Source organism: Papio anubis, chromosome 1, assembly GCF_008728515.1.
Source record: "Papio anubis isolate 15944 chromosome 1, Panubis1.0, whole genome shotgun sequence".
In the NCBI taxonomy this organism is placed as follows: domain Eukaryota; kingdom Metazoa; phylum Chordata; class Mammalia; order Primates; family Cercopithecidae; genus Papio; species Papio anubis.
In genome coordinates, this window is record NC_044976.1 from 135412760 (window position 1) to 135537238 (window position 124479).

The following is a 124479-nucleotide window of genomic DNA, read 5'->3' on the forward strand; positions in this document are numbered from 1 at the left end:
CAAGCCAGCTCATTTAACCTTCTTTCCGCTTTTTCTAGCTGTGCTGGCAGCCAATTGGATGGTGCCCACCCACATTGAAGATGGGTCTTTTTCTCCCAGTCCACGAACTCAAATGTTAATCTCCTCTGGTAACACCCAGAAACACCCAGATATACCCAGAAACAATACTTTGCATCCTTCAATCCAGTAAGTTGACACTTTAATATTAACCATCACAGATGACTTGTGAATAAACCCTTTCTCTGCTGCAAAACTCACAGTCTCAGTGATTGGCACACTGAGCAACGAGCGAAATAAGCCCTGTTCGCTATCAATGGTGAAAACACTTGTGAGGCAATCCCAGTTCAGAAGCCTAGTTTTTCAATATCTTTTCCTCAATATTTTCAATTCTCTCATCCACATCTAATTTGTCTGTGTGTGTGATTTGACTTGCCTTTATTAAATCCTCTGAAAGCTTTTAGGTTAGTTTTCCAAGAAAAATGTTTGCACTCAGGTTATACATATTAATTAAATTAAATTATGTAAGTGTAGTAACAAGTCCAACTGGCATAATCAGGTTTGGGAACAATGAATTCTTGGTAAAAAATAATTCATATCAACTATGGAAGCAACAGCATGCCAGGTCTAGTAGGCTGTGGGCAGTTATCCTTTACAGAGGGTCTGGGAGTGAAGGTCAGTTAGGTGACTGTGCTAAGCAGAGGTTGAGTGAAAGGGCCTCTACCAAACATTTGCCTTGAACATGTCAAACAAAAACTCCTGTAAGCCAGCCATGGTGGCACGGCCTATAGTCCCAGCTGCTCTGGAGGCTGAGATGGGAGAATCGCTTAAGCCAGCAGTTAGAGGCTGCAGTGAGCTATGATTATACCACCGCACTCCAGCCCGGAAGACAGAGCAAGACGCTGTCTCTAGGAGTAAATTTAAAAATTAAAAATTAAAAAACTCCTACAGAAGACATCATTTTTTACTAAGCTCCTGCACTTTGCCCCAACAGATCAGACTAAAAATCAAAATAGAGTCACGTATGCTAAAGTTCCATGTCACCAAGCCTAAACTAAGTTGTCATCTAACCTTTCAACAAGTGAGGAGAGAGAGAGAACAGCCAATTTCCCAAACAGGCCAGTTTCAATCTTCAGTGGGCAAAACAAAGTTCCCTCTGCGCTAGTCCTTAACCTGAAGTAACCTGGTATTAACCAGACAGTTCTTTCTCTATTGTTCTGTCTGGCTCTGCCTCTCTTACAACGAAAATAACTTGAAACGGCCAATCCACTTTTTGTTCTCTGTTTCTGCTTCCTTCAGTCCTTCTTCTGTCCATAAAAACCAACCCCCTCTGCTCAACTCATTGGGGCATTTATTCTATTTATGGATTCTACAATTGCAAATAAAGCCAGCTGAGATCTTTAAACTTTGCTGTAATGTTGCCTTTTGACAAAAGCACACCTGAAGCAGTTGTTGGGCCCAGCCAGCAGCTGGTGAAGCAGCGCCTGGGACTGTGTTTATGTGGCTGAGGGTTGCTGACTGCAGAGGATGAGGTCAGGCGGCCAGAGCCACTGGGGGAAAGTGAGACAGGTTCCATTCTAAGGCTGCCACTCAAGCATCTAGAAGCCCATTGGCAGCTCCTGAGATGATCAAAACCAAATGGCTGAGGGCTTGTCTTTTATCTTTGCAAACGTGCCTTAACCACGGAAGAAAAAGTCACTGACTCCCCATCACTCGGCAAAAGAATCTGCCCTGCTCAACTCACTGTGTTAGACGGAGGAAAAAAGAGCCCTCTTCCATGGCAGCCCTGGCAGGGCCTCCTACAGACCTTACATTAAAGCTCTTCTTGGTTAGTTAAACCCACTGAGCCCAGAGCTGTGGCTCCCTGCCCATCAGGCTGGGTTGCACATGCAAAGAGCCTTCTACCAGAAGACCTGGACTGAACTGCCAGCCCCATCCCCTCTGAGCCAGGGGCACTGAGTTGGTCCCTTCTCTCTGCGAACTAGCTGTCTTGTTTACATGGGAGGAGTTATCCTTCACCCAGGGAGTCTTTGGGTGATCACATGCATCTCAACAGTAGTAAGCATCTGCCCTGGGCTGAGGTTAGCTGGGGTATCTTCCTGTCTCAAACTGAAGGATCAGCAGGAACTTCAGTTTTACTCCAAGGAAAACAATTTAGTACATTATTATTATACTTATGCCAACACAGGTTGAAATCCCTATGAGTATTTAAGACAACAGCAGACTTTAGAGAGATTTGAAACCTGCACACAAGCCACACTGGGCAATACTACCGGAGAGCAAAATCACCATCCTCTGCCATCCTGTGCCTGGGCTACTAGGGACTGCTCCTGGGGAATGGCTGAAAAAACAGAATTATGTTAAAATGCTTTGTAGACTGTGCAGTGCTAGACAAATAAAGGAGATTACTTTTATTTATATTCGCATTATTGTGTTAACCTTGGGTTCCCAGCTAGATGGGAAATTCTTGAGAACAGAAACAATGTCTTGGTCGGGTGTGGTTGGCTCATGCCTGTAATCCCAGCATTTTGGGAGACCGAGGCAGGAGATTCACTTGAGCCTAGGAGTTTGAGACTAACCTGGACAACACAATGAGACCCCATCTCTAAATAAAAAATAAAAAATAAAAACCAACCTTAATTAGCCGGTTGTGATGGCGTGCACCTGTGGTCCCATGAACCCAGGAGATCGAGGCTGCAGTGAGCTGTGAAGCCATGATTATGCCACTGCACTCCAGCCTGGGTGACAGAGCAAGACCTTGTCTCAAAAAAAAAAAAAAAAAAAAAAGGAAAGAAAAGAAAAGAAACAATGTCCTTCTTGGGGCTTGCTTTCTCCCTTTTCTTCCTTCCCAGGCCTGCACTGAACATACCACAGCTGCTCCATAAATACAGGGGTCCTGAGGACAATGAGGAGACTCTCAGTGTTAACTCAAAGACATCTGGATTTGAATGAATCTCTCGACTGAAATGGATGAGGGAAATCCTCACAGAGGCCCCCTCCTCTAAGCCCCAGAGAGCCTGTAATTGCCAGCGGAATCTGCCATTCTCTGTGACAGGCCCTGAGACTAACCATGAGGTTTCCTGTACTGCAGAAGGAATCTGAGGAGGTACCCAGAAAGTCTAGACAAGCCCTGGGAGATGGGGACAGAGGGTAAGAGATAGGCCAAGTCAATCTGCAGAAAGAGAAGGAAAAGGTGACCTCCAAAGGTAGGCTTGGTTCTTGGGGTGGAGGCTGTGTGTGGTGCACGCGCATGTGTGTGGCAGGGGGTAGCGCATGTGTGTGCCCTGGAGGGCAGCTGTTGGGGGTAAGGAATGAGGGATGTGTCTCAGCAGCGGGTCAGTGGAGGGTACATGTGGCCCTCTTACTCTATCCATAGCAGGCGCACAGTTGGTATGTTGAACACCTCCATGAAGGCACTGCAGCTGGCTGGGTACGGTGGTTCACCCATGTAATCCCAGCACTTTGGGAGGCCAAGGTAGGTGGATCACCTGAGGTCAAGAATTCAAGACCAGCCTGGTCAACATGGCCAAAAATTGGCCGGGCATGGTGGCACATGCCTGTAGTCCCAGGCACTTGGAAGACTGAGGCAGGAGAATCACTTGAACCTGGGAGGCAGAGGTTGCAGTGAGCCAAGATTGCACCACTAAACTCCAGCCTGGGCAACAGAATGAGACTCTGTCTAAAAAAATTAAATAAATAAATAAATAAATAAATAAATAAATAAATATTTAAAAAAGAAGAACACAAAAGAGAAAAGAAAAAAGGGGGACTAAGATGTGGCTGGGCCAGAGGAGGGTAGCAGTTTTGGGGTGAACATGGTGTTCCAGAGAGTATCAGGCGAGTGGAATTAGAAAGTGAAACGGGAGTTGGCCGAGCGCGGTGGCTCAAGCCTGTAATCCCAGCACTTTGGGAGGCCGAGATGGGCGGATCACGAGGTCAGGAGATCGAGACCATCCTGGCTAACACAGTGAAACCCCGTCTCTACTAAAAAATACAAAAAAATAGCCAGGCGAGGTGGCGGGCGCCTGTAGTCCCAGCTGCTCAGGAGGCTGAGGCAGGAAAATGGCGCAAACCCGGGAGGCGGAGCTTGCAGTGAGCTGAGATCCGGCCACTGCACTCCAGCCTGGGCGACAGAGCGAGACTCCGTCTAAAAAAAAAAACGAAAGTGAAACGGGAGTGACTAGAGATACAGCTGGGAATTAGAAATTGGATCCTCCTACATGTTCTTCAGAAGATTCAAAGCTGAAAATTATTCTTCAATTATTTACTCTGTTTCTGTAAGTGTGTCTTCAGATGTGACCCAGCTCCAAGTCAGAACTGTGGGGGTCGAGGATTCTACAGGGTTGCCCTGGGTGAGTGGCTTTTATTTGTATTGATTAATTTATATCTGCCACTTTGCAAAAAAGTGACTTGAGGTGAGGCAAGAACATTTAATCTCTCTGAATCTTTTTCTTCCTCTGACAAATTGGGCTCCTGACACCAGATGAGAGGTGTCCAGGTGTCATGGTAACCAGGTGTGAGGCTGTGGAAATTACATAAGAACACGTGCGAAGCACCAGCACAGTGCCTGGGACCCAGTAAACCTCCAGAATTGCTGGCCCTTCCCCAAAACAACTTGCCATTGTTCCCAGCACAAACAAATGATAAAGGCTTGAGGTGATGTATGTGCTAAGTACCCTGATCTGATCATTACACATTGTATGCATGTATCAAAATATCACACTGTACCTCATCAATATGTACAATTATTATGTATCAACTAAAATTATAATAAAGAAAAAATTGAAAACAACTCAAATGTCCTTAAATTGCTGACTGGATCAACTGTGGGTATAAAAAACTCCCAAAACTTGTCATCTAGTGGAATCCTGTGACTGTTTAAAATGAGATAATAGGGTAGAGGTTCCCTAAAATTAGAAGCCCTCTGTACGTACAAATTGTTATTGCTGTCTTCACTATTATCTTAAAGTGCTTTGCAGACGTGAAGTTGACAAAGGAAATGTAATAACAGCTTGTCCAAGAACTTCAAGTATTCTTATGCATTACCCAAAGCTCTCTAACATCTGGGGAAAAGGGTTGGAGAGGAAAGGGAGGCAGTTTTAGTCTTTATCCCTTAAAGATGCTATCAAAGAAAGGAATGACTCATTGTGTCTACTTCTACCTGAAACACTCAGGCTCATAACAGAAAGGCCAGCCCCATTCTGGCTCACAAGTGATGGTACTGGGGCTTCAGCCCACATATTTGGACTCCTAAGTAAGAGCTTTTTTCACCATTCAGCACAGCCTAACAAGCAGGGCACCAGAGCTGTACAGACCAGGCTGTAACCATAGCCACACACGTGCACATGCACTCACACACACACTCACACACACAGACTCTCACACTCACACACACACACTCTCACACACTCACACACACACACACACGAGCCTTATTGTCCATTTGGCCTGGGGCCTCCCCTGCCAGGGCTGCTCTGCCAAATGGGGAAGCAGAACAGAAGACGGATAGGCCTTTACTAACCCAACACTGAAATTTTAGGAGAAAACATTCCAGCCCAGCCGATGGCCCAGTTGTAGCTGACCAGTGACAGAAACCACTACGGCCCCTTGGGCAGACCACAGAGGTACCCACCCTTAATCACCCTCTCCCCTCCCTGCCAGCCTCTGCTCCTGAGAAACTCTTGATCTCATTTAAGACTTTTCCCCAGGGTCAAAGACATGTGTGAAATGAAGTCTTGAGTTCATTTGTACCTGATTTGCATATGACTAGCATATTTCTGCACAGGCTTTGAGACAGTCACTTCTATCTCTTCCCCACCCACCCTCGAATCCTGCCCTTCCTCCTGGACCAGGAAACGCCTGCTTTTGTCCCCATGTGCCTGACAGCCTCTTTTGTGATCCCTGTGCATGAATCCCAGCCATCACCCAGCAAGTACAGCCTCATCTGAACCTGTCACTGTCTGTCTCCCAGTGCGCTTGCCTCCCTAGCCACCTACTTTCAAAAATGAAAAAAAAAACAGAAAAAAAAAAAAACAAAAAAAAAAAAACTACCTGCTTTCAAAAATGCCCTTAAATAATTCTTTGCTTTCTTCATCGGTTTCTTCAATACCTTCTACTTGAACTTGCTTATCTGGCTTTCCCTTAGGAGGCTGACAGGGCCCAGAGTCAGGGCCTGGCCCAGGCCTGTCTCATCAGTATTCCAATCGGGTGCTCCTGTGCCCACCGTCAGCAGTGAGTATGCAGGGGTGGGCAGGTGGGCAGTCCTGCCCCGGCCCCTTGTCCTCTCTTCCCCTGCAGCCCAAGGTCTTGGCTGACATCGTCATTGTTCTGGTGGGCCCTGCACAGCTAGCCTCACATGGTAATAGGCACTCAGCCCCCAGAATAGATACATCATTTAGCAAAACATGAGGCAGGAGCCTCACAACCCTTACCCTGAATGATTTAAGGACATAAGAAGAAAGATATGTCTTGGCTTGTTAAGCTGCCAACACTCAGCCAGAGGCCCTGTGCTGGGCTGGAGCGGAGAGCTCTAGGGAACAATCTGCTCTTGTCAAATTATAAATTACATATCCCCCCCTCCGGCCCAGGCCCTGCTTCCTGGGCCTCAAAGAGCCCCAGAAGTGCTGGCTCTAGATCCCCTGGAGAGGCTTCAGAGAGGATCACCAGGATTGTTCAAATGAGACGATGGGTGTGAGGCTGCTGTAAAAGAAAAGGCACCCCGCACAGGCAAACTGCTGGCATTAGGATTATTATGACTATTATGAAAGTAAAATGTTCCGCAAGCTTAAAAGCTAACAAGGGAGAAGTAAAAATAGCCAATCCAACAAGCCCTGAAGTATGCTATCCTCTTTTCTAAGTCCTAATACTATTAAAAACAGAAAAGGGGTTCTACAGTGCCAGAATCTATAAACCTCTTTCCTCCCACAGTGTGCTGTCTGTAATTTGCTCTAGGTAAGAGTGTGAGCTAATGGGGTACAGTGCAGGGAAGTGCTGCTAAAGCACCCAGGGAGACTCCCCCAAGCCAGCCCACCCTGAGCCCCTGTCTGAGAGCAGGGCTTGACCAAGTCCGGAAGGCTATTATCTGCTATTCAGAAACTTCCTTCAGCAACAAAGAGCTTTCTGTAAAAGACTGCCCACTGGAAATGGGAGTTCTCCCTCTCTCTTTGTTGAGTGTTGGGTGATGAGGTTTAGATGGCTCAGTGATTTGGTTGAGCCATCACCACCACCTGACCGCGACCATGGCCCAGCTCCTGCCCGTCAGTGCCTCAGTGCCCTCAGATTTGAAATGATGGCCCCTTTACCCGGCTCTCAGGCCTGGAGAGAAAGCCAAATGGGACAGATATCCTAAATGCCTCCATCTCTTCTGAGCAACATCTGCGAAGAGTAATAAAAAATGTGGGGCTGGTGTGCCGTGGTTCATGCCGGTAATCCCAGCACTTCGGGAGGCCAAGGTGGGAGAACTGAGGCCAAGAGTTCAAGACCAGCTCGGCCAACGTAACAAGTCTTCATCTCTACAAAATGCTTTTTAAATTAGTCAGACACTGTAGCATTCCTATAACTCCAGCTACTTGAGAGGCTGAGGCAGGAAGACTGCTTAAGCCTGAGAGTTGGAGGCTACAGTGAGTTATGATCATGCAGTACTACACTCTAGTCTGTGTGACACGGCAAGACCCTGCCTGTACAATAAAAACAAACAAACAAACAAACAACTGTAGGAGGTACAGACCTTCATTATCCAGGTGTGTGAAAGCAGGTGGGGAAGTCGAGCTTTGCCCTCAGCCCCCAGGAACACTGGGGGAAATAAATGACCTTGAACTTGGCGTTGCTGGGCATCCTGCGCAGGGAGAATGTGGACTCTAGGGTAGTGCTGAGGGTGAACTAGCTGGCCCCTACCTAACAGCCTTTGTTCTCCCCAGGGAGTGCTGATGAAGTTCAAAGATCCTCCTCTTTACTCCCTCACTTGGCCAAGTGGATGTAGCATGGGGACCCAACTGGGAGTTGTCAAAGCAGAGGGGCCTGATACAGGTGAACTTTCAGGAGCCCTGGCTACAATCACTGGCTTTGACATAGTAATTAGTGGAGCCCAGCAAAAGGTAGGCTTTTCAAATGACTGTACTTATATTTGTTACAGGATTGTTCAACATAACAAAGATGTCCAGTATAAAATTATCTAAATGAACTCTTTTTATTTAAAATGCACACACATTCCTTTGAGGAATGAAAGTGAAAGGTCACTCAGAACCTTAACTTCCAGGTGGGTGTCTGCAAGGGTTCCTTTTCGTCACTTGTAACGCAGCTGTTCTCCCTACCCCACAGCTATGTAGGCTAACCTGTGCATCGGATCCGGTATGAAGACTTTCTTCAGAGAGTGTCCAGAACCTTCAGGTGTTAATTTAGCTAATTTAGCAGAAGGATGGCATGCATCTTGCAGTGACAGCAAGTGCCACCAAGCTATGAGAGTTGCGCATTCTTATACCCTGTGGTGGGACTCCCTCTCTGAGATTGGTGTCTCTAGGGGTCCTGCTGTTCACACGCTTGCTATGATGGGTTGTAGTTGAAGTAGCAAAGTTAATTACAATGATCCTAGATTTGATCATTGTGCATGCTGGCTCTGTCACCCCCACACATCTGGTGGTGGGTTTTGCAGACATGCAAATTAGGCCACCCTAATATGTTGATGTGGCTAAGATGAGCTGCCCTTCCTTAGGATGCAGATAGCTCTCATGGGTTGGTATTGTCAACTGAAGAATGTTGAGGTTCATACGTTTAGAAAGGAGAGCCTTATTTCTCATAAAGGGCTGTAGCCTGCAGGGTAGTCATTTTGACAGATTGGGAAGGATAGCCTCCAGTCAGAAGCCAGAAACAGATACTCCAAGGGAGGGGCAGAGGGGTCAGGAATTTATGCTGAGCAGGGTGGCTGGTTATACATATTCAGTAAGCTAGAGGAGGAGTCATGAATATTTATGAAAGGAAAAAACGTGCTCTTGCACAGTTGAGCTTCATGTCCTTTCATAGGACCAATGTACCAAAAAATGGCTGTGTTAGCTTGATCTGGGGGTGGAGTATTCTACCCTCTGACATCAAAAGGTGAAGCAGAGGACATGAAGACCCTCACTGAGCATTCTCCGTAGACTGGCCAGGACCACTCTGTGGTTGGTGGTCTCTTATCAGGCAAAAAAAGAGGGGCAACATCAGGTGGTTGGTTGATATCAGTGTGGAATCTTTCGAAAGGGCTGGTTTCTTTTCAGCCCTCAGGAGAAAGCCTAATGGCGATTAACAAGGGAAGGAGTATAACAAGGTGTTGAGTCCCCCATTCCATCATGGCTGAGAACTCAGTGAAAACTCTGGGGTTCCTTGGCCAAGAGGAGGTCCCTTCAGTCGGTTGAGGGGCTTAGGATTTTATTTCTCAGCTTTGTGTCATAGTTCTTATTTTTCCTCTACACAAATATACTTTAGTGTCCCTTAGAACAGAACCAAACCTCTAAGAGCAATGCCATGTCTCTCGGTGCTTTTCAAACTCCCCCTTCTCAACAAGCCCCTTCACGAGTGGGGAATAAACCAGACCCTAATCAGATAGTCCCCCAGCCAAACACAGAGCTTGTAAACATATGGAGTGCAGGGACCATGTCTGGCCTCCTACATCACTAGCATGAGATCTTGCACAGGCAACTGCACAGGGACTCAAATGATCTGGATGATAATGGCAGAACATGTCCTCTAGCAGAATCCTATGTGGTCTGGGTAAGGCTGGCCCAAAATGGACCAATCATTGTAACTCATCCTCCTGCTATAGTGATTGGTTTAGAAAAAGACATGTGACCTAATTATAGCCAATCATAGGCTTCTCTGGAATTAATTTATAAACATTGGGTAAACCTAAGACTTGTTCTCTTTCAACTGGAGTTGTCAAGCCAGGAGAATGTGAGTCCAGGTAGCAGCCATAGTGCCTGCATACAAGCAGGGGTGGGATAGGCCAGATGGAAAGAGGGAAAGGACACCTTGAGAACCTTATCTGAGCAACTGAGTCTAGCTGTGCCTAAAGTAACAACAGCCCTGTTAAATAAGCAAATGGAAATTATATTTCTAAAGGAATTAGTGTGGTTTTTCTGTCAAATCCAGAAGTTCTGATAATGTGATGGTTGTATATTCATGCTATTTCCATATTTTCTCATGTTCACACAGGCAATTAATAATAAATGCTCATTTACTTACTAAGCAAAAGTGGTACACAGTAGCTCACATTTTTCTATACCCACAGTTGCCCTCACAAGGTAGCTAAGCTCATTCAAATGGGTCCAGGCCATAGGACAGAGTTCCAAGGACTGTAGTTTATACCAGCTTCCACACCACCTCCCCACTTTGCAACATGCCCCTAGAAAATGTCCAAATGTCTCTTGCACAGTCTTCTTACCTGCTAATTTATTAATTACCACCTTGGCCAACCAGGTTTGTATAGATTAAAACAAAGGAAACAGGCCCGGTGCCGCGGCTCATGCCAACACTTTGAGAAACAAGGCAGGTGAATTGCTTGAGCCCAGGAGTTTGAAACCAGCCTAGGCAACATGGTGAAACCTTGTCTCTACAAAAAACACAAAAATTAGCTGGGTGTGGTGGCACGCACCTATAGGCCCAGTTACTTGGGAGGCTGAGGTGGGAGGATCACTTGAGCCCAGGAGGTTGAGGCTGCAGTGAGTGGAGATCACTGCACTCCAGCCTGGGCAATAGAGCAAGACCCTGTCCCTCCGCTCCAAAAAAAAAAAGAAAAAGAAAAGAAAAAGAGGAAACAGTTTTTAGAATGAGCCCACCCAGCTTGTTGTCACTTTGTTACAGTCACAGAGAACCTCATGCCAACAGTCGCAATCATGGTAATAGCATGCATTTATACTTCTTTAGATATGCTAAGGCATGTTACTTCCTCTGCCTAGTTATTTAGTACAGGAGATTCACATGTCCTCAATTCACCAGGGGCGATCCAGCCACAAACTGATTTAACCAAAATTCCAAAGAAATTGCTTAAGGAACTAAAAGGACTAGTTATTAACTTAGAATGAGAAATATGACATTTCATATCTAATTGACCAGAGGGTTAGAGAATTGACTTTGGTCAGTCTGAATATTGTCTCCACAGTAAGAAAATCTACTGTAGAAATTTAATTAAGAAGACCATTGGGTAAATATGAAACAAGATGAATGATCTTGGATAATCATGTTGCTTATTTTCATCAAGCTGGAAAAATGAGATGAATCATGCTTGTCTAGTGGTCAGATAGCCATTTCTGCAAGTCAGAGCACCCTCTCCAACAGGGCTACAGACTTCTTAAGAAATTCTTGCATATTCACACAACAGGTCCCTTCTCTACCTCCTTCTCTGTGTATTCAAGTTGCTGCCATCATTCAAGGCTGATTTTAACAAAAGATGCAGAAGAAGGTGTCAACCTGAAATAATCAAAAGGATCAGAATCCTTTTTTTTTTCATTCTGTCACCCATGCTGGAGTGCAGTGGTGAAATCATAGCTGCTTGCAGCCTTGACCTCCTGGGCTAAGCCTCCCAAGTAGCTAGGACTACAAGCGTGCACCACCACATTTGGCTAATTTTTAATTTTTTTTAGGGACAGGATCTCACTATGTTGCCCAGGCCGGTCATGAACTCCTGGCCTCAAATGATCCTCCCACTTCAGCCTTTGAAAATGTTGGGAATACAGGCATGAGCCACCCCATCTGGCCTTAGACTCCAATTTTAAAGAGTTTATTCAGGGGAAAACTGGAAATGGCTCTTCAGGAGACACAGACTCCAGAGAAATGGAGTCACTGTTTCAAATTTAAAAGTTACATGGTTGCTTACATAGGCAGAAAACAAATAAATTTAACAGGATTACATTTTCTATTCAAGGCTGGTTTATGAATTACAACAATTTAATTAGTTACAGTCTGTTTTCTTTTCCCTACATCTTGTTTTCATTTCTTTTCCAATTTAAAAGGGTATGTTTAACATGCCATTTTAAGACAATATGATAGCCATGAAGATTATGTAAGAAAGTGACATTTGGCCAGATGTCTTCTGCTAAAGAAGCAGAAAGGCTAGAGAAGAGAAGACACAGACAGAGGACACATGGAAAGGAAGGCAACTTGCTGTGTGACCCCAGGGCAAAACTAACACCTAGAAAACTTCCCAAGTTTTCCTCTCCTTGCCTCCATCTCCCAGATCACCACCCAGCACTCTGGCTGGGAAAAGCGGTTTCTTTGTGATGGATGCTCAGCAGACAAAGTTATTGACTCACATAGTGATACATAGGTAATAAAAATAGATTCCAGAGCAAGTCTGATACCAGCTCCCGGCCTATGACTTCCTGGCATCAAAAGAAAGAAATTTAGTTGAGCAAGGAAGTTCTTAGAGTGAGAGAGTGACCGAGTGCAGTGACTCAAGCCTGTAATCCCAACAGTTTGGGAAGTCGAGGTCAGGAGTTTGAGACCAACCTGGGCAGCATAATGAGACCCCCTTCTCTAAAAAAATAAATAAATAAATAAAAAATAAAAATAAAGAGTAAGAGAGAAAGCAAGTGTGTTTATTCTTCAGTGGGGAGAGGCATTCCTCATCAAAGATGAGGGCAGTGGGTAAAGTAGATTCTGTAGCCCTGGGAATAGCCTTAGGCTAATGTGGACTCCCAAATTAGCTGAGCAGAAGCAACAACCTCTCATCCGTTCCACCCTCCCCTGCCAGATTGTGAGCTCTCAGGGCCCCTCAGAGCTCCTGAGCCAAACCCAGTCAATGAGTGCATCAGCATTTTCAGGCTACCAGAACTCAGCCTCGCCAGACCAAAGAAAGTACAATGTTGGTTTTGGGCAGGGCATGGTAACTCATGCCTATAATCTCAGCACTTTGGGAAGCCGAGACGGGACGGATCACCCAAGCCCAGGAGTATGAGACCAGCCTGAGCAACTTAGTAAGACCCCATCTCTAAAACAAACGAACAAACAAAACCCCACAAAACTTTGGTTTTGGTGTTTGTTCTTGTTTTATAATTTTTATTTATTTATTTCTAAATTTATTTTAACTTATTTTTTAATTGACACATAATGATTGTACTTATTTATGAGGTACATAGTATGTTCTTGTCTTTTATTTTTTATTTTTTTATTTTTTTATTATACTTTAAGTTCTAGGGTAAATATGCACAACGTGCAGGTTTGTTACATACGTATCCATGTGCCATGTTGGTGTGCTGCACCCATTAACTGGTCATTTACATTAGGTATATCTCCTAATGCTATCCCTCCTCCTCCAAACCCCACGACAGGTCCCAGTGTGTGATGTTCCCCACCCTGTGTCCAAGTGTTCTCATTGTTCAATTCTCACCTGTGAGTGAGAACACGCGATGTTTGGTTTTCTGTCCTTGTGATAGTTTGCTCAGAATGGTGGTTTCCAGCTTCATCCATGTCCCTACAAAGGATATGAACTCATCCTTTTTTATGGCTGCATAGTATTCCATGGTGTATATGTGCCACATTTTCTTAATCCAGTCTGTCACTGATGGACATTTGTGTTGGTTCCAAGTCTTTGCTATTGTGAATAGTCCCGCATAAAGGCTATTGTGAAAAGTGAAAAGTGCTATTGTGAAAAGTGCTGCATAAAGTGCTGCATAAAATTTTTAAAACTATCCTTTTTCCCCTTTATTTTACCTTTTAAAAATTAATTATTTATTGTTTTAACTTAAAAGTATACAGATTCCATTTTTTTTCTAAATTCAAAGCAAAGAAAATTGGGGGAAAAAGTCAATCCTACCACCTGCTAACAACGAGGAATGACTATAACAAGAATCGGGTAAAGCCTTAAAACGCCTTACAACAACTGAGGAACACAAAGGAAGGCTGAAACAAAGGGAATAAATATACCATGTTTTTGAAGAGGAAGACTCAACATAATAAAAACTTCAGTTCTCCATAATTTAATTTTTTTTTTTTTTTTTTTTGAGACGGAGTCTCACTCTGTCACCCAGGCTGGAGTGCAGTGGCGCAATCTCAGCTCACTGCAAGCTCCGCCTCCCGGGTTCACGCCATTCTCCCGCCTCAGCCTCCGAGTAGCTGGGACTACAGGCGCCCGCCACCTCACCCGGCTAGTTTTTTGTATTTTTAGTAGAGACAGGGTTTCACCATGTTAGCCAGGATGTTCTCGATCTCCTGACCTCGTGATCCACCCGCCTCGGCCTCCCAAAGTGCTGGGATTACAGGCTTGAGCCACCGCGCCTGGCCCATAATTTAATTTTTTAAAGTGATGCCGTGTATTAAAAACACCATTTTTTTAACCAGACAAACTGATTATAAAGTTTATGAAAAAATGAACATGAATACCTAGGAAAATACTGATAAAGAAGATGAGGAACGAGGCCTACCAAATACTAAAACATATTCCAAAATTTCAATAATTAAAACAGCTTGGAGTCTGGCACAGTGTCTCATGCCTGTAATCCCAGCACTTTGGGAGGCCAAGACAGGCAGATCACTTGAGGTCAGGAATTCAAGACCAGCCTGGCCAACATAGTGAAACCCCGTCTCTACCCAAAATCCCCAAAATTAGCCGGGCGTGGTGGCAGAAACCTGTAGTCCCAGCTACTCAGGAGGCTGAGGCAGGAGAATCACTTGAATCCAGGAGGCGGAGGTTGCAGTGAGCCGAGATCATGCCACTGCACTGCAGCCTGGGCAACAGTGCAAGACTCCGTTTCAATAAATAAATAAATGCATACATGCATGCATAAAACAGCTTGAAGAAAAAGACCAATGGAATAGAAAAGAAAATTTTAAATGGACACTCCAATAGAGAAATTTTGTGTATAATAAAAGAGACCTTTCAAATCAATGGAGAAGAGGAACTTGTCAGTAAACGGAACTGGGAAACACACATCTCTCTATTGCTTTGCTTTAAGATCTGTTCTCTGGCTGGGCATGGTGGCTCACGCGTGTAATCCCAGCACTTTGGGAGGCTGAGGTGGGTGGATAACCTGAGCTCAGGAGTTAAGAGACCAGCCTGGCCAACATGTGAAATCCCATCTCTACCAAAAATACAAAAACTAGCCTGGCGTGGTGTCGTGCGCCTGTAATCCCAGCTACTTGGGAGACTGAGGCAGGAGAATCACTTGAACCCGGGAGGTGGAGGTTGCAGTGAGCTGAGATCAGAATCACTTGAACCCGGGAGGTGGAGGTTGCAGTGAGCTGATATCACACCACTGCACTCCAGCCTAGGTGACAGAGTAAGACTCTGTGTCAAAACAAAAAAAAAAAGAAAAAAAATCTGTTCTCTAGGTAATCTGGGCTAAGACATAAGAGAAGACATGATAGAATAAAGCGTGATAGAATTTCTTTGAATCTTGGAGTAAGGAAGACCCTTGGAACTATAACTCAAAAATTTAGGAGCCACAGAAGATTGTTAAGTTCAAATACATAAAAATTAAAACCTCTGCATGGCAAAAAACATCAATAAGCTAAGTCAAAGGTGAGCAAGCAACTGGGGAAAATAATTGCAATTCCTATCTCAGACAAAGGGTTAACCTTTCTAATGTCTAAAGGCTTCCTAGAAATCAGTAAGACAAAGACTAACAACTCAACAGAAATAGAGGCAAAGGATATGAATAGACAGTTCACAGAAAGGAAAATACAAACAGCTCCTAAGCATGTGAAAAGATGCTCAACTTCATACATCACAAAAGAAGGCAAATTAAAACTTCACTGAGAGTTCTATAAGGAACTCCCATAACCCAGTATTACAAAGACAAATAACTCAATACAAAATGGGGAAGAGATTTGAAAAGACACTCCACAGAAGATTAGGAACAGAGCTGGGTGCAGTGGCTCACGTCTGTCATCCCAGCACTTTGGGAGGTTAAGATGGGAGAATCACTTGAGGCCAGGAGTCCGAGACCAGTCTGGGCAATGTAGCAAGACTCTGTCTCTACGAAAAATTAAAAAATTAGCCAGGCATGGTGGCTTTCACCTGTAGTTCTAGCTACTTAGGAGGCTGAGGTGGGAGGATCATTTGAGCCCAGAAATTCGAGGCTGCAGTGAGCTATGATTGCACCAGTTTCTGCACTCCAGCCTGTAAGAGAGACCTTGTCTCATAAAGAAAACAAACAAACAAGCAAAAGATTAGGAATAGCCAATAAGTACTTGAAAATATGATCAACATCATGAATTATCAGGGAAATGCAAATTAAATATATGATTAGGTACCACCACATATCTTCTACAATGAGCAAAATATAAAATAATAATAATATCAAGTATTGATAAGGATATGTGACTATTGAACTTTTGTACTTTGCTGATGGAAGGATAAAATGATACAACCACTTTGGAAAGCAGATGGCTAGTTTTGTATCAAGTTAAACATATATTACATTGTATTACTCAGAAATTTCACTTCTTGGAAATTACTGAAGACACATGAAAGCATATAAACACAAAAATATTTGTACATGATTATTCATAACTGCTTTATCCATAATAGTCCCAAGCTGGAAATTATATATCCATCAAATTTGTATTTTTAAAAAAATATAAAAATTATCTGGGCAGGGTGGTACGCTCCTGTAGTCCCAGTTACTCAGGAGGCTGAGGCAGGAGAGTCACCTGAATCCAGGAGGCAGAGGTTGCAGTGAGCTGAGATCACGTCACTGCACTCCAGCCTGAAAGACAGCAGGACTCCATCTCAAAAAATAAAATAAAATAAATAAAAAATAAAAGTATACATATTCAATATTTTTTCTAAATTTAAGCAAGGAAAATTGGGGGAAAAGCCAAACTTGCCACCTGCTAACAACTAGTAATGACTATAACAAGAATTGGGTAAAGCTTTAAAACACGCTGAGGAACACAAAGGAAGGCACAAAGGGAATAAATATACCATGTTTTTGAAGAGGAAGACTCAACATAATAAAAACTTCAGTTCTCCATAACTTACTTGATAAAGGTGATGCAGTCTATTACCAACACCATTTTTTTAACCAGACAATCTGATTATAAAGTTTATATGAAAATAATGAACATCAACATATGAATGAAAAACAAACCCAAAAGTTGTGGCATATTTGAATATTCAATGGAGTACTACTCTGCAATAAAATGGGTGAATCTCAAAAACATGCTGAACAAAAGAAGCTGGTCAGAAAAGAGTACACATTATCTGATTCCATTTCTGTGAATTCTGAAACAGGCAAAACTAATTTTTTTTCACAGATAAGACTTTTTTATTTGCCACTATTGTAAGTCCTAACTTTAAACAGATTCAAGGACTGGGTGGTTCATATCCATCAGCTCGTTCAGCTTTAGCACCTGTCTCATCCCCAGTGGCTTTTCCAGAACTGCTACCGTCACCATGAAGCTCCATGAGTTTTCCCAATTCAAACTTGGGCTTCTTCAGCACTTTTACTTTGCTAATGAAGACATCATGGAGAGGATAAATAGATTGGCAAGCCTTTTCTTTGTCTTTTCCAGTGCTGTCTAGAATCAATTTACTGACCACTTCTTTGAGGTCATTTGTCTGCACCTCTCAGGTCATGATTTCCATCATCTTCTTCTGGATTTGGCGAACCTGTTGATGCTGAGCATAAGAGGTCTTCCATATCTGATTGTTGTGTTTCTTAGTAAAACCAACTCAGAACAGATGAAGCAAGTAACTGTCGGTAGTCTTGACATCGACGTGAGCTTCAATCATTGTCTGCCATTTTTTGACCATGGAGCACATTTTGTCACGGGTCAGATCCATGCCATGGAAGTTTGTCAGGCAGTTTTTGCCTTGAACATCTTCAGTAATCAGCTTGAATTGTCTAAATACAACATCATCATTCTGCAAATCAGCAAGACTCACTTCAAACACATGACCCTTGAGGCCATCTGATACATTTGGGTTCCTTCAGTCCTGGTGACTAGCATCTCTCCAAGATTTCTTATGGTGAACATAGCAGGTGCTTTCACATCATACCAATCTTTCTTAGAAAATGGATCAACCACTTTCTTCCTGGCCCCCTGTCTGCCACCTTTCTTAAGGCGCTTGTTCTTGCCAACGGCCATGGTGCTGCTCAGAGAGCCAAAAGCAAAACTAATTTATAGTGATAAAAATCACAGTAGTGGTTTCTTTGGACAGGATATGGAGGGTGTTGATTGGGCAGGGGCACAAGTTAATCTTTTGGGGTGATGGAAATGTTCTATACCTTGATTGATTCAAAACTCTTTGAACTGTACAACTAAAATGAGTCCATTCTATTGTATTAAAATCATAGTCCAATAAGGATGATGTTAAAACCACACTGAGATAACCTTCACCTATCAGATTGACAAAATTCCAAAAATTTGATAACATGCTCTGTCAGCAAAGCTGTGGGGAAAAGGCACTCTTAAATACTCCCCATGGTGGTATAAATTAGTGCAACAGTTATAGAGGGCAATTTGCCAAATCAGTCAATATCACAACCATGTACGTCCTTTGACTTAGCAATTACACTTTTGGGAGTTTATCCTACAGAAATACTTACATATATGCAAAATAACGTATGCACAACTTTTTTTGGTGCAACATCATTTGGATTAGCAAAAATTTGAAAACAAACTCAAGGCCCATTAACAGGAGACAATTTTTTTAAATTGTGGTATTATCATGCCGTTTCACAAAGGTCAACTTTTCAAGAATATGAGGATTTTTTTGTACTGAGCCCTGGAATCAACTCACCTAGAGTCTGATTAGCTCTAGAATTTCTTCTTTTCTTTTTTTTCTTTTTTCTTTTTCTTTTTTTTTTTTTTTTTTTTTTTTTTTTTGAGACAGGGTCTTGTTCTGTCACCCAGGCACAATCATGGAGTAAGGTGGGGCACAATCATGGTTCACTGCAACATCAACCTCCTGGGCTCCAGCGATCCTCATGCCTCTGCCTCCTGAGTAGCTAGGACTACAGGCACATGCTGCCATGCCCAGATAATTTTGTTTTGTTTTTTTTAAGTAGAGATGGGGTCAAGTTCTGTTACCCAGGCTTGGACTTTTCCGTTACATGAAATAAGACCAAATATTTTTAAGTCATTTTGGGTTGAGATTTTCATTTTGAGCAATTGGAAAATCCTAATTAAGTCAGTTGAATTAGAGGATTTTCATGAATATGTCTCTTTAGTCCTCTCTTTTCCTTGGACTGAGACATGGTCCATGAAGAACAGAACCAGTGAAAATCCAAATCACAAACCTCATACTGGGCTCAGAATCCCTCTCCTCCTTGGACATCCAGGGACAACCAGGAAACCATTCCTGGGAGTAGCTCCAACTCACAGGCAATTGGACACTTGGTGGGTCAGTACTGGCATCATAGCCAAACCCTGGCGGCCCAGCAGCCAATGTGCTTAAGCCATGACTTTAGACTTGTGACATAAAAAGGGCAAAGGCTTTGGAGTTCTGACCTGCATTTAAATCTTATTTCTGTCATTTACTGATTTTAGACCTCCAGCAGCTTGTTTAGCCTCCTTAACCCTCAATTTCTAATCTGTAAAATGGAAGAAATAAATTGACCTCAAAGAGTTTCTCCATGCATTCATTCCTCCCTGAGTGTTTTTGGGCACTGCCCACATGCCAGTGTCCTAGGCAGTAGGATATATCAGCGAAAATCAAATGAGTCTTAGAAGGGAGTGTGCGTTCAATCAATGCCAGCTTCCTTCCTCTCCATTTATGTCAGTTGTAACCTCCTAGAGGTCAGGAAGCCAGGTCTGGGGAAGTCCAGGCTCCTGCTGACCCGTTGCCCCAAACTGGCAGAGGGAGGACCCCTAGGATGTGTAGACCTGCACACCAGAACACATCAGTACCTGGGACCAGGGGTGGTAGGCTGGCCAGCTGCCACCATGGCCCGCTCTAAGACACCATGGGGTGCCCATGCCAGACCCTGGCTCTTCCTGCCTGGGCCCAGACTTCTGCTGGAAAGGCTGGTGGCTGTGATCTTGGGATGGGCTGAGAACAGTGAGGCTGAGAGCCCACAGGCCAGAGGCAAGGGCTGTGAGGCCCAGGCGCCAAGACCCCTCACATGCTCCACTGTCCCATTAGACTTCACTTACAAAAGCACAGATCCAGTCAGTCACCATGGCTCATGCCTATAATCGCAGCACTTTGGGAGGCTGAAGCAGGAGGATCATTGAGACCAGCCTGAGCAACATGGCAAGACCATGTCTCAACAAAAAGTTTAGAAATTAGCCAGGCAGGCCGATAGTCCCAGTTACTCGGGAGGGAAGGTGGGAGGATTGCTTGGGCCCAGGAATTCAAGGCTGCTAGTCATGATCTCACCACTGCACTCCAGCCTGGGCAACAGAGTGACACTCTGTCTCAAAAAGCACAGATTCAAAGTTTCAATCATGGAGAATTTCAAGGACAGCAACCACAGAGCATTAAACCTCAAGTGTGGGGCCTTGTGCAATGCGCTCACCCAGGAAGCAGGCCCTAATAATTAGGGGATATAATTATAGCCTCTCAGAAAATGCTTGTTAATTAATCTAAGCTTCTTGGTGAATTTAAAGCAACTGGAGATCTTTATGGACATCTGTTAGTTTTACTGGACTGAGACAGTGCTTCTCCAAGTATGGTTTCATCTGCCCCCTTCTGTTAAAAGGCAGATCCCTGCACCCCACCCCAGACCTTCTTAATCAGAATCTATGGGAGTGAGGGCTGTGAATTTCATTTGTACACCTCATGATCCTTCTAGGCTTTAAAGATTGAGAACAAGCAAAGCATGGTGGCTCACGCCTGTAATCCCAGGTCTTCAGGAAGCTGAGGTGGGAAGATTGCTTGAGCCCGGGAGGTCAAGGCTGCAATGAGCCATAATTACGCCACTGCACTCCAGCCTGGGCAACAGAGTTAGACATGAGACCCTGTCTCTTTTTTTCTTTCTTTTTTTTTTTAAATTAATGAATTTATTTATTTAGAGACAGGATCTCAACCTGTCACCCAGGCTGGAGTGCAGTGTGTGATCATAGCTCACTATAACCTGGAACTCCTAGAGACCCCCGTCTCTTTAAACGATAATAAATAAGAATAAGATTGAGAACCACTAGAATCAGGCAACACGTGTAGAAAGCATGGGGTTTCAGGATGAACTCCCCCTTTCCTGTCCCCATTCTGCCATGACTTCATTGGCAGCGACCCTTCTGCTTCATGGAGGTGACGCCTGACCAGCTTGGCTAGCAGGGGTTCTGTGAAGGGCACAGGAGATCACGTACATGGAGGCACTGACCCCATGTCTGTGGACACACACGGCTCCACTCAGGAGCCTCCATGCCGGAGCCAGCATGACATGGCCCCTCGACCCATCTCACATGCTGTGAATGCAGGTCCCAGGCCTTGGTTCTTTATCCCCAAGTCTTCACTTAAAGTATTATTTCAGCTCTATCCTTCATTTCCCCCTCCTCCCATAATCTCCTTGTGTAGTGCTGGACATGCTCAGCAGCACACAGGAGGGCTGATGGGGATCCCAGGTGGAGACCCAGACGCTGAGCATGGGGTCAGGATGAGCGGCGTGCCTGGCCCCTCTGCTAGGTCTCAGCCCATCAAGGCACCTGGTTGTTTCCACCTTCCTAAGAACCCATGGCAAGAAGGCAAAGGGCTGGTCCTGACCCTCTGTCCACCATGAGGGTACTCAGAATAGTCTTTCTCCGTATCTCAGACCCCTCAGAAGCCGGAGGAGAAGGGGGAGGAAAGAATGAGCACAGAAGCTCCCCAGAGAAATGCTTCACTGCCCACTGTAATTCTTCTCAGTGGATGTTTCCTTGGATTCTACGAAAGCCTGTTTGCATCTAACAGACTAGGGCAAATCAATAAGGAGAGCTGGTATTCCCGGGGCACTGCCTATAAAGAAGGGAGTGCGGCTGCCCCTACAGACTCTCCAGCAACAGCTCTGAAGCCTGGTGCCACCCTTCAGCCTCCCAACTAGAGAATGAAGGTCTCTGGCCTCTCCTTTCCTGCCACTGCAAACAGGCTCCGTCCTGTCGGTGCACCTAGGGCCTGAGGTTTGGTCAGCTCCCCATGATGGAGTCTGGGCTACCCCTGTCACTCCGAAGGAGAAGTCATTTTCAGTTCCCCTCGCCTCATCTGCCTGTGGACAAATGATGCAACCCCCTCTAAGGGTTTCCCCCAGGCTCAGGGACCCATGTTTCTCCTTGCTACAAGTCCAATGCAACAGACAATGCCACAGCTCTGTCCTCAGCTCTGCCTGTCCCCTCCGGAAGGAAGACACAGAGCCTTGAGGCTCACTCACCTCTCACTCCCAGCACCCCAGCCCAGAGGAAGATGTTGGGCCAAGTTCACCCTATGAGCCCAGAGAAACTCCCCTCCCTCCAGAGGTAAGCCAGCAGCCCCAAAACAAAGACTGGATGTCCCTCCATAGGAATAACCTAATTTGACCTCCATCCTCGAACAGTGCTGTCTCCAGCAGGGGCCTTGCCTTCATGAGTGTGGTGGAGTCTGGAGCCTGAAGCTGCCTGCCAAGCTTCCAGCTAATTGGAAATTGATGACGACCTCTGCATGAGGCTCTGCTGGAAGCTTGTGGGATTTGGATCCTCAAGCAGGGCTGTGTGTCCAGTTGCCCAAACCGGGAACAACACTAAACATACCTTGTAGTCCCCCACCATGATCCCTGTGCAATTCCAGCTTGTGCAGGGCAGCATAACATTCTTAACCAGGAGGTATGGACAGCCCACTTACTTCCCTTCATAGTTGGATTTAAATGTTTTACTTTCATATATATATATATATTATATATATGAAAGTATATATATTTTTATATATATATATATTTAACTCTTAAATATGGTCCAATCAAAGTAGTAACTTAATTTAACAATTAGCCAATCCAAACTTAGGCATATATACCATGAAATTCTTTGTTTGCTTGTTTTTTTTTTTTTTAATATTTTTTTGGCCTGGTGCAGTGGCTCATTCCTATAATCCCAGTACTTTTCAAGGCCAAGGTGGGAGGATCACTTGAGCTCAGGAGTTCAAGACCAGCCAGCAAGACCTCACTTCTACTTTAAAAAAAAAAAAAAAAAAAAATCAGCCAGGCCTAGTGGCACATGGTCTGTAGTCCCAGCTACTTGGGAGACTGAGATGGGAGGATTGCTTAAGCCTGGGAGATCAAGGCTGCTGTAAGCTGTGATTGTGCCACTGCGCTCCAGCCTGGGTGACGGAGCCAGACACTGTCTCAAAAAAATAAAAAAATAAAAAGTTTTATTGAGGTAGAATTAGCAAATAAAAGCCACATATGTTTAAAGTGTATTGTAGAATATTAACATATATATTTGGGGAGTAAAAGTGCAGGTTTCTTACTTGCATATATGGCATAGTGGTAAAGTCTAGAGTTTTAGTGAACCCATCACAATGGTGAACATTGTACCTAATAGGTCATTTTTCAGCCCTTACCCCCTTCCTACCCTCCCACCTTTTGGAGTCTCCAGTGTTTATTATTCCATTTTGTATGCCCACATGTACCCATTGCTTAGCTCTCAAATACTCCATGAAACTTTTTTTTTCTTTTTTGAGATGGAGTGTTGCTCTGTTGCCCAGGCTGGAGTGCAGTGGTGCAATCTCAGCTCACTGCAACCTCTGCCTCCCGGGTTCAAGCAATTCTTCCTGCCCTAGCCTCCCAAGTAGCTGGGATTATAGGCGCCCACCACCGTGATCATCTAATTTTTGTAATCATGAAACTTTAAGAGTGCCATGCACCGGCCACCTAACTGAGCAGCTGGTCTATCAGTGACTTCACAGAACTCTCTCCCACCAGGATGCAATTCTTGTTCGTGCTGGGGTTACCACTGCCTGCTGAGGGCCTTCCAGAACCAGAACCAAGCTGCCCTTAGGGTGTTACAATGAAGCTCCTGGACTGCAACGGTGTGTTTGGGCATCTGATTGTCTGGTGAGTGGAAAAGGCTTGGCTCAGCACCTTGCCGTGACCACCAAGGGCATAGATGATGAACTGCCAGCCAAGGCACCATCTATGGTCAAGGAACAGAGCCAGCACTGCCCCAGGGCACCCATCCCAAGGTCATCATGTCTCGCCAGCTCTCTTACCACACTGCCTGGCAGAGTCTGCAGACAGGACAGCCATGTGGAACAGATCTATGGCCAGTAGCTGACTCCCCGATGACAATTCCTGGATAAAGGCCCCAGATACTTGCTGACAGAGAAAGACAGGCATGCTCTAATGACGTGTCCCAGTGAGTGCAAATGTGCCACCGCCACCTTCTGCTCTCCCTGTGCCCTGTGGGGATCCCCAGGCCTCTATCATGAGGCCATGATTCCTCAAGGTCAAGACATCAGCACTGAGCCGCCAGTTTCTGGTGCATGGGTGTCAGGCTAAGGAGCTGATCCCATCTGACCATGTCCCAGTCCTCTGCTCAAAGCCAGGGCTTCTGTTAGGGGAGTTGCTCAGCAGTGCATTAAACAAGAGTAGTTTGTGAGTTCCCAGGACCCCCTGCCTCTGGAAGTCCTATTGGCCTGTGTCCTAGGGCTGGGGAGGCAGGATCCTTGTTCCTCAGGAAAGAAACTTTTAGCTCAGGCCCCGAATGACTGCAGAGAATAGACAGGCTGCCTGGCAAGAAGCGTGGCATTCCAGACATCCACTTTTTTTTTTTGAGATGGGTCTCGCTCTATGGCCCAGGCTGGTCTAGAACTCCTGGACTCAAGTGATCCCCCTGCCTCAGCTCCCCATGTAGCGGGGACTACAGGTGAGCACCACCAGGCCTGGCCAATTTTTGTATTTTTCATAGAGATGGGGTCTCATATGTTGCCTGGGCTGGTCTCGAACTCCAGGGCTCAAGCAATCCCTCTGCCTCAGCCTCCCAAAGTGCTGAGAGCCACCATACTCAGCCCAGATACCCTACTCTTAATTGGCTAACAGCACATTGTCCACCTGGAGAGGTGACTGTGCCCAGTTAATCCATCCCCCAAGCAGTGGGCACACTGGCGGCTGCCTGCCAGGGCCTTCCTCCCTGTCCCAGACATGTATCATCCATCCCAGCCTTCCAAAGAGGTGACTCAAGGGAGGGAGGACCCTTTTGGCTCGCTATGACATGTGGCCCCAGCACACTTCCTTCGCTTCTCCCTCCTCCGACCCCTGTGGCTTCTCTCAGTGAGACAACCTCTCACTGCCTCTCCTCTTCCCCACACTCTCTCCCCAGCTCCCTTCTCTCTAGGGGCTCAGCGTCTGTCTGCCTTGGCTCTTGGCTGAATGATTGAATGCTTTAATTTATTTGCCAGGAGATGTCTTTACAGCTCTGCCCTCAGTAATTCACATGGCAGTCGTCTGCTGGGATGTGTATAATTCAGTGCCGAGAGGGCTCTGGGATGTGCGGACACAAAGGAGCCCAGGGAGACACTGCTTGAGACGAAACTACTGGAAAGGAGGCTTGGAGAGATCAAAGCAGGCTGGCGAATATGTGTGGGTAGGAAGAATCCTGCCCCAGCCAGGGGCTAGCCTAGTGCTTCTCCACACTGGCTGCACATTGGAGTCACCTGGGGAGCTTTAAAAATTAATGATGCCTGAGCCCCACCCCAGACCAATTAAATAAAGCATCCATATTTTCAAAAAGCTCGCCTGGTGATTCTAAAGTTGACCCAGGGATGAGTGTAACAGGCTCAGCCGCAGCTGCTGGGGAGGGAGAAAGGGGATGGGAACACACTTAGGCAAAGGAATGTTAGGTTGACCACACACCTCCCCTTCAAGGCCATGCAGCAGAGAGCCAGGGCACAGTGGCATAAACCATGGGCATGTGTACCTGGCTCTAAGTAAGAAGGGTGTCCCTGAAAAGCTCAGCATTCTGGAGGCAGAGTGGGGGTCCCTCCTGCTCAGGTGCCCCAGAGAGTAAGGCGGGAGGGGACACCAAAACAGCCCAGGCCTCATGCCTTTGCCTCTGTCCTTCTTAATCTCACCCCGCTCCCTGCACCTCCACCACTCTCTTCACCTTCTAAATCCTCCCTGTTCACAAAGACTCCCCTTAAATGGCACCTCCTTTTCATTCCACAAGCAAAGACAGAGTACGAACTATGCGTCAGGCCCTGGTTTCTGGTAAGGGAAAGATGGAGACATCTGGGGCCTACCTGAAGCTGCTCACAGACAGAAAGTGACCCCTGGGAACCACGCAGTCCTTACAGTGCAGTAAGTGCTGTCAGGGCCTGGGCGCCCAGTGATGGGGCTCTTCATCAACCCTGGGCTCTGCCTATGGGACTTTAAGGTTTTCTGGGAGGAGATGACATTTGAGCTGAGTTTTTTGTGTTTTCGGTTTTTTCTGAGACAGAGTCTCGCTGTGTCGGCCAGGCTGGAGTGCATTGGTGCGATCCTGGCTCATTGCAGCCTCCGCCTCCCGGGCTCGAACAATTCTCCTGCCTCAGCCTCCCCAGTAACTGGGATTACAGGTGTGTTCCATCACGCCTGGCTAATTTTTGTATTTTTACTAGAGGCGGGGTTTCACCATGTTGGCCAGGCTGGTCTCAAACACCTGACCTCAGTTGATCCACCCGTCTCGGCCTCCCAATGTGCTGGGGTTACACCGTGTCCAGCCTGAGCTGAGTTTTAAGGGACCATGGAATTCCCCAGATTAATCAATATCTTCCTTCTCCCTGTACATGCTGCACCTTTTCTCTACCAGGTGCCTTGTAACAGTTAGATGCTTATGTGACTGCATCTGCAGAGGTGAGGTGCTTGGGTGCAAACCAGGCATCTTATTCACTTTAGTAATAGGTGATAGGCCTAGTACTATGTCTGGTGCACTGTAGGTACTCGATGAATGACTGTTTAACTGAACTAAATGCAATTACAGTTTACACTTTTGTTGGGGAGGGAACGGCAAGAGCTAGGGTCTTGCCAATGGCTCTATATGTGGGTCCCTGTGGGCACAGGTCCCCACAACTCTCTGCTGTCTGGACTTTGTGTGCTCCGAGCACTGGTAGGAGAGACACGGTCACTGAAATGAGGCCCAAAGTGACTGAAGCTGGGGCCACTGTGGATGCTGAAGAAGGTGAACTGCAAGAGGGTACAAGGAAGGCCAGGATGTGCAACAGTGGGCCTAAGGACTAAATGTAGGGGTAAGGTCAGAGGCCAGGCACCCACCCTGCAAGGAGAGCCAGGAGCCAGGGTGCCAAGGACAGCCTCCCTGGAAGCCACCTAGTAGGCAGGGCTTCTGTGCGTGTGGGACCAGGGCTGACTCCACGATGCACACAATTCCCAGGAGGGATAGGAATGAGGAGAGAGACTTGTGTGGGGCTTGCAGTGTTCCATGAAGAAAGGGAGAAAGGAGACAAGAGAACACGAGCAGCAGTCTGAAGGATTTCAGGGCTGCCTGTGGAGCCAGGCACAGAAGCGCGTGCCTGTAGTCCCAGCTATTTGAGAGGCTGTGGCAGGAGGATTGCTTGAGCCCAGAGGGTGGAATGAGCCCAGGAGTCCTGGACTGTAGTGTGCTATGCCAGTGGAGTGTCCGCACTAAGTCTGGCATCAATACGGTGACCTCCTGGGAGCAAGGGGCCACTAGGTTGCTTAAGGAGGGGTGAACTGACTCAGGTCAAAATCAGAGCAGTTCAAAACTCCCGTTCTGATCAGCAGTGGAATCGCACCTGTGAATAATCACCACACTCCAGAATGGGCAACACAGTGAGACCCCATCTCTAAAAATAATAATAATTAAAAATTTAAACAGAAAAAGATTTCCTGTGGAGGGTTTTCAAAATACACTGGCCTAAGTTTAGCTGTCCCAGAGATTTTGATCTGGGCAGCCCAACTGTGTATCTGGGGGATAATACATGAAATTAATACATGTACAGTGCTTAGAAGGGCTCACATTAGCATGCAAAAAATGTTAGCTCTGTTATTCATTATTACCCAAAAAGTCTATTATCTACTCTGTGTAGCACCGGAAGTACTGACACTGACAAGCCCACATCTCTGCTCTTTCAGAGCTTACAACTTGCAGACGGTGGGGGGGGAAAAAAACATTAAAACTAAGCAAATTCCAAGAGTGCTATATCCAGTCTGCCCTCAAAGCCTACCTTTTCTGCCTCCTAGGTCTGTCCTTTTCTCGCCTCCCACTGCCACAGTCCTGGTCCAGGCTGCCATCACCTCTCACCAGGATGGCTCCAACAGCTCCCAGTTTTCCCTGCCTGCAGCCTTGCAGCTCTCCTCACAATGCAACCAGAGGGATTGTCTAAAAGGCACATCTTCCTCCTCTCCTGCCAGTTTCCAAATCTCTTCTCCAAGTGTGCTCCCGGCAAATTAAACAAGACAACCAACCCAGGCTGGAGTAGATCTTGCGGGTTTCTTTCATCAACATCACACCTCATTAGGTTGATTTGTGTGTTTCCAGAGATGCATGTGCTGGGTGTGTGTGTATTTTGAACACCATCTAGTGGACAATAAGGCAATTTATTTCCAGGCTATGGAATGAACCCCCCAAGCCCTGGTCAATCCTTCTAACTTCAAAGATTTAATAAGGAGCCAGATTTTAAAAGCAAATATTGTTCTTGACCCCGTAACAAGATCAGAGGCAGAGGCAACTTGCAGCCTGCTTCAGAAGCTCCACTCTGCCAACAGGCCAGGGGGAAAGAAGGAGTGGGGTGGTGCCAAATAGAGGTAACTTTGGCCCTTAAGATCCTTTTGTCCACACCCTGGATGCTGGTTCCTTGCTCTCCCTGTAGCTTCAGATTCTCAGCTGGTTTCCCATCACTTTTCCTAAAAGGATAACAGCCCTGCCTAGCAGATTTCAAATTTCAGTCTACCAAGCACTGCTATTTCTCTCTCTCTCTCTCTCTCTCTCTCTCTCTCTCTCTCTCTCTCTCTCCTGTCTTAATTTTTAAGAGACAGAGTCTCACTCTGTCACCCATGCTGGAGTGCAGTGGCACAATCGCAACTCATTGCAGCCCTGAGCTCCTGGGCTTAAGCTGTCCTCCCACCTCAACCTCTGGGACTACAGGCCCATGCCACCTAACTTTTTAAAATGTTTTGTAGAATGGTTGGGTTTTGTAGCCCACACCTGTAATCTCAGCACTTTGGGAGGGCAAGCCAAGGAGATCGCTTGACCCCAGGAGTTCAAGACCAGCCTGGGCAACATGGCGAAACCCCATCTCTACAAAAAATTCAAAAATTATCCTGGCATGGTTATGCGTGCTTGTAGCCTCAACTACTTGGGAGGCTGAGGTGGGAGGGTCACTTGAGCCTAAGAGGAGGAGGCTGCAGTCAGCCAAGATCACACCACTGCACTCCAACCTGGGTAACAGAGCGAGACTCTGAGTCAAAAAAAAAAAAAAAAATTGTTTTTGTCAAGATGAGATCTCTCTGTGTTTCCCATGCTGGTCTCCAATGCCTGGCCTCAAGCAATCCCCCTGCCTCAGCCTCCCAAAGTGTTGGGATGACATATGTGAACCACCACACTCGGCCTCCAAGCACTGCTGTTTCCCACGGTAAATTAATAAATTGGTGTCCTGATTTTCGTATCAATCTCCCAATTGGTTCCCAGTGGATTCCTTCCGGATACGTGGACAAAATTGAGTTACAAGACTAAGAAAGCTCAGTGTCAGACCCTAGAACATGGTGAGCCCATCAAGGTCAGGCCACCTGGTCATTCCTTGAGCACCAGTCAAATGACCTCCCTGTGGAATGGCCATCTTGTCACTACCACATTTACATCCCAAGAATGTGAGTGCTCAGAGCATGGCCTCTTCTCAGGCTGACAAGTCTTGACCAGAAGGTATTCATTTAATATCAAATATTTATGGAGCTTCCTCTGTGGGCCTCACTAGAGGCTTAACATGCATTATCTTATTTAATCTTCACATTGGCCTCTTAGGTACATACTCCATTTTACAGGTGAGCATTTATCTCCATTTTACAGGTGAGCAGATGGGCCTAGAGAGGTGAAGAACTTTGCTTATAGACACAGAGCTAGCAAGAGGCAGGTCCTCCTGGGACTTTACAACCTGGGCAATTTAACTACCATGCCTTGTGTGACTCTGGAATGAGGACCTAGATTATCTGTCAGGGACCTAGTCAAAAGCTTTCTTTCTCCCTTACTTTCTGAGAAAACTATACACTGGACTTGTTGAATGGCTAGCTCTGTAACCTCCCAAAGGGATCAGCTCAGTCCTTACTTTTAACAACGTCCTATTGATGAGGGGCCCCAAAGAACCAGCACCCACTGGGCACAGACCCTTGGTAAACCATAGTTTGTGGTTACAGGGTAGGACTGTTAATTTATTTCCCCTTTAAGGATACCCAGAAAGAAGTGATCCTATGGAGAGACAGTTCCCTGGACCAAAGACACCTGCCCTTCCACGGTCCTCGCTTACACTATAGGCAGACCCCTCAAGGAGATGGGCACAGTGCGATGGATCCAGCTTCAAACTCCAGCAGACTCACTCATTACAGGGACAATCAGACTGCCTGAGAGCCCAGCCTTCCACAACATGTTGCTTCCCACCCCCAGGGCAGACCCAGGGCAGAAGTGCTGGGGAGAGCGTCCATTGGGTTTGTCTGGTTTTGATTTGCTGTTTGAAACTTTTTATTGTGAAATTGGGCCAAGCACAGTGGCTTATGCCTGTAATACCAGCACTTTGGGAGGCCGAGATGGGTGGATTGCTTCAGCCCAGGGGTTCGAGACCAGCCTGGGCAATGTGGTATAACCCCATCTCTACAAAAAAAAAAATACAAAAATTAGCCCAGTGTGTTGGTGGGTGCCTGTAGTCCCAGCTACTCAGGAGGCTGCAGTGGGAGGATCTGTTGAGCCCAGGAAGTTGAGGCTACAACGAGCTGAGATCCCGCCACTGCACTCCAGCCTCGGAAACAGAGTGAGGCCCTGTCTCAAACAAACAAACAAACAAAAAAAACCCTTTTATTATGAAATACATGAACGTGAATATTATATATAAGCCTTTTAAAGATTAGTAATAATATAGTCATGTACTCATTATCAAGTTTAAGAAATAGAATAATACCAATAACTTTGGAGCTCCCTGAGTTTTCTTCTCCAGTTGTATTTCCCTCCATCACCCCAAAAATAACCACTATTTGAAAATGTATGTCAAGCATTTCCTTGCTTTTCTTTAATGTATTACAATATATGTATGCAACTTTAAACAAAGTATTGCTTCATTCTTCCTGACTTTGAATTTTGTATAAGTGGATCCACACTAAATGAATTATTTTCAGAATTACTCATTTCACTTAGGTTTGTGTTTTGAGATTCACATTACTGACAGGTGGGCTGTAATTCATTCATTTACACTGCGATATGGTATTCTATTGAATGACTATACTACAATATACTTATCTATTCTACTGTTTGTAGATATTTGGGTTGTTTCCATTTGGGGCTATTATAGACAATCCTACTATAAACATTTTGGCAATCTCCCTGTCTTCCTGGTGCCCCTGGAAAAGTTTTCCTGGGATAAACCTAGAACTGGAATTATGGGTCAGAGAGGACGATCAAGTTCACATTTATTAAGCAATGGCTGGCTATTATTTTATGCTCCCCTGATGTTGGCTCTACATGGGGCAGTTGCCACTGCTTATTTATTTGGCAAACATTTATTGAGTTATTTTTGTGCCAATCACTGTGTTAGGTACTAGGGTTTGAAAGATGAGCAAGATACTGCCTTTGTCCTAAAGGAATTCACAGGTTAGATGGTACAATGGACTGAATGTTTATGTCACCCCCAAATTCATATGTTGAAATCCTAACTCCCCAGGAGACAGTATTTGGAGGTGGGGCTTTCGGGAGGTGATTAGGCCGTGAGGACATAGCCCTTGTGAATAGAATTAATGCCCATATATAAAGAAGACCCCAGCACTTTGGGAGGCCGAGATGGGCAGATTGCTTCAGCCTGGGAGTTCCAGACCAGCCTGGGCAACATGGAAAAACCCCGTCTCTACAAGAAAAATACAAAAGTTTTTTTTCCCTTTCATCATGTGAGGTTACAGCAAGAAGGCACCATCTATGAGGAAGTGGCCCTCACCAGATACTGAATGTGCCAGCACCTTGATCTTGGATTTCCCAGACTCCAGATTTTTGTTGTTTGTAAACCACCTGGTCTACGGCATTGTGTTATTACAGCCCCAACAGACTAAGACAGATGGGAAAGCCAGATATGTGAGCAGATTATTGTTAAAAAAAAAAAAAAAAAAAAAAAGGGATTCTGCACATGGCAGGGGAAAATCTGTGAGTTTAGATTAGGTGACTCTGCACAAATGCCAATCCACTATCTTGGGTTCTTAACTATTGCTGGCCGGTTAACTTTGAGAGAAGGGCCTCTTGGGTCATGTCCACTGGACACAGTCCCATTGCTGAATCTGAATAGGGACCTTGTGCTCTGTGCCTGTCTGTGGTATCATCAAGGTGACCAACCCTGTCTTGGGTCAACCCTGCTTCCTGAGCCGGAATCATCGCAGGCTTGCTCGTGGCTACCTCCTTAGATCCCTGCCCACTTACCCATCTCACAATTATGGAATGCCTCTTTCCGGATCACTAGCCCTCAACTCATAAATTAATTGTCTCTGCTGGGCCAGCATGAGGAAGGCATAGGCCTTGGGTGACCTTTGGAAAAGCAATTACCTCTGGCCTCAGCTGTAAATCTAGCAGACCAGGCATGTCTCCACAAACTCTCCTTGTTTCAAAAGTCTGGGGGTTTTAGGCCAGGAGCAGTGGCTCATGCCTGTAATCCCAGCGCCTTGGGAGCCCAAGGAAGGAGTGTCGCCTGAGCCCAGGAGTTAGAGGCTGCAGTGAGCTATTGACCATGCCACTGCACTTCAGCATGGGCAAGAGGGCAATACCCTGTCTCAAAAAAAAAAAGTCTGAGCATTTTGGCACATGTAATTGTATACTAGAGAATTAAATTCAACTCAATTATTTTTCAATATGTCAAATAACAAATCCTACCACAATAGGGTTCTGCTGTAATTCAAAAAAATGAAATCTCAAAACATTAAATTATTTATGTTTAGTTCTAGCTGAACTTTCTGCCCCCTGAAATTGTAAAGAAAGAAGAATCACGGAATTTTGATGCTATTTTTCTTAAAGAAGAGTTATTGGAAAATAAATCATAAAAATTGAAAAAAGTTTCTGTGTAAATATGGTTAGGAAATCTGCACTCTGATTAGAATTATGTAACAATTTCCAAAGCAGCTCTGTTTCATAAAAGCAAAGATGCCCAGCTGGGTCATAATGTAAATGTGGTTTGTTGAAGCTATTTTCCCCTTGGATTGGTAAACTATCTGTAGCTTTATTTTCTTTCCTTTCCTCCTTTATCGTGTGTTTAAAAGAAGAAAGTAGTAAAATAAGATCCACTCAGTCACTAAGAAAACAAGGACAAAGGTTCTCAAACTATAATCAAGGAAATGAAAAAATCTACATTTCTCATGGCTTTGCTGTCATTTGAGAAGTCAGCTGGCTGTGGCCGCCGAGGCTCCTGCATCAGCCCCAGTCCTACAGATCAAGCAGTGGTCTCCTGGCATTTATTTCCAGGGTGTCTCATTCCTTTACAACAAAGCCCCATTCTTAACAGAAAATCGGCATCCAGGACAATTGCGTGGGCTTGGAAGGGAACATAATTTTTGGAGGCAGTTGCGAGTTTCTGTATGCTGGCCTCGTGTTTTAAAATAACTGGGCTTATTTGCTCTGTGAGAAATGTGCTCAGTAGAACTGGTCTACGTGGGCAGAGTTGCTGCAGTGGTGCCAGGCAGAGTGTTCTGCACGTGGCAAATTCAACCAGCATCAGCTGAACCGAATTAACTCAATGCCACCCAATGGGCTCTGCTCTTCATCATGCCCTGATGGACTTACCCTGACTTTTTTAAAGGCAAGTCCAAAAAATTCATTTGACATATTTATAAACGTATTCAATCATTCATTCATTTACTCAACAAATGTTCACTAAGTACCAACCTAGTACCTGTACCAGGTACTAGGCTAAGTGTTAAGAATACAAAAGACTTCACATGTTAAAACTTAACCTATATTGCCAAGTAGGAGGGCTGTGCTGTTCATTCATTTTCTCATTTATACATTCATTCACCAGGCAGTGGGGGTATAAAATGAGTAAGATTCTCGAGCAGAAAGTGTCAGTCCTCAAAGAATTTCTAATGGAATAAGGAAATGTAATTGTCATGGTAAGGACAGTTACAGAGGGCTGCCTTTAATTAATGTATTTTTTATTTCTTCTCTGGAGAGGCTGTTTTTTCTAAGATGCCTGTACCAGCTGTCCCTTTGAAATAGATCTATGTTCAAGTGTTGTCAATCACTTAAAAAGAGCCAGGCACTGTGGTTCACACCTGTAATCCCAGCACCTTGGGAGGCCAAGGTGGGCTGATCACCTGAGGTCAGGAGTTTGAGACCAGCCTGGCCAACATGGTGAAACTTCATCTCTCCACTAAAAACACAAAAATTCGCTGGGTGTGGTGGCGGGCGCCTATAGTGCCAGCCGCTCTGGATGCTGAGGCAAGAGAATCGCTTGAACCAGGAGGCAGAGGTTGCAGTGAGCCGAGATCACACCATTGCACTCCAGCCTAGGTGACAAGAGCAAAACTCCATATCAAAAAAAGAATCTCATGGCTATACCCTTTCCTCCACCCTGAGTCCCAGGAGGGCTTTGTGCCCAAGGTGCCCCTTTAGTACAAACCCATACATCTCTCCCTTGCAGAGGCTTGGGAAGCAGTCATCAAAGCAAGGGGAGTCCTGGGGTCATCCATGCGGTCATGTTTATGCCAAGCGCTGCTCCTAACTTGAGGGTTACAGCAAAGAACGGGAATGAGACCCAAGGCTCCTGCTCACAGGATGCCTGCCTTCTGGGGTAGTCACCAAAGCGTTAAGGGGGTCAGATTGCAGGTGTTGTACGTTCTTCTTTATACTTCAATAGAGTGTGGTTTTGTCTTGTTTTCACAGACTTTGTGCATTATTTATATAATCAGAAAAAGAGACAAGAAGGCTGTTTACATTGTGGATTTTTTAAAAAAGGAAAAAAAGAAAAGAAGGGGAGGCGGAATGTGGTAGAGGCAGCCATGGAAACCAAGCCCCCTCTGCCTCTCACACCTCACAGGACTCTGGCTTCAATCCACCCACCACAGGCTCCCTTAAGCATTTCTTTCTTCCTTCATCATGTGAGAACATCTTTTTTCTCTAGTCTCACTCTTTTAATAAACCAGGCAACATAATGCATGTTGAAGAGCATTTGGAAGTTAAGAGCAAACAAGGGAAATGAAGTAAGACATGTTTATATCACTTTTTTAAAAAGACTGTGAAGCTTAAAGTAAACAACATTGGGAATTATTTTTAATAGGCACAAGGTGATACAGGAAATTCACAGCAGAAGAAATTGCAACAGCCAATGAAACATAAAAAGATATTCAACCTTATTGCCAACCAAAGTCTACATAAATAAAAATAACATGGTGGCTTACGCCTGTAATTCCAGCACTTTGGGAGGCCAAGGAGGGTGGATCGCCTGAGTCCAGAAGGTATATCTGGCCAACATGGCAAAAAAATTAGCCAAGCGTGGTGGCACGAGCCTGTAGTCCCAGCTACTCCGGAGGCTAAGGTGGGAGGATCACTTGGGCCCAAGAGGCTGAGGTTGCAGTGAGCTGAGATCATGCCACTGCACTCTAGCCTGGGGGACAGAGCAAGACACTGTCCCTCCCCCACCCAAAAAAAAAAAAAAAAAGAATTGAGGGAAGGAGACGCTGCAAATGCCCCCCATCCAAAAACCACACCCTGAGGATGTTTGTCTAAAAAAATCTTAAAAAAGAAAACACACACACTAAAACTGATAATACAGCCCAGGCACGGTGGCTCACACCTGTAATCCCACCACTTTGGGAGGCCAAGGTGGGAGGATTGCCTGAGGCCAGGAGATTGAGAACAACCCAGGCAACAGAGTAAGACCTCATCTCTAGAGTAAAAGAAAAAAACTAGCTGGTCATGATAGTGTGCACCTGTAGTCCCAGTTACTCAGGAACCTGGGGCCGGAGAATCACTTGAGCCCAGGAATTTGAGGCTGCAGTGAGCTATGACTGCACCACTGCATTCAGCCTAGGTGACAGACGGAGACCTTGTCTCTAAAAAATAAATAAATACATACATACATACATACATACATAATTGATAATACGACAATATTAAGTATCAGTTGTGGAACAACTAGCTCTCATATGTTGCTCTTGAAAATGTGACTTGATACAACTATCTTGGAAAACTCTGGCAGAATCTACCAAAGCTAAACATATGCAAGCCCTATGACTTGGTAATCCCACTCCCAAGTAAATATCTAACAGAAACTCACATGAAGGAGAACCAAAAGGTATATACCTTCAAGTGGATAGCAAAAAAACTTGAAACTGCCCCAAAAAAATAAAAACAGCCCAAACCTCCATCAACAAAAGGATGGAAAGTAAACTGATATCTGGTCACCCAATGAAATAGTACATTGCGATGAGAATGAACAAACTCTACCCACACGAAACCATGTGGGTGTCCCTCACATTCATAATGTTGAGCAAAAGCAGTCAAGTACACAAGATCACATAGTGTATAATTCCACTTATAAAAAGCTCAAAAGCAAAACCATAACAATAGAAGTCAGAACTGTGGCTGGTGGGAGGTAGTCGTGGGGAAGAGCTGGAAGTGTTCTACACCCTGACCTGGCTTGTGGTCATACAGGTGAATCCATCAGTAAAAACTTCATCAGACTGTACACTCCAGGTACACACATGTCACTGTACGTTATTCTTCAAAAACATCATTACAAATAAAATTAGAAAATTGGTCAGACACGGTGGCTCATGCCTGTAATATCAGCACTTTGAGAGGCCAAGGTGGGTGGATCACTTCAGCCAAGGAGTTCGAGACCAGCTGGGCGACATGGCGAAACCCCATCTCTATACAAAATACAAAAATTAGTCCCAGCTACTTGGGGAGCTGAGGCAGGAGGATCGCTTGAGTCCTCGAGGTCAAGGCTGCAGTGAGCCACGATGGCGCTACTGCACTCCAGGCTGAGCGACAAAGTGAGAACCTGTCTCAAAAAAATAAAGTAGGCCGGGTGTAGTGGCATGCACCTGTAATTCCAGCTGCTCAGGAGGCTGAGGCAGAAGAATTGCTTGAATGTGGGAGGTGGAGGTTGCGGTGAGCCGAGATCACACCGCTGCACTCCAGCCTGGGTGACAGAGTGAGATTCTGTCTAAATAAAATGAAATAAAATAAAATAAAATAAAATAAAAGCAGAAAATCATTTACTTCTCAAAATTCAAAGGATTGCGCATTTCCCCATATGTTCACAGCTGTGGATATTGTTTGTCTCACACCTATAATCCCAGATGTGTTGCTAGTGGATGTATAAATGAGTGTATGGCATGATTTCAGCTCACTGCAACCTCCACCTCCCAGGTTCAAGCAATTCTCCTGCCTCAGCCTCTAGAGTAGTTGGGACTACAGGGGTGGGCCACTATGCCTGGTTAATTTTTGTGTTTTTAGTAGAGACGGGGCTTCACCATATTGGCCAGGCTGCTCTCGAACTCTTGATCTCAGGTGATCTGCCCACCTCAGCTTCCCAAAGTGCTGGGATTACAGGTGTGAGTCACTGTGCCTGGCCTATTTTTCACATTTTTTAAGAGAAAAAAAAGAAAACCTAAACAACTTAATTTTTTTTAAAGCCAAGTAACTTATGGGAAGATAGACTGAGCACATGTCGTTAACACCCCTCCTGTCCCAAATCCCATGAAGTCAGAGAAGAAATATCTTAAAATAAACTAATGTATCCATAATAGTACAGGAAAAGCGTACAGCAAAGTGTGCCATCAGTGCTTTTGGATCACTTCCTATTCGCCCCATTGATGGAGGAGGGATCTCCCGCCCTCAATAGGATGTGATGGCCGAAGACATGGTACCTGACACTGGACAGAAGAGGCTGGCAGCAGCTTATTGCTCAGAGTCTGGAGGAGTTGTCAAGATTGATCAGGAGTAGAACCCTTCAGGGCTACATAGAGGCTGCCATGGGGAGCAGAGTGAGCCAGCAGGGACTGTGGGAGGCAGGCTCTGTAGTGACGAGACGGTGGGGTGACCTTTGGATCCCACATGAGGATGTGATTGGCTTGTTTGAATCTTTTGCCCAGCTGGCAAAAGGTGAAATCCATTAAGTTGGGGTCTAGGTGGGTAGGGTGCAGCGGATCCAGTTGATTGGGGAACTAGCTGGTGGGGAGCCTTTCCTGCTGGGTGGGGAAATATCTAGTTAGTACCTGGGAACTCATGTTAGGCCCTGTAAGGCCCAAGGATGGAATCACAGGCCTCACAATCAGAAGTGGACCTATATATCAGGAAGCCCTGCAGGATGGACAGCACACAGGATTAGGTGTATATGGGAGACTCCCAGATAGCAGCCAAGGAGGGGCCTGCTGCAGAGCCAGGAGTGAGTAAGGAAACTGCAAACCCAGGCAAGGAGGAGGGCGTCCTGGCATTTGTCAAGGTGGTGTGGGCACAGCCAGTGTGGGGATGAGGGAGGCTCTGTGGCTCCAGGTTGCTACTGACCCCTGGGGAAGATGGAACTCCCACAGCCAGAGACAACCCACTGGCACCCCTACCACAGGGGCACACACCCACCCTCACCTCCCCACACACAAAGTCACCAGACATAGCTGTGGAAAGAAAGCAGGAGATAGGTATCAAGATTGTCTCAAATACACAAATGAGCAGATAAGCAAGAACTGAATGGTTGAAAACCATCAACACTGTGAAAGACACCCACAATAAACGTAGTGAGCTCGGATTCAGTGTTATGGTGACTGGTGATGGCGTCCTTCCTCCCCCACACCTCATTTCCAAATAGGAGCAAGATAAATCGTATCTTGCAATAAGCGGATAAGGGAGGAGAGCATGGAGGAGAGCACATCCAGGTAGGGAAATAGCACATGACCCTCTTCAGAAGTGGGAGGAAGTGGTACGGCCCTTGTTGTCCCAAAGATTCTCCAGATCGACTCTCCCTGGAACAGGCCACAAACAGAAGAGATTCCTGAAAACACTGCTGCTCTCTGTAAGTCCCAGGAAGCCACAAGACCCCAAACTGAACCCATCAATATGTAAGCCAGGGTGGACAATTGCTACCAGGGAGTATCAAACCACAGCTATGACCAGGATGAATTTGGACCCACAGCCACATCCTGAGAACCAGCTATAGTTGGAGGCTCAGAGCAATCCTCTCACTAACCTCACAATTACACAGCCCCACATCTTACCATTTGTGTTTTGGAACACCACATTATGGAAGGGTCTTACTATGCCAAACTCAGCAGAACTGACAAACCTGAAGATTAAAGACACATCATTAAGAGAGCAATAACTTCTAGACTATGTTGCATTCATTAAATATCAGCTCAAGATACTGGAAAGTAAAACATGTAATGGCTAAAATTTGTTAATCTAATGAAAGATGGACACAGTAGAAGCTTTCGTCAGTGACCTGAGAAATTGAGCTGAGACAGTTTCTCACTAACTTGCAAAAAGTTAGAGATAAACAGAATGCTATGAAATTGGGAGAGTATTTCTAAAACTGGAGCAAAGCAAATGGTCAAATCAATGATAGAAAAAAAAAAGTGTCCACACATCTGAAGATCTGATTTTTTGGATTGCAAGCGCCATTTAGTCCTGAGGAAGAAGAATAATGTAAGATACAACTGTGGCAGACACTGCTAGCTGTCCATGGAAATCTGTCCCTGCCTTCTTCCCAGACATAGGCTAACCTGCACTCCCATCTTCCTTGTCTCTAGGTGTGAAATAGGAGCCCAGCTCCTCTGTGCAACTTCTGCCTCACCTTTTTAATAGGAAATCCCTGGAGTGGGGCTTTAGACATCCCCCACCACCACCACACACACACACACACACATACACCAGCAGTCAGAATTGTGTGTCTCTCTTCTTTCTGTTTTTTATTTTCCTTTTTGAGACAGAGTCTCAGTCTGTCGACTAGGCTGGAGTGCAGTGGCGCAATCTCGGCTCACTCCAACCTCCGCCTCCCAGGATCAAGGCATTCTCCTGCCTCAGCTTCCTGAGTAGCTAGGATTATAGGCGTGCACCACCATGTCCAGCTAATTTTTTTGTATTTTTAGTAGAGACAGGGTTTCACCATGTTGGTCAGGCTGGTCTCGAACTCCTGACCTTGTGATCCGCCCTCCTCAGCCTCCCAAAGTACTGGGATTATAGGCGCAAGCCACCGCCTCTTCTTTCTACTCCTGATCAATCTTGACAAAATACAAAACCAAACCGAAACAAATCAACTTTGTAAAAGAAAAATAAAGTTGGAGGTCTCACACTTTCTGATTTCAAAACTTACTATGATGTGGTATTGGAATAAAGACAAACATATAGACCAATGAAACAGAATAGAGAGCCCAAAAATAAACCCTCGACGTATACAGTTAAATGACTTCAACAAGGGTGCCAAGATCATTCAGTGGGAAAAGGACAGTCTTTTCCACAGATGGTGGATCTCCACATGCAAAAGAATGAAGTTGGACCCTTACCTTACACCAAATGTTTGCTGTACATTTATTTACTTTGTGTGTGTGTGTGTGGAGACAGGGACATGCTATGTTGCCCAGGCTGATCTAGAATTCCTGGGCCCAAGTGATCCTCCTGCTTCCTCCTCCCAAACTGTTGGGATTAGACATGAGCCACTCCACCCAACCTAAAAACTAACTTACTTTCTTTCTTTCTTTCTTTCTTTCTTTCTTTCTTTCTTTCTTTCTTTCTTTCTTTCTTTCTTTTTCTTTCTTTCTTTCTTTTTCTTTCTTTCTTTCTTTTTCTTTCTTTCTTTCTCTTTCTTTCTCTCTCTCTCTCTCTCTCTTCCTTTCTTTCTTTCTTTGGAGAAAGACAAGCACTTGTACTGTTGCCCAGGCTGAAGTACAGTGGCTCCATCATAGCTTACTGCACCCTCAAACTCCTGAGCTCAAGTCATCCTCCTGCATCAGCCTCCCAAGTAGCTGGGACTACAGGTGTGAGCTACCACACCTGGCTAAATTTCTTTATAAAAAAATTATCTTTATTTTTTGTAGAGACGGAGTCTCACTATGTTGCCCAGATTGGTCTCAAACTCTTGGCCTCAAACAATCTCCTACCTCAGCCTCCCAAAGTGCTGGGATTATAGGCATGAGCCACCACACCTGGCTCCAAATGTTTTCTTAATACAAAAATTAACTAAAAAGTAATGAATGCAAGGGCATGTGTCTGTGGTCCCAGATACTCAGGAGGCTGAAGCGGGAGGATTGCTTGAGCCTAGGAGTTTGAGTCTACAGAGAACTGTGATCACACCTGTGGATAACCACTGCACTCCAGCCTGGGAAACATAGAGAGACCACGTCTCTCTAAAAAAATAAAAATAAACAAAAAGGAATAAGAAAAAGAAAAAAAATTAACTCAAAATGGATCAAAGTTTTAAATGTAAGGGATGGTGAATTATATGTTATGTGCATTTTACTAAAATTAAACTACATTTTTAGAAGCAACTTTTAATCTTTTATATTTTATCTTCATTTCTTAATTTCAGTGATATCTGCTCTTATTTATATTATTTCTGTTCTTATACTTTCTTTAGGTTAATGCTATTGTTTCTTATAACTTCATTTTATCTTTGAGATGGAGCCTTGCTCTGTCGCCCAGGCTGGAGTGTGGTGGTGTGATCTCAGCTCACTGCAGCCTCCACCTCCCAGGTTCAAGTGATTCTCTTGCCTCAGCCTCCCCAGTAGCTGGGTGCAGGCACGTGCACCATGGCTAATTTTTTTATTTATTATTATTTTAGTAGAGATGGGATTTTGCCATGCTTCCCTCCAGGCTGGTCTTGAACTCTGACCTCAGGTGATCCACCTGCCTCAGCCTTTCAATGTTAGGATTACAGCACGTGAGCCACCTAAAAGCACAGCCTGTTTTCTTTTTTTTTTTTTTTTTTTTTTTTTTTTGGGGCGGAGTCTTGCTCTGTCGCCCAGGCTGGGTGCAGTGGCGCGATCCTTCGGCTCACAAGCTCCGCCTCCTGGGTTCACGCCCATTTCTCACCACTCAGCCTCCATTGGCCTGGGACTGCAAACCCGCCACCTCGCCCAGCTAGTTTCTGTATATTTTTTAGTAGAGGCGGGGTTTCACCGTGGTAGCCAGGATGGTCTCGATCCTGCAACCTGTGGTCCATCTCGGCCTCCAAAGTGCTGGATTACAGGCTTGAGCCACAGCGCCCGGCCCAGCCTGTTTCACCTGCTTCTTAGCTATGGACATTAGCTCACTCATTTTGAGGCTTTCTTCTTTTCTAATGTAAGTATTTAAGACTGCAGGAGAGTACTTATGAGACTTTAATTTGCTGGGGTCCCACAAGTTTGAAACAAAATGTTTGTTTTTTTGTTGTTCAGTTCTGGGCACTTAAGTTTTTTAAATTAGCTCTTTATTTAAAAGAAGCATCATTTTTAAAGACATCAGAGTAAAATTTACTACAATAAAATACACAGATCTTAAGTGTTCAGTTTGGTGACTCTTAAAAACTGTAAAACCCAAGTTATCACAACCCAAAACAAGATATAGAACATTTCCATTGCCCCAAAAAGTTACCACATGCGCTTTCCTATAGAAAGTCTTTCCTTCCACCCCCAAATACTGTCTGGATTCTATCACTAGAGTCGTACAGTATTAATGTTTTATATTTGGCTGCTTTTACTCAATATAATGTTTGCAATATCTGTCCATGTTGCAGCATATAAGTAGTTCATTCCTTTCTATTGTTGAGGTGTAGTCCATTGTGAGACCTCACTGCAGTGTGCTTATCCATTATCCTTTTGATGAATATTTGGGTTGTTTCAAGTGTTTGGCTACCATAAATGAAGTTGCTATGATTCGTTACAGTATTTTTTGTTGTTGTTGTTGTTTTTGTTTCTGTTTTTGTTTTTTTTTTTTTTTTTTTTTGAGACAGAGTCTCACTCTGTCACCCAGGTTGGAGTGGAGTGCCGTGATCTTGGTTCACTGCAACCTCTGTCTCCTGGGTTCAAGTGATTTTCCTGTCTTAGCTTCCCAAGTAGCTGGGATTACAGGCACCTGCCACCACACTCAGGTAATTTTTGTATTCTTAGTAGAGACAGGGTTTCACCATGTAGGCCAGGCTGGTCTCAAACTCCTGGCCTCAAGTGATCCACCCTCCTTGGCTTCCCAAAGTGCTGCGATTACTGGCATGAGCCACCTCACCCAGCCACTCTTTACAGTCTTTTCATGGAATATATTTTCATTTCTCTTGAGTACCTCGGAATGGAATTCCTGGATGATGGAATAGATATACATATAACTTTATAAGCTGTCAAGCCCGGCGTAGTTGTTTACTTCTGTAAACCCAACACTGGGAGGCTGCAGAGGGCAGGTCGCTCGAACCCAGGAGATTGAGAACAGCCCGGGCAACATGGCAAAACTCCATGTCTACAAAAAATACAAAACTTAGACATGGTGGCACACACCTTTAGTCCTAGTTACTCTGGAGGCTGAGGTGGGAGGAAGGCTTGAGCCCAGGAGGTAGAGGTTGCAGTGAGGAGAGATTGCACTACAACACTTCAGCCTGGGCAACAGAGAACAACTCTGTTTCAAAAAAAAAAAAAAAGCAGCCAAACTGTTCTTCAAAGTAGTTGTACCATTTCATAATCCCACAATGTAGAAGAGAGCTTTGATTCCTCCACGACCTCACCAACTCTTGGTATTGTCAGTCTTTTTAGCCATTCTAGTGGTTATGAAATAGTATTTCAACATGGTTTTAATTTGCATTTGTCTGCTGATTTATGGTGTTAAGCTCTTTTCATGTACTTATGGGTTACTTGTATATTTTCTTTCATGAGGTGCCCATTCAAGTGTTTTGCCCATTTTTTATTAGATTGTTTATTATTGATTTGTAGAAGTTTTTTATATAAGCTGGATTCAAGTTCTTTATCAGATATACCTGTTGCAAATACATTCTCCCAGTCTGTAGCTTGCCTCTTAAGTTTCTTAACAGTGTCTTTTGAAGAACACAAGTATTTAATTTTGATGAAATACAATTTATAAATGTTTCCTTTTATGGAAACTCTTTTGATTAAATAGACTTATATTCCATTTTAAACACAGTTCACATTCTTTCTCATGTGTCCTCACACGTTTGTGGTTCAAACCCTTCCAAACTCCTCCTCAGACATTTCTCTAAGTTGAAGCGCTCTGAATGATTTGTGGCTCCCCAAAATTGGTGCTTGCTTCATTAGTGTTTGGTCTAATTATAACATTACCAAGGCAACCAAGAGAGTAAATATGTGTCATTTCCACCCTACTAAACCTCATTTATCTCCCACTGCGTTCTTGAACCCCTCCTTTTTTGTGGCTAATATACCTAAGCCATTCCAAGGCCTGCCTGCTTTCTTCATATTTTGTTTCTTTCTCCCATTAAGATCTGACTGACCTGTGCCGTTTCTCCTCAATGTGTTAATTTGCTAGTCAATCTTGATGTCTTTTTCTTTCCTTTTTTTTTTTTGAAATAGAGTCTCACTCCATTACCCAGACTGGAATGCAGTGACGTGATCTCAGCTCACTGCAACCTCTGCCTCCCAGGTTCAAGGGATTCTCATGCCTCAGCCTTCCAAGTAGCTAGGACTACAGATGCCTGCCACCATGCCCAGCTAATTTTTGTATTTCTAGTAGAGATGGGTTTTTACCATGTTACCAGGCTGGTCTCAAACTCCTGACCTCAAGTGATTCACCTGCCTCGGCCTCCCAAAGTGCCAGGATTACAGGCGTGAGCCATGGCACCCAGCCAGTTGATATCTTTTTCTTCTCCTGTTAAAAGGTATATTTTGGAATATATCTCTGAATTCCTTCTCATCAATACAACACAATTTCACTGTTGAAAAATTTGATGTCAAATTGGTTCTTGTTCCTCATTACAATCTGTACTTTCTCTCTGTAAGTTTTTATAATATTCTTTTTTTTTTTTTTTTTTTTTTTTGCTCTGTCACCAGGCTGGAACACAGTGGCGCGATCTTGGCTCACTGCAGCCTCCACCCCCTGGGTTCAAGCAATTCTCCTGCCTCAGCCTCCTGAGTAGCTGGGACTACAGGCACATGCCATAACCCCTGGCTAATTTTTGTATTTTTAGCAGAAACAGGGTTTCACCATGTTGGCCAGGATGGTCTTCATCTCCTGACCTCAAGATCCGCCCACCTCAGCCTCCCAAAGTGCTGGATTACAGGCATGACACACCTCGTCCGGCAATTTTCTCTTTATCTTTGAAATTCTTGTAATACTGTATAATGAGTCTGTGGGTGGGTTTTTCCTCTTCTTTTCTGTCTGAATTTTTATGGTCCTTTCAACTGAAGGTCTTTCTCTTTTTAAAAAAAATATTTTTTGAGAAATGTATCTCAATTATTTATTGAAGTATTTCCTTCTCTCCATTAATATTTTTCTCTTTCTAGTATTCCTATTATTCAGATGTTAGTATTTTTATTTCTGTCCTCAAGTGGGTAGGTAACAATGCCAATATCCAAAATAATGAGTACTGGAAAATGATTGTGGTTATGGAGAAACAGGAAGAGTTCACTGTCTTTATTTTAATAACCAAAAGTTAGTCATGCATTACTTAAGTACAAGTAACTTTATTTGTAATTAAAGTACTGATGGAAAACAATAATCGTTGTCAAAAACAAACAAAAGCACCATATGCATATAAAATCTGAAGAATGCAACCAAAGCAGAAGTCAGGATAGAGAATATAGCCTTAAATACACATATTAGAAAAAAATAAATAAAAATAAGTGACAACTCAGAAATGGAGGCATAGGTGGATAATGAAGTAGAACTTTCATCTTTTATTCTGTATACTTTTGTATTATCTAAATCAGCTCATCCCAAAGAAATATAATACAAAACACACATGTAATTTATAATTTTCTATTAGCCACATTTAAAAAGTAAAAAGAAATAGGTAAAATTGGCTGGGTGCAGTGGCTCATGCTTGTAATCCCAGCACTTTGGGAGGCCTAGGCAGGCAGATCACTTGAGATCAGGAGTTCGAGACCAGCCTGGCCAATACGGTGAAACCCAGTCTCTACTAAAAATATAATAATTAGCCGGGTGTGGTGGCACGCGCCTGTAGACCCAGCTACTCAGGAGGCTGAGGCAAGAGAATCACTTAAACCCAGGAGCCACAGGTTGCAGTGAGCCAAGATCGTGCCACTGCACTTCAGCCTGGGCAACACAGTGAGACTCTGTCTCAAAAGAAGGAAGGAAGGAAGGAAGGAAAGAAAGAAAGAGGTAAAAATAAGTTTAATAATATATTTTAATCCAGTATTTCCAAAATATTATCATTTCAACATGCAATCAATATAAACAAATTACTAACGAGATTTTTATTTCTTCTTTTCATACTAAGTTTTCAAAATCCAATGTGCATTTGACTTACAGCACATCTCCATTCAAACTAGACACATTTCCAGTGCTCAATAGTCACATGTGGCTAGTGGCTACTGTATCAGACAACACAGATGGAAATGCACAAAAAGGATGTATTTGTATATCACTTGTGAAATATGAAAACTCAGTCTAGATGAAACAAATAGAAGTAATGTTATCATACCTCCAAACAAATCATCAAACCAATACAAGTATGGTTCATCTATATCATGAATTGGCGTGTAGTTGTTAAAAGGAATAAAGTATCCTGTATGCTGACAGGAATAGATAGATATCTCTGAGATGCTAAAGAAAAAAACTCAAGGTACAATATGTACACAGTGTGATCTCAAATTTTGTACATGTGCATGTGTGTGTGTAGAGAGAGAGAAGGAATCCAGCAGAAGAGAAGCCAAACTATAAACAGGGAAAAGTGATGACCTCCAGGGTATGGGGATGGGAAGGGATTGAGGGGAAGGAAGGTTTTCACTTATGCCTGTGTTCTTTAAATTTTGTTTGTTTGTTTACTTTTATCCAAGGGAACCCACAAGAAAATTCAGTCTCTCTGTCTCTGTCTCTGTCTCTCTCACACATGCGCATCCCAGGACAGCAGTATTTGAGCTCAGGAGTTCCATGAGGGCCCTCTGGGCAGGGGGGTCCCAAGAGACAGCGAGCCTGTGAGGTCATATTTCCTTGCTCCTGCTCAGCCCCTCTTCCACCCACCATACCAGGAACTGAGGTTTCTTTTGGGGCAATAGACACTGGGAGCCATAGACAACTACAAAATTCAGAGAAAATTGAGGATGCTTGAAAAACAGGGATTTAATTAAATACACATTTTTTGAGGGTCAAGGAAATGTCAGGCATCAAGAGAAAAAAAAAATGAGTAAACAGGCCAGGCGCGGTGGCTCATACCTGTAATCCCAGCACTTTGGGAGGCTGAGGCAGGCAGACTACCTAAGGTCGGGAGTTCAAGACCAGCCTGACCAACATGGAGAAACCCCGTCTCCACTAAAAATACAAAAATTAGCCAGGCATGGTGGCGCATGCCTGTAATCTCAGCTATTCAGGAGGCTGAGGCAGGAGACTCACTTGAACCCAGGAGGCAGAGGTTGGGTTGAGCTGAGATCATACCATTACACTCCAGCCTGGGCAACAAGAGCAAAACTCCATCTCAAAAAAAAAAAAAAAAAAAATTGAGTAAACATAGCTTCTGCCAAGGAAGAGGGGCCAGCTCTGGATGCAGCTGACTGCAGTGCAAGGAAGTTGCCAAGGAGGCAGCCAGGCTTTCAGCCCAGAGAATGAGGAGCAGGGCAAGAGATCGACTTAGAGGGAGGCTCTGCAAACAGGGAAAGGCAGAGGCTCAGCTGTCACCCTGACTTCACTGCTGGACGGCTTTGTGCATATCAGTGTATCTCTTCCTGTCTCCATTTTCTTAACTGAAAATGAAAACAGCTCCCAGAAAAGTTGCCCAGGCTGGTCTCAAACTCCTGGGCTCCCAGCAAAGTAACTTGAAAAGTGAAGGCACAGAGCACGGAGACTGATTCTGTCCTAGTGAGGTAAGAGGAAGGACTCTACTCCAGAGGCGGGGCTCGGACACTAGACCAAGTTGAGAACTAGCTAAAACAGGGAGTGGGTGGAAGCGTCTTTCCATAGGACACATCCACCAGGGTGCCATGTCCATTTACCATCACCATGGCAATACCGGGAAATTACTGCCCCTTTCCATAGCAATGACCTGACCACCCAGAAGTTACCACCATTTTCCTAGAAATTTCTGCATAATCTGCTCCTTAATTTGCATGTAATTAAAAGTGGATATAAATATGACTGCAGAACTGCCTCTGAATTGCTACTATGGGCACACTAGCTAATCAGTAGCCCTCCCTCACACAAGGAGCAGTCCCTCTGCTGTTGCTGTACACTGCTGCTTCAATAAAAGTTGCTGTCTCACAGCATCAGCTTGCCATTGATTTCTTTCCTGGGCAAAGCCAAAAACCCTCCCAAGCTAAGCCCCAATTTTGGCCTCGCCTGCCCTGCATCACTGAGTGGAGAGGAAGGAGAAGATAGCTGCCATGCTCTGAGACAGCACAGACCACATGGAGAGGCCACAGGCAGGTGTTTCAGTGACAGCCTCAGCTGAGGTCCTTGCCAGTTTCAACCACCAAAGGAGGCCTTTGAGATTACTCCAGTCCCAACCACCCGTGACTGCAGCCACCTGAGACCCTGAGTAAGATCCACTTCACTGAGCCTGGTCAACCCACAGAAACATGACTTCATTTTGAGAGGTTTATTATGCAACAATAGATAACTACAGCAGGGAAGTAGCAAGAAGTTGGAGGACAGTAACCACTGATTACCCCCCTTTAAATAAGCATCCCATTTAGCTCCAACCAATTGTTGGTGAGAATGCAGAAGCCCATTGTTCCCACATTTGAAGATTTTTCAAGTAAAAACAGAAATCTAGACTTTTATGAGAAAAATTCTGATTTTAGAACACTGACAAATAATTCAAAAAAAATTAAAACCTGTTCTAGACAATGCTATGGGACGAATTTGGCCTTCAGTCCACCAGCTGTCTGTCTCTGATTATGCAAAGCAGAGTGGCTATTGTCTGTCTAGCCCCTTCTTTCTTCCAGCACCCACATCCCCATCTACATGGTTGTCTTTCATGAAGCCCCATGTTCTCATATGGCTGTACCACTTGGCCGCTGTTGATTGGACCAGGCATGAGCATCTCATCCATATTGATTTCATCAGAATTCTAACCTGGAATGTCTTAAGTAAAACTGAGGGAGGGAAAAAGACCCCATCTAGTAGTCAGGAAACATTGGTGGCCTCGATCTCTGTCCTGTTTGACAGAAGCTAGTCTCCTATGAGAGAGAAAGAAGCTCCAGAAAGAAGCAGAGACAAGCAGAACAGAGAGTCCTAGAGGTATCTGAGTCCTGGGCCCCGTTGTCTCTATAGTCCATCTGCATTTTAGTTTAGCTATTCCCATAAATTTTTTGTCTCTTCTTTCCATTCTATGAGAGATACCCTGGTATCCTTCCAATGCATTTCCCTTTTGGTTTATCTTCTTTCAGCTAAGTTTCTATCATATATAACCTTTAAGTTTATTACAGGAGTTCAATAGAGGGTTTTAAATAGAGTAGAAGTCATGATCAAATTTATTTTTAAGAAATAGAACTTTAGGTGTGGTGGCCCATGCCTGTAATCCTACAATTTTGGGAGGCTGAGGCAGGTGGATCACCCGAGGACAGGAGTTCAAGACCAGCCTGAACAACATGGTGAAAACCCGTCTCTACTAAAAATACAAAAATTAACTGGGTGTGGTGGTGCATGCCTGTAATCCCAGCTACTCGGAAGGCTGAGGCAAGAGAATCACTTGAACCCAGGCAACAGAGGTTGCACTAAGCCAAGATTGTACCACAGCATTCCAGCCTGGGTGACAGAGTGAGACTCCGTCCAGAAAAAAAAAAAAAAAAGACAGAACAGAAATAGAACTTTAGCAATGGATGGGTTGGAAGAGGGAAAGAAGGATGATGGTTAGATGACCGATGAGATGGTAAGGGCCATGACAGTAAGGGGAATGGTCAGGTGCCAAGGCAGCAGACGAGGTCTAATGACCAAAGTATAAGCAATTCACCAGAACTTTCTTTTAAAAATTTATTATTCTTAAATAGAGATGGAATCTTTGGCCAGTCATGGTGGCTCATGCCTGTAGTCCCAGCACTTCGGGAGGCTGAGGCGGGCAGATCACTTGAGCCCAGGAGTTCAAGACCAGCCTGGGCAACATGGTGAAACCCTGTCTCTACAAAAAATATAAAAAATCAGCCTGGGGTGGTGGTGGGCACTTGTAGTCTCTCAGCTACTCTAGAGGATCATCTGAGCCCAGGGAGGCAGAGGCTGCAGTGAGTCATGATCAAGCCATGGCACTCCAGTGTAGGTGACAAAGTGAGACCCCGTCTCAAAAAAAAGGAGATAAGGTCATGGCGTGAACCCGGGAGGCGGAGCTTGCAGTGAGCCGAGATCGCACCATTGCACTCCAGCCAGGGGGACAGAGCGAGACTCTGTCTCAAAAAAAAAAAAAAAAAAAAAAGGAGATAGGGTCTCAGTCTCACTATATGGTCATCTCAAACCCAGACCCCAGACAGGTCTACAACTGCTGGCTTGAAGCTATCCTCCTGTCTCAGCCTCCCAAAGTGCAGGGATTACAGGTGTGAGCCACTGCACCTGGCCACACTAAATCTTTCCAGGTTCATGTTGTTATCTGAAAACCAGGTTAAAAAATACCTACCTCAATATCTGTGAAAAGAAAGGGGGAAAGAATACCTACCTAGAGACACTGCCAAGGTAAGTGAGGGCTGAATGAACACTGAGTGATTCTGTGAGCAAAAATAACTAAACATGGGCAAAGAAGAGCCCAATGATCCCAGGGGCAAAATGTCATCACAGGCATTCTGCGCACACTTGCCAGGATACAGGAGAAGCAACCAGACGCGTCATTCATCTTCTCAGAATGTTCACTAACATGTTCAGAAAGATGGAAAACCTTACTTGCTAAAGAGAAGGAAATTGGAGGTATGGCCAAGAGTATTCAAGGCCCTTTATGAAAAAGAAATGAAAACTTATATCCCTCCTAAAAGAGAAGTAAAACAGAAATTCAGAGATTCTAATGCACCCGAAAGGCCTCCTTTGGCCTTTCACTTTGTGTTCTGAGTACTGCCCTCAAATCAAAGGAGATCCTGGTCTGTCCACTGGCAGTGATGCCAAGAACCTGGGAGGGACATGAGTGACCACGCTGCAGATGGCAAGGAGCCCGAAAAGAAGGCTTCCTGACTGAAGGAAAAGTACCAAGAGCAAAATGCTGCATATCCAGCGAAAGGAAAGCTGATGCGGCAAAAATGATGTTGTCAAGGCCGAAGAAAGCAAGAAGAAAAAAAAAAAGCGGAGAAAGACAAAGAAGGTAAGGAAAATAAAAAATGAAGTCGATGATAATGACAAATAAGGTGGTTCTACCGCAGCTTTTTTTTTTCTCTTGTCTATAAATCATTTAACCTACCTGGACACGGCTCACTCCTTTTAAAGAAAAAAATGGAAATGTAAAGCCATATAAGATTTATTTGAAAACTGCATGATGGTGTTCTTTTTTCGTTTTTATATTATTAACAAGAATTATCAAGTAATTCTTTAGATAACCCTGTCATGGTGGTATTTTCAACAGCCAGCAACTTTGCCTGGTATACTATAGGGGTTATAAATTAGCATGGGAATTTCAAATTTAAGGTTCTTGTTGGTACACAGTATAAGTTAGTTATATACAAATGCAAAGTAACATTATTAATTAAACTGTTGGGCTGTGTGAAGGAGGGCCAACTGTGGGATTCAGTCATTCATTCAATAAATATTGATGAGTGCTTGGCACTGTTCCAGGCACTGAGGATATTGCAGCAAAACAGACACAAGCTCCTGCCCTCATGGAGCTTACATTCTGGTGAGGGACACAGAGCCACCAAAAAGAATGGCAGCGGGCCATGAGAAAGGATTAAAGTCAGGAAGTTAGAATTTGGGGATGGATTGAACATGGGGCAAAAGAGAAGAGTCAAGTTGACTACAAAGAATTTGGCCTAAGTAATGCAGAGAATGGTGGGCCATTTCTTGAGATGGGAAGCACTAGGGCAGTTTTGGACATAAATGGAGATGCATATGAGCCATTCAAACTGAAATGTTGAGAAGGCAGTAGGTGATAGATGGCTTTCCTTAGGTTCTAGGGCAGGAATTCTTAACCTTTTGTGAGTGTACCTAGGACCTTTTTGGTGGTCCATGAAGCCCTTTCCAGAATAAATATTGTGGAGGAACCTATCTTAAGGCAATAATAGCTTCTAGATACATTATCAGGCAAACTATCCCAGAAGTTACAAAACAGAAAGCCTCACAGACCAAATTATAATGCTTGAATTGCAGGGTTTATGGAATCAGTTTAAAACCGCTTACAGCAAGAACTCGATGGGGTGGATAACATACACAGGATAGGGTATAGGCAAGGCAGATGGACCACACCACCAGAACCTAGAATTAGGCAATTCTCTCCTCTCCTCTCCTCTCCTCGCTCTCCTCTTCTCTTCTCTTCTGTTTTTGAGACAGTCTCACTATGCTGCCCAGGCTGGAGTGCAATGGCATGATCTCGGCTCACTGCAACCTTTGCCTCCCGAGTTCAAGTGATTCTCGTGCCTCAGCCTCCCAAGTAGCTGGGATTACAGGAGTGCACCACGACGCCCAGCTAATACTTGTATTCTTAGTAGAGATGGGGTTTCACCATGTTGACCAGGCTGGTCTTGAACTCCTGACCTTAGGTGATCCACCCGCCTCAGCCTCCCAAAGCGCTGGGATGACAGGTGTGAGCCACTGCGCCTGGCTAATATTGATATGTTTTCCCACTCTCTGCCGCATCAGCAGCACTGACAAAGTTGGACATCAGTCCCACTGACAGAGTTGAGGATGCTCAAGGTGGCTCAACAAAGGGTACTGGAGCAACTCACACTGCGCTGTTAGACACGGGTGCAAGCACACTCAGCCACAGCTGCAGCTCACCAATCAGCCTGCTGAACAGACCTGAATTTTAGCTGCATTTTTGGGGCAGAGCATATGGGTGCCAGGATGGGACCAAAATCTTATCAACAATGAGTGGCCATTTAGGGATGATATAGTTATCAACCCAGAGATGGCATGATCATGCCTTTTGACTTGGTCATTCTCTAAGTAAAACTCTTATTCGTTCCATCATATTTTCCACTTATTCTGTTTACCTTCAAAATATCTTTTTTTTTTTTTGAGACAGGGTCACACTGTCACCAAGGCTGGAGTGCAGTGGCACTATCATGGCTCACCACAGCCTCAACCTTCAGGGCTCAGGTGATCCTCCCACCTCAGCCTCCCGAGTAGCTGGGACTATAGGCACCTGCCACCACCCCCAGCTAATTTTTGTAGAGATGAGGTTTTGTAATGTTGCCCAGGATGGTCTTGAACTCCTGGGCTCAAGGGATCCACCCACCTCAGCCTCCCAAAGTGCTAGGATTATAGGTATGAGCCACTGTGCCCAGCCTACCTTCAATGTATCTTACTGATTACTAACTTTTAGGATTCAGCCATTGTCTCACAACCTTCTTGCTTACTCAACATCCTTATCTCTTAAGCTACTAGCTTCTTCTCTATGGTTAACACTTTTTATGAGTTTTATTCATCTGCTTATTTTTCTTATCCTCTACACCAGAATTGAACATTTTCAAATGCAGCACACTCATGTTACAATCTTTGAAATGAAAAAAAAAAAAAAGCATAGGATTAGAAAAGAAACCAATTTTAATAAACTGTATTTTAAAGTATAGTTCCATATTAAACAACATGATCTAGGCCAGCTGCAGTGGCTCATCCCTGTAATCCCAGCACTTTGGGAGGCCAAGGTGGGAGGATTGCTTGAGGCCAGGGGTTCAAGACCAGCCTGGGCAACATGGAGAGATGCCCCATCTCTTTCTTTATACACACACACACACACACACAGAGAGAGAGAGAGAGAGAGAGAGAAAATATCTGGTAGCAACAGGTCTAGTCATTACCACAATTTTGAGTAGTGATGAGCTTAATAATATTTTGAGTTATCACCAAAATAACTGTAAAGTAACATGAAAACATCTGTGATGACTATTGCCCACAAAGTCACAGGTACTTCTAATACTCCTGGGATTTGTAGTCAAATTCATAATAAAGGAAATGCTAGGTTTCAGTTGGTATTTTGTCCCGACGGTGTATGGATGGCAGGTTGGAATGCCCGTCCAAGCCAGGGGGGTTGACCTAACACTGCAGGGTCCACCTAGGGCCGATCAACTATATTCCCTAGGGGGGCCTGCTATTCCCGGACCCAGCTGCCCTCAGGGGAGAGAGGACACACTTATAAAAAGAGTTTGGGGCTGGCTTGGTAGTTCACTCCTGTGACCCCAGCACTTTAGGAGGCTGAGGCTCGAAGATCACTTATTGCCAGGAGTTTGAGACCAGTCTAGCCAACTTGGCGAGACTCTATCCCTAAAAAAACAATTTTTTTTTTTTAATTAGCCAGTTGTGGTGGTGCACGCCTGTAGTCCCAGCTACTTGGGAGGCTGAGGTGGGAGGATCGCTGGGCTCAGGAGTTCCAGACTGCAGTGAGCCATGATCGCGCCGCTGCACTCCAGCGCAGTGAGACTCAGTCTCAAAAATAAAAGGTGGAGGGGTTGGGGGTATAATTAGTTATGAAAACAGGTAAGACTTCCTGGGACAGAACGATCAAAGGGGTGGCGCCGGGTCCTCCAAAGAGCTACTAGCTCAGTCCAAGCCCCGCCTCGGCCCCCAGGGTAGCGGGCTGTAGAGCTCCACCCGCAGGAGCCCGGGAAACTCCGCCCCCCGGCCGGCAGGGGGCGCGAGCGCCGCAGGCCCCGCCCCGTGGACGTGGGCTCCGTGGGCGTTCCCGCTGCCAGGCATCAGCAATCTATCGGGGAACCGCGGTGGCCGGTGCGGTGTGCTCGGTGGCGGCTCTGGACGCTCAGGCGCCTGCGGCTGGGTGAGCGCACGCGGGGCGGCTAGGCGGCGAGGCGGCGGCGTGTTTCCAGGTCGTGGCGTCGGGCTCCCGGAGCTTTGGCTGCAGCTAGGGGAGATGGCGGAGTCTTCAGATAAGCTCTACCGAGTCGAGTACGCCAAGAGCGGGCGCGCCTCTTGCAAGAAATGCAGCGAGAGCATCCCCAAGGACTCGCTCCGGATGGCCATCATGGTGCAGGTGCGGGCCGCTGTGCGGGCGGCGGGGCGGGTACGCGGCGCCCCGGGTTAACTGTGTCCGGGAAGGCTCGGGGAGTGCGGGCCCGGGGAGCGAGCGGACCTGGGCCCTCGGAGCGGCACTTGGGGCCTGTGGGGCCGTGGCCGCCCCTCTTCCGCCGAGCGGCCCGGCCGACCCTTCCGGAAGGTTTTGCTGATGTTGCAGGAAAAGCCCGGGAAATACAGTCTGCAGCTGGTGCTGCCTTTTCGCTTTGTGTAAACGAGAAGCCGCTTCTCTCCTCCTTTCTTGGTGGTGGTGTTTTATTATTGCCGTTCGCCTCAGGGATTGGGGGTGGGGGGGAATTGTACATGGTCTCTTTAAGCTAATCTGATTTTGACCTATCTTGTTCTGGAAGATTTTTGTCCTACGTGGATGGTGGCGACTGGCATGTGGGGATTTTTTTTTTTTTAACCTATTTTTGGCCGTCATTTCAACACGTCATTTTAACGCTCACCCTCATTTTTCATTTTAATTAGGCAAAACTATGCAGAGAGGTGTCATTTCTGTACAGTGCATTCACTTTGAGCCTAATCTGTGCTTTAAAATAACATTTTCCCCAAATTTTCCAGGTTCACAGACGCCTTCTCGGTGCACTTGCAGCTGTCTGGTTTGAGTAAGAGTGGCTCCAGGGGGGTTTCTCATGTGGGCTTTTTGATAGATTGAGGATCGATCCCCTTTTGAGATTTCCTGAGGCTTCTGTGAGGTGGTGGGCTTGAAGGCCCCTGTCATTTCCCAGGGGCTCCTGCCTCCAGCTTCCAGTTTGCTGATGTCTGCCTTTGTATGAGTAATTCTGGTTCTCACCTGCCCTGTTCCTCCTCGCTTCCAACACATTACCCAAGCTTAGTGCTCATAGTCAAGGTAGCTTGATTTTCCTCCCTACCATGAGCTGTAATGTGTTTTAGGAATGACCAGATAGCCCTCAGTGGATTTTCAGGACTTAAAGAATACAAGGGAGGGCGACATTTACCGAGTGGATACCCAAGTGCCAGGTGTACTTCCGTTATCTTATTTCACAATATGTCTGTCATCTCGGTGTCCTCGGGGCATACCTAAGTCAGTACGTGGCACACAGTGCTTATTTGGTAGATATTTGTTAAGTTCTAAGCACTCTGTTAGGTTTTAAGGACACAGAATCCACCTTTAGGAATTTCCAGTTTGGTTAAACGGGGATTGACTGGTAAACAAACATTGCCGTACAGAGGGGATGGATGCCACCTGATGGAACTGTGCTCCAGGCATTGTGTGCCTAGGAGTCCAAGATGACCCACCTTAGGGTGGAAGGTTGATTAGGAGGCGTTAATTCACAGAAATGGAGCAGAAAGATGAGGATAGGGAAGTAGACAGGGCCTACAATTTGAAGAGCCGTGTTTCCCACTAAGGAACCTAGAACTTACCTTAAATATATAAGGCAGCCTGTTCTTACGAAGTTCTCACTCCTGGTGCAGGAGCTCTTAACCCCAGGGTCCGTAGGATGGTAGATAGAACGCAAGAGGTCCATGGGTTTAGATAAGAAAAAATTGATATCTCCATCTCCACTAACCTATAGATAAAATTCATTATTTCCTCTAATCATAAATGTAAGCAGCAAAGCAAAGGCACATTAGCCGTCCCTATGATTTTTTTCACCAGTGGTAATTACAGATATTTTCACTTTACAGTTGGGAGTTTCTCAAATTTTTTACTCTCATTGCTACAAAAATCACAGTTGTTAGAGGCAGTACTAGATCTTGTTATTTAAAACTTTGAAGCTCACGGGTTACTGTATGCAAATTACCTTTCAAATGTTTTGATAATTATTTGAATATGTTTCCTTTTTGAACTTTTTTGTTTGTTTTGTTTTTTGAGATGGGGTCTCACTATGTTGCCCAGGCTGGTCTCAAACTCCTCAGCTCAAGTGATCCACCCACCTTAGCCCTGTAAAGTGCTAGGATTACAGGCGTGAGCCACCACGACTGACCATTTGCGAGCCTTTTTATTATGCATTTTTAAATGTTATTCCGAGAAAGGGACATCCACGGGCCGTAACAGGTGGGCAGAGTACTGTGTTCTAGTGGAAAGACAGAAAACCCAAGTTCAGACGGTGTGTTGAGGCTAGAACAACACCGCTGTGGAGGAAGTTAGAGGAGGCTTAGCTGTGGGGGAGGCAGGATGGAGGAAGCTGAACCTGATCAAGTTTAACATTCTGGGGCCAGGCTCGGTGGCACACGCTTGTAATCTCAGCACTTTGGGATGCTTGGGTGGGCAGATCACTTAAGCTCAGCGGTTCAAGACCAGCCTGGCCAACATGCTGAAACCTCGTCTCTACAAAAAAATGCAATGATTAGCGGGGCGTGGTGGTTCATGCCTTTAAGTCCCAGCTACTCTGGAGGCTGAAGCTGGAAGATTGCTTGAGCCTGGGAGGTGGAGGTTGCAGCGAACCGAGATAATGCCACTGCACTCCAGCCTGGGCGACAGACCCAGACCCTGTCTGAAAAAAAATAAATAGTAATAACAACATTCTGGGCTTTCCTTTGGCATACTTGATAGTGAAAGAAACTCTTTATTATTAAAAGTAACTGATTTTTCTGTAATTGTGATTGAGGGTGGATTCAGAGTTTTAATTCAGAATTTAAAGTTGGTCTGGTAGGCTGAGCTGGTGAAGACCAAAAGGAAAGAAGCCTTTTCACTTGCTTGAATTTAAATACCTCTTTTGCATTTATATGGGAGTATTGTTTTCCGAGTATCTGATACCTGATACTTTAGCCCTCATGCCTGGGGCATCTTGGGAGGGATGAGCTGGGCCCTCCAGCTTTTTGGTGGGAGGAGGGTGGCGATAGACCTTTGAGTTGCTCTGTCCTGGGAGGGTTTGAGCACCCGGAGGCATGCAGCGAGGTCAGTTCATTCTCTCTGTGGCGTAGGTGGACAGGTAGCATGGCCTGTTCTGCACAGAAGGGAACCCAGTTCACCAGCTGCTGGTTGGGTGAGGACCCTGGTATGTTAGGTGCTCAGAAAGATTCTGTGCCTTGCCTGAGCTGTGCAGCTAACAAATGGAGTCGATAGTCTCGTGACCTTGGTCTGATGTCTTTCTGCCACATCATTCTCAGTCCTAAGTTTTAGGGCAAAGCATTGCTTTGGTCAAGGGTTCTTCTGCCGAGGCCCTTTGTCCTCTAAGCTTGTGCTGTGATTGCACCATTGGGCAGCACCTCTAGGTTATCCAGCACTATGCCGGTGGTTGGGGGAGACAGCACCCAGACCAAAGGGCAGCAGGTCTGGGGCCCCTGGCACAGCCAGGAAGAAGTGCCATAGCCATTACCTGTGCCCTTTTATACAAGGGTAACCAGAACATTGTACAGGAAGGGTAGACAAGGGGTAGACAAGCAGGCAGAGCCAGGACGAGGCCACTGCAAATGTTCCATGATAGCCAGATGCTTAGGATCTGTATCAGCAGCCTAGTTGAGATCTGGTGGAATGTTTGAGAGCTGGAACATGAGTCTGCTCTTAGAAATGCCATTTGCTGTCTCTTCTGCCGCAGGAATTACCCCATCCTTCCTTTTTTTTTTTTTCCATCTGACCTGAAGCCCTAAGCAAACACTGCGTGCCCTCTGTGACAGATGTTGCTAGAGAGTAACAAGATAGGCATCTTGCCCCTTATGAAACAATCACCAAATGCATAGTTCTTAGTGAGCAAGGGGAGCTGTGGAAGGGGACCTGAGGGAATGCTCTGAACAGGGCGGGGAGCATTCCAGACCCAGGGGAAAGCTGATGTTGAGGAGTCCTTGTGCTGCCATAGTCTTAGCTGTGCATTTTAATACATCACATCCAGAAAGAGGCCACTCACAGCGGAGAGAGGGAGTGAGGCACCTTATCATTGCTTTTCCAGAGTATTTTCCCTGTCCCCACAACTGCATCCTAAAAATTCAGCACATTTACTTTTAATGCTGTTTTAATACTCTTACTGCATCTGTGTGACGTTTAGCTTTATATTCTGTAAAAGCAGATGTTTGGGACTTCCCTTGCTGTAGTCAGATCACAGTTGGTATATTTTTAAGTAGCTCTTCCTGCCGGGCAGTGGAGTGTGGTGGGAGGAACCATGGTGTCAAATCATTCATTTGCTGCCTCTGTGACTCCCAACCCCCCAGGCAAGGATTTCCAGCCCCGCTGTCTCCATCTGTGAATGAAAGTGCTGGTTCCCACCCAGAGGCAGATTGTGGGATTACACAGGATGATTTATGAAAGGCTCAGGGACCCACACTACAGGCTGTGTCTTCCCCTTCTTCCCAGTCGCTGTCACCGTCCACTCTGTAAAGCCAGGACTGGGTGCAGTGGCTTATGCCTGTAATCCCAGCACTTCGGGAAGCCAAGGTGGGCGGGTCACGAGGTCAGAAGTTCGAGACCAGCCTGGCCAACGTGGTGAAACCCCATTGCTACTAACAGTACAAAAATTAGCCAGGCGTAGGTGGCATGTGCCTGTAGTCCCAGCTACTCAGGAGGCCGAGGCAGGAGAATGGCATGAACCCAGGAGGCGGAGCTTTCAGTGAGCCGAGATCCCACCACTGCACTCCAACCTGGGCGACAGAGCAAGACTCAGTCTCAAAAAAAAAGCCAGACCGTGCTGGAGGCCTGGGAGCAGAACCTGGCCCTGTCACAATGAAAGGCCTAGTGGGAAGCAAACCACTTGCAGAGGAGAACTGTGTTCCCTGTGGCCAGACTTCCCAGGTCCTGCACCTGGGAAACTGCCCCCGCGAAGGCCAGTGAGCAGCTGACTCCAGCTCCAGGCATGCTGCCCCGAACCGAACCATCCACTGTCACGGTTGCCTCACAGACCTCCATTGATTCCACTCACATCTGTGTGGCTGCTGCGAACTTGACAGTTTTTTTCTGACACACTTTTTCTGCTTTGCTCATTATCTGGGTCTTGTTCCTCATTATTCTTAACTGCAGAGGCACTTAAAGAGCCCTTTTCTGGGGCACACAGGCCCTTTGAGTCCAGGCGTGCCTGGAGCAGTTGTCTGGCCATTCCCAGCAGATGCTGCAGGATTGTGACTCTGCACAGGTGTCTTCTGTGTGTTTCACTAGACCATGAGGCAGCTCACCACTCAATGTAGTGGTGTGTGGTGAAAAGGGACGTGGGGCAGAGCTCAGTGGTAAAAGGCTACCTTTCTTGTGGCTGTGTTTGTGTCCGAAGAGAATGAGCTCAAGAACAATGGGCTACAGTCCTCTGAGCCTTGGGGAAGATCGTGAGAAGGATGCTGCAGCTCTTCATGTGAGAGCGGAGGCTGTCCTCCTTTCACAGATAGGAGAACGAAGGTTTCATGTGCTGTCCTTCGAAGGTTTCATGTGCTGTCCTTCTGTCCCAGCTGTCACGGCTGGGACTGGGACTGGGACTGGGGTTGAGGTCAACATCTAGTGGTTCTAAGCCAAAAGTTAACTGCTCACTTACCTCCCTCTGTTTGTCCTTCTAGTCGCCCATGTTTGATGGAAAAGTCCCACACTGGTACCACTTCTCCTGCTTCTGGAAGGTGGGCCATTCCATCCGGCACCCTGACGTGGAGGTGGATGGGTTCTCTGAGCTTCGGTGGGATGACCAGCAGAAAGTCAAGAAGACAGCGGAAGCTGGAGGAGTGACAGGTGTGTACAAATGGGCAGCATGGGCATTCAGCCCCCACCCTGAAGCTCCCAGGGGTCCTCTTCTCAGATAGCAAAGCAAACCTCCCCCAGCTTGCCTTCTCCCACATGTGCAGATCAAGCGTATGGTGCCCATGTTATTTCAGCAACACCTCCTGGACTCAGCATCATCTGTTACATGATATTTGGTGTTTTATTTTTCCAGATGCTTGGAATATAGCCTTTAAAGTTGTTTTGTTTTTAATAGACTTTATTTTTGTTCATGGCAAAAGTAAGCAAAGAACAAAGAGTTTCCAATACCCGCTCCCCCTTCTACCACACAGGCTCTTCCTTGTCAACATCTCCCACCAGAGTAGTACATTTGCTATAATTGAGGAACCTACATTGACACATCATTATTGCCCAGAGTCCAGAAACTCCTGATGCTGTACATTCTATGGGTTTGGACAATTACGTGATGACATGCATCTGCTGTTATAGTATCATACAGAGTAATTTCAGACCTGCACCCTTCTGCAGGCCCCTTAAGATTAAGGAAGAATAGCTCATCTCTGAGAGGGGAATGAGGTAGGAGGCAGGGCTCAGGCACCAAACCAAACCGAGGACTAACTAAAGCAGGGACAGGGACGAAGCAGCTTTCCATAAAACACCCACCAGTGTGCCATATCAGTTTACCATTGCCATGGCAATACCCAGAGGTTACCACCCCTTTCTATGACAACAGTCTGATGACCTAAAAGTTACCACCCCATTTCTTAACATGTCTGCATAATCTGCTCCTTAATTTGTATATAATTAAAAGTGGGTGTAAATATGACCACAGAACTGCCTTTGAGCTGCTGCCCTCAGCACACTGCCTGTGGGCTGGCCCTGCTCTGCAGGAGCAGTCACAGAGCCATAACACTGCTGCCGCAATAAAGCTGCTTGCTTCTACCACCAGCTCGCTCTTAAATTCTGTCCAGAGCGAAGCCAAGGACCCTCCCAGGCCAAGCCCCAATTTAGGGCTGGCCTGCCCTGCATCACTTTCACCGCTCTAAAAATCCCCTGTTTATCCCTCCTAATTCCCAGCAACCACTGCCCTTTTTACTGTCTCCACAGTTTTCTCCTTTTATGTCTTCTCCCATGTCTTAGTACAGGTCATGTCAGGTGACATAGAGAGCAGAGCATAAAGCAAAGCTATTAAAAGCTTTATTAGGAGATGTAATCCTAGGGCAGCAAGAGAGAGGAAGGAAGGGGAGGCAGGAGGGCAAGCACAGTGCCTGCCATATGTTGTCAAGCTGGCCACGGCTTCATGAGAAACAGCCAATGGCTTGGTCATGCAGGATGCCCTCACACAAGTCCTTTGCCACCAAGTTCAGAAAAGCCCCTTGGAGCAGGAGGAAGGGAGCGGCATTATCCATTGGTTCTGTCTCTTGTTTCTTACTGGTTTTTGCTTGCCTGAGGTGCGTTCTCTGCACTTCCAGATTGTGCTACTGGCCTCTGCACAGTCACACCCTGCAGCCAGAGCTGCCTCTAGATCTGGAAGTGGCGGGAGGACTCAGAGTCCCTGGTTTTGAGTTGGCCTGTTGGTGACAGTGCTGTGTTTGTTACTGTGGTGGTCACTACAGGGTCGGTATGCCAGCGTGTGGCCCTTACCCTGAGGTAGTGACAGTGCTAGGGAAAAGGCTATAGCACCAGCAGCCACTGTCAAGTAGCCCAGCCTGGGGATACAGATGAACTACGTCCAGAACGTATAATTTTATAGTTCCTTGTTTCTTTTAACATCTAAATGTTTACTCTATTTGGAAGTTTTCCCAGTGTGTGCTGATGTGGTGTGAGGCATGACTCCAGTTTTATTTTTTTCCAAATGATGATCTAGTTTCCCTACTTTGTTTTTTTGTTGTTGTTGTTTGTTTTTGTTTGTTTTTTGAGATGGAGTCTCTGTTGCCCAGGCTGGAGTGCTATGGCATGGTCTTGTCTCACTGCAACTTCCACCTCCCGGGTTCAAGCGAATTCTCCTGCCTCAGCCTCCTGAGTAGCGTGGTGCCTGCCACCATGCCCGGCTAATTTTTTGTATTTTTAGTAGAGATGGAGTTTCACCATGTTGGCCAGGCTAGTCTTGAACTCCTGACCTTGTGATCCGCCCTCCTCGGCCTCTCAAAGTGCTGGGTTTACAGGCATGAGCCACCGCTCCCGACCCCTACTTTGTTTATTGACTTATTCATCTCCCCCATTGATTCCAGAGGTGTCTTGTGTCATGTACAAAATTTCTGTATTTTAGGGTCCTTTTAGAAATTTCTGTTCCATTGTCTGTTTAACCTTTTTTTATATATAGACTTTTTTTTTTTTTTTGGAGACGGAGTCTTGCTCTGTCGCCCAGGCTGGGGTGCAGTGGCGCGATCTCAGCTCACTGCAAGCTCTGCCTCCCAAGTTCACACCATTCTCCTGTATATAGACTTTTTTCTTATAGCAGTTTTAGGTCCACAGCAAAATTGAGCAGAGTACAGAGTTTCCATATAGTCCTCCCCACCCCACACATACACAGACTTGTCCACAGTCAACAATGCCACCAGAATGGTCCATAGTTATAACTGATGAGCTACATTGACACATCGTTATCCCTCGAGGTCTGTACTTTACATGAGGCTCACTCTTGGTGTTGTACATCCTGTCAGTTTTAACAAATGTACTTTGGCATGCATGCACCTTTATGGTAGCCTTCAGAGTCCTTTCACTGCCTGGGAAATCCTCTGTGCTTTGCCTAGTCATTCCTCCCTCCTCTCTAACCTGTAGTAACCACTGATCTTTTTGTTTTCTCCATCGTTTTTCCTTTTCCAGAATATAATATAGTTGGAATCATACAGAAGGTAGCCTTTTCAGATTGGCTTCTCTCGCTAGTAATGTGCTCTTAAGATTCCTCCATGTCAGGCCAGGCATGGTGGCTCATACCTGTAATCCCAGCACTTTGGGAGGCTGAGGCGGGTGGATTACCAGGTCAGGAGTTTGAGACCAGCCTGGCCAATATGGTGAAACCCTGTCTCTATTAAAAATACAAAAATTAGCCGGGCGTGGTGGTGTGCGCCTGTAGTCCCAGCTACTCGGGAGGCTGAGACAGGAGAATTGCTTGACCCGGGAAGCAGAGGTTGCAGTGAGCTGAGATGGCGCCACTGCACTCCAGCCTGGCAACAGAGCTGGACTCTACCTCGAAAAAAAGATTCCTCCATGTCTTGTCGTTTTATTACCGAATAATATTCCACTGTCTGGATTACCAGTTTGTTTATTCATTGACCTGCTGAAGGACATCTTGGTTGCTTCCAAGTTTTGGCAATTATGAACAAAGCTGCTAGAAACATCCATGTGCAGGTTTTTCTGGCAACATAAGTTTCATCTCCTTTGGGTAATCAAGGAGTACAGTTGCTGGATCATGTGATGAGAGTATATTTAGTTTTGTAAGAAACTGCCAAGCTGTCTTCCAAAAAGCTGAATCATTTTGCATTCCACCAACAATGGATGAGAATTCGTATCATCGTACATCTTTGCCAGCATTTGGTGTTGTCAGTGTTTTGGATTTTGGCCATTCTAATAGATGTATAGTATTTTATTATTGTTTTAATTTTTATTTCCCTAATACTGTAATTATCTTGAACATCTTCTCATATGTTTATTTACCATCTGTATATCTTTGGTGAAATGTCTTTTGCCTGCCCCCGCCCCCACTTTTTTTTCTTTAAGAGTGTCTTGCTTTGTTGCCCAGGCTAGAGTGCAGTGGTGTGATCACAGTTCACTGCAACTTTGACCTCTGTCTCCCACCTCAGCCTCTTGAATAGCTGGGACTTCAGGTGTGCACCACCATGCCTGGCTAATTTTTTAAAGTTTTTTGTAGGGATGGGGCTTCATCTTGTTTCCCAGACTAGTCTCAAACTCCTGGTTTTGCTCTTTTTAAAATCAGATTGTTTTCTTACTGTTGATTCCTAAGAGTTCTTGGTATATTTTGGATAACAGCCCTTTATCTTATGTCTTTTGAAAATATTTTTTCTCAGTGTGTGGCTGGTCTTCCTCAGAGCAGAAGTTTTTAATTTTATGAAGTCTAGTTAATCAGTTACTTCTTCAATGGATTGGGCTTTTGGTGTTGTTTGTAAAAAGTCATCACCAGACCCGAAGTCATCTAGATTTTCTTCTAGAAGTTTAACAGTTTTGTGTCTTACATTTAGATCTGTGATCCATTTTGAGTTACGTTTTGTGAAGGGTGTAAGGTCTGTGTCTAGATTCCTTTTTTTTTTTTTTTCACATGTGGATGTCCAGTTGTTACAGCTCCGCTTGTTGAAAAAGCCATCTTTTCTCCCATTTTTGCCGTTACTTTTTTGTCACAGATCAGTGGACTGTGCTTGTGTGGCTTTGTTTCTGGGCTCCCTGTTCTGTCCCACTGATCTACTTATCCTTTTGCCAGTACCACACTGTGTTGACTGCTGGGGCTTCATAGTAACTCTTTAGGTTGGGTAGTGTCAGCCCTCCAACCTTGTTACTGTCTTTACTGTCATGGCAGAAGGCAAAGGAGAAGCCGGCAGTTCACATGGCCGGAGCAGGAGGAAGAGAGTGAGAGGGGAGGTGCTACACGTTTTTAAACAACCAGATCTCAGGAGAACTCAAAAGTATCGTGACGCAGCACCAAGGCAGAAATCTGTCCTGTGATCCAGTCACCTCCCACCAGGCCCCACCTCCAACATTCGAGATTATAATTTGATAGGAGATTTGGGTGGGGGCACAGATCCAAACCGTATCACTGTCTGTCCTTCTTGCAGCTGCTCCTTGTAGCTGTTGGTATGTCTGACCAGCTGCTTGCTGCAAATAGATTAGTAACGGCTCAGAATTGAGAGTTTTAAAAAGTAAATAAATTTGTAAGAAAGGGTTCAGAGGGTGAGTATGCCAGTTTTAGCAGAGGGCAGGTCTCATTCTGTTGCCTAGGCTGGAATGTACTGGCAGTCTCTAACTCCTGGGCTCAAGCAATCCTCCCACTTCAGCCTCTGAAGAAGCTAGGACTACAGATGCCCAATTAATTTTTTAACTTTTTTTTTTTTTTTTTTTTTTTTTAATAGAGATAGAGTCTCACCATGTTGCCCAAGGGATCTTGCTATGTTCCCCAGGCTGGTCTCAAACTCCTGGCTTCAAACAATCTCACCTCTGCCTCCCAAAGCGCAGGGATTACAGGCATGAGCAAATACACCTGGCCGACGTTTTTCTTGTTCTGTGGCTGTTTTCTCTTTTGTGTTCAGGATAGGGAAAGTTGTAGGTTTAGGGGCATAGATGTGTTATATCTAGTTATAATTTAAATATACCTAAGTACATAGATAGATAGATAGATAATCTCTGTCACCCAGGCTGGAGTGCTGTGGTGCCATCTCGGCTCACTGCAACCTCTGCCTCCTGGGTTGCTGGGATTACAGGTGTGTGCCACCACACCTGGCTGGGTATTTTTAGTAGAGATGGAGTTTCGCCGTATTGGCCAGGCTGACTTAAGTATAATTTTATAATATGAGAAGGCATAATAATTTTACTGAAAATGTGTCTTTTTGTGAAACTATCATAACCATACAGTTAGGATACTACCTACTGATTGTCCAGGGACTTTTCATCCAGAGAGCCTAACTTACTATTTTTAAATATATGAAACGTTTAATTCATCCCAAACCCTCTAATTCACAAATGACTTATTAACATGTAGGATATCTCCTTAGAAAATACTAATTTGCTTGTGAGTGTGTGTGATTTTCTTTCCTGCAGAATTGAGATCCTACTCTAAGTATCACTTTCCTTAGTTGATTTTTTTTTTTTTTTTTTGTTATTTAGTTTGGGTAATAGGCATAACATAAAATTTATCTTAACTTTTTTTTTTTTTTTTTTAAAGACAGGGTCTTGCTCTGTCGCCCAAGCTGGAGTACAGTGGTACAATCATGGCTCACTATATCCTCTGTCTCCCGGGTTCAGGCGATTCTCCTGCCTCAGCCTCCCAAGTAACTGGGATTACTGGTGTGTGCCCACGTCTGACTAATTTTTATATTTTTGGTAGAGACAGGGTTTCACTATGTTGGCCAGGCTGGTCTTGAACTCCTGACCTCAGGTGATCCACCCGCCTTGGCCTCCCAAAGTGCTGGGATCATAGGCATGAGCCACTGTGCCTGACCTGTCTTAACCATTTTTAAGTGTAGTTCAGTAGCATGAAGTAGATTCACATTGTTAGGCAAACATTACCATCATCCAGCTCCAGAACTTTTTCATCTTCCCAAACTGAAACTCCCAATCCATTAAGCAGTAACTGCCTGTTCTCCCTGTCCCTGGTAACCACTGTTTCTTCTGTCTCTGTGAAGCTAAAACTCTAGCACCTCATGTGAGTGGAGTTAGGCAGTTATTTGTCTTTTTGTGTCTGGCTTACTTCACTCAGCATAGTTCTTCTAGGTTCATCCATGTTGCAGCATGTGTCTGAATTTCCTTCTTTTTAAAGACATAATAAACATTAATTGCATGAATATACCATATTTCATTTACCCATTCGTATGTCTGTGGACATTTAGGCGGTTTCTGCACTTTGTTTTTTGGTTTTTTTTTTTTTTTTGAGACAGAGTCTCACTCTATTGCCCAGGCTGGAGTGCACTGGCCTGATCTCGGCTCACTGCAGCCTCCACCTCCTGGGTTCAGGTAAATCTCCTGCCTCAGCCTCCCGAGTAGCTGGGATTACAGGCATGCACCACCACATCCACCTAATTTTTTTGTATTTTTTGGTAGAGACAAGGTTTCACCACATGGGCCAGGCTGGGATTACAGGCGTGAGCCACTGCGCCCGGCCAGGTTTCTGCATTTTGGCTATTATGAATGGTATTCATAATATTCATAATAATGATAATGAATATTAGTGCTATAATGAACATTGGTATACAAATATATGTTAGAGACCTTGCTTTCACTTCTCTGCTGTATATACCCAGAAGTGAATTCACCGAATCATGGTAATTCCATGTTTAATTTTTTGAGGAGCCTCCATCCTGTTTTCTACAACAGCTCCTCCATTTCCACCAGCAAGACAAGGGGATTCCAATTTGTCCTCATTCTTATGAACACTTATTTTTTTTTTTAATATAGCCATGCTAATGTGTGTGAAGTGTAGTATCTCACTGTGGTTTTTTGATTTTCATTTCCCTAACAACTAGTGATGTTGACCTGTTAGTACTTTTACAACTTGATATTTACTCTTTTCATGTTAAAAGTTACAGATTAAAGTGCATAGTAGTCATTTAGTGAGGTCTTGCTAAATTTCATGCAGTATTCCAAGTACTTGACATATTAATTTAATTGTGTCCTTGCAATAGGTCTTTGTCAGTTTTACAGGTGAGGACGTTCAGTCACAGAGAAGTTAGGTAACTGACTCAAGGTTGTACTGGTAGAAAATTCCTGAGCCAGGATTCAAATCCAGTCTGTCTTGCTTTTTTTCTTTTTTTTTTTTTTTTTTTTTGAGACACGGTCTTGCTCTGTCACCCAGGCTGGAGTGCAGTGGAATGATCACAGCCCACACTCCAGCCTTGGCCTCCTGGGCTTAAGCAATCCTCCAGCCTGCTGAGCAGCTGGGACTCCAGATGTGAGCTGCCGCACCCAGCCCTGTCTTGCTTTTGAGACTAGAATTTTAACCTTTTAGTTATATTACACATAGAGCTGCTGCAAACTTCGTGTACATCCCAGGCACCTGTACAGTTATTTCTTTAATTCTAAGATGTGCAGTTACTGTTCAAAGGGATGAACAATTTTAAGGCTTTCTATGTATGTGCCAAATTGCCTTCCAGAAAGGTTGCTTCAGTTGCACATGCTATACCAGCAGTATATAATATACTCATTTCTCTACTAACATACCATTCCTAAGTGTTTCCTTTTTTGGAGACAGGGTCTCACTCTGTCACCCAAGGCTAGAGTGGAGTTGCACGATCCTAGCTCACTGTAACCTTGAACTCCTAGGCTCAAGCAATCTTCTTACCTTAGCTTCCTAAGTAGCTAGGAGTACAGCCATGCGCCACCATGCTGGGGTTTGCTTTGGGGGCTGTTTTGTTTGTTTGTTTCTTCCTTAAATGGAGGAAGTCTCTATGTTGCCCAGGCTGGTCTTGAACTCCTGGGCTCAAGTGATCCTCCTGCCTCATCCTCACAAAGTGCTGGGATTACAGGTGTGAGGCACTATGCCTGGCCTTGTCTTTTTCTTAAGGAAATGTAAAAGATACTGATTCTTTGTCGTAACATTTTACAAATATTTTTCCAAGTTTGACATTTTCTTTTAGTTTTGTCTGTTGTATTTTTTTGCCTCATTAAAGTTTCATCTTTCACTAACGTTTGTATAGTCATGTCTGTCTTCTCATTTGTGATATGTCTTTGGTATTATATCTGGAATTTTAAAAATGATTTACAGTAGTTACATGCACAGATCTTACGTATACAGTTTTGTGAGTTTTGACAAATGCTTATACACATCTGGCATATACCCCATTGAGTTATAGACATTTCTATCACCCTGGGAAGTTCCCGTGTACTTTTGCTAGTCATTTTTCCCTGACTCAGGTAACCACTGTTCTGATTTCTTTCCCCATATATTAATTTTGCCTGATTTAGAATTTCAGGAAGAAAAGGAATTGTATACCCTCTTACACGCTTTCTTCACTCAGCGCACTGCCTGTGAGATTCATCCAGGTCATCTTGTGTGTCATTAGTTCTTCTAATTTCTGGGGAGTAGTCCTTTGTTTGGGTATATCCGTTTGTTTATCCATTTTACTGTTGGTGACTTTGGGGTTGTTGCCATTTTGGGGCTATTACAAATACAGCTGCTGGGAATTTGATAGGCATCTCACTGGATCCGTGGATCAAATTGCAGATAATCGACATCTTAACAGTCCATGAACATGATACATTTCTTCATTTATTTAGGTCTTCTTTCATTTCAGCAGTCTTAGAGCTTTTAGTGCAGAGATCTTGCACGTCTTTTGTTAAATTTATCTAAGTGTTTTATGTATTTTAACGCTGTTTAAATAACAGTGCACTTGCCTTTTCCAGTATGTTTATTGCTAGTATTAGACATATTTGTATGTTTGTATATTGACAGTGTGCCCTGCATATTTGCTAAATTCACTTAATTTAGTAGATTTTAAAATAGATTTCTCAAGATATCTCTTAGGAACATCAAATAGAATCATCTACAAGGAGAGATGGTTTTACTTACTCTTTTCCAAACTTATACCTTTTTTTTTTTTTTTTAAATTTCCTTAATGCACTTACTACAACCTCCAATACAATATGGAATGGAAGTGATGGGAAGATAGCTTCATCTTATTCCTGGTCTTAGGCATCTTACTACCTGATTCAGCCTGAGAATTTATTTTTATAATAAGAAAATAATCTAGTTTTTGTCCCAAATGTCTAGCCAGTGATCCCCACAAGTCTTTATTGAATAATTCAACCTTTTCCCACTAATTTGAAATGATACCTTTACCACATATTTAATTCTTACATATACTTGTGTCTGGCTTATATCAAAATATTTCCTTTAATTCCACACTTTGGTAAATAAAAGTATAATGGAAATTAGGAGGCTTAGTGAGACGTCAGTATGCTTCCGAGGCTTTTAAGGTAAACACCTAATAAGTGCTTTCTAAAGTGCGGGAGGGGCCTCCAGAGGAAGGGGAGGAGAGGAGGAGACGGAATGTCAGACAGCTGATCACCCCCTAATGTGCTGCTCTTTCAAGGAGAAGGGTCATTTATCTCCAGAAAAGAAGCTCTATTAGCTGACCACAGTTGTTACAGACAGATGAGATGGACCAATCATAGTCTCCCAAGTCATAAGGTATCCTAGTGGAAGGATCCTGGGGAGGTAGAAGAGGACAGGGGGCTCCTCTAAGCTGCATTTTGGAGCTGTTGAGATGAGCATTGCTGTCTGTTTGATTCTTCAGGCAAAGGCCAGGATGGAATTGGTAGCAAGGCAGAGAAGACGCTGGGTGACTTTGCAGCAGAGTATGCCAAGTCCAACAGAAGCACATGCAAGGGGTGTATGGAGAAGATAGAAAAGGTAAGGTCTTGGGGGCTCAGATCCTTGAACTTTATGGATTGCTTGCATTGATGTCATTGTCTGTCTCAAGAGAAGAGAAGAAATGGGGGCTTTAGGGTGCTAGCTCAACGCACGTGATTAAAAATAAACTGAAGACTTTAGTGTTGACCAGATGTGACAGTGACTTCCAGACAGGTCTGGTCCAGTTCTCTTGTATGTATGCATCTGCTCTTGGAAAGCATTAACAAAAGAGGTGTCTTTTGGATCCAACAGTGGCTGGGGAAAGACTGTCTGTGTTTTATGGTAGAATTAGGTGTAAGGAGTGTGTTTACCCTGGTATGAGCCTCCAGCCTTTTTCTGTTTAATCAGAGGATCTTCGTTAACCAGGCTTTCCCACCAGTTCTAGTCCTTGAAGGCTGACAGCCAGTCAGACAAAATGGACGGAGACACAGGTAGAAGGGAAGGCTTGTGCCCCGCAGCCTTCTCACCCTTCTCTAATGTGACATGCACATATTAACTGATTCATTCGAGGCATTAATTGAAAGTTTCTGCCTCCTGGAGGTTTTGTACAGAAAATTGAGGTGAGCCAATGGGTATTTAGAAAACGAAAACATGGAATTGCTATATCTTCTCCAGCTACCTTCAACCACCAAAAATTTAAGGCAAACGTTAAGATCCTCTTTGCCTCAAGGGGAATGCCAGGTGGTGTGTGCTGCTGGGTTGCTGGCTTTATGTATTGTCAGGAGCCCCTCCTGCCGCATTCTCTGGGTTGAGCCTCCCGGGCCTGAAACTCTCCTGGGAGTATCAGGCCTGGGGACTGGGGACCTGCACAGGCTGGCAGGACTGAATTCTTGCCTGTGGGGTTATTAGTCCTTCGAGGGTGTCATCTGTAAAGAGACTAAGGAGGCCGTAGCTGGGTGGGAATGGACAGAAAATCCCTGCTAATACAAAAGTGCTGCATTGGGGGCTGGGCGCGGTGGTGCAGTAGGCTGAGGCAGGAGTATTGCTTGAGTCCAGGAGTTCTGGACCAGCCCGGGCAACATAGTGAGACCTCATCTCTACAAAAAAATTAGCCAGGCAAGGCTGAGGTGGGAGGGTCACTTAAGCCTGGGAGGCAGAAGTTGCAGTGAGTTGAGAGCAAGTCACTGCACTCCAGCCTGGGCAACAAAGCAAGACCCTATCTCAAAAAAAAAAAAAAAAAAAAAAAAACATGCTGCATTGGAAGCCCACGCAGGTGTGCAAGGCTCTAGCTCTGCCCAGCACACCATACCATGTGTTTTTATGCCTGCCCCAGGTCAACAGAAGCATCTTAAGGGGAATGTTAGCAATTCGTCACATGTCCAGACAGGTAGGTAGGTCGCCAGCCATTTGGAATTTAAGAAACCCTGAGTCTTGAGGGTAACACACAATCCTTGATGACCTGAGAGAGCTAAACCTCTCAAAAGCCCATGAGTCCTCAAGTTGGTGGGCAGATCTTGACTTGTACCTGCAGCCCCTCACTGGTTGGAGCACAGGCTGTCCGTATCATGTTCACCATCCTTCCTCGTTGCTCCCTTGGTACCATATACGGTTTTTCCTGCAGGGCCAGGTGCGCCTGTCCAAGAAGATGCTGGACCCGGAGAAGCCACAGCTAGGCATGATTGACCGCTGGTACCACCCACACTGCTTTGTCAAGAACAGGGAGGAGCTGGGTTTCCGGCCCGAGTACAGTGCGAGTCAGCTCAAGGGCTTCAGCCTCCTTGCTGCAGAGGATAAAGAAGCCCTAAAGAAGCAGCTCCCAGGAGTCAAGAGCGAAGGGTGGGTGGAGCGCTGTGGGGTTGCCCTGGGGGTTCAGTGAGGGGCTTGAGGGAGGCCCGAAGGCTCTACAGGTTCCGTATCACTCCTCTGTTTCCCTTCACTGACTGTCAGTAAGCCACGGAGATGCAAACTAGGAACGGTGACAGCAGAGATCTGGGGGCAAAGGACAGGGTAGGGAAGGACAGCCAGGGATTCCCATGGCCTCTGCCGAGAGCCCTCTGCCCTGTGAGACCTGCTTCCTAGTGGTCTATTCCCCTTCCAACATCTGATCTCCATGGACAGGCTAACTACACTTTTCCACAACAGCCCTTTAGATACTTAAAAGACCACCCTCCTTCCCTGGGTGAGTATTTGTTTTGCCTGGGTCGATCACTTAACAATGCTGGGAGAATTGTGACCATTTTTAGTTAGGGGATGGGCAGTGGATAATTTTCCTGGCTTAGAGTTCAAGGATGATAAGGGTTTTGCATGGTGTTAAAATTTAGAATGGGAAGGACCATCAGTGAGCATCTTAAATACATGGACACCTCTTGCTCTCTCCAGTTTACCCTCTGCTGGTCCCTCAGCCTCAGTCTGGAGAATTGCTTGTTAACAGGTACACCAGGGGTGGTGTGGTAGAACCTGGTATGCACCCTGTTCCTTGGACGGTGACTGGGCAACCATCGAGCAGCCATCACACATTATCTCAGTTCATAATGCCTGTTCATTGCAGCAACACATGGGGCTCTAGAATGTGCAAGAAAATTGAAAAATCAGGCCGTGGGTCAAAAAGCCCACAGGGCATTGTAGCACGTGATATAGGTGTTGGAGTCCATCAGCTCCCACTTAAGCCATGATAACCGCCAGAATGTGTTGAGCACATTTCGTATGCCAGACACTGTATCGAGCCCTGTATTTGGACTGTTTGATTTGCCTGTCACCAGAGTTCTGTGAGGCAGATGGTATTCTTTTCCCTATTTTATGGCTGAGGAAAGTGCAAGGGTTCATGCTCAGGTCTGTGAGATAGCTGAGACAGACCACTGTGGCTGTCCTGCCCCTGTGTTTTAGGGGCAGGTGATAGCCTCAGAGCCATGTTTGCTGAGCAAGCTGGGGCAGGCTGGTTAGCACTGCTTTGACTGTCGCTTCTTGTCTGGGCTTTATGTGGCAGTACGGCCCCACCTCTGTGAGCAGCCTCTTTCCCTTGCTCTGTGTTTTAGCTCGAAAGGCCTAGCCCCTGGACTTGTGCTTTGTCTTTCTGCAATCCCTGCCCCCTAGCCATGGGCTTACCTCTAGCCTAGTCCCTGCTAGAACCTTCCAGGCCAGGAGATACATAGGTGGTTTTTTTTGTTTTTGTTTTTGTTTTTACCTCAGATGGGGCCTGAGCCCTGGATTCTTGTAATGGGTTGTTCTAAGTCCCTGGAACAACCCTAGCGCCTCTCCCTGGCTGGGAGAGTATGTTCTGAAATGGATGGTGTCTTCTGCCATCTTGGTTGCAAGTACTCCCTGAGTAGACAGTGATCGCCTAAGGGCACTGAGTGGGGCAGGGGTTAGGGAGTGACAAGTGTGAGTAGTCATAGAATGACATTAAGATACTGTATCACCGCAAGTCATTGGGTGTCAGATTTTTAATGGCTCTGGCTCTCATATCCTGTGTCTCCTTCAGAAAGAGAAAAGGCGATGAGGTGGATGGAGTAGATGAAGTGGCCAAGAAGAAATCTAAAAAAGAAAAAGACAAAGATAGTAAGCTTGAAAAAGCTCTGAAGGTGAGTTCTCAGCTCTGTGTCTCCTTTCAACATGCTGCTGTCTGGATTCTCTTTCTCTTTCTGAGAAGACAATTCAAGGACTTGTGTCCCACTTATTAAGAACTTTAGCAAATTGATGGCTGTCATTAAATAGCATGACTTTTTCCCCAGATTGTTTTCCCTCCTCCCAAGGAAACCATTTTTATTTGGAAGAGAACCCACATTAGGCTGTAGGTGTCCAACCTGCAGCCAGGCTTGAGCAAAGGCTGAGTGCTCTGTTCCCACTCACCAGCCTCTTACTTGGATGCCAGAGATTCATGCTTTGGCCAAATTATGCACTACTGTACACCCTGCACCTTTGTGGTCACTTGCAAACATTGGAAACTGAATACTTAATTAAAGGATGCCAAAGATTCTTAGCGTAGACAAATGGCTTGAAGAGATCAAGTGTCTCTACATTTTTTAAATGAAGATCTCTCATTTTTAAAAAGGAACAGATGACTGATAATGACAGGAGAAAACGATCCATTAAATCAGTGGTCCTTGACCAGAAAGATTCATCCCTGTGTTGATTATGTATGTGTTGAAGCAAAGCAAAAGTTATTAATCAGAAAATGCTGGGTGTTTGCGAAATTGGGGGAGAACAGTTGGTCTCTCCTTGAGCACATGATTTCCATGAACCGTCTGCTTGTGTCTCTTGTATGAGTATTCAGTTTTTACTAGTAGTACTAAAACTAAAAGCAATTTCTGATATAGTTCTAGTTGCTAAGTAAGAGTCACACATTTTGTTCAGTTGTCTTACGGTAAAAAAAGCATCTGTTGTGCACCAAAACTGGCTGCAGGAGAACCGTGGTGCCACTTCACATTGGGCATTCAGTGAGGTTAGTGTCCTTCTCTCTTCCCCGTTGATGTCAGAGATGTATAGAGAGTCAGAAAATTTAAATGCCCCTCAGTGTTCCCACCGTGGCACATCTGTGTCTGCTGGCTCTCTACCCTTGGTCATCTAGGTGACATTGTTGTACTTCTTCCATTTAACCCTGTACCACTAGACCTTTTCCTCATCCTCCCATGTCTCCATTCCTGGTGTCCCGGCGTATGCTGTGTGCAACGGAGAGGAGATGTCGAGAGAGCCCTTAAAAATGAAGCTGGGAAATGGAGCAGACGTGTGTGCCTGCAGCTTCACCAGGGGAGTTAAAATCCTCCTTTGGTACTAACAGCAACCCTATAGGATATGATAGGGCTGGCGTTTTTGTCTCCATTTTACAGAGGTGGAATCTGAGCAGAGATGGTTAATAACTTGCCTGTTTTCCTGGGGAAGGAGGAGACTCCCTCAGACTTTAAAATGGAGAGGCTGATAGCTTCCTCAGCAAGCTTGATTGTTGTGAGAATAAATGAGATGAGGCCAGGCGCAGTGGCTCGAGCCTGTAATCCCAGCAATTTGGGAGGCTGAGGCAGGCGGATCACTTGAGGCCAGGAGTTTGAGACTAGCCTGCCAACATGGTGAAACACCATTTCTATTAAAAATACAAAAATTAGCTGGGCGTGGTGTTGCACACCTGTAATCCCAGTTACTCAGGACACAGAGGCAGGAGAATTGCTTGAACCCAGAAGGTGGAGGTTGCAGTGAGCTGAGATCTCACCACTGCACTGCAGCCTGGGTGACAGAGTGAGACTCCATCTCAAAGAAAAAGAATAAGTGAGATGACACGTAAAAGCATCCAACCAAGAGTAGTCACTTTAATAAAGATTAAAACTTCCATTTTCAGAAGAGTTTAAATACATTCCTCTGTGATACTGAATATAATATACCATCAAGGAAATTAGTGTTTGTGAATCATTCCTACTCTAAGATTGGTGGAGAACAGCCATACCCTGCCTCCTCTAGTTGCTGATAAACGTGGGCCCTGGGCTCAGCCTAGCACTTCCAGGCTCTTACCTTGTGTCTCTGGGGATTGGTTTCTGAGAGTTGGTTCCAGGAGCCTTGGTGCAATCTCCCCCAAACCCTTAGGGCTTCCTCCTCACCTTCCACAGTATTCTCTGAGAGACCACACAGCAGGCTTAATTTGGTGTCCACAGGAGCATGACCAGGAGTCAAATCCTGTGCTGATCACCCAGGTTTGGAGTGGCAGCTCGCTGGTGCACCAGGGTATAACTGGAGGCTCAGCTTGACCGGGGCTCCTCCTCCAGTTGAATTCTTCCTTTGAAAAGAGCTGGCCTCTCAGCCACTGGGTCTTGTCCATAGGCTCAGAACGACCTGATCTGGAACATCAAGGACGAGCTAAAGAAAGTGTGTTCGACTAATGACCTGAAGGAGCTACTCATCTTCAACAAGCAGCAAGTGCCTTCTGGGGAGTCGGCGGTGAGCTGCCTTTGTGTTAAGTGGGACACGCATGTGAGGCTGACCCCGTCGTTGTGGAGTGACTGTCCCAATGGAGTGTGGGAGGCCCTCCGTGTGAACACCTGCTGGTATTAATTGCAAGGAGTATAAATCGTGGTTGTGTTGCACGGTCATCACCACCATCGTGGTCACCATTTTTCTGGGATGGATGGGGCCGGCATTCACATGCCCCACTAGACATCTTCCACATGTTAGTGCTTGTTCTAGAGTGCCAGGCCTGTGGAGTTGAGAGCCCCCTCCTGAGGGATGGCATGACGGCGTCCCATCAGTGTCCCCAGCTGGCCCTTCTCTGCTGTCATTCTTGGGAGTTGACTTGGCACTGTACTTTGTGCAATGCCAGTGGATGCTCTGGGCTCTCCCTTCATTTCTCAATCACTGAGGGATGGGGGAGCTGCAGGAACACTTGGAAATAAGGTCTCCTACATTACAAGAATCCAAGCTCCTTTGTAAACGAAGGGCGGGGTGGGGTGTTAGGAGCCCCACAGCAAGCCCACAGCAAGAAGTCTCTTTGTAGAGAGTGAAATCTGTGCAAGTTCCTCCATCCCACATTAGTAAGTGTCCTTTTCTGTAGTTCCGCATTTGCCCTCTGATGTGTTTCTCCACTGGCTGCAGATCTTGGACCGAGTAGCCGATGGCATGGCGTTCGGTGCCCTCCTTCCCTGCAAGGAATGCTCGGGTCAGCTGGTCTTCAAGAGTGATGCTTATTACTGCACTGGGGACGTCACTGCTTGGACCAAGTGTATGGTCAAGACACAGACACCCAACCGGAAGGAGTGGGTAACCCCAAAGGTAAGGGGTGGGGGAAGATCCTGGGATCTGTTGGGAGAAAAACCTGGCCCCACTTTCTGCGCTTGTTCATACTTCAGGTCCCTGAGATTGCAGGGCCCTGTTCCTCAGACTTCTTTACAGCTATGTCATCCTGTTAACCAGAATATAAAATTATATGTTTGCAAACTACACAAATGTAGAACCAAAGCTCCTCTAAGTATGGATTGTGCATTTGGTGTAAAATGTTGCTTGCAAAGACCATGAATAATTTTTATTTATTGAATGCCTCCTATGTGCCAGGCACAGTTCTAGGCTTGAGGGACATATGGGGAAGAAATGGATAGTAATTCTTGCTTTCTGATACAAGTTTTTTTCAAGGACGTTTCCTTGCCTAGTGCCAGCAGAAGAATTGGATCCAGAGTTCACATATCTCCTAGTATTGCACGTTCTCTCTTTTTTTAATGGAACTGCTTATGGAATTCTCAACGCAAAATACCTCCATGGGGAACCCCCTTTGGAGCCATGCTGGTGGGGTTCTGGCAGTATCTCTGTGGGGCTGGCTGCTCCAAGGACCTCGCCTGTGCCCGCTCAGACTCAGCAGGATCCAGGCCCAGCAGCCTGGGTAGGTGCAGAGCTCTGCCACTCACCAAGCTGCTTCCCTCGCTGTTGCCTGCTCCTGGCTGGAGCACTTGGAACAGCGGCACACAGTACACCCTCAGGAATCGTTACCCGAGTAACAGTCGACATTACTTGCTCTACACCTACAACTGAACTCCATTTCCACCAGCCCCTGACTCACTTGTTCACTGCCATGATTGCATGATCCCCCCCTAATTTTCTCTCTACGCCTTTACTTGAGTGCTTCCTGTAAAATAAATCTGAGCTTAGCACTTCCCCACCCTTAAAATCTTATACTGATTCCCCAATTTTTCTGGGTATGCAAATCTTCCAGACCCTTATGTGGTATTTGTATTTCTTTTACTATCTTTGATGGGGAAAGAGTAAGATGGCAGTAAGCAATGTGCTATCCCTTGTATTTTATATATCAATTTTTGAGCATCTATATACATTTTTAAAGGTTATGTGCATGTGTGAGACAAGTTTTCAGTCTGGCACTACTTGCTGCCCATGCAGTGACACTGTTGCCTCCAGGCACTTGTCCCACAGAATCAAGGCCAGCTCCGTAGCTTGTCCTCAGAGCCCTCTGTGATGCGGCTCTGCTGGCCATCTGCAGCCTCTTTCTGCCACCCTTTTCCTCCTTCTCACATACCCCTCTCCCCACCCCACCGCCAGTCTTGCTCATTCTTTTTAGGAGTACCTAGCAGTAGGGCACATGTGCTACTCAGATGGCTGTGCTTAGGCAGTCCCCTGTGTTTTCAGCTCCCAGTGGGCTTAGCAGATAACTGCCTCCAGGTGCATGCTAGCGTTCCCTGTCTCACATCACCTTAGCACACCTCTGGCATAGCTTAGCTCCTGTGTTAAAGTTCACCTTCCTATAGCTGATGCTCAGTCACAAATGAGATACTTTCTCAAGGGCAGAAACTGTCTTTTTAACCAAACTATGGTTGGTAGCACATATTAGGTGGTCAGTGTGTGTTGGAAGCAGTCTGTGACCTCTTGTATCCAGCTGACTCCCTGAACACAGGCATAGATGGAAAGAGCAGTTTCTTGATTGGACGAAGACCTGGGAGCACAGGCTCTTTCCCTGAGCTTCATGTATTTGATACTTATTGAGTGACCATTTAGAGCAAGGCCGCTTGTAAATCACTCAGAGTGAAGAGTGAATTGTGCTGATGGAAGAATTTATAGTGAATACCGTAGGGCTCTCTGCATTCATTTTTCCTTCTTCTAAAAAGGAAAGCGAATACTGTGATTTCCTTTTGGGTAATAATCTCCCAGTGTGTATGCTATTGGGAGTCTTGAAGTTCTGGAGTAGGCGTGTGATCCCACAGAGGCCTATTAACTCTCAAAGGGAACAACTCAGGAATGAGGCCAGGGAGGCTATAGTCATACAGCAGTTCCAGCGGTGGTTCCTGACCAAATTGGCTGCTGGTTTGTGTTTTTGTTTTTTCTGGGAAAGATTTTTCTCTTAAAGCAGCCATAATACCACCCCTATCATAAATGTAAAAGTACCGGAAATAAGTACTGTAGCAGCAATAATACTGTCTTTCATTCTGGAAGCCTCACATTTTTCTATTTTTTGTTACTCTTTATCATAAGAAGAAAAAAAGAGATTCTTTAATTTGGACAAGCCAAATCCTTTTTGGTCTATGAGGTGGTTACTTCAAGGGAGAGCTAGCTTCTTAACTACAACTTAATATTTTTTAGGAATTCCGAGAAATCTCTTACCTCAAGAAATTGAAGGTTAAAAAGCAGGACCGTATATTCCCCCCAGAAACCAGCGCCCCGGTGGTGGCCACGCCCCCACCCTCCACAGCCTCGGCGCCTGCTGCTGGGAACTCCTCTGCTTCAGCAGGTACAGCTCTTAGGGCCCAAGTCTTAGAACTGCTTTGCAGGAATTGTTTGCCCACTACTTGCTGGTGGTGTGGAGCTGGTGAAGAAAGTATCCATCAAGGGTCTCTCTTTGCTGACCCCACCATGGGGAAGCCTTGTCCTGCAGGGGATAGGCCTCTTCCCTTGGCTTGTTACACCCCCAACCACAGCAAGGTGGGAGGGTATTAAGAACATAGTATCGGCTGGGAGCAGTGACTCACACCTGTAATCCCAGCACGTTGGGAGGCTGAGGCAAAAGAATTGCTGAGGCCAGGAGTTCGAGACCAGCCTGGGCAATGTAGCAAGACCCCCCCCATCTCTACAAAAATGTTTAAAATTATCCAGGTGTAGCAGCATGTGCCTTTAGCCCTAGATACTCAGGAGGCTGAGGTGGAGGATCCCTTGAGCCTGGGAGGTCAAGGGAGGTCATAGCACTGAGCTATGATCACACCATTGCACTCCAGCCTGGGCGACAGAGTGATACCCTCTCTCTAAAAATAAAATAAACATTGTAAAAGAACAAGTGACTTATTCTGGGAGGCTAGGAGAGGGGCTCCTAAGAAAGGCTAGGTCGACAGCCTTACCTGGAGTACCGCGCAGGGTCTCCTGCCTGACCTCACTGCAGAGCAGCATCCCAGGCCTCACTCTCCAGGCCGCCCTGCACCCACCAGTCATCGCAACCCTGGTGTGATGCTCAAGTCTCTGTTGTATGCAGAGGGAGTTACTGATCAGCACTAGTGAGAAATGCCCCAAGCCAACCAAGACAGTGAGAGCAATGTATTTTTTGGCAGGAGAAGTGACCCGCTGCTTATTTACTCAGAGACATGTGGCATAGTCTGATGGCAAAGGTCACAGTTTGGTGGGTGGAGGATGAAGGTTCCGTCCTTGAATATAAACCTGTTATTGACCTCCTTTTCATATCCTGAGAGGGGACCAGTGGTCACTGCAGTGTGTGTGGGTGGTCATCCCGAGTCCACTGTGCTGCTGGCAGCCTGGGTCCAGGTGCCCACATGAAGGGCCAGGTGGGGGCTGGCATTCTGACCCCTCCATGGAGGGTTCCCTCCTCTGCTTTCCCCTGACTTGCAATTCAGCATAAATCAATAATTGTGTTCTCTGGAGACCTCACCAGTTTCAGTTAAACTGTCAGTGTTTCCTGGTGGTTTGCCCTCACAGGGAAGGCAGTGAGGACTTTTCCTTGCAGCATCTCCAGTTCTGGAAACGTGTCGCCAGCACTGTGTTGTTTGCTGTGAACAGAAGGCACACCCCTGTCCAGGCCTTTCTGGCCTGGGTCAGTGCACACCAGGCAGCTGCTTTTCGCCTAGAATCGGTTAGCTCAGCTCAGTGTGATTGTGCTGGCCACTGCTTTGAGGGACTGTCATGGACATGTCTCATTTTAAAATGGGGTTAATTAATAAGAATTGCAGTTTGGGAGAATAACAGAAGGAATTGGGGGTTCATGTGACCTCACCCCTCTTCCCATCCTGGTCCCTCATCCGCAGATGCAGCCTTCCTAGCCTGACCATGGAGCGGACCTGGGGTAACCCCCAGCTGCCCGGCTCACACCAGCAAGGCTGGCCTGGCCATGGAGTGGCATTTTGTGGCTTGCTCCCTGCCCAGTCCTTTCTGTGTTGAGGAACATCTGTAGGTGCTCAGGTGGCAGCTTGCTGTCCCGTCCTGTTTTCTCGCAAGTGTATTTTCATAGGCTTTTCCCCAGGAGCTCCCTGCTTGGCTCGCCTGCTCCTCTACCTCCCCTTACTGGGGAGCAGCACCAGAGTTGGCCTTGCTGAATGATTCTCTCCTTTCATCCCAGATAAGCCATTATCCAACATGAAGATCCTGACTCTTGGGAAGCTGTCCCGGAACAAGGATGAAGTGAAGGCTATGATTGAGAAACTTGGGGGGAAGTTGACAGGGACAGCCAATAAGGCTTCCCTGTGCATCAGCACCAAAAGTGAGTTGAATCTGAATTTGTGCAACAGGGATAATGCTTCTGTATCTTATGATTGTGATGACGAGTCAGTGAGGAAGAGTCGATCACAGCACTCCAAAACTGGATCTTAACATCATCATCGCTCTGGTTCTTTACGAAGGGAAACGAGTATTTGCCCTCAATGTCGCTGCTTTGTGCTATAGATTCACATGTGTTGCATGTTCCCAATTAAAGACGGTAAGCTACTACAGGTTGAGTCTCCCTAGTCCCGAAATCCAAACAAATTGCCTCAAAAGTCAACACTTTTTGAGTGGCAGCGTAATGCTCAAAGGAAATGCTCATTGGAGCATTTCAGATTTCAGAGTTTTGGATTAGGGATGCTCAGTCAGTAAATACGAAGCAAGTATTTTAAGGTCTGAAAAGTTTCTGGTCTGAAGCATCTTGGATAAGGGAAACTGCTTAACGTGTATTCTCATCACTTCGCACTGCTCTGTAAGATGTGCGTAGATCTCTGCCAAAACAGAAGTTCATGGTTCAAGTATGTTTGGAAAAGGTAGGGTGAAACAAAAGGTAAACAGGTTTCTGTGTGGGTCTATTATGCCGACTACCACTGTAGGTCTTCGGGAACCAGAGAAATACAACACAGGATTTCCCATACATATTTGACATCAGGGTGTTTTTTCCTTGGAGTGTCTGTTAACATCGTGCTGTAGAATGGCTTGGAGAAGGTTGCCCTGGCTCATCATACCTTAGAAAAGGGGGAATATTGCTGATCAAGATGATCGTTTGAATGAAAAACACTTGGGAGCATTAGACTTGGAAGCAAAGGAGAGCTGTGGATGTTGAGGGTTTGGAATTACACAGCAAATATAACTATAGTAATTTGAGGTTTCAGTTTTGTTTTAAACTTATATTTCATTTTTTTTTCCTTTCAATTTGAACAGAGGAGGTGGAAAAGATGAATAAGAAGATGGAGGAAGTAAAGGAAGCCAACATCCGAGTTGTGTCTGAGGACTTCCTCCAGGACGTCTCCGCCTCCACCAAGAGCCTTCAGGAGTTGTTCTCAGCACACATCTTGTCCCCTTGGGGGGCAGAGGTGAAGGCAGAGCCTGTCGAAGTTGTGGCCCCAAAAGGGAAGTCAGGGGCTGCACTCTCCAAAAAAAGCAAGGGCCAGGTCAAGGAGGAAGGTGAGGGCCCCAAGCTGCCCCCTCCAGGGCCAAAAGCCGGGGACATTGGTGGCCAGGTTGGCCTGCACAGAACCTGTCCCTTTGTGTCCCAGACATGGCCTGTTGAGTGCTGCAGAGCAGGAAACAGAATGGCAGGCGCTTTGGGGTGGTAGGAGGAGTGTGTATATAGATGCCGAGTTGACAGATCATGCGAATGAGAACGACTCATTTGCCTTCTACCTTCCCCTTACTTTTTAGTTACGTTTAACTTCGTGTTGACATTTTTCTGTTCCCTTCCAAGGTGTCAACAAATCTGAAAAGAGAATGAAATTAACTCTTAAAGGAGGAGCAGCTGTGGATCCTGATTCTGGTAAGCAAACAGGACTGCCAGCCGAGTGGGCCACGTGCCCCACCCCCCACCAGCAGACTAGGAGCACACATCCGAATGCCTGCAGCACACCTGGGGCAGTGTGGTCGTGGCTTTCCCCTCAGGCCTCTTTCACCAGCTCCCCCAGTCCTGAGAACACACATTTCAGGGGAACCTCCTGAAGGTGGTGTTAGTGTATCCAAAAGGCATGAACCTCAGGCCTGCAAACCCCTTCTCCCTGAGAGCGCTAGCCCCTCAAGGGGAGAGAAAATTGTAGGTGCTTTGCCTCCGGGACAGGACTGGAACACTCTGCGCATGTCCTGGAGAAAGGTGGGAAGGTCTTCAGTGCCACCCTCGGCCTGGTGGACATCGTTAAAGGAACCAACTCCTATTACAAGCTGCAGCTTCTGGAGGACGACAAGGAAAGCAGGTGAGTTTTGCAGATGTAGCCTGGTTGTGCAGAGACATGGGCCCGTCCTGCATCAGTCAATGCTGTGCCATCAGCCTTGTGAAACCCGTTAGGCCCAGTGCCTAGGGAATGAAATCTAATCACAGAGATCAAAAACGAACCATGAGGCCTTTGTTTAAAGGGGAGAAAGAAGCCACTTACTAACCAGTAGCATTGCTGTCCTTGTACAGTTGTCCTAAGGTATGGTTTCACATATTCTCCGACTGGCTTTTCTTTTTGTTTGGTGGGTTTTTTTTGTTTGTTTGTTTGTTTTTCCAACTATTTGTTGTGTTTTTTGAAACAGTCTCACTCTGTTACCCAGGCTGGAGTGCAGTGGTGTAATCACAGCTCAGTGGAGCCTGGACCTCCCAGGCTCAAGCAATCCTCTCACCTCAGCCTCCCAAGTAACTGGGACCATAGGTGCACACCACCATGCCTTATTTTTTATGGAGACAGGGGCCTCACTATGTTGCCCAGGCTGGTCTCAAACTCCTGGACTCAAGTGATCCTCCCGCCTCAGCCTCCCAAACTGCTGGGATTACAGGCATGAGCCACTGCACCCAGCCCCAGCTGGCTTTTCTTTCAGCTGCTTGAATCAAGATTTTCTAATTTTACATATGTTTTAAAACTTTGAAGCAAATAAAGGTTGGCAAGCGTTGAACTTACTTTTTAATGTTCAAACTCCCTAGTAACTAAAGAGGTTTGGATTTGCCTTTTTTTTAATTAACATGATGAGACAGGCAAGGGTGTATTCTGGATTGTGGGGTACAGCAGCTGGGAGGTGATGAGAGGGTGGGCTGGCTTTTGTCCTGACGTATCTAGGCAGAGTGGTCCTTAGCTAGTGAGTTCATTGCCCTGTGGTACAGCCAACACAAAACAGGATTTATGTGTCAGTGGAAAGGCGTATGGAAGGAACTCTTATTAAATTCTAACGTTGATTGTGGATGTGTACATTTTTCTGGTGGCTTAGATTTGCTGGTGTTAAGTGAAAGGGTGGTGTGGGCTGTTAGGGTCAGAAAAAATGTTCAACATAGATCAAAGTAGTGCTTCCCAAAACTTTTCACAGGAAAAACCAAGCAGAGAATGAATTGTTATACCCCCGTGCAGTAGCCCAGAGAATGGCCAGGGAGTCTGAATTTTTGCTGAAGTCTATAGTTCATCTTCCAGAAGTATACAAATCTTATATGGAGTTTTATGAAGTATATCTGTATTTCTTATGGGGAATAGAAATTAAGTTTTACAGGTTTAAAAGAACTTTTAAAATTAAACAGAGTTATCCTGGAAGGTGGGAAGGTGCAGTGCCTAAACACCAGTGGACATGCGTTAATTTGAATTTAATTAATTTAAAGAAAATTAGCTCTGCTTGGCTGGGTTAGAGAGTTAGGCTCATCCCAGGCTAAATGGCACAGGCGTGGATGTGTGTGATTAATTGCGCCTCCAGTTGAGATGGGTTGGACGCTGACGGCCTGCATCCTGGCAGGAGGCCGGGTCTGGCCTCCTCGCCCAGGCTGGAGTGCAGTGGCGGATCTCAGCTCCTGCAGGCCTCGCCTCCCGGGTTCCGCGCCATTCCTCCAGCCTCAGCCTCCCGAGTAAGCTGGGACTGCAGAGGCCGCCACCTCGCCCTGGCTAGTTTGCTTATTTCTTAAGAACCACAGTTCCACGTGCGCCAAGATAGTTCCGATCAGCCACCATTGTCCCTTCCATCTCAGCCTCCCAAAGTGCTGGGATTACAGGTGTGAGCCACCGCGCCCGGCCGACAGCCTGCATCTCTAGGTCACCGGAACTGAGGAGCCATTGCCACTGCGCCCCTCATTTCATCGTATCTTAGCCTCGGATCTGAGTTGAAAGTTAATTATTTTTAGGGTACAGCTTTAAGGGTTGTCTCCTTGAACACATGACTTCCAGACAGTACTTTGTATTTCTTTGGGGAGAGGAGTAGAATCGTTTTTATGCAAAGGTCTACAGACTCCAGGATTCACTCCTCAGGCTTGGCTGCCAGAACCAAGTTTAAACTATTATGTGGCATTTTTTTATAGTCAATATGATTTGAAAGTTTAATGAGAGGTAAGATAAAGACCCTTTATTGTTATAGCAGTTCCTTTTGTTCTGTGTTAATCACTGTCCTTTTGGGGTGTGTAAAATTCTTCCATACCTGAATGTAATGGCAAGAAAGGGGAACTTCTCCTGAAATGGGACAGCTGACCCACACTTGTGCATCTGACACCCTCCTTCCCACCACAGGTATTGGATATTCAGGTCCTGGGGCCGTGTGGGGACGGTGATCGGTAGCAACAAACTGGAACAGATGCCGTCCAAGGAGGATGCCATTGAGCACTTCATGAAATTATATGAAGAAAAAACCGGGAACGCTTGGCACTCCAAAAATTTCACAAAGTATCCCAAAAAGTTCTACCCCCTGGAGATTGACTACGGCCAGGTAACCATATAATGCCCTTACACTGTCTGCTTCTAGGAGTAGGAAGGGACACCTTATTCTAGAAAATCCACATTGTGGATCAGATGGCATCATAGTAAACATACTACCAAATGTTGAAAGGAGAATACTAGTCCTTCACAAATTCTCCCCCAAAAATAGAAGAAAATACCTCCCAACTCATTGCATGAAGGCCAGTACCACCCTGATACCAGAGCCAAAGCAGCACAGGAGAACTACAGAGCAATTTCCTGTGAATAGACATGCAGAAACCCTATGAATAGAGATACAAAATCCTCACAAACCGAATCCAGCAGCATAGGAGGATCTATACACCACTCCCAAGTGGGATTTATCCCAGGAATATAAGGTTGATTCAACATTTAAAAATCAATGTAATTTATGAATAGAGTGAAGGACAAAAACCACATGATCATCTCAGTAGACAGCAGAAAAACCATTCTACACAGTCAACACCTTGAAGTATGAGATAGAGCTTAAATGAGAACTGTGGTAGCATCTTTGAGATATCAAGGAGGAACAGTCTTTTCAGTTACTCCTGAAACAATAGGGCATAATTCACAGATTCCAGATAAGGCTTTTCATCTGAACCCATGGTGACCCTCCATCATGTGACCTGGTCTGTCAACAGAATTATAGTAACTTGACCTACTCTGCTAGGTCACACTTTATTAGTCCCAAATTATTTCCTAGTGCTGTCTCTATCTGTAGTTGTGGGCGTCTCCTTATATCTGTTAGCACACAGCATTCATTTGTCTGTTGGTTGACATTTTAACTTTTCTGTTTTGTCTTTTTTCTTTGCAAAATGCTTGCCTTTATGAAAACGGGAATTTATCACTTTTTTAATCAGGGAAAAGAAAACACATTTATTTACAAAAAGAGAGACCTGTAGGTGGGTAGAGATTTTAATTCGAAATCTTTGAGGCCTAGTATGTCTGAAAGGGGGAATTTTTTAGTTTACAGAGGGCCTCATGAACTCTCTATATTAAAAATAGGATTTACATCTTGCTTATACAATGATGAGGCTCAGACAGCAGACTTTCAGGACAGATTTGGCCTGACTCGGTAGCGCCCCTTACTGAGTTAAATATTTGTTTTAAAATGTTTTGAGAATTTACTAAGGCACAAAAAATTAAGATTGCCCGGAATTAACCACAGTTAAAATAATGGTAGATATCTCTTTCAGTCAGCTTTCACTGCATATGTACCTTTTCCACCACCATATGTACCATGTTGCAACCATCTGCTTTTTGCCCTAATGTACCAGGAACATTTCCTTATGTCTTCTAGAGCAGTGCTGTCCAATAGAATTTATAATTCAAGCCATTTCAATACATTTAAAATTTTTTATAGCCACATTTTTAAAAGCAAGAAGCCAATGAAATTAATCTTGGTATTATTTAACCCCATATATCCAAAATATTCTAATTTTAACAGCTGATCAGCACCAACAATTATTAATGAGAAAATTTCCCTTTTGGCTTTTTCTCTACTAAGTGTTTGAAATCTGGTGTGTATTTTGTGCCTACAGCACACCTCAGTTTGGCCAGTGGCTACTGTAGTGGCCACTGGCTGCACCAATCCAGAGCATTATTTAAGGCTGCATTGAATCCCATCCCGTGTGTGGCTAGAATTCATCATTAATCAGAATAACATCATTAATCAGAATCAGAGTAACTTAGCAGGAAGTTATTTAGATTGATTCTGGGCGTTTGCTGTAATGATGCTGATATACATATAAATATTTATGTGCTTCTGTGATTGTTGTCATTATAAGTAGTTACTGGGTCATAAGGTATATGCACTTAAATAAGAGTTTTGCACACATAGATACTTTGCCCTCCAATGAAGTTATACCCAGAAGATAACAGAGTACATTTAAGATGGTGTTTCAACACTGAGAGTAGGTCTACAATGAAGATGAGAGCAGCAGCCATGAACACTAACAACACAAGTTAGCTCTCTGCTGCTTGGGTAAGCCAGTCTGATTCCAGGTTCAAAGCCCAATGTCAGTTCCTTTCACTCCAAATACCAAACTCCGTTTTAGTTGCTAGGGACACTGTGCTGGACAGAGCACAGTCTATGCCCTCATACAGTTCAAGTCTAAAGAGTTAAAGCAGTTTCAGTACAGTGTGATCTTGACATAACCTGGGTTCTTCAGACAGTGGGGGTGGAGCCTCAATAGTTTATTAGGCAATGTAGGAGGAGGACGGACAGTTAATGCTACGACGTGCTTTAACACTGTCAGGCTGGCTGGCAGCGCATGGGACTGGTTGCTTGGTCCTTTGGGAATTTAGAGAAGGCTATATAAACTTAGTCTTGCAACTGGCCCTTGTGTGAGGAAGTGTAAGAAAAAAAGAGAAATAATTTGTCCTTCAGTTTCATGTCCTATTGCCCCAAGGTTTGCCTCTACAGTTGCCCAGCACTTCCAGGTTGGGCATGAGTGGGCACTAGGCAGGTTCCCAGGCAGGGACCAGCAACCCCAGGGTGGGTCAGCCCATGCAGATGCTGCAGTGGCAACAAGAATAAGAATCCGCCAAGAAAACTTCGGGGGCGGGCACAGGAAGAATCTGACCCGTGTACAGCATCAGGCACCTTCATCCTGGCTGCTGTTTCCACACCTTTTTGATTAATACTCAGCTTTTTTTGCTGGTGGCACTCTAGCCTATGTCCTTTGTCTGCAGCCCGGCCCCACAGACACAGACACCTTGGTTGAGTTGTTGATTTGGGTCTCTTGGTAATGTGCTTTTTTCCTGAAGGATGAAGAGGCAGTGAAGAAGCTGACAGTAAATCCTGGCACCAAGTCCAAGCTCCCCAAGCCAGTTCAGGACCTCATCAAGCTGATCTTTGATGTGGAAAGTATGAAGAAAGCCATGGTGGAATATGAGGTTATTGCGCTTTATCATTTTATCTGTGAGCATTTGCTGTGGATGATGATTTGCTGAGCTAGTGAAGAGCTCTGCCTGTTCTTGTTTCTGTTTCAAAAACAGAATACATTGGCTGTCAGCTTCTCGTACCTGTCCTTCAATCTTAAATTGTGTGAGTGCTGGGGCCTGGAGTGGTTGCACTTTTGCAGAGGGTTGTTTGATTTGCAGTGAAGCATGTGATGTGTTGGAGAGAGCTGTTCCCTGGTCCCTAGTCCCCTTTGTACTTTTTTTTTTTTTTTTTTTTTTGAGATGGAGTCTCACCATGTTGTTGCCCAAGCAGCTGGTCTCCAACTGCTGAGCTCAAGTGATCCACCCACCTCGGTCTCCCTAAATGCTAGGAATACAGTGTGAGCCACTGTGACCAGCCCACCCTTTGTATTTTTCCCCTTCTTCATGCTGCGGCAGGGTGTATTAGTCTTGCTTCTTTTGTGGCCCAACCAAACCAACCAACTGGAGTTACCATGGGAAGTGCAAGACAGCCCACTTAGAGTAAAAGAAAATTGCTGTGACACTTATTCATAAGATAAAATTCATACCACTCTCTAAAAGGTTGGCAGTGGGGTGGGGGTGATGGTTGTTGGATTAGTCATGCTTCTGTCCAGGGCAGAATGGCAGAGACTGCAGCCAGAGGCTCTGTGTTTCCTGTCTGTTCTCCTTCTCATCTCCGCTCTCCCTCTGGGAGATGAGTGCAAAAGGGCGGACCCCTTGTTCTTGCTGCTCCTAGCATCAGAGGTCTTAAGTACTGACCCTGGGGGCCTTCAGAGCAGAGATGGTCCCACCTGGCCAGCAAACACCCTCTCCTCTTCCCTAGCCAATGAACCCAGAAGCTTCAGGCTGCTCTGAAAAACAAGCAGCTGCGATGCATATGGTTATTCCCTTTGTCCTGGGCTCCTAGGAACCAGTGGAGGTTGAGAGTCTCAGATCAGCCTTAAAGCATTCCACCCTTCTCCATGGGGTTGCTCCCTTCACGCTCACGTTCTGCTGTCTTCCCAAGTCCTTCCTCCTAGAGCCTCCTGGCCTGCCTTAGAGCTGGGAGGACAGGGGGTCAAAACTGGGCAGTATAAGCCCCATGGACATCAGGGCCAACCCAGTATCTCCCAGCCAAGAGCTCAGCCTGGCAGGAATGCTCACGCCTGTGCTGTTGTAGAGTGGAGTGTTGAGTTACATCCTCTAAAGGGTTTTAAAAATGGCCAGGGCTTGTTCGCTGTGCTTGTTCAAATCGCTGTGTCACCTGACTTGTTTATGAGGTCTACTAGTGTGAACAGCTTATGGATGGGCTCACTGAGAATGAGGGACAGGGGGAGGGAAAGGTTGAGAGGTGCTACGGTAAGGGAGAAGAGGGCCTCGTTTCATTCACGTTTTGAAGTCCTGCACATCATTTCCAGTCTCCCACACCTTGGTCTATCTGTGATTCTTAGAAGTTCTCAGCTATTTTCAAAGCCAAGTCCTTTCCTGTGAAATGTTGTTTTTGTTGTTGTTTTGTGTTTGGTTTGGTTTGAGATGGAGTTTCACTCTTTTTGCCCAGGCTGGGGTGCAATGGCACGATCTCAGCTCACTGTAACCTCCACCTCCTGGGTTCAAGCAATTCTCCAACCTCAGCCTCTCGAGTAGCTGGGACTACAGGCATGCACCACCATGCCTGGCTAATTTTTTTTTTATTTTTAGTAGAGATGGGGTTTCACCATTTTGGCCAGGTTGGTCTTGAACTCCTGACCTCAGGTGATCCACCTGCCTCAGCCTCCCAAAGTGCTGGGATTATAGGCATGAGCCATGGCACACAGCCTAAAATGACATTTTAATGTTTTTCACTGGACAGGTAACTAGTTTAGCAGGAAGAAAAGGGACATGGGCGCTGCTTGCTGAAACAAGCTAGAAGGCAGCTAGCTGGAAGTGTGTGGAAAGCTGGATGCCCGCTCCTGACCTCAGCGGGGTCCACGTGGAATTGGAGTAACCATGTAGAGAAGGAGACACAGTGGCCCTCAGGGCTTCATCCTTAGCACCAGGGGAACCTGACTCTCCCTGTGAGGAGGGCACATCCTGAGTCCAGAAGGGAATGGGCTCCAGGTAGTCAGGACACACAGCGGAGGGCAGGGTTCCAGGCTGCAGCCCTAGGAGTCCCCTTCTGGCTGCAGCTGGGGCTCATGGGTCCCCAGTGCCAAGGTATTTCTCCCGCTTTTCTCTTTCTCTCTAAACTGGGCAGCTGTGGAGCCACTGCTCCCAGCCCACCATCCAGTGCTGTGCCTGAGTTTCTTTTCCAGTAGCGAGGGCAGCCTGTGTGGATGGAGCCCACCTCTTATTTTTAGTCTGTGCGTATGTTTTGAGGGGCGTACAATTAGGGAAACTAGGTATTTTCTTTTTTTTACATAAACACCAGAATTATACAGCTTGGAAAATATGCCCTTCAAAGTTCTGCCCTCACTCTGGCCATGCCGTGCCATCAGAACTTCTTTTGGGAATCCTTCTTGAGAACTGCTTTCAGAGCTGATTGAGAGTCCATACCAAAGTCACTCTGTTCTCTTATTATACCTTGTTCTTGGCTTGAAATAGATTATCCACCTTCTTCCCCAGATGTGGCTGTGGCTACTTAATTCTTGCCAGTAATCAGATCTTCCCTTAGGATGGAGTTTGCAGTATTGAGTGTACAGGGAAGCCCAGGTCAGGGCTTGTGGATTTTATTAGAAGCTGTTGCTGCTGGCTTTTGGTCAGTGCCTGATGAGCTGTGAGTACTTTTCACATCCTTTTATTTAATTTTATCACCATAGCAGTTCCATTTCTAAGATTCTTGTTCAGTTCTTTGTTCCAAGCACTGCAGGAAGTGCTGGACGTGCAGAAATGGAAAGGTGCAGTCGCAGCCCCCGGGGATCTCAGAAGGGTCTATTGGCAAAGCCCCAGAGATGATGTCTCAGGATACAGTGTGGGGCCCATTGGTACACAGGTGTCTCCACGCAGGGGCTGAGCCAAATAGGCAGGGCTGCTCGCAAAAGGGAATGAGTGCCTTTTGAGGAAATGGCCCCACTTAACAAATGGAAAACGAAGGCTGCAGATCTCATGCTTCTTCCGCTGTAGCTTCTCTTGATGTCAGGCAGTTCCCAAAATATGAGCAGTAGCAATATTTGTTGGAGGTGACTGATCTGAAAGGGACAGCATTGATTTGAATGTAAGTCCGTAAGTTCAGGAGTGTGTCCTTTTTAAAAATAGTGTTCAACACTTGAAAACTCTTGGTTCTTTTCCAGCTGGGAACCCAGGGAGGGGTGCACTTAACCGCCTTGGCTCTGGGACCCCAGGGAAGGCCACTGAGCGAGGGGGTCAGCATGACTTATGGCTTGGCTAAGCCGAGCCGTAAAGGAAGTGAGCAAGAATCTTCAGACACACTACCATCTCTCATTGGGGGAGTGGGGCTACAAACTCTGGATTTGGGTCACTGGTGTCCTCAGGAAATCCCAGCAGGCTCCTGACTGCTTCTGTTGGGGGCCTGAGGGTGGGCTGCTCGGTCCAGCTCTCCTGCTATCACACTGCGCAGTCCCCAGCTTTCAGAGCGAAATCCCCTGTCTCCTCAGATCGACCTTCAGAAGATGCCCTTGGGGAAGCTGAGCAAAAGGCAGATCCAGGCCGCGTACTCCATCCTCAGTGAGGTACAGCAGGTAAGCACAGGGCCGCCAGGGGCCTCCTGGAACCTCCCCTGGCTGACTTAGGGGGCGAGACCTGGGGGTGGCCAGGGGTAACATTTACTCAAGGTTAAGAAACTGGAAGTACTGAACTGCATATCACGAGGGTTTAGACTTTTTTTAGTTCAATAAATGGCAAGTGCCTGCCACTTACAAAAGTTTATCATAAAACTAATGAATGGCAACATTTTCAGTTGTCAGATACATAGTAAACTGCCTATAAACTTGAAGACGTTGGCTACCCTCTCTCTTAAAAGTAAAGGCATCCCTCTGTATCCTCGAGGATTGGTTCCAGGACTCCCTTGTGGTCACTAAAATTCACTCATGCTCAAGTCCTACAGTCCACCCTGCAGAACCCGTGGAGGAGAAAAGTTGGCCCTGCACATCTGTGGGTCTCGCATCCTGAGATTTTTTTGTGGGAGGGGGGATTTTTCTTTTCTTTTTCTTTTTTGAGACAGAGTCTCGCTGTGTCCCCCAGGCTGGAGTGCAGTGGCACAATCTCAGCTCACTGCAACCTCCGCCCCCAGGTTCAAGCGATTCTCATGCCGAGTAGCTGAAATTACAAGCATGCGTCACCACACCCAGCTAATTTTTTGTGTTTTTAGTAGAGGTGAGGTTTCACTATGTTGGCCAGACTGGTCTCGAACTCCTGGGTTCAAGTGATCCGCCCACCTCAGCCTCCCAAAGTGCTGGGATTACAGGCATGAGCCACCGCACCTGGCCTGAGAATAATATATTTTTGATCTGAGTTTGGTTGAATTCTCAACTGCAGAGCCCACAGGTGTAGAGAGCTAACTGTATTTATTGAAAACATCTGTGTATAAGTGGACCTGCACACTTCAAATCGATTGTTCAAGGGTCACCTGCGTTGTGGTTTTTATTTTATGTGTCCTTAAGAGTTAGGCAGAGTTTATTGTGCAGTTACTAGGAAGTCATCAGATGGAAACCTCTTTCATTCATGTTATTTCAACATTCTTCGAGCATCTTTCAAGGTCTCCCAGTCCTGGAACCTTCCAGCTACATCCCAGAGAAGCTGGAGGGTTCCGCTTATGTTTGTGGGTGGATACAGGCTTGGCCTATAGAAAGAAGGAAAGCACACGGGAAACAGAAGTGGGCCTAGGCAGCGGGCTTTCTGGCTGGTGCTGGAGAAAAGGCCCTGAACCGGATCTGTCAACTCCAGTTACAGCTGGCTCTGAGCAGTGAACGTCTCTCCTTATTCCTCACTGACTGAGAACTTGCAAGGCTTTCCTCAGCCCCTGCTTCTCCCCATGCCATAGTCTTCAGGTAGAAGAGCTGGAATAGCATCCTTACCCATTTCCAGAGCCACCTGGGCAGCACAGATGGAAGTTGTACGACTTGGTGAAGTCCATGTTACAGCAAGAAGCAGGCGTGGGGCTTCAGACCTGCTGGGTGCCACTTGATACCCCCTTGACCTTCTTGTGGTCACCTAGGCTGTCTGCCAAATTCCTGGAATCCCAATGGCCCCACTCTTCATCTCTGTGCATTTTTTGCACACCCTTTACATATAGAGCACCAACTGACACTGGCAGTAAGTGTAAGGGTTGCTTAGCCTTTCTGTGCCTGGCCACTTCAACCTCCAGGTACGTAAAAACTAATGCCAATGAAGGTCAGTGGAGACAAGGAGCCTGACTGAATTTTATAGCAATGGGCAACTTCCTCCCAACATTTTATTATGAAAATGTTTTAAACATACAAAAAGTTGAAGAAATTTTACAGCAGTAGTCATGAGCCCACCACCTAGATTTTACAGTTAACATTTTGCATAGTTGTGGCGGGGTTTCAGATGTCTGTAACTGCACAGTTCTTTGTACAAATGAAAGTGCATGGGAGAAGCCCATCGTGTTGAGCAGTGCTTTTAGAGGATGGGGGTCCTGTGCTGCTCAGTGGTGTAGCTTTAACAGGAAGGTGGTCTTCTGGTCGTTTCCCATGCATCCTGGCATGTGCACATACCACGCTACTTCTGGACCTGCTGCAGCACCCACCTGCTAGAAGAGAAAGCCTGGCCGGGGGCTCGGAGCTGCTTCGTCAGTCTTGTGTTCCTTCTGTCCCCTCGTCTCCAGGCAGTGTCTCAGGGCAGCAGCGACTCTCAGATCCTGGATCTCTCAAATCGCTTTTACACCCTGATCCCCCATGACTTTGGGATGAAGAAGCCTCCGCTCCTGAACAGTGCAGACAGTGTGCAGGTACGCAAGGGTTCAGAAGGGACTGCAGGTCTGCTGGGCGAGGGTGTGACTCCCTTGCAACCGTCCCTCCCCGTCATGATCCCCGAGGGCAGCGCCGATGCTGGGAGGGCCACCTCCTTGCCCTTGTTTTGAAGCTGGGTTTCTACCCACACTGATGGAGGCAGAGCCATTTTTCCTGCCTCTGTTCCATCAAATCCACTGGGGAAAGAGCTGTTGGAGAGGGAGAGCCTCTCCCTCATAACAACGTCTTCCTCCCCATTTTCCCTCTCTGCCTTTTAAGAGAGCTCCTGGCTCAGGAAACATTTGTCTGAAGTACCTTCATTATAGGTCCCAAATGTCAGCTTGTATGAGAGGAAAGACAGTTCTTCCACCTCTCAACTCCCCCAAGCCGCAAGGCCTTGTTAGCATTCCAGGAAGTCCTTAGGAGAGCTCACTATGTGCAGCAGGTAACAGGCTGGCCCTGACCAGCAGGAAGGTTTGCCCTTCACTGTGTTGAACGTTCTCTGCATGTAGGTTTTCTCTGCCACCTGGGTGAGTCTGTCTCACTCACCATGATACCTAAGTCAGGGGCTTGCTTTTGCTCCTCCAGGCCAAGGTGGAAATGCTTGACAACCTGCTGGACATCGAGGTGGCCTACAGTCTGCTCAGGGGAGGGTCTGATGATAGCAGCAAGGACCCCATCGATGTCAACTATGAGAAGCTCAAAACTGACATTAAGGTAACAGGGTCAGGCCTTCCTCAAACATTTAACCTCATCCTGAGAGCAGCGGTCCCATACTTGCATGTGTGTTAGGATCTCCTGGAAAGCTTGTTAAAACACAGATGGCTGGTGCCCAGTAATTTACTTTTCTAACAAGTTCCCGGACATTGCTGCTGGTGGTCCTTTGAGAACCTCCAGGCATTTCACATGTAGATAATGCACTTTGCTTGCAAGGCAGCCTTCCAAGCCAGCACCTCAGCTTGGCATACAAATTGATTTTTGAGGGTCTTACCAAAAGTTCTTTTTTTTTTTCCCCCTCCTTAATCTAGAGAGGAACTCTGTTTTTCTAAACCCTTGTGGTGTGAACTTTTAGAGGGCTTATTACCAATGTCCATTTCAGAAGTGGAAATGCTTGATGGCAGCTCTAATAAAAACACAGTGCTTGGGTTCATTTTTCTCTGGAGCTAAAGTGGCCTGTGTTGGCACACACAGTCTCTGAACACCCTGCTTAGACCAACAGAGGAGGGATTTTTGCCTCAGCTTCTAGATGGCCCTGTCCTTGAGCCTATCTCCACACTCATGTGCCCCATTGTCCTCAGCCCATTCCCTGCAGTGTTGCAGGGGTTCAGGTGGGCTAGTGTGTTGAGTCTGGTACCAGGTGTTTACATCACTAAAGAAAGAGCCTTTGCTCCTTTCCTAGGACAAAGTGTAGATCTGTGAGTCCAAGCAGGTAAGACGCCACATGTCACTTGTTTTGCCCCTGGAGCACCTTCCTGATGGGAAAACTGTGGGAGTGGTTCTTTGTGAAGGGATTCTTATTCTCTGTTTACAATTCTGAAGACTTTTAATTAAAAGACAGTGAGGTAGACCAGCATTCCTAGGTTTTCTGAACTTTGAATATAAATATGAAAATAAAACATAACTAGTCTCATCTATAATACTCAGGTTTACTTAGCATAGATTACGTCAGCTATTTGACAGCTGCTTGTTAGGCTTGTGCACTGAGCCAGGGATAATTTTAATTGCACATCATAGCTGTGACTTCCTCTGGCCCATTGTGTTTTAACTCATGCTGAGCTGGACTCTCTTCCAGGAGCCAGTTGCTTATTCTGGAAATGCCCTGCTCACTGACAGTGAGCCCCATATTCTAGCTTCTCTGATATCCCAAAACATAGAATTTTAAGACAAAAAGGAACCCTGAGCCCAAGTAGATGAAGAGGTGGAGGCTCAGGAAAGTGGAGCCACTGGCCCAGGATCTGCCCAGCCCACGGGCCTGGGACACAGGCTCTCGGTCATGCCTGGCTTCCTTTGAGGAGTGTGGTGTTGAGTTGTGCATCGACTGAGCCTGAGCATTCCTCCTCTGTAGCTCTCCTGGGGTCTCCTTTGTGCTAATCCCAAGATTCTGTTTACCCAGGTGGTTGGCAGAGATTCTGAAGAAGCCGAGATCATCAGGAAGTATGTTAAGAACACTCATGCAACCACACACAATGCGTATGACTTGGAAGTCATCGATGTAAGAATCCCTTCTTCCCCCACTTTCTTCTGTGTCCTGCCAGCTTTTCCCTGCCCACTCCTCCAACCTGGGCCTGGGTAGAAAAGAGCAGTTTACTTACTTTAAATAATCCAAAGAAGTGACTCATTTGTTCAGCAGAAAAATTAGTAGTCTTTTTTTTTTTTTGGCATGGAGTCTCACTCTGTCACCCAGGCTGGAGTGCAGTGGTACAATCCCAGCCCACTGCAACCTTTGCCTCCCAGGTTCAAGTGATTCTCCTGTCTCAGCCTCCAGAGTAGCTGGGATTACAGGCATGCGCCACCACACCCGGCTAATTTTTGTATTTTTAGTAGAGGCAGGGATTCACCATATTGGCCAGGCTGGTCTTGAACTCCTGACCTCAGGTGATCTGCCTGCCTTGGCCTCCCAAAGTGCTGAGATTATAAAATCAGCATCTTATACAGTAGTTTGGGGATGGCTTTTTATTATGTTTTAAAGGACATTTCCCATCCCCAAACCTGGTCTCAGAACGTACAATTATCAGAGGTCTAAGATAAAGTTCCTCAAGTGCACATCTGCTGCACAGTAATACTAACTAGCAATGGCTGGGCTCTGCTGGGCCAGACCTTGACCTTCCATCCCAGCCTTGTGGAAAACATTTTCTGCATTGCAGCAGACCTTAAGTCTTCTAGCCTTAGGGACAGCCAGTCATTTCTCCTGTGTCCAGTCCTATCTTTCAATCAACCAGAGTAACAAATGGCTTCTTTTGTCCCTCCCTTTGTTTACTACTACAACCAGATCTTTAAGATAGAGCGTGAAGGCGAATGCCAGCGCTACAAGCCCTTTAAGCAGCTTCATAACCGAAGATTGCTGTGGCACGGGTCCAGGACCACCAACTTTGCTGGGATCCTGTCCCAGGGTCTTCGGATAGCCCCGCCTGAAGCACCTGTGGTATGTGCCTGGCCTAGTGAGGGGTGGGCAATACCTGTCTCTGCAGGTGTCTCCATAAAGAACTTTGAGTAAGAGGCCTAGTTGGCTTAGGGGGATTCTGCCAGACATCCTTTCTTTAGGCCTTCACCCTTTTATCCTCCTGACCCTGATCCTGTCGGGAGTTTCAAACACAGTTTCTGGAACAAAGGAGATAGAGCATCCAGGCCAGGGCCTGCTGCAAATGCTAATCGGGTGTGTTGACGAGCAAAGAACAGACACGTGGCTACAGGCCAAGCTGAGTCCAGGCCTACCTCTACCACTTCCCAGCCGGGCCACCTCTCGAGTGTCAGTGTCTTCAGCAGGAAAACGTAGTGATAAATAAGTAAGGCTTTACCCAGACACGAGGGGTCGTGATGCCACCTGCTGGATTCTAGATGGGTCCAGCTGGACAGGGCCTTCCAAGCCTCTAGTTTCACAGTTGCAGAACGAGGAGGAGAGTGGTTTAAATGATTCTCTCTGGTGCTGTGCAGTAGTGTATAACGGGCAAATGGCCTACCCTTTGTGAACCTTGTGTTTCACTTACAAAAGAGAATAAAAATACCAGCCTGCGTTCCTTGGGTGTTGACAGGCACTAGTTTAAGTAACATTGATGAGCTCATTCCATCCTCACAGCAGCTCCATGAGATTATGTTCCCCACTTAAAAGAGGCAAGTAGAGTCCAGAAAGGTTACGTAGCTTCTTGCAGCTCCTTGGCACCTGGCAGAGCTAGGATCTGAGCAGCCTGGCTTGTGAGCTAAAACTTTGGTGTTTCCTCAGCATGGGCATTGTGAGAATTAGAAGTGATGGATCGCAGCACTTAGCTGGGTGGCTTGCTCATGTTGGCACTCAGTGAACAGCTGCTCCTAATTTCCCATCAGAAGATTCTCAGCTGTCCCTTTTCCAACCTTCCAGACAGGCTACATGTTTGGTAAAGGGATCTATTTCGCTGACATGGTCTCCAAGAGTGCCAACTACTGCCATACGTCTCAGGGAGACCCGATAGGCTTAATCGTGTTGGGAGAAGTTGCCCTTGGAAACATGTGAGTAAACCTGGCTCTGGGACCGATGGCATTTCATGGGGACAGATGGAATGGGCTATAGGCAGAACTCCGTTTGGCTGGGAGAGTGGAAATTCCCCACTACAGTTACTGGACCTGCCAATTAGGATTCTTTTCTTGTAAATAACAGAATCCAATTCAAGTTAAGGGAACAAGGGAGATACAAGGATACTTCAGGAAATGCAAGGGCAGGAACGCAGCCAGGCCTCCAGAGCTGGCAGTGTCTTCTCTCCACGGACTGGGAAGCAGAGAGATTGAGTTGCACAAAGGATGATCCCCCATGGCCTCCTCCTCCACTCAGCAGTGTTTCCGTTTTCTTAGACCAACCCAAATAGAACTGGAATCTTAATCCCACTTCCAGATTCTCCACAGAGAAAGATCTGATTAGTCCAGCTTGATTTGGACATCCACCCTAGTCCTGTGAACTGTAACCAAAAGCACGGGGTCATGTAAACGGCCAGGGGTCTGGGGACTGTGGAATGTGGACGGAAACCCAGAGCTGCCGTTCACCACTCCATATAGGGCCTTTCCTTGAAAATGGCCCCATAGCAGTGATCGCTGGGCACAGACTATGTTCAGCCGCAACCGCAGCTTCAGGTTCTGGAGCAGTTCCAGAAACTCGGGAGGAAGCCTGAGCAGTTAAGGTGGTCTGGGTTTTGTGGGCTTTTATCTCATCTCTATATCTGATCTTATTCTCCTAATCAAACTGTTGGTTTTGAGAGCACAGTGTGAAAGCCTCTTCTGAGCCCGTCCTCTTTTGAATAGGTATGAACTGAAGCACGCTTCACATATCAGCAAGTTACCCAAGGGCAAGCACAGTGTCAAAGGTAAAGTGTTTCCAAAGCTGCTGCTACAGCCTAAGGCACCCTGGACAGCACAGAACGGGGGGCTTGCTGTCCTGAGAAGGCTGCCTTGTGGCTGGCTGTCAAACAGCTGGAGATTCATTTTATCCTTTTGGGGTGTGTGTGTGGTTGTTGTTGTTTGGGGGTGGTAGTGGTGGTTAATATGCTGCAGCTGACCGTGATTGGAGGTTCGTTTTGTTTATTTTTGTAAAAAAAAAAAGGCAAGCTCTATAGCAGGAGGTTCATTTTTAAAAACAGTTCTCTCTCTGTGGCTGCAGCTGGTATCACAGATGCCCCAGGAGAATCTTGGTGCAGGCACCAGTAACCAGGTGCATGGGTTTGGGCTTTAACCTAACTTGTAGCTATAGCATCTTGTAGCCTGGAGCATCTTGCATTGCTAGAATTTGCAGCATATGATTTAGAACTTCCCACTGCCTGGTTGAAGTGGCTGCTTTGGAATTCTGTTAAGCCAAAATGTGACCCTGTATGGAGGGTACTGCCACTGTTCTCATGAAACTCAGTGAAGGTTGATGCCCTGGAAACCTTGATTTATTGCCTTAGTTTTATATCTGAAGAAAGATAGAGCAGAGCATGTCTTTAAAATGAGCACATGAGACTGGGTGCAGTGGATCACCTGAGGTGTCAGGAGTTCGAGAGCATCCTGGCCAACGTAGTGAAACCCTGTCTCTACTAAAATACAAAAAATTAGCTGGGTATGGTGGCAGGTGCCTGTAATCCCAGCTACTCAGGAGGCTGAGGCACGAGAATTGCTTGAATCCGGGAGGCGGAGGTTGCAGTGAGCTGAGATCATGCTGTTGCACTCCAGCCTGGGCGACAGAGTGAGACTCCATCTCAAAAAGGGGAAAAAAAAGGCCACATGGACTCAACATCAAATAGAGCTCATCTCCCTGGAACCTTTGCCACATCTGCTCTCACAGTTCATGTCACTTGTGACTTCTGTTTTTCAGGTTTGGGCAAAACTACCCCTGACCCTTCAGCTAGTATTAGTCTGGATGGTGTAGAGGTTCCTCTTGGGACCGGGATTTCATCTGGTGTGAATGACACCTGTCTACTATATAACGAGTATCCTTTCTTGAGTATGCTGTGTGAGCACAAAGGGATGTTCTCGAGCTACAGAGTCACTTACATGCTGTCAGATTACCCAGGGCAGAGAAGGATTAGAGGCTGTCCTGTAGTCTGTCCCATGGTGACTGTTTCCCTTCCGTGGTCCCTCCCTGTGCATAGTCTGGCTAACAAGGTATGAGCCTTCCCCCAGTTTCCAGAGGATGATCTCCTCTCCTCAGTCTGCCTGAAGAAGACTTAGAGTGACTTTCAGGCTGGCACTGAGCGTCCTGCCAGCCTGGGGGAGATGAGGCACATGTACCCTCTGTTGTATGACCGTTGGCTCCTTAACAAGCTTCCCCTCAGGTACATTGTCTACGATATTGCTCAGGTAAATCTGAAGTATCTGCTGAAACTGAAATTCAATTTTAAGACCTCCCTGTGGTAATTGGGAGAGGTGGCCGACTCACACCCGGTGGCTCTGGTATGAATTCACCTGAAGCGCTTCTGCACCAACTCACCTGGCCAACTAAGTTGCGCATGGATAGTGCCTGTACTAAACCACCTCAGAAAGGATTTTACAGAAATGCGTTAAAGGTTTTCTCCAACTTTTCAAGTCCCTTGTTTTGTGTTGTGTTTGTGGGGAGGGGTTGTTTGGGGGTTGTTTTTGTTTTTTCTTGCCAGGTAGATAAAACTGACATAGAGAAAAGGCTGGAGAGAGATTCTGTTTGCATAGACTAGTCCTGTGGAAAAAACCAAGCTTCGTTAGAACGTCTGCCTTACTGGTTTCCCCAGGGAAGGAAAAATACGTTTCCACTCTCTTTTCTAAGTGTTCGTCTTTAGTTTCGATTTTGGAAAGATGTTAAGCATTTTATTTTTAGTTAAAAATAAAAACTAATTTCATACTATTTAGATTTTCTTTTTTATCTTGCACTTATTGTCCGCTTTTTATTTTGTTTGCCTCTTTGTGAGGGGTGTGGGAAGACCAAAGGAAGGAACGGTAACAATTTCTCATACTTAGAAACAAAAAGAGCTTTCCTTCTCTAGGAATACTTGAACATGGGAGCTCTTGAAATACGTAGTATTAAAAGTTTCATTTGAAATTCTTGACTTTCTTATGGGCACTTTTGTCTTCCAAATTAAAACTCTACCGCCAGTATACTTATCCAAGGGCTAATAGTAATACTCGATTAAAAATGCAGATGCCTTCTCTATTTGTGTATTGCGTGTCTGCTCTCATTCTGACTACAGATATGGTTAATCTTCACAGTGGAAGGTCCCAAGAGACTTTGGGGGGATTGTTTCTACCCATATCTGTGAAACCCCAGAACGTGCCAGGCAACAAACAGCATTGCTCAATGGGAATGCCCCACCTAAGGGGCAGAAAAACAAGCACCAGGCATAGGAAGACACTTTTTTTTTTTTTTCCAACTTATCAGATGCATTGTGGTGATCAACTCATCCTGCTCTCCGGAGGACTGCCTTTCATACACCACATTGCCTCATACAACTACTCTACATTTGAGAATCATACTTAAAGGTTTACATTTCAATTGCCTGAAAGCCAGGGCCAGTGTCTTATGTCACTTCTGACCTTTTACAGAAGGGGACAAGTGAGGTAGTAGCTCACACCTGTAATCCCAGTGCTTTGGGAGGCTGAGGTGGGAGGATCATTTGAGGCCAGGAGTTCAAGACCAGCACCTTTGACCTGGAGACCCTCTCTCCTGATTATCCAGCAATCCAGGCTCTTGGGCTCCTGGGCTTCTGAGTATTCTGCACTCTACCTTTTTTTTTTTTTTTTTTTTTAAATCAGCACAGAGAAAGGCAATTACCCTCACAATACCTGATTAAACAAAGTATTTTTAGGTTGGAATGATTACTTAATGGGTTCCCTGTAATCAAAACTGGTTTCTTTTTTTAAGGAAGATTTCACATTTCTCAATCTATTTTCCTTTCAAAAGAGAGAAATTAGCATTTTATGTTTTAGTTTACACATTCTGCTTTTCTCTGTTCGCTTTTAAAAAATTCAAGTCCTGGCCAGGTGCAGTGGCTCATGCCTGTAATCCCAATACTTTGGGAGGCCAAGGTGGGCCGATCACGAGGTCAGGAGATGGAGACCGTCTTGGCCAACATGATGAAATTCCATCTCCACTAAAAATACAAAAATTAGCTGGACAGGGTGTCCACCTGTAATCCCAGCTTGAGACAGGAGAATCGTTTGAACCCAGGAGTCAGAGGTTGCAGTGAGCTGAGATCACGTGTGGTGACAGAGCAAGACTCCGACTCAAAAAAAAAAAAAGAAAAAATTCAAGTCCTATCTCAGGGTAGCAGCTAAAATGTGAGAATTTAATTTAAAAATTAAAGCCAACCTTGCATAGAAACTCAGGGTGCTCCATGAGAGAAGCGAGAGGAACTGCCCTCTGCCCCTCCTGATGAGCTGCCCTCCTCCTGCCTTTGTGCCTGGAAGTGCCCTTGGCCAGCAGTAGTTGCCCAAGGCATTACTAGGCTGACGTTTCAGAGCACACTGTTCCACGGCGGTGCATGCATACATCTATAAAAGATGCACTACGTACACAGTAGTGTTTTAGCCAATGTGCTAGCCAATGAATTTTGCATCGGTGGTTATCTCTTGGCTACACAAGAGATGGAGAACCATTCCTTCAGCATCCCAGAGCACTAAGGCAAAGCTGCTGTAGAATGATTTGCCGGGAACTTTGCCTTAGGGCAAACCTCAAGTACTGCTTTTAGGAATGAAATCTAATTGGTAGCCTTGCCCCTGGTGCGTGCATAGTATGTACTCAGCTTAACTGTTTACACCAAAAGCCTGGAAGTTGTGCTTTGTCCTTTGGCCTTCAGAAACCTTGTATCTTAACTGTTAAGATCTGCACATTGGGAATCATTCACCTCTGACCTGTTGGGCTGGTTTTATTCCACTCTATAAAGTACACCCAGGTGCCTTAGGAGTTCACATTTCTCAATGGTGTCATTGCCTTTCCCTTAAATTCTGTTTTGACTCCTCAGAGATTGGTGGTTGCTTTTTTTTTGAGGCATAGTGTTTCCACCATTTCATAAGGCAGGGCCTTCCAAATTGAGTCTAATTTGGGGCCATGGGGGTTTAGGGAGGTCTGGTACAGTGCTTAGCAGCATCCCACTGCCCCTCACTTCTGCCATTCAGCCTCGGCGTGGAAGGTTAGACGGCAGCTTCCCTTTGGCATGTGCCAAATATGCCCATTTGTGTGGTTTAAGAGGTCAGTGTTGGTTTTCTGATTTCTCTTTACTTTTCCCTAGAGTAAGTCATGTAGGTTATAAGAAGATATATTTTAGAGACTTCAAAAGTAAAGAAAATGTGGCCTGTAAACATCTTCCTCCTCAGCGAAATTAACCCGTATGTGAAAAATGTTGCCCGCTGGACTAGGGAACAGTGCTGGTGATAGAGACAGCTGGTGTGTGTCCTGTGGGTCATGTGGACTCACGGCACTCAATGCCACCCACCACTGTGGCATTCTGTATAGCTTTGCTTCTGATCAGCGACCTCATTCTGCAGCAGAGTTCAGCGTCAGGCTTGCACTTAGGAATTAACTGGTTTTGCCACATGCCCCATCACCCAGAAATGGCCTAAATGAAGAGTAGAATGGCTCGTGATGGTGCCAGTTGTGAGACAACATCCTGAAAGGATAGGGTTTGATCTTATGGATGCAGTAGAGTGTTGAAATCAGAGACCAACCTGGTGTCTCCGCCTAGCCAAAGCACATGGGTCTGGGAACCAGTCGGTGAAGTGGGAGTAGTTCCTCTTGCTGTTACCACATCTGATACCCCACTCACAGGGCTTGTGTTTGGAGGTCTTAGTCCATAAGGGAGAGATGCTTCTAGGGGACACAATTATGGTTTCATTGACTTAGAAGATGAGGCTACCACTTGGCTGTTTGGGGCTCCTCCTTGTACCACTGAAGCAATGTGCGGAGGAGGGGGGTGACCTTACTGGCAGGAGTGAGTGATCCTCATTACCAAGGGGAAAGTGGGATGCTGCACAGGGAGACAAGCAGGACTACGTCTAGAGTCCAGTAGATTCTCAGGAGGTCTTTAGTGCCACCATGTCCAGTGGTAAAGGCAAGGGGAAGTACAGCAACTAAAAACACTGCAACTCCAAAAAATGACAGCACTGTGGAAAATTCAGACCCTTTAGGAATGAAGGCTTGGGTCACTTTAGTCAACTGAGGTTCTGGCTGAGGGCAAAGGAAATAAGGAATGGGTACCAAAAGGAAAGTCACAGATGTCAACTATAGCTTCATGACCAATTACAGAAAAAAAAAGACCAAAGCAGCCAGTTAGAGGGGCAGAAACATTGCAGGTTTTGGATTTTGCTTTTTTGTTGTTGTTTTTTTTGTTGTTGTTTTGTTTTTTGGGGGTTGAGACAGAGTTTCACTCTGTTGCCCAGGCCAAATTGGAGTACGGTGGTGCAATCTCGGCTCACTGCAACCTCTGTCTCCCCGGTTCAGGGAATTCTCCCGCCTCAGCCTCCCTAGTAGCTGAGATTACAGGCACGCTCCACCACGCCCGGCAAATTTTCATATTTTTAGTAGAAGTGGGATTTCACCATGTTGGCCAGGCTGGTCTCAGACTCTTGGCCTCAAGTGATCCGCCCACCTCAGCCTCTCAAAGTGCTGGAATTATAGGCATGAGCCACTCCGCCCAACCGAGACGCTGCAGTTTTAAGCCACAGAACAAGTCTAGCCGAAGTGTAGGGCTTCTGATGATGAGTTACAATGGCTCTACGTACACTCAAATTGAGTTCTTTCTTATAGGGTACCTATAAATGTGTATGTCACATTTGTACCGCTAAATGTCTTGCCCTTTAGTTCAATGGATTCTGGATTCTGAGGATACTCTTGGTCCTTTCCAGAGATGAAGTAAGGCAGGGGTCAGGGCCTACAGGAGGGAATCCCTATATTCTTGGGGTTGTCTGAGCCAGGGCTCATGCCTGTCTGGTGCTTTCAACCAAACCTCTTTCTCATGGACTCTGTAAAAGGAACAGGCCATTCTGAATCCCCCAGATCTTGTACCTCCCTCTTAGAATTGTCTTGAGAGTGTGTGTGCTGATTCCCCAGAAGGACTTCGTGTTGTTCCTGACCTCTAATAAGTGCTCCATAAATCTTAGCCATTGTTGCTAAAATCCCGGAGTGGTTTTGCTTAAGTCTGAATCCAAAAAGGAAGCTCTAGGTAAGGAGAAACTAGAGAACAAGACACAGACCATCCTGTGCTTTTTCTATGCTGTGAAACCATCACCATGACACTGGCCTTCCCTCTCAGTGTGGCCTCCCCTCAGTGTGGCCTCATCTGCCATGTCCCTGCCTGTGGTCCCCTTAACTGTGAAGTGTCCAGCCTCTCCGGCACTTACTCCCAGGCCCAGCTCCACTTCAGGCAGGCCTGCTGGGGCTCAGAATAGCCCAGCTGCTGTCTCAGCAGATGGCCAGGCTAATTTTAGCCATGTGATACCCAGGGACCAGGCTGGGCTTTTTAGATTTGAATAAGCCAGTGTACAACTTTGGTTTAGAGCCAATAACAAAGTTTGGAGTTGTGATCTCTGTGTCTGCCTAGCACTTTATAAGATTCCAGAAATACAATTTTAAAGGATTTGTTTCTGTGAACCAACAAGAACCCCAGCTATGGAGCCAGCAGGCAGTCAAGCCAGCAGGGTGTTGATGGAGGGTGGTAAGAAGCAGATGGTGGCACCAACTCCTGCCTCTTCTCCCTGATGACAGGTGGGTGGCAGGGTCTCAGTATCCTGGGTGCACTGTGCTCTCACTGCTCCCCTGGCCAAAGTGAAAGAAGGCAGCAGCCAACTCAGCCTCCTGGAACATCCTCTGAACCACTCGTGGGTGGCAGGCTACATCTTCATGCTGTGGAACGACTGTGGTTGGGAAGAAATCAGCCAGATGCCAGCAAGAACCTACTTTGGCACTTTCATGTGCAGTCGCTCGTGAACCTAATGTGAAGCAGGCAGATGTGGAAACAGGCTCAGAGATGTAAGAGGTCCCAACAGAGGCTGAGACAGCCAGGTTAAGAACGTGTCTTTTCCATTGTGAGGTTTCTTCCTCATTATTCTTCATATATGAAGACTGCCTTTCATCCCAGTTCTCCCAAAGAGTTCAGGGACAACACAAAGTGGCTTGGAGAAGTGGCCAGAGAAGACAGTAGAATGAGGAGACCAGACTAGTCATGCTTCCTAAACTGGGTCCATGAAGTCTTAAAAGATGGTTTGGGTGGTCTTCGGGGAATCTGTTTGTCAGTTGAGCTGCTTTCAGCTTAAAAAAAAATAAAAGGAAAGCCAAAGTAACTGTTTAAACAGTAAGGATATGTCATTCACTTTTCAAGAAGTGGGAGCCAGGCACTGTGGCTCACACTTGTAATCCCAACACTTTGGAAGGCCAAGGCAGGAGGATCGCCAGAGGCCAGGAGTTTAAGACCAGCCCAGCAACATAATGAAACCCTGTCTCTACAAAAATTGAAAAACTTAGCCAGGCATGGTGGCGTGTGCCTGTAGTCCCAGCTGCTAGGGAGGCTGTGGTGGGAGGATCGCAATCACTTGAGCCCAGAAGTTCTGGCCTGCAGTGAGCTGTGATCACATCGCTGCACCAGTCTGGGTGACAGAGCGAAACCTGACTCTAAAAAACGAACAAGGCCGGGTGTGGTGGCTCACGCCTGTAATCCCAGCACTTCAGGAGGCTGAAGTGGGAGGATCACCTGAGGTCAGAAGTTCGAGACCAGCCTGGCCAACATAATGAAACCCCGCCTCTACTAAAAATACAAAAATTTAGCCAGGCATGGTGGTACGCACCTGTAGTCCCAGCTACTTAAGAGGCTGAGGTGGGAGAATCGCTTGAACCCAGGAGGCAGAGATTCCAGTAAGCCACTGTGCTCCAGCCTGGGTGAGGCGACAGAGTGAGACTCTGTCTCAATTTTTTTTTTAATAAAAGTTTTTTTTAAATTGACTCTTGCAGGGTTGGTTAATTCTGCTTCTCTGTTTCTCTTGGCTTTTCTTTTCATGGTTGCCAGATGGCAATTGGACACCTAGCACCACCATCGAGAGGCAGGAAAGGAGAGTTACCCCCTCATCCTTTTCCAGGGAGGAAAACTTTTCTCCATTGTTCCCAATAGTCCTCTCTTTTCATCTCATTGCCTAGGGGCTGGGGCACATGCCCGTGCCCCACAGCTGCCAGAAGGCTGGACACAGGCACGGTGCAGGCCATCAGCAAGGACAAAGGGAGTGAAGAATGTGGCCTGGGAGCATGTCATACCCTAGAAATTGTGCACAGAAGCTGAGACACAGGCACTCTTGTGGGTAATGGGTCCATAAGCCCATCAGATTCTCAGCGGCCCGTGAGCTCAAGGTCTTTAGAACTTCAGGTGCAGATCATCACTGAGGCTCCCTCAGCTGCTTAACATTCTTTGATTTTGCGAAAAAAGATGTAAACCGTCACAGAAATAGAAACAGTTGCCCAGAATAGTTTAAGTGGCGGTACTTAGTGCTAATCTCACAGGCTCAGCCAGGCTTTGATGACACTGCGGCGGTCACTGTCAACCAAATTCTTTTCCTCCCTAGCTTGTCTTTTTGCTGTGAACTCATGTTTTTGCCCAGGAGATGGTCCTGCTTTCCTTGACTGGGGCCACAGTCTTTTGCCTGAGCAGTTACTGGATTCCAGTTATACTGGTGGCAATTCCATTCCCTCTTAGGATGGGCAGCCACAGTGGTGCCCAGGACACCAGGACCAGCCCCGAGGGCCTGTGATGACCTCAGATCTCCAGGGCAGGGTTAGCAACTCCCTAAGGGCAAGCCCAGTGAACTGCAGTGTGGTCTTCTTGGGCATCTCCCGCATTGGTCCCCGGGGCAGGGATCATCTCCAGGCAGGCCCTGGCTTGTGACAGCACTGATGAAATGCGTGAGACCTCTGATAAACTAATGGACACTCAACAAAACACGTCTTAACTACCTTATGTTGAACAAACACAACGTGTGAACAAACCATTTATTTTTCTCCCACTGGTCCTTTAAAATTGTTCAAGGAGTCACCTTCCCCTGCCACTGGAAGAAAATTCTGCAGGCCTTCCCTTCTGTAAAAGACAGTTTCCCCTGGTGACTCTCAGATTCAGACAGTTCCAGCTCAGTAACTGGGATGTCTAGTCCATGGTAACAATCAAGTCTCAACTTGATTTAGCATTAACGTTTCTCTCTGCCTGGGCTGGAGGCCTGCGGTAGGAAAGGAAAGAAGTTGCTTTCTCCTCCATTTCTCAGCCTCTCTTCTCGTCCTACTTTCTAGGCAGTTTCAGGGAAGGTGAAGGGAGGGAGCCGCTGGGGGATAGGAAAGGACTTCCCTGCACTAGCACCCAGTTAATTTAGCTCTGGCAGGCATGTGTCACTGGCTCTTCCTTAGGGTACGTTCATCAGCTTTTCAGGGGGTCCCTGCTGGGTCCCTCAGAGGGCATTCCCTTAAACCAGGCAGGTGCCTGTTACGGTAGCCCCCTGTGGAGTTCTTAGTGATTAGTCACTTACTCCAGCTCCCTGCTGCTGGGGTCTCCATTGGACAAGACCCTGCTGTCTCCCACTGGACTCCCACACCTGATCCACAGGACTCACTCACACATCCCTGGCCCTGACCATCTCCGGGAGCCTAGGCAATCCCCACGCAGCTCTCCAGTTGCTCCCCGAAAAGCAGTTAGTCCTGTGTCTCCCAGAGGAGGGGACTGACCCCAGACCACCACACCTGCAGCTGAGGAGTTACCAATAAACTCCAAGGAGACAATCACTCCCTTCCGCTCTTGGTCTAGGATAGCCTTAGCAAATGCTCCCTCCCTTTCCACACTCTGGACCCTTTTATATCCCCCACCTAGCTGAAGCTCCCAAAAATCATGGCGCTCTTCGCAGACCGTTTCCTTTTCACATATTTTATCTTGAAGTCTCCATTAAAACTTCGATTTTTTGTTGGTTTTTTTTTTTTTTTTTTTTTTGAGACAGGGTGTTTCTCTGTTGCCCAGGCTGCAGTGCAGTGGTACAAAGTTGGCTCACTGCAGCCTTGATCTCCAGGACTCAAGTGATCCTGCTGCCTCAGCCTCCCCAGTAGCTGGGACTACAGGCACATGCCACCATACCTGGCTAATTTTTATTTTTATTGTTTGTAGACATGGGGTCTGACTATGTTGACCAGCTGGTTGTGAACTCCTGGATTCAAGCACTCCTCCTCCTCAGCCTCCCAAAGTTTTGGGATTACAGGTGTAGCCACTGTGCCTGGCCACAACTTTGATTTTAACATTCTGTTGCACATTTTTTAATTTGATCCTCACACCAACCCCATGAGGGACATTATGATTGAGTCTACATATGGGAACCTCAGGCACAGCGGGACTAACCTGCCCAAGGTCACACAGATGACTGTTTAGATGGGCCTTTCCTTGCCTGGCCTCTACACAAATCCTGCTTATTGAGTGAACCAAGTGACAACTCCCTTCACATAACCCAAAGCCAGCAGTCAATACGCTCGGCAATTTGTACAAAGAAAAAATTGTTGCACCTCCAGGGTCTCTTTTCGGGGGTGATGGAAATGTGCGTGTCGATTATGATGTCAAATCCATTTAGTTGCACACTTTAGTTTACTGAAGATAAATTACACCTTAATAAATAAAAGTTGATTTTAAATGCCATTCAAAAAACAACATCAACTCCTGCCCTTCAGTGGTAAAAAAATTAGAGCTAAGATGTCATAGGTGGACCAAGTTAGACTCTGCACAGTGAGTTGGTAGAAGTCATCAAAGGGAAGAGGGGAGCCCAGCAGCAATCCAGAGGCCATGTCCCTCGCACCTCAGAGGAGAGAAGATAGGACTTCCTGCTTCCACTTCCTGTTTCCCACAGACCTGATCCTCTGCTTCTTTTGGATACCCAGAGCCTTCGTCACTTTCTCATAAAGTTTCCTCTTGAGTCAGTCCAGCTGGGGGCCTTCTCCATCCAAGAGCCTTGACAGTGTGTGCAGCATGCGGGGGACAGGAGGGGTCTCACTATTTTTCCCACGCTGTTCTCTCCTGGACTCAAGGGATCCTCCCGCCTCAGCCTTCCGAAGTGCTGTGAGCCACCATGTCCAGCACTCGTTCTATTTTTTTTTTTTTTTTTTTTGTAGAGACAGGGTTTCACCATGTTGGCCAGGCTGATCTCAAATTCCTGACCTCAGGTGATCTGCCCGCTTCGGCCTCCCAAAGTGCTGGGATTACAGGCATAAGCCACTGCGCCCGGCCCCTCGTTCTATTGTAAACCTTTCAACTACTGCACTTGCTTATCACACTATATGTACATATATTAATTTGATAAAATATGGAGATTAGGCCGGGCGCCGTGGCTCATGCCTGTAATCCCAGCAGGAGTTCAAGACCAGCCTGGCCAACATGGTGAAACCCCATCTCCACCAGAAAAATACAAAAATTGGCCAGGCACATCATTGCCTGATGCGTGATGTAATTTTGTGAGAAAAAAATTAAAACAAGCATTTTAGAAAAAAGGATTGAGAAGAAAACCCCAAAATGGGAAAGTAGCAGTCTGTATGTGGTAAACATAAGAGTAATTTTTATCTTTGGGGTTTTTCACATTTTTTCACAATAAGCCTGTACAATCAGATAATAAAAACTGTCAATCTTTAAATAGGATTGGGAAGTCTCTGTTTTCCTGTCACACTCTCATTACCCCTACTGTTTACCACAGATAAGCACTGGGCCTGGGTTTCCCAAGTCCCTTCACTTTCCCCTTGTTAACTGTGGTGCCCTCAGCCCAGGACGGAAGGCACTGTGGCTGGGGACGTGGGCACCTGGGGGTGGCTTCTGCTGGTGCCTCCTCTCCACAGCAAGCATCTCCTGGTTCCTCCGGCTCTGTAGCACTGGCCAGATCGAGGTTGCCAAGCTCGTTGCCATTGCTGGTTACCTCCAAGAAGCTCCTGGCCTTTACTCCCAGAACACACACCTGAAAGACTGCTGCTGGCCTCCGTTTCTAAGGAAACTTTCTTCCTCAGGCCTCATCCCCTGGAGGAGCATAATGACCCGCTGGAGAGAAACAAAGCGGCACTCATTTTTCTGCCTGAATCACTTCCAAAGGGCTTATTGTGATTTCTGACTGGGACGTGGGTTTTGTGGAGAAGAAGTTCCCCTTGGCCAAAGGTAGGCTCTGAGGTGAGGAAACCAGGAAACCTGCCGGCTGATTGAAGATAAGGGAGCAGTGGCCTGTGGAGCAGGGCTCCCCATAAGAACGCTGTACAGTTCTGGCACCTCAGGAACTTGCCCACGTTTGCTGATTGCTAACAGCTGCCTGCTCCCCCGTAACAACAGGCAGGAAAACTCTAGAGTTGTAAAACGGTCTGTTTATTTGCCTTTAGTAGCTGCAAGAAGGGGAAGCAGGGGAGTCTGGGCCCCATGCTGCAGCCCTGGAGGGGAGGCCTGGGTCAGGGCCTCCCGCAGAGGAGAGAAGGAGGCAGGATGGGCCTGAGGAGTGCAAAGTTCAGGGTGGCGTTCCCAGCACAACCCCACACCCTCAGTGAACCCCGAGAAGGCTTCTTCAGAACCCAGGATCTCGCCAGGTACAGTGGCTCAGGCCTTAATCGCAACACTGGAAGGCTGAGGTGGGAAGATGGCTTGAGGCCAAGAATTTGAGACCAGCCTGGGTAACACAGCGAGACCCTGTCTCTACAAAAACAAACAAACAAACAAAAAAATTTGAAAAGTTAGCCGGAGGCCGGGCACAGAGACTCACTTCTGTAATCCTAGCACTTTGGGAGGCCAAGGCAGGGGATCACTTGAGATCAGGAGTTTAAGACCAGCCTGCACAACATAAGGAAACCCTGTCTACTAAAAATACCAAAAATTAGCTGGGCGTAGTGGCGAGCACCTGTAATCCCAGCTACTTGGGAGGCTGAGGCACGAGAATCACTTGAACCCGGGAGGCAGAGGTTGCAGTTAGCTGAGATCGCGCCACTGCACTCCAGCCTGGGCCACAGAGCGAGACTCCATCTCAAAAAACAAAAAAATTAGCCGGGCATGATGGTATAGGCTTGTAAGTCCCAGCTACTTGGGAGGCAGAGGCGGGAGAATTGCTTGAGCCCAGGAGGTCAAGTCTGCAGTGAGCAGTGTTTGCACCACTGCCTGGGTGACAGCCAGACCCTAACTGATAAATAAACCTCGGGACCTTCCTGTTTCGGGTCCCATTTTGGGTCCCGTTTGTGCAATGAACCCACCTGGCTATGCTGTGCTCCGTTCTCTCTTTCACTCTCGGGTGATAAATGGGGCCGGCAGCGGGTGAGCTTAGGGCACGAGGACACACAGAGGTTTTGTTGCCCATGTGTGAGGGACCCACAGGTCGTATCTGCTTCCTGAGGAGTAGGCTCGTTGTTCCTCTTCCACAGTGCCTTCACGCCACAAGCACTGTCCTCTCCCATCCTGAGAGGCCCCGGGAAGGGAGGGCCCCCCACCACCCCGACACACAGACGCCATTTGGTCAGCATCTCTCAGTAACACTCGGACTTCTAAGGCAAGGGACGGCGGTGCCTGAGCCTTACTGTTCTCTTCACAGCCCCTGCTTGTTCCAAAGGTGATCAAAGGGGTGGCAGGAAGTAAAACTGGCAGCATTTCTAGGCCAGGAAAAACACCTGGACGCTGTTTTTAAAAACCCTCTGTTCCATTGGTATTTTCCCCCAAGTGCTCAACTGAGATCCCCTGACGCTTCAAGGGCGGGTCACCAAATAGTCTATTACTGTCTCCCTTCTTTGATCCATCAAAGCGCTGGATTGACGAAGCCATTTTACACCCAGAAGCCTATAAGCATCTCCTTCTCCATTTTGAAAACAGAAAATCACTACCAAGAAAGGATTCTCTAGAAAATCTTGAGAACTAAGTTAAAAAATCAAATGGACGCTGCTTTCTTTTTCCAAGAACCCTCTTAGGACCACCATTCCAGGGGAATATTGCTCATGATTAATGGAAAGCAAATAAATGAATGGACTGAAATTAAATAAATCAGCCATGACATCCATGAATCTGTGCATCGCTGAACCTGGCTGTACCTCATTTCCTCTGACCAGACAATAAGAACTACCTTTACTTGCAACATTGTCAGTCCTACTTGTATTAAGTCTAACAGGTAGGGGGGAGGGGGTGTCTTGAATCCTTGAATCCTTAGCTAATCTTTCTCTTGAAGTGGAGTCTCAAGGTTCATGCGTAAATGTCAGCCCCTCAGTCCTGCTTTGGAATGAAATACAGTGACACAGTAAGTTGCAAAGACCTTGGCAGGAAAGCCCAGGAGGAGGAGGAAAGGAAGGGTATAATGTGAACACACGGGCTGGGGATAGAATCCTGAAGGTTTTGCTGCTTGTTAGTTTTTAACCTGTCCTTGAAGATGTCTTGATTGGAAGTTACTAGATTTTATCTGATAGAGCTGGAAGGAATCTTGGGGTATTTAATGTAGGGATTCCATGGGCAGGCTCTGGAATCTGTGACATTGAACTTAATGTGTAGAATTGTGTTGTGGATAGGCTTGCTGGTTTTCAAATGTCCACAAATTCTTTGATGATTCCCTCCTCAAATGGTGGAAGCCAAAGGAGAGGGGTTGAAAAACAAAACAAAAACAAAAAGACTGGTGGAAGCCAGGTCCTCTCCCTTCAGTGAAGACTGTACTCAGTAACTTGCTTCTAACAAACTCATCATGAAAGGCTTCCTTGTTGCCCTCTTTCTTTTTATTAATATATACATATTCTTTTGGTAGAGACAGGTATCTCACTATTTTCCCTGGGCTGGTCTTGAACTCCCGACCTAGGCAATCTGCCCTCGTTAGCCTACCAAAGTGCTAGGATTATAGGTGTGAGCTACCACACCCCCTGGCCCTTGCCCTCTTTCTTTCCTTTTTTTTTTTTTTTTTTTTTTTTTTTGAGATGGAGTTTCGCTCTCATCACCCAGGCTGAAGTGCAATGGCACAATCTCAGCTCACTGCAACCTCCGTCTCTTGGGTTCAAGTGATTCTCCAACCTCAGCCTCTCCAGTAGCTGGGACTACAGGCATGCACCACCACATCCAGATAATTTTTGTATTTTTAGTAGAGACGGGGTTTCGCCATGTTGGCCAGGCTGGTCTCAAACTCCTGACCTCAGGTGATCTGCCCACTTCGGCCTCCCAAAGTGTTGGGATTACAGGCGTGAGCCACCACACCCGGCCCCCTTGCCCTCTTTCTTAGCTGACTTGCTCAGGGGAAAGCCAGCTGCCATGTTAGGAGCACACCAACAGCCCTTACCCACCGTGTGAGTGAGCCTTCTCAGAAGGGGACCCTGCAGCCCTATTTGAGCCTTTGGATCAGGGTGCCCTATTGACATCTGGGGCTGGATAATTTTTGTTGTGGGGAGTTGTGCTGTGTGCTGTAGGAGCTATCACAGCATCCCTGGCCCCCATCCACTAGATGCCAATAGCATACTCCCCCAACTTAGTGACCGTAAAAAATGTTTCCAGATGTTGACAAATGTCCCCTGAGGGGCAAAATCACCCCCCCCCCCCCCCCACCCGCTGCCAGCTGCTGTGTTAGATAACTGCAACCCTGGTGGACATTCACTTCAATATCATGAGCCAGGATAACCCACCTAAGCTGCATCCAAATTCCTGACGCACAGAAGCTGTGAGATAAGAAACTACTATGTTCTTGGGGTGATTTATTATGCAGCAATAAATTATCAATTCAATGAGTATGTGAATTTTTCAGAGGAAAAGAAGGGTCCTCACCCTTCTTTTTCCTTTTTTGCTTTGTTTTTTTTTTTTGAGACGGAGTCTCACTGTGTCACCCACGCTGGAGTGCAGTGGTGCAATCTTGGCTCACTGCAACCTCAGCCTCCCGGGTTCAAGCAATGCTCATGCCTCTCAGCCTTCTGAGTAGCTGGGACTACAGTCGTGTGCCACCACACCCAGCTAATTTTTTGTATTTTCAGTAGAGACGGGGTTTCACTGTGTTGGCCAGGCTGGTCTTAACCTCCAGGCCTCAAGTGATCCACCCGCCTTGGCCTCCCAAAGTGCTGGGATTACAGGCGTGAGCCACCACATCCCCTTTCTTTGGGGTCTTAGGGGTAAGAACCCTGGATATAGGCCAGCCTTCTAGCCAATGTGTGACCCCTTTGCATGGCTTCCTTGAGTGTTGGTCAAACCAACACTGCTTGAATAATTCTAACAATCATACCTTATAAGGTCAGTTATAATTGAATAATTCTAATAATCATACCTTATAAGGCTCAGTGTATTGTTAAACAGAAAATTTTATTTTATTTTATTTTTGAGACGAAGTCTCACACTTGTCCCCCAAGCTGGAGTGCAATGGCACAATCTCGGCTCACTGCAACCTCTGCCTCCTGGGTTCAAGTGATTCTCCTGCCTCAGCCTCCTAAGTAGCTGGGATTACAGGTGCCTGCCACCACACCCAGTTAATTTTTATATTTTTAGTAGAGATGGGGTTTCACCATGTTGACCAGGCTGGTCTTGAACTGACCTCAGGTGATCCGCCTGCCTCAGCCTCCCAAAGTGCTGGGATTACAGGAATGAGCCATCGCGCCTGGCAAGAAAAATTTATTTTATGTGGAGACCAAATCTACTACCTCAGCTCCCATCTCCGTGGCAAGTGACCTGTGTTTTTTTCAAATTTCTTTCCCAGCTCCCCAGTCCCTCTCAAGACTTAGCTTTCTTATGCCTCACTTTTTTTTTTTTTTTTTTTTTTTTTTGAGATGGAGTCTTGCTCTGTTGCCCAGGCTGGAGTGCAGTGGCATGGCCTCGGCTCACTACAACCTCCTCCTCCCGGGTTCAAGCAATTCCCCTGCTTCAGCTTCCCAAGTAGCTGGGACTACATGTGTGCACAACCACGCCTGGCTAGTTTTTGTATTTTTAGTAGAGATAAGGTTTCACCATGTTGGCCAGGCTGATCTTGAACTCCTGGCCTCAGGTGATACCCCGACCTCGGCCTCTCAAAGTGCTAGGATTACAGGCTTCAGCCACCATGCCGGCCCCTTGCTTTTTTAAAAAAACCCGTGATATGGGTGAACTAATTCTTGCTACTCTGAAAGTATTAGCTGGCAAAAGATAGAGCATATTCTGTTTAGCACTTCTGGAAATAGGAGCATTAGGCAAATCAGTTCTGAGTAGTCCCTGCTGGTGCAGGCCTCTGCTGGTGTTCCGGGCATTAGTCACTGCCAATTGCTCGTCCTTTCTCTCCAAGTCTCCTGAGGTCATGGACATGCTTTGTATTAGTCTGTTTTCACACTGTTGATAAAGGAATACTCGAGACTGGGAAGAAAAAGAGGTTTAATTGGACTTACAGTTCCACATGGCTGGGGAGGCCTCAGAATCATGACGGGAGGCGAAAGACACTTCTTACATGGCAGTGGCAAGAGAAAATGAGGCAGATGCAAAGTAGAAACCCCTGATAAAACCATCAGATCTTGTGAGATTTATTCACTATCACAAGAACAGTACGGAGGAAATTCCCCCAAGGTTCAAATGATCTCCCACCAGGTACCTCCCACAACATGTGGGAATTATGGGAGTACAATTCAAGTTGAGATTTGGGTGGGGACACAGAGTCAAACCATATCATACTTGAAGCCATAATTCTTCCTGTCAGTTCTCTTGAGGCGTGGTGACATCTCTATTTCCTTCATGCAGTCAGAGGACTCTCACAATCCTCACTGACCTGTCTATCTCTCTTTTTGGACTGTTTCCTTGCAAGCCCCTTCGGTCTCTGTTAAAATCCAACATATTTTCCCTTAGCTTCTCTGAAATAGTTGCAGCCCTATTACTTCTACAGCCAGGCTTCGCGGGTCAGAACTACTTGCCAGAGACAAAATAAATGCAAAAAGAAGCTAGAGAGCCACAGAACTCACTCAACCAGGCAGAATGCATAGGAGACTCATTGACTGAGAGCTGTGCCTTCGCCGCACTTGCTTAGGCTCAATGGCTCTGGGTGGGAAGCACCACCAGCTCTCCTTGGCTGAGATGCATCCATGCTCAGTACTCTCAGAGCAGGGAAAAGAAAGACTTTTAACAAATACTGTGAAGAGTTTTGGTTTTCGTTTTTTTTTAACATTTAAAGTTTTAAAAATTATTTTATTTTTTAAGACTGTGGCCGGGTGCAGTGGCTCACGCCTGCAATCCCAGCACTTTGGGAGGCTGAGGTGGGTGGATCACCTGAGGTCAGGAGTTCGAGACCAGCCTGACCAACCTGGCGAAACCCCACCTCTACCAAAAATACAAAAGTTAGCCAGGCATGGTGATGTGCACCTGTAATCCCAGCTACTCAGGAGGCTAAGGCAGGAGAATTGCTTGAACCCGGGAGGCAGAGGTTGCAGCGAGCTGAGATCACACCACTGTACTGCAACCTGAGTGACAGAGTGAGACCCTGTCTCAAAAACACAAAAAACCTTCTAATGAATTAGTGCTGTGCAGGATGTCATTACATAAGGATATGCAAGACTGGGCATAGTGGCTCCTACCTATAATCCCAGCACTGTGAGAGGCCAAGGCAGAAGGATCACTTGAGCCCAGGAGTTCAAGACCAGCCTGGGCAACACAGTGGGAGACCCCCATCTCTACAAAACAAAACAAAAAAAAAGTTAAAACATCATCCAGGTGTGGTGGTGAGCACCTGTAGTCCCAGCTGCTCAAAAGGCTGAGATGGGAGGATCTCTTGCAACCAGGAAGTCGAGGCTACAAGGAGCTATGATCACCCCACTACATCACTGCACTTCAGCCTGGGCGACAGAGTGAGAAATTGTCTTCTAAAATATATATGTGTATATAATTACTCTTCTAGTTAGAAAATTGGCTAAAAAAATTAAAAGCATTTGTATCCTGAAAAAATGCAACGTGTAATCTAACAATATAACTTTCAGATGCCTTCTACTGTCTATGACTACCCCTAGGATGGATCTTAAACTATTAAAAGCAGTCAGTATGTTTACTTCTTGTTTCCCTGGTTCAGATGATGAGGTCTTTTTTTTTTTTTTGAGATGGAGTCTTGCTCTATCCCCCAGGCTGGAGTGCAGTGGCATGATCTCGGCTCACTGCAAGCTCTGCCTCCTGGGTTCACACCATTCTCCTGCCTCAGCCTCCCGAGTATCTGGGACTACAGGCGCCCGCCACCATGCCCAGGTAATTTTTTTGTGTTTTTTAGTAGAGATGGGGTTTCACCGTGTTAGCCAGGATGGTCTCGATCTCCTGACCTCGTGATCCGCCCGCCTCAGCCTCCCAAAGTGCTGGGATTACAGGCGTGAGTCACTGCACCTGGCCAAGAGATGATGAGGTCTTGACAGGCAGGACCTGTGTCCTGTTTATCTTTGGATGCTTTTGGCTTCCTTGCACAGCTGAGTTTGCACACTGCATGAGGATGCCTAGTCAAAGGAGCGAATGAGGGCTGAAATCCAGCCTTTTCTTCCCTAGTCAAGCCCCGTGCCTTGGGGTTGTGTTTGCCTGGAGGCAGTATACTTTTTCTATTTTATTTGACCTATATAACTTCTTCTAATTTCCTAACAGTGTCCTTTGATTTCTCATCTCCTAAACATTGTAGAAGCCCAAAAATTACTGAAAAAGGAAAGGATTCAATGAAAAAATGAATGAAGCATACTTTACTTTTGATAAAGATGCATGAGAGAGGCAGACACTATTTTTCATCAGTCCCAGCAATCATTTCTCTCCTTCCTGGCCCCATTTCTTTCCTGATATTTACTCCTCACCCCTCTCAACTCATTAAATCCTGAGGAATCTAATTCAATGACTCTCAACCTTGGCTATACATTAGAATCACCTGGGGAGATTTTTTAAACCCCTCTATCCAGGCACATCCCAAACCAATTGTATTAGTCCATTTTCACACTGCTGATAAAGACATACCCAAGACCAGGCAATTTACAAAAGAAAGAGTTTCAATTGGACTTACAGTTCCATGTGGTTGGGGAAGGCAAGGAGGAGCAAGTCATGTCTTATATGTATGGTAGCAGGCCGAGAGAGCTTCTGCAGGAAACTTCCCCCTTATAATAACCATCAGATCTCATGAGACTTACTATCAGCAGAGCAGCACAGGAAAGATTTGCCCCCATGATTCAATTACCTCCCACCAGGTTCCTCTCACAACACGTGGGAATTCATTATGAGATTTGGCGGGGGACACAGCCAAACCATATCATTCTGCCCTGGCCCCTCCCAAATCTCATCTCCTCACATTTCAAAATCAATCATGCCTTCCCAACAGTCCTCCAAAATCTTTTTTTTTTTTTTTTTTTTTTGAGATGGAGTCTTGCACTGTCACCCAGGCTGGAGTGAATGGCCTGATCTCGGCTCACTGTAACATCCACCTTCTGGGTTCAAGCAATTCTTTTGCCTCGGCCTCCTGAGTAGCTGGGATTATAGGTGCCCGACACCCCACCTGGCTAATTTTTGTATTTTTCATAGAGACAGGGATTCAGTATGTTGGCCAGGCTGGTCTCAAACTCCTGACCTCATGATCCACCCACCTCAGCCTCCCAAAGTGCTGGGATTACAGGCATGAGCCACCGCCCCCACGGCAGTCAAATCTTAAAGCTCTAAAATGATCTCCTTTGACTCCAGGTCTCACATCCAGGTCACGCTGATGCAGGAGGTAGGTCCCCTTGGTCTTGGGCAGCTCTGCCCCTGTGGCTTTGCAGGGTATAGCCCCCCTCCTGGCTGCTTTCACATGCTGGTGTTGACCATCTGTGGCTTTTCCAAGCATATGATGCAAGCCGTAGATACACCATTCTGTGGTCTGAAGAATGGTATCCATCTTCTAATAGATCCACTAGGCAGTGCCCCAGTAGGCACTCTGTGTGGGGGCTCCGACCCCACATTTCCCTTTCACACTGCCCTAGCAGAGGTTCTTTCTCCATGAGCACCCTGACCCTGCAGCAAACTTCTGCCTGGGCATCCAGGTGTTTCCATACATCCTCTGAAATCTAGGTGGAGGTTCCCAAACCTCAGTTCTTGACTTATGTGCACCCACTGGCTCAACACCACATGGAAACTGCCAAAGCTTGGGGTTTCCACCCTCTGAAGCAACAGCCCAAGCTGTACCTTGGCCCCTTTTAGCCATGGCTAGAGCAGCTGGAATGCAGGACACCAAGTCCCTAGGCTGCACACAACATGGGGACCTTGGGCCCAACCCACGAAACCATTTTTTCCTCCTAGGTCTCTAGGCCTGTGATGGGAGGGGCTGCTATGAAGACCTCTGACATGCCTTGGGGCCATTTTCTCCATTGTCTTGCAGGTTAACATTCGGCTCCTCGTTACTTTTGCAAATTTCTATAGCCAACTTGAATTTCTCCTCAGAAAATGGGATTTTCTTTTCTATCACATTGTCAGGCTGCAAATTTCCTGAACTTTTATGCTCTGCTTCCCCTATAAAACTGAATGCCTTTAACAGCACCCACATCACCTCTTGAATGCTTTGCTGCTTAGAATGCTTTCTTCCACCAGCTACCCTAAATCATCTCTCTCAAGTTCAAAGTCCCACAAATCTCTAGGGCAGGGGCAAAATGCTGCCAGCCTCTTTGCTAAAACATAACAAGAGTCAACTTTGTTCCAGTCCCCAGCAAATTCTTCATCTTCATCTGAGACCACCTCAGCCTAGATTTCATTGTCCTTATCATTATTGGTATTTCGGTCAAAGTCATTCAACAAGTCTAAACTAAAAGGAGTTCTAAACTTTCCCACATTTTCCTGTCTTCTGAGCCCTCCAACTGTTCCAGCCTCTGCCTGTTGCCCATTTCCAAAGTCACTTCCACATTTTCAGATATCTTTTCAGCAGCACCCCATTCTACGGGTGCCAATTTACTGTATTAATCCATGTTCATGCTGCTGATAAAGACATACTCAAGACTGGACAATTTACAAAAGAAAGAGTTTAATTGGACTTAGAGTTCCATGTGGCTGGGGAAGCCTCACAATCATGGTGGAAGGCAAGGAAGAGCAAGTCACATCTTACATGGATGGCAGTAAGGAAAGAGAGAGCTTGTGCAGAGAAACTCCCATCTTCAAAACCATCAGACCTTGTGAGACTTATTCACTATTACGAGAACAGCATGGGAAAGACCTGCCCCGATGATTCAGTTACCTCCCACTAAGCTCCTCCCACAACACGTGGGAATTCAAGATTTGAGTGGGGACACAGCCAGACCATATCCCTATGAAAATGGATGATGGGGGCATGGACACTCAGGCATCAGTCGTTTTTAAAACTACACAGATGATTCCACATACACCTGGCACTTGGTTGCTAACTTGACACCTCTGGTCTAAGTCAATCGTGGTTGTCCCATTGCCCTTACTAGTGCATGAGTTAAAAAAGCGAATGTGGCCAGGTGTGGTGGCTCATCATGCCTGTAATCCCAGCACTTTGGAAGGCTGTGGCAGGAGAATTACTTGAGCCCAGGCATTCAAAACAAGCCTGAGCAATCTAGTGAGACCTTGTCTCTAACAAAAAAAAAAAAAAAAAAAAATTAAAAATTAGCCAAGCATGGTGGCATGTGCCTGTGACCCCAGCTACTCGGGAGGCTGAGGTGGGAGGATTGCTTGAGCCCAGGAGGTCTAGGCTCCAGTGAGTTGAGATGGTACAATAAGGGCATGCCGATGTCGGGATTCCTAGATGTGTCATAACCATTAGTGCCCTGAGAAGAGTTTTCCCAAGGACAAGCTGATGTGCTGGGGGAAGGGAGAGTAAGGAGAGAATACCCCTAGGTCCCTGGTAACCTCCCCAAACTGCACATCCACCAACCTGAAGATGTCCTCCTCCAGGATTCTCATTACCTGAAACCAAATCCATTCAAGTGAGGGGATTCTGTTATTTACAACAAAAGGTATAACTGATACAGTGAAGAATTCTCAATACGTAAAGGTCTTTAGAAAGACTTCCCAGCTGGGCTCAGTGGTTCATGCCTGTATGACTGCATGAACCCAGAAGTTCAAGACCAGCCTAGGCAACATGGCAAGACCCCATCTCTACAAAAAATTAAAAATTAGCCAGGCGTAGTGCCATGCACCTGTGATCCCAGCACTTAGGGAGGCCAAGGCAGGTGGATCACTTGAGCCCAGGAGTTCAAGACCAGCCAGGGCAACATGATGAAACCCCATCTCTACAAAAAATAGCCGGTGTGGTGGCAGTCGCCTGTAGTCCCAGCTACTTGGAATGCTGAAGAGGGAGGATCACTTGAGCCCAGGAGGTTGAGGCTGCAGTGAGCCATGCTTGCATCACTGCACTCCAGCCTGGGTGACAGAACAAGACCCTATCTCAAAAAAAAAAAAAAAAAATGCCAGGTATGGCGGCGTGAGCACTCTTGGAGGCCAAGGCAGGTGGATCACTTGAGGTCAGGAGTTCAAGACCAGCCTGGCCAACATGGTAAAACCCCGTCTCTACTAAAATTACAAAATGTAGCCAGACGTGGTGGCTTGCACCTATAATCTCAGCTATTCAAGAGGCTGAGGTACGAGAATCACTTGAGTCTGGGAGGCAGAGGTTGCAGTGAGCCGAGATCATGCCACTGCACTCTAGCCTGGGCAATAAAGTGAGACTCCATCTCAAAAAAAAAAAAAAAAGAGCTGGGCACAGTGGCTCACGCCTGTAATCCCAGCACTTTGGGAGGCCGAGGTGGGTGGATCACGAGGTCAGGAGATCAAGGCCACCCTGGCCAACATGGTGAAACCTCTCTCTACTAAAAATACAAAAATTAGCTGGGCATGGTGGGGCGTGCCTGTCATCCCAGCTACTTGGGAGGCTGAGGCAGGAGAATCACTTTAACCCAGGAGACGGAGGTTGCAGTGAGCCAAGATCATGCCACTGCACTCCAGCCTGGGTGACAGAGCAAGACTCTGTCTCAAAAAAAAAAAAAAATTCCCTACTGGAGGGAGACCTCAGTGAGTGTGTATGTGTGTCAGTTTTCTCCCTAAAGGAACAGGAACAGGAATGTATGAGGAGCAAACGAAGCAAAACATGAGAGGAAGGGAGGGGTAGGGGATTAGAAAAACCAAGAGCTAAATATAGAGAAAAATTCATATAGCTTGAGGG

General features: G+C 46.1%; 1 protein-coding gene and 1 pseudogene across 1 annotated transcript; one reads left to right on the forward strand and one right to left on the reverse strand.

Moving 5' to 3' along the window:
* Window positions 1-16739: 16739 nt before the first annotated feature.
* On the reverse strand, window positions 16740-18748 carry LOC101009583 (annotated as a pseudogene).
* A 36165-nt stretch (window positions 18749-54913) lies between these two features.
* PARP1 (poly(ADP-ribose) polymerase 1) lies at window positions 54914-102287 on the forward strand. Its single transcript, XM_021926608.2, has 23 exons — window positions 54914-55231; window positions 60709-60874; window positions 70819-70934; window positions 72496-72710; window positions 74353-74452; window positions 76674-76790; window positions 77442-77618; window positions 79926-80073; window positions 81901-82041; window positions 82965-83207; window positions 83488-83556; window positions 83851-83983; window positions 86243-86438; window positions 89216-89344; window positions 92941-93024; window positions 95130-95252; window positions 95842-95970; window positions 97367-97465; window positions 98243-98395; window positions 99326-99453; window positions 100237-100298; window positions 101282-101396; window positions 101742-102287. The coding sequence occupies exons 1-23, from the start codon at window positions 55112-55114 to the stop codon at window positions 101821-101823; spliced, it is 3045 nt and encodes a 1014-aa protein (XP_021782300.2). The 5' UTR covers window positions 54914-55111; the 3' UTR covers window positions 101824-102287.
* Window positions 102288-124479: the final 22192 nt, after the last annotated feature.

What these genes read in the sequence shown, in the direction of transcription:
- PARP1 (XM_021926608.2), top strand. Translation starts at nt 55,112, where the DNA reads ATGGCGGAGTCTTCAGATAAGCTCTACCGAGTCGAGTACGCCAAGAGC. An exon ending in GGATGGCCATCATGGTGCAG is followed by an intron (nt 55,232 to 60,708) that starts GTGCGGGCCGCT and finishes TTGTCCTTCTAG; the next exon opens with TCGCCCATGTTTGATGGAAA. An exon ending in TCCTCAGTGAGGTACAGCAG is followed by an intron (nt 93,025 to 95,129) that starts GTAAGCACAGGG and finishes CCTCGTCTCCAG; the next exon opens with GCAGTGTCTCAGGGCAGCAG.